General features: G+C 35.6%; 3 protein-coding genes across 3 annotated transcripts; 1 reads left to right on the top strand and 2 right to left on the bottom strand.

Moving 5' to 3' along the window:
• Positions 1-17,467: 17,467 nt before the first annotated feature.
• On the bottom strand, positions 17,468-58,191 carry LOC126366951 (uncharacterized). Its single transcript, XM_050010294.1, has 61 exons — positions 58,080-58,191; positions 57,876-57,980; positions 56,734-56,838; positions 55,655-55,839; positions 54,101-54,421; positions 53,477-53,684; positions 52,995-53,165; positions 52,337-52,459; positions 51,718-52,014; positions 50,976-51,143; positions 49,990-50,112; positions 46,349-46,654; positions 45,773-45,946; positions 45,349-45,483; positions 44,946-45,251; positions 44,692-44,874; positions 44,357-44,488; positions 43,868-44,176; positions 43,627-43,797; positions 43,397-43,531; positions 43,013-43,318; positions 42,755-42,928; positions 42,317-42,442; positions 41,529-41,837; positions 41,170-41,355; positions 40,925-41,050; positions 40,275-40,583; positions 40,017-40,187; positions 39,794-39,931; positions 39,404-39,715; positions 39,155-39,328; positions 38,944-39,078; positions 38,545-38,865; positions 38,284-38,457; positions 38,063-38,197; positions 37,671-37,988; positions 37,399-37,572; positions 37,179-37,313; positions 36,788-37,105; positions 36,514-36,687; positions 36,294-36,428; positions 35,902-36,219; positions 35,627-35,800; positions 35,407-35,541; positions 35,015-35,332; positions 34,053-34,226; positions 33,837-33,971; positions 33,408-33,728; positions 33,163-33,333; positions 32,936-33,073; positions 32,543-32,851; positions 32,291-32,470; positions 31,762-31,899; positions 30,368-30,523; positions 27,909-28,052; positions 24,104-24,234; positions 23,230-23,781; positions 22,671-22,865; positions 18,336-18,604; positions 18,072-18,254; positions 17,468-17,998 (listed from the first exon to the last, which is right to left on the bottom strand). The coding sequence occupies exons 2-61, from the start codon at positions 57,937-57,939 to the stop codon at positions 17,578-17,580; spliced, it is 12,528 nt and encodes a 4,175-aa protein (XP_049866251.1). The 5' UTR covers positions 57,940-57,980; positions 58,080-58,191; the 3' UTR covers positions 17,468-17,577.
• A 1,507-nt stretch (positions 58,192-59,698) lies between these two features.
• On the bottom strand, positions 59,699-76,961 carry LOC126366949 (carboxypeptidase N subunit 2-like). Its single transcript, XM_050010293.1, has 8 exons — positions 76,913-76,961; positions 71,769-71,930; positions 66,549-66,699; positions 65,717-65,860; positions 64,688-65,144; positions 64,269-64,528; positions 63,448-63,573; positions 59,699-59,969 (listed from the first exon to the last, which is right to left on the bottom strand). Exons 1-8 carry the CDS (start codon positions 76,959-76,961, stop codon positions 59,717-59,719), a joined length of 1,602 nt encoding a protein of 533 aa, XP_049866250.1. The 3' UTR covers positions 59,699-59,716.
• A 10,898-nt stretch (positions 76,962-87,859) lies between these two features.
• On the top strand, positions 87,860-135,048 carry LOC126366873 (RYamide receptor-like). The gene is made up of 11 exons (XM_050010206.1): positions 87,860-88,617; positions 104,698-104,792; positions 105,445-105,647; positions 107,944-108,092; positions 119,598-119,719; positions 120,503-120,597; positions 121,668-121,793; positions 124,215-124,315; positions 127,225-127,315; positions 134,439-134,516; positions 134,613-135,048. Exons 1-11 carry the CDS (start codon positions 88,607-88,609, stop codon positions 134,970-134,972), a joined length of 1,431 nt encoding a protein of 476 aa, XP_049866163.1. The 5' UTR covers positions 87,860-88,606; the 3' UTR covers positions 134,973-135,048.
• Positions 135,049-135,385: the final 337 nt, after the last annotated feature.

Genomic DNA, 135,385 nt, shown 5'->3' with positions numbered 1-135,385 from the left:
TATTTTTTGAATAGTGCTTACTTCAATAGGGATTGCAGGCATTAGTTTATTATCATTTAAGAGTACACACAGTATTTGTAGATAGTATAGTAGTGTTTGGAGATACTTTGTGACAATAGGTACCTAGGTATATTGTCGATTACGTAATAAGTAAATATGACATGGATGCTAACATAAGTACCCAATATTGTAATGTGACAATATGAGACCCCTTCTCAGTAATACGTGTGAATTACAGTTCCATACCTAGATTTCCGTGTTATTACTAGTGTTGGTGGAGTAAGCTGAACGTTGAAATTAAATTTTTGGCTTTGTGCTTACATGATGTTATACTCGTACATAACCTACAGGGTGTTAGACACATCGTAACGAAAAGTTCGGGGGACGATTCAGACAATGATTCTGAGTTGATATAAAGTGGAATTTTCCGACGCAAAAGTATGGAACTAAAAATAATAAAAAAAAAACAAAAATTTTCATGAATCCGACAAGAAATTCCACGTGATATCAACTCAGAATCTTGGTCTGAACCATCCCCCTCAGCATTCGTTTGTTATGATGTCACTAACACCCTGTATAGATTGTCAGAAGAAAATCCACTTCATTTCCTTTTTAAAGAGGTCCGTCTGACCAAAAGCGCTTTTATGCGATAGGATCGCTTTTACCGATGCTTTTTATTTCTTTTGTATATAGCCGTATCATGCTATACTGATATTTTACCCTGGCAAAAAAAATGTTATTCAAAAAATAAGCAAAATCTCTTTAATGCGATTTCGAATGAGGCTGACAAAAGATTGGTATTTATCCACAGAGAAAAATAATGTAATTAAAAAAAAACTTTGCTATGCCTTTTCCCCCTTTTTCTTTTTGTCTCTTCTGGTTATTAACAGACGTAGTAGTGATTACATTCTCTTTGGTTATTAGAATTCACTAGACGGGAGTGAGTAGTTAGTGAGACTTATTTTAGATTTGCCCCAAATGGCATTAACTACTTGGCCGGACAAATGGGGAGCGCTGAGGGCTCTAACCCGGTAAAAATTAAGACAACAGGCCTAAGGGTGCCCAGTAACCACTAACCTCAAGCACTAACCTTAAGCACTAACCTCGGCTTAGGGCGTCATCTGAGAGAAAAATATTTAAAAGAATTTATCGACTCTAGCGGGTCGATAGCGATAAGCGCTGAATGAGGGAAATCGTTGACTACATGCTAAAAGGAGTATGAAGTAGTTCCTGAGAGCTACACAAAATTAATATAAAAGTCATCGTCATCTCCCTAGCGTTATCCCGTTTATCATGGGGTCCACTTACTTAACCTGAAGATTTGACAGGTCCAGTTTTTACAGAAGCGTCTGCCTTTATGACCTTCCAACCTGCGAAGGGAAAACAATCCCAATACAGGTTAGATCATAAACCTTCGAAACGCATTTTTCAGGAATATGGGGAACTCACGATGTTTTCCTTCACCGCTGTGCAGTGATTTATAATCCAAACATGACTTCGAAAAGACATTATATAATTATTGGTTTAGGGCTGTGCTGGGTTTCGAACCTGAGACCTCATAATGAGAGTCAAGCGTTCTTCCAACTAGGCTACCACGGCTCTTGAATTTCGTATATAAAAGTAGTTAATTAATTATATTTCAGTGGTTATCCGAGCCATGCGTGTCTTGCCATAACAGGTAATGATTTTGAATCGCACATTAATTGGAATTTACGAAGCTGCAAGACATTGATGAGATGAATAGAAATAGAATAGAATAGAAATCATTTATTTTAGATATAAGTATTAGTATAACAGTAGAAGTGAACATTGTAATTACAAACTTATTTCTAAAAAGGGACGCCAGCTCAGCAATATGTTGTGACACTCCGACATTGAGGGAGTGCCACAACGCTGATTTTCAGCTGTGCCCCATGATGATGAGATGAGATGACAATCCAAACATTCAAATACAGTATTCCAGCCAGCACTGATCGTCTTTAATATTGGCATTTAATAAAAAATACTCATACGTGTTTTAATGACGTAATTCCTAGACAAGACCTGACCACATTTTCTTTGCATTACTGAACCGATGCAAATATAATTAAACATAAATTACATAATATTGATTGACATTATCATGTTGACCTTGAAGTCAGAAGAGACTCAACTGCGAGGGTTGTAGGTTCGAATCCCTGGGGTCGGACCACTGAAAACGAATTTATTATCAAGTTCGTCGACCATAAATCAATACCACGTGCTTAACTAATAATATTTGATAGTTTAATAGTATTATGATTACGTCTAAATGGTAGTAATAACGTATGTACTTTAATTTAAGGCAATATTCGATGAGAAACTTCCAAAATACATAACATGTATTTAAGAGAATCTATATAATCGAGAACTGGACTTAGTAAGTACCTAATTCATTATACTTATACGTTTCTGCGTAAAAAGCTTAATGCGCGAGTAAGTGGCTTCCAAACCCTATGATTAATCCTAGGGCTTGGAGACTACTTACTTTTCTGGATACCGAGATTTGGGCCGCTTTTTTACTTACGCGCAATTTACAACAGCAGCGCCTTCAGTAGAAATGTGTGCCAAACTGATCATCTGTAGGGCGCTATACCTAAGGGTATACGAAGGGATTGGTCTAGAGAAGGAGTTTTAAATGTAGGGATTTGGTCACAATACATCTCGCTAGGTCGCAGTGGCCATAAATTATAACCCATAATAAGGGTTTGTAAGTAGGTATTTCCTTTTTCACTTCAAATAATGTTCTACAATTCTATTTCCAATTTCTGTTTGTCGCAATACATGCTGTTTGATTTTCCCTCTTTTATCCAGTCGTACGGAAATGTCGTCTAGGGCAAGTTTCTAATAGAAAATAAACATTGCTTTTACATCCACTTCAAAGACCAAAATATCTCCATTTAGCGGTGATTCACTTACAGTTTGGCAAGCTTAGTAACAACGTTCAAGGAAGTAAACAAATCTGAAATAGTGTATACCGTGATTAAGCTTTATGTAGCCGTTACATGAGCCATGACAGGGACCTTTGGCGGCAGGGTTAATGAGGTTGGTAATTCACCTCACAACCCACGCGATAGAAAAATCTTTATGAAGAATAACATAACGTTATTAGAGGCGAAGCTGCAGAACTGCTTCATTACATTGAAAATCGAAATAATAACTTTCAATGTAACATTTTCTGTATTAAACCGAAATGTGTCATAGAAAGTCTAATAGTAGTTATCGTACCCATGCAGATACGTTACTTTGCAGATAAATCATGGGCTACAATTAGATCCTATAGCGTTAAGATAAGTTTACCTACACCTTTTAAAAAATCGACTTAAGTGTATGATATCAAGTTACAAATTAATTATTCTGTACAGATAAAAGTCTATGAGTTTTATTTACTGATGGTTTTTGACTCTGTCTTCGCTTTTTTGTAAGTATGAAAAAAAATTGAGTTTGTGTTATAAAGAGCTTTAACGTAAGGACATAAGTATTTTAATAATTTAAAATTAAATTAAGTTTCAACTTAATAGCAATATAATATCTGTGAATAAAGTGATTTATGTGTTGAGTCACATTGTTGAAAAGTAGGTAGGTAATTGCGATCATTAATAGTTTTATACAAATGCTAGGTTTACGCAATATTTATAATTTGATTTTACAGTTTGTTGTTCACAGCAAAAGCTCACGGACGCGAACTATGCTATTTCACTTTTGGTTGAAAATATTTTTTTTTGTAATAAATTTAAAGCATAATTATTACAGAAAAATAAGGAAACAGTGAGTAAAAACCTTTAACCACTTTTAGTCAGGCTACATCACGTAGAATATCAAAGTGTGCCAGTTCTGAAAGGAAATGGATCCATCGTCAAAGTAGCTTACATCAGCGAGCGGATGGAACTGAATAGTTCAAGAGCTTAACCTCGAAGTCACGAATCACAACCACGAATCAGCTATTGAATGATCCAGTCACATAACTATTAGCGAGCGAAATCAAAGATGACCAACTCAATATTAACGTATAATAAAGAGTAAAAGAACACAAAATTATAGTAATGTAAAAAAACCTTATTTCACACCCCCGTTGATAAGCGCCATATCATCGACAATACCTAGGCAACGGGGGTTGCCAGATCTTTTTTTTTAACATTGGGAAATGCGTTACGCATACCACGCCGCCCGGAGGGGCGACATGGTTATGTGTGACTCCCCGGGTGTCGCCACCCGGTATACCCACTAAAACACAACGGTGTTCCTCCTTGCCGCCGTGTGGCGGGGATACGGGAACGCAATTTCACCGCGTCCCCGCCGGGGGGTTGCCAGATCTGACGCCAACAATAACTAAAAAGAAAATCGAATTATACATATATAAAGTATCTGCTCTATACCCTAAAGCACGATACAATTTACCACCTCATTTATTTATTATTATATCATGTTTTTTATCGGCATAACATCGACTGTCTTAATATTGATTTATAATCATAAAAAAAATAACTGTAAGTGGTTGAAAACATCCGTTATAATTTCTACCATGCCACACGCAAATCTTTTTATGGCTCCGATTGGCAAAATGAGCCACCCATATTTTTTTTTATTATTTTATTTCTTTCTTTAAAAAGACACATGGAAACACTGACTTACAATAACCTGAATAAAGTTAACCATGCTCCCACACTAGGCTAAGCTTGTATCGTGATGAGCATAAGATGAGAGTTAGTACCAGATATAGAGGTTACGGCACTATATTAGAGGTAGACCAAATTACATCCAATAAAATAAGAAAGAAATATATTTATATAAAACTATAGAAATAGATCTAATTATATACTTGTCTCTGACTAATAATATTATTTGTTTTTAGAATAGTATTTAGAATAATAAGAATACATACATAAACTGGTAGAGTCACAAATCATCAGAAGACAAGTTGAAGCCACGCAATGAAAATAATATGCATGGAATAATAAAATAATAAATGTGATGAAACTATCTTCTTCTATCGTGTGGGTTGTGAGGTGTATTAACCAACCTCATCAACCCTGGTGTCAGGGTTACTATTGCATATTCAATATTCTTTAAAGCCCCTGACATGACTCATGTAACGACTACGTACTTACATCAGTAAGTAGTAACCGGGACCAACGGCTTAACGTGCCTTCCGAAGCACGGATCGTCTTATTTTCGGACAATCAGCTGATCAGCCTGTAATTTCCTAATCAAACTAGGGTTCACAAAGTGATTTTTGTGATATGTCCCCACCGGGATTCGAACCCGGGACCTCCGGATCGTGAGCCCAACGCTCAACCACTGGACCATAGAGGCCGTTGAATGAAACTATAAAAGTACTTAAACACGATATGTTTTCCAATTATATAAATAATTACTAACTAATTAGTACGTTTGAAGTGCTATAAAGCTATCGTTCACGTTTTCTAAATTATATTAAAATGTGTATGGTTTCAATTGACCCAGTTTCATATATGTGGATTAAAGTGGAACATGGTTATGTGAATCAAAGCGTCGTAAATGGCCGTTCGTCGCGCGAAGCCCCACGGGGTGCGGGACTTCGCCCCGTCGCTCACTGCTTCACAAGGAATTAAAAGGGAAATGCGATAAAATCCATACAACTAAAATCAATAAAAACATTTACCTACACTGTTGACATTTATTTTAATGTACGCCTGCATACAAAATGAACGTGAGTAGGTAAATAAAAACGGATGATCTAACAAGTTGTCTAATAACTCGTTAATCGACATTGTGTAAGTTAGTAAACTGATCTGTTGCCACGATGTGACTTTACAATGAAAATGTGATGTTTATGAATAATTAAGTTTTTAGGTCATTATACACGGGATTTCAACACAATAAACAGTCAATGATAATCGCGGTCAAGATAGTCACCTACATTGTCACCACATGACACTTTTAATTGTGTTATACACTGAAGATTGCATTGACCATGCATAGGTAGGTATATATGTTCCCGAGAATACATAAGTGTCATTATAATTACCCCACGAGTGCTTCGGAATATTTTTGCAAATTCTTGCACGAAAAGAAATGTTTTTAGGTAACTGAACGTCATTGCCCTCGAATAAAAAGACCTTGTATCGAACACAGTTTACCGCTATTTGACGTCACAAGGGGATTCAGGCCAAAATCTGTTTCGACTTTTATCACAAGGATGTTTCCATAAATCGTCGTAATTACCCAAAAATATTTCATTCATTTCAACATAGGGATAAAAATAAAGCGTCCTTTATCAGTTCTATCTTGTGTGTGTGTTCTAGCTTCTATGCTGTTCTGGGAGCAAATAAAAAACATAGAACACGTTCAGCTGCTTGTCTTCCCGGGCATGTCGTAAAAACCGACAGAGGGATTGCGTCCTCTAACATGATGGACTAATGTTATGGGCGATAGGCTGATCCCTTATCACCATAAGGTTCATCATATCCATCTTAGGACTTGGTATCAACAGTGGCTGCAAGTTGTCTTTGATTACTTGTGGCTCTGCCCACCCCATTTGGGATTACGGGCGTGAGTTTATGTATGTATGTATCTTATGTGACGTAATATTTATTTTTGGATCGTGGTGTCGCGAGATCACGATAGCGGTTTTACAAAAAAAAAATGTTTTTTGGCTTCTCCGAAGGCAACGCAATACGCAACGGGCGAGACAGGACTTACGAGATTCGGTTTTCAATAACATTTTTTTTCTTAACAAGTTTCAGGTTCAACAACCGCATGGGCAGCAGTGTGGACTCCTGGTGGATAAAAATTATGCAGGTAGAATCAAGTTCAATTTGTGACTTTAATGTGCAGTGATGATTTGATAAGGCGAACAGATTTACGGTCTTAATTTAAGTACATACATCTTTATTGCTTGTACCAAAGAATTTTTTTGAAAATTTAACGCTCGTATAAGACCTCAATTATTTTCATTCATAAAATAAGCTTTTTCATGTGTTTGAGGAAAAAAGTTGCCACGCATTTTATGTCAAAGTCTTGTTAACCAAATTCTCACGAATGGAAATTCGAATTTTAATAATGGTTTGTTATCGTAAGTATGAAACGATGCTCTGGAATTTTATATTTTTGGGCTCAGCAATCTGGTCGTTGAGTTGAGTTGATAAGAAGGCAGCTTCTTAATTGGCATAAAGTCGGGAGGATTGAAGTATATCCACGGGAAAAAAGTTATGGACCTTAAAATACGACTTGGTCTCAGAGAATTTAGGTGCGTACCCATCTACTTAAATAACGCAGCTATCTTGTAATTTAAGATTGCCCGTGATGTGTGCGGTGCATACCAAAGCGAGTGACACATTTTCCTTAGTGATGATTTTTCACTGCAGTCTTTCCACTTATTTTTCATGGGTAAGTATATTTTCGTTTTTGTCCCTTTCCAAAAGCTGTGGTAGCCCAGTTGGCAGAACGCTTGCCTCTCACTTTGAGGTCGCACGTTCGAATCCAGCATAGGCCCAACCCAATGATTGTCGAATTTCTTTTAGAATTCATGTTTGGATCATAAATGATTATCACGTGCTCAGCGGTGAAGGAAAAAATCGTGAGGATACCCACATTCCCGAGAAATGCATTTTCAGAGGTATGTGACCTAACCTGTATTAGGCTGGTTTACCTTTCGCAGGTTGGAAGGTCAGATGGGCAGTCGCTTTTGTAAAAAACCGGACCTGTCAAATCTTCAGGTTAGGTAAGCGGACCCTGTGAAAAACGGGAGTTATCCCGTTTTTCTTCAAGTACTTACGTGTAATTATTATTAAAGTACAAGACAGTTTTATCACACTTTTGAGGAATCTTGAAGATTGGTGAAAGTTGAAAAGATTTAAATCGTAGATATTTGTGGTACTTTTCCATTTTATCTAGGATTTCCGTTAGGCTTATAGCCACCGGAGTCTGATCTGTATCAGGTCGTCTACGATATGCAAAACATTAAAATATTCGTAGCAGCTTTACTTTTTACTTAAAGCGGCATGAAGAATTGCGCTGTTTTTGTATCATTTGAAAACAAACAACGTTTTAAGGACAACGGTCTGGCACAAAAAAGTAGGCAGAGAGTACAAATCTTGGTGCTTGGCAGCTCCTAATGAAATGGGGGCAGGATCGAGGAATGTGAGAAGCTACCGTTATCAAGCAAAAGTTTGTTTATTCCGGCGTTCGAAAAACAATCACTAAATGTTTTGTATTTTTAAAAAAACCTTACCAACATACTTACGAACCACACATAACATTTCTGCATCACATACTTAGAGTTCATTATAACTTAAAGCTTTTAAATTAATTGTCTGATTTCAACAAGGATAATAATTTACTGCATAAAAAAGTGGCGAAGTCAAAATAATGTTGTTATCATTTCTCAAAGATTTGAGTCACTTTGAAGTCCATTATTACAGATTACGCTGCTCTTTGCAAAATGCAGACCGTAAATAAATTATTACAGACAGCATTATTTTATACGACAACGACCGGCATTTCCTTCCCTTTGAAATAAAATTTGCAATGTAAAATATTAACATAATTTGTTAAAAAGATAAAGTGATCGATTCAATAATGATTGTGAGAGACGCCTGTGTTACTTAGTGCATCAATTTTGATGTCATATTCAGTGAAAAGGGTATCTTATTATCACCATTTGCTTTAGGAATGCACCACAATCACAAAGGGTAAGCAAAACCTTTTTTTTGTATAATCATATTTCTTGTGGATCGAAAAGCAACTTGCAGTTTTGTATCATATTTTATTAGATTAACCATCTGCAAAACCGTTAATCTTTCAGATAAGGCTTGATTCTTTACAGGATACTAAAGGTAGGATTTAAATTATGTAAAAATCTCTGATACCGCCGTAAGCTCCGGAAATGGAGGGTACGAGCAGCTGCAGAATTTAATTTGAAGTCCATGTTACACGAACCGATAACGAGGACAGAATTTAAGAGGAACTCTTTTACATTTAGCTATTATAGAAATATTTGGAGGATGGCCTGTCTACAAATCTGAGTGAGTTGGATTATGCTTTAAGTAGGTATAATGCTTTTTCAGGTTAATGTGGAGTCTGCGCTGTCATAGTACAATATAATAAAAAAAACTTAGGTAATGTCGCGTTCGCAGCTGCTGCCAACCTGCTGCTCACACGTAAGGTCGCTTAATAAACATACTTACTCATATAACATCATCATTGGCCTTATACGTCTGTTTCAATATAACATAACATAAAACACAGCCTATACACGTCCCACTACTGGGCACAGGCCTCCCCTCAATCAACCGGATGGGGTATGGAGCATATTCATACAAACTAAACTTAATATACATGAACGTGGACTAAACGTGGCGTTTAATCTTCCTTTATAGATATTTTCTGAATCCATAATTCCTTTTTTACTGCCTCTTCCGCGATGATATCTGCTGGCTTCTAATCTCGCTTCCAACAGATTTATAGCCGGTTCATGAGGAAATTTTGGTATCTGGTATACGTTCGTCACTATCTAGTCTATAATTTTTCCGTCGAAGTGATGGAGTACATGTAAGGAAGGCTTAGGGGACATCTCGTCCCAGTCTTAAACTGGGCCCAGGGACGAGTTTGCCCTTTTCTAATTTGATAGTGGGTAACTGGGCCCACTATGATTCAGTTGTTGGGACGATTACACCATTGATTATTTTCTAGGGGTTTTTTGGGCCCTACGTGATGCTGCCTCGAACAATGGGAAATAAGACACAAGTGTAGGTACATTTGTTAATATATATTTTTGTGGAAACTAAATAAGATAATTAATAATTCAATAAATTCGAACGTATTTAATCTCTTCATACAGGTATTACAACTAATCTTAATGTGTTAATTTCTCAATGCAATGACCTACACTTATTTTATTATCAATCTTAGTTTCTTAGTTTATCTTAGTTCTTGGAGAATCCTTTTGAGACGTTTTTGTGATCTGACAAGTGTAGGTAGGTACATTTGTTAATTAAATGAATTTATTCATATAAATAACGTAAAATTCATGTAACTAATTATAGACCGCTCTTTAACGCGCTTACATTTATAATACATAACGATTTTGAAAAATTTAGGGCGTTATGGAAAAATGCTCAAAAATCAGTTACAAAAAAAATAAACATTTTAAGGTATCACGTCAAGAGATGCATATATGTCAAAAGTGAAAAGGACGCCGAAACTGATTTCAATAACTATTTTGAAAAAACATGGTTAAGAAAAGACGCTTTTTTCAAAAATAAGTGGCGCTTTTATGATAACGCCATTGAGGCATGGAATGCACGGCTCAATAAAATGGTGAAACCAAAACCAAATTTAGTGGTCCGTCTAAAATCTTTACAGAAAGATTCTAGTTATTACTTCGGCAAATTACAGAATGATGGATATATTACCAAAAAAAAAACTCGGAAACCGTCAGATCACAAAAACGTCTCAAAAGGATTCTCCAAGAACTGATTGATAATAAAATAAGTGTAGGTCATTGCATTGAGAAATTAACACATTAAGATTAGTTGTAATACCTATATGAAGAGATTAAATACGTTCGAATTTATTGAATTAATTATCTTATTTAGTTTCCACAAAAATATATATGTACCTACACTTGTGTCCTCTAACATGATGGACTAATGTTATGGGCGATAGGCTGATCCCTTATCACCATAAGGTTCATCATATCCATCTTTGGACTTCGTATCAACAGTGGCTGCAAGTTGTCTTTGATTACTTGTGGCTCTGCCCACCCCATTAGGGATTACGGGCGTGAGTTTATGTATGTATGTACCTACACTTGTGTCTTATTTCCCATTGTTCGAGGCAGCATCACGTAGGGCCCAAAAAACCCCTAGAAAATAATCAATGGTGTAATCGTCCCAACAACTCAATCATAGTGGGCCCAGTTACCCACTATCAAATTAGAAAAGGGCAAACTCGTCCCTGGGCCCAGTTTAAGACTGGGACGAGATGTCCCCTAAGCCGTATTGTATTCTGGAGTATTGAAATATCTCTAGATAGAAAAAGCCCATTGGTATTTGTATTGCTTAAATTTTACTTATGATTAACTAAATTAAGCGGATGTATAAATAAAACTGGTGAAATGGTAAAAAATATACATAGTTAGGTCGTTAAACTCTTTATCGCGATCCATGATGTTGATAAATGAACAGAGGTGTGATGTAGTAAGTGCTCCAGTCAAATTAATAGTTTTTAATATAAAGCTTTATTTTTTCAACTAGTTAAAGAATCGGAAAGCCAAATCTATAAGGTGAACGACCCAATCATGTGACAACAAACTCTACTACCTACGCTATTAATTTTGCATATGAAACTAGCTTCGAAATTTTGTTACGGTTCCCTTATTTACGACTCTATTTTCTTAAATACACTTTTAAATAATATATTCAAGGCATGACCGCAATCTTTTTACAGACTTCTAGATAAAATCTGGAAATTTTAATACACCTAGTTTAGTCTGGTCTTGGCAGAGGGTATCAAATCACACAATAAATTATGTTATTGTTTTAAGTTTTAAGAAAATTAGTACTTAATAATGTTGACGTTTATCGAATTAATAAATAATCAATGTAATTAATCGTATGTGTACTATGTATTTTGATTTTGCGATTAATAATCTCAAAAAGTATCATTTTCTCAGTGGTATATTATTAATTAAATAAGGAGTAGCATATTAAGTATACGACACAAATTACTTTATATTGTATAAATGTAACAACTTCATTGTTAGTCTCTACGCAACGAAAATGTATAAAAAATGGCAATGTAAGTAATTGCGTATTTACGTAGTTATGTTGGCAACCCGAACATGCATCATTTATCTGATTAGAACCGACCGCCTGTGGCTTTTCCCAATTTCGTCTCTAATTATTTTCATCCCGATTCGTTCCATTCCTTCCATTCTTCATATATATATATATGACTATATAGTTGGCTATTGTATTGTTTTGATTCAAATAAGCAATACTCAACACAGTCTTTGTTTTTGCTGGGAGGTTTTCTGGCCACGTCTTTCCCTCAGCGTTACAGATTCCGATGTGGTAGTAGTTTTACAGCTACTTACATAATATATAATTTAGTTTTTGACGTTCAAAAAGCGCTAACTTTGTAAGGCAATTTTGAAAAATAAATATTTTTGAATTTTTTTTTAATTTTGTAATGTCTGTGTTCGTTCAGCCCACAGGTTCAGCCATTATCAAAGCAAAGTGGCTCGTCCTATATACCGCTTCTGGTACTTACATACTAATTTTTTTATTCCCAAAAAATAATTTTAATTATTTTGTAAATAACTAAAAAAAAATTGAATAATTACAAATGAAAGATACAACACTTATTTACATCTTATAAAAACAAAATAATATGCAATGTGTCAAATAAAAATAAAAAATAATAAAAATAAAACCAGAAAATACCTACTTAACTAAACATTGTAGCTGTAGCAGGGATCCCTGCTTAGTCGAACAGCCTCCCCCCTCCCCGCCACGCTTCACCCGGCGCAAAGGTCCCCATGTCACTCATCGCGTTGCCACGTTGAATGGCCTTTGCATCAGGTAGGAACCGGAGCGAGCATCACATCCCCTCTCTCGTAACCGACGCCCAATCTCCTTGACAAAGTTAATTGCTTCCGATCCCTTCCGAGACATCCTGTGGTCTCGAAGGACAAAGGGACAAAGTGGTACTTGGCCCCCAGAACAGCATACTTGTCCCGCTTTCTGTCTGCTGCAGCTTCACCAGCCGCACCGGTGTAGAATATTCCATTATTTTGAAATAATTTTTATTACGAATGCCTATGTGAGTTCCTTTATACATCCTTTATGAGCTTTCGCAGACATAAAGTGTAAATGGTTGAGATGAAATAACGTAGGCCATGATATTTTATGTAGAAAATTGAGCTAGTATGCGGATATGAGAATTCTAATTGCATTGTTACATAACGTTCCTAAGTGAACAAATTCACAAGAACGTCAATCAGAACATACTTGTGTGCATAGGTTTTACCAACAATGACAAAACGGAATTGTTAAGTAATATTTATTTATAATTCTCCGTGGTCTCAACTACTTGTAATATGCTGTGGCAATTTGATTAACACATTTTCGTCATTTTGGCGATAATAGTTCGTATTTATTTGTTTGTACGATGTTTCACACAGGATCTTCGTAAAATCGAGCCGAAATTTACTGCTTGTGCCATATAAATTTGAGACATGGTTTATGCTGTCATTAAAATTTCCATAAATTAATCATGAAGGGTTGATGTTATTTCAGAAAATTGGTTACATATTATATTTTACGTCATTTGGTTCGGTTATAAAAGCTTTTCGGTAATACGTTACTGCCACAAAATTTATTCCTCATGCCAATTAGGCTTCACATAAAGTTTTTTTATAGATTTTTTAAGTTTAGTTTTTTTTTACGGCTAATAGCACGTACCCCCTCAGGTTGTGCCCAGCAGTGGGGCGTATATAGGCCGTTTAACCATATTTTTTTTGTTTAGTTTCTTTTATTAAAATACTGCAAACAAGAAAGATTTAAATGGTGTGATGCTCTGTCGCGGGGCACCACCTCCAATTCAGTTGAAGACGACATATAGTTTAATGTACGTACCATGTAAATAGTGTACGTGAAAAGATTTTACGTGTACGTGCTACAACAGGTGCAGCGAAGCCACTTTAATTAGTTGTTTCTTTCTTATTATAGCAAGTACACATAAAATCTTTTCACATACGCTATGTGCGTAATACGTGCATTGATCTATACTTCAATTTACAGGAAGAAAATATCTCGAAGTATGCAAACTGAGTGGCTCTGCTGCGGAGTATACTCTGCAGCGAAGCCACTTTAATTTGTTGTTTTCTTTCTTATTATAGCACGTATATAAATAGCCTATATATGTCCCACTGTTAGGCATAGGCCTCCCCTCAATCAACCGGAGGGGGTATGGAGCATACTCCACCACGCTGCTCCACTGCGGGTTGGTGGAGGTATTTTTACGGCTAATAGCCAGGACCAACGGCTTAACGTGCCCTCCGAAGCACCTTATTTATTAAGACAATCAGGTGATTCAAGCCTGCAATATCCTTACCAAACAAAGGACATTTCGACAATGTCCCCATCGGGAATAGAACCCGGACCTCCAGATCGGGAGCCTAACGCTCTTACCACTAGACCACGGAGGCTATAGCACGTAGGTACACATAAAATCTTTTCACGTGCAATAAGACTACATGGTACGTACATTAAACTATATCGTCTTCAACTGAATTGGAGGTGGTGGCCCCACGACAGAGCATCACACTTTAATGTGTAGGTTGTAGCATCAGGTGAATCATGTTGAATACGAAATAAATTCGGAAATGTAGGAATTACGGGGTCAATGATGGTCAGTTTTACATTCGTTATGTTACTTTACCTCTGTCAATAGCTTTATATTAAATAATTGAGTGACAACAAAGACTCTTGTATTCATTTGTATGAAATGTGGGTCGACGAAGAATGTATTTTCCTGTGTTTGTTATTATGCAGTTATTTCTGTGAAAATCAAAAGTTTGCGTTTGGTTTTATGCACCGGCCACCGCCGACTTGCACGTCATCATAAATCGGACAAATAAACACGAATTTTGCATGATCCGGGTCTGCGAACCAGCTGTATTTTGTGTGATAAACGCAGTAAGAGTTTGAAACTACCAAGTAATTTAATGTAAAGGAAGTTGTGACGGATATCTTTTACATCTTCTCTCGTGGGCAATAAAGTTTATGCACTCAATGTAGGTATTTACAACCCGCGTGGGACATTCGATTATAAACAATGTCTACAGTGTTTTATATTGATCCGTATCGGTACTAAAATAGTACTTATCATCTTTAAATACTTATATGGATTTTTTTTTATTTCTAGAAAGAATTTCGTGGGTAGCTTAGAAAGAGAAAATAATAAAGCAGACAATTATAAAAAATAACCAGAGCGAACGACAAGGACTGTACAGACCCATTGTGTCTTATAAAATTTACATATTTGACGGGGAGTCATTTAAATAACTGAACAGAACTACTAAGATAAAGTTTTTTCTTTTCAGTGCTAGTACTACTTATTCTGTAGCCCTACTTTACATAAAAAGCTTTATCTGTGACCGTTGTACCCGGTTTTACGGCTAGCTTTACAGTGCAGTTCCATTTTCATCCGCATCACGTCAGCTGCATCTCATTTCGGTTCTACGCCGCATCCCGGGTGCATTCTCAACGCCACAAGCGTGCCTAGCACGAGCTATTATAGTACCAAAATATTGCTTAATATAATTTATAGCGGAAACTTTTTACACATTCCTTTTCTTACTCTACCTTGCACGTGACGTTTTAACACTCGATTTTTTCAATTTCGCTGTTCTACTGCAGGTTAAAGGAGGTGTATTAGAATCTTAAAAAAAAGAAAAATGGGGCTTAACCGGATGTCGAATATTTCACTCCGATTTGATGCTCGGGAACATTAATAAATGTTGCTGTAGTAACTCGAAACACTTAATTGCTTTACCATAGAAGTATTGGAATGTTGTGGTTGGAATTAATTCTGATGAATAGAACTGGTGCCAGGAAATGAACGATTTTTAATTAATTATGACTCACTCCTTAGGTACCTGTCTATATTATCGTTTGTGCGCAGTTTTTACGTAGGTAATTAATAAACTATTAATAACATCCTACTGTGGTGATAATGTCGCTTGTTTGAGAAATATTTTAAAAGTAAATACGTATACATAAATAATAAAAAATAGCCTGTATAGCCTTGTATACGTGCCACTGCTGGGCCAGGTTTTCTCCTGTTAAGCAAGTGTGTATGGGCAATACATATTTTACAGCGGGCTGATGGCGAAGGTAAATGCGTAATGAGTAAATGCGTAGAACAGTTTCAGAGGTATTAAAAGTAAATATACTTACACTTGAAAAAATAATTTAACCCACTTTTTAACTGGACGCACTCTGTCTTATTTTGTCACTTCTGGACAAGGATCTCAATGTTTTCATATAAAATAAGCTCGCATTTCCAAATACGGTCAAGGATTGATTGGACCATGGGATAGTATAGAATAGTATAGAATTAGATATATTATAATATATATATATCATCAGCCGTACGACGCCCACGATATACATATTTAATCAGGAATTTTGCGACGAAAAATTCCACTTGATGTCAACTGAGAATCATGGTCTGAATAATCCCTCAACGTTTTCGTTACGATGTCACTAACACCCTGTATATTGAAATAGTTTAAATGACAGATAAAATTATCGCCTCAATTACAGGTTGTATCTTCATTGTAGGTAGTAGCAACATTGAATAAGATTTAGATAGTGTATTACAAAGGCAGGTGTGGACTATACCGATCGATCACCACAGTGGACCAACAAAAAGAAGCGGAGGCGTAACAGATGAGACGCGAGACCAAAGAAGTAACCTAATGGTGATTTTGGACATGTCTCCGATGTTATCCACTCTCTGCGCCTTGAATATCAAAATTCTATACCATTAAAAAGCGCTCGACCAAAGGATAACTGTAAATACGAGTTTGACCATAATATTGTTACACGACTTTGGTGTGACAGTTAGCGGAGGTAGGTAGGAGCGCTAAAATGTTACTCGTATTCAAATTGTAAAGATCACTATTAGGTAATATTTAGTATTTTGTTGCACGTCAAAGATTTTGACTGCGTGAAACGGATTCCTTATTTAAATAATTTGAGTTGTGGTTCGAAAAGTTGACGATGTCTTAATTTTTATTTTTAGTTCTTTTTTTGTTATCATCACAAGCCTTCTCTGATGATGTTGGTAAGACCTACAGAAGAAGACCGAGAAGGACGTATATTGACCAAATTGGGGATGTCTTTTAAAACGGTTTAGTACTATCTACTCTACTTGTATGAAACGATTGATGATGTCAGGATCGAAGTAAATGGAATTCCATACTCTCTGCTTACCCCGGTAGGAACAGGCGTGAGATTATGTATGTATGAGTCTTATCACAAGGTTTACCAGATCTATCCTAAGGCTTTATCAATCAGTTAGTCCTTAATCAAATATTACCTACCAGTAAAATATATAACTAGTTTCTTTCCACTCATTGTTTTGCTTGAAATTACATTTAATAATCAGTTAGTGACTAATTCATAATCCATAATGCCATTTAATTATAATTCACTTTAATGAGAAGTTATCAACGGTCCGAGGGAACAAAGACGTTTTAGCACTCCATACCTACTACAGACGCTACTCAGAATATTATGTATAATTTTGCGGATGTGTGATGATATCTTAGGGTCGCACATAAAGAGGGCAATGGCTTGTAAGAATTACCCATGCAAGTTTGGTTTCTGATAAAATAACTAAATTCGCAAAAATATACACACAGTTTGAGGAAAACTTTGATAAAAATAGCGACTTGAGAAAAGTTACAGTAATTTTACTTTTATTTACATCATTTACAATAAAATAATATATATACAAATTGCGTTAAATTGATTGCTTCTATCTTTACATGCCTACTATAAATTACAACCTATAAACTTCAAAGTCTGAGTCATCCGGAGGGTCTTCGACGTGGATGATTTTTTCAACGTTCTCATTGAAAGTTACAACCGATTTTCTTTTGTCTCTTGCTCTTTCTCCGAACACATCTTCTTCTTCAGACTCATCAGCATCTTTCAACTTGTCGATGGACTGAATCACTATTGGCGCTTCCGGAATGTTTACTTTTGATTCAACTGGTTTTGGTACCGCCACTGGTTCTACCGTCACCTCTTCTACGGGTGTTTGAAGCATTTCTTGAAGTCGCCTCTCACTTTTTTTCAAGTCTTCTATATTTATTCTCGGTTTTGGAAAACTCTCTGGCTTTGGTGAAGATACTGGTGAATCAGAACGTGTTCCTAAGCTGGCCTCGTCACTAAATTCTTCATAGTTGCGATTCTTCCGCCTGCAACAAGTGAATAGCGTATACAGTAATTGTAAACGATAAGAAAAAGTAATTTAAGTAACGGCATTCTTACCATCTTAAGAAATACCAGACAGCTGCGACTACGATTAGTATGAACAGCAGGACGCTGAGGACTATTGTAGAGACTAACAAGGCGATATCACGTCCTGGCGACGGGCATATCTGTAAGTTCTCTAGATGATCTTCCAGAGATATAATGTCCGCTATGCTGACCGTCTCTATTACATTAATATCTCTGAAAAGTTGCATATTATTATCATTAGAAGATTTGTTTATTTAAACTGATTGTACGTTTTAATGACAGTAAATTTCTTACTCCGTGAGTCGTTGGACATCAACTGGTTCTTGTTGCAGTAATCCGTATACATATAGTTGAAGAGACGCACCAGTAGACAATATCGCTTGTCGTTTAGATCTAGTTTCATCCGTTTCTGAAGTTATTTCCTCTGAAATGACTGTTGATTTTAGCACTTTGACTTCGTATCCGATAGAGGCGCTGAGGTTACCCACTATGTATTTCTCATCATCCAGGAACGCGTTTTGGACAGTGATGACTGCGATATGACTGGTATCAATTAGTTTTACCTGAAAAAATATTAAAACGTTTTTAGTTGAAATCTTTTTGAGTGTCCCTATAAGGCTGGGTAGAGGCAAAATTTCCTAAATAAAAAAGAAAGAGAGCTCGCTGACACATTTGGTCTGCATATGATGAATATGATCTAAAAATAACGAAAAACCTTTTCTTTTTTCTATGTATTTAACTTATTTATTACTTTTAATCAAGAAAAACGTAATAATGAGTCCGACTTTTTTAACGTTTTTCTATAACGTCACAGATTGCTTTTTCATACAAATTCTAAAGTAATATCGTGTGTTGACGTTTAGTAAAAAGTAACTGATTTGACTAATTGGAAACTAGCCTTATGAGCACAGTGAGCATGCGTCTATTATTTAGTACTTTGTAGAAGTAACAGAAACCATAGGTGAACGCTCCGGATGCTACGTGTTATGTCAACAAGACAATAAACCAACATCACCATACTGTCAGCCCCATTTTGAGCGTTTAGCTCACGATCCGGAGGCCCCGGGTTCGATCCCAGTGGGGACATATCACAAAAATGACTTTGTGATCCCTAGTTTGGTTAGGACATTACAGGCTGATCACCTGATTGTGCGAAAGTAAGATGATCCGTGCTTCGGAAGGCACTTAAGCCGTTGGTCCCGGACACTACTTACTAATGTAAGTATGTAGTCGTTACATGAGTCGTGTCAGGGGCCTTTGGCGGCTCAATAGTAACCTTGACACCAGGGTTGATGAGGTTGGTAATCCATTACACAATCTATACGATAGAAGAAGATCATACTGTCGCAACGGTTAAGGTCACCCTAGCCGACCTCACGGTAACTATAATTTCAATATTCATACGCGATTAAATGTGAAGATCTTATCACACATTCTGGTTTGATCAAGCGAGGTCGTATTGTTCTCCTAACGATTAGAATAGATCCTTCTGTAAATAGCAAAGGTAGTTAAGAACATTTTATTGTCTTGTTAAACATGATAATTATAAGCATTGTTCGGAGATACATAAATAGTATACAGGACGTTTAGTGACACCGTACCGAATACTGAATTTGTTGAGAACTCCTCGCAGAACGTTTTATAGACTTTTTACATGTTTTTATACATATATTTTTTGACTTGACATGGTTTTGTTTTTATATACGTCTTGTGATCCATGTGGTACCTTAGTGAAAGTAAAATAAAATAAAGTAAAACCATTTATCGTAATACAGTTCATATCTCAGCTATTACCGTACCTCACAGGGGTGATTCAGCACATGATTCTGATTTAATAGAATAGAATAAGTATGTTTATTTATTAAAAAACTTAAACATTTATACATTACTGGCGGACCCCGCACTTGGGAAACCCTGTACATTAAGTGGAATTTTCCGTCACAAAATTCATGACTTACTTCATGTTTTTTTAAATGTTGTTTACATTCTTTTGTGATGAAATATTCTACTTGATATTCAGTTAGAATTATGAGCTGAATCATTTCCCTCAACATTCGTTACGATGTCACTTACACTCCGTACGAGTACGTACTGGTAGCCGTACTTACAGATGTTAGTGACATCGTAACGAAAACTTCGGGGATGATTCAGATCATGATTCTGAGTTGATATCAAGTGGAATTTCCTGTTGTTTTTTTTTTTCATTTATTTATTTATTTGTACATAGTAAAACAGACTAAAGAAACATACAAAGAAAACAGACAGTACAGTATTATTTTCAGTTTCATACTTTTGTGACGGAAAATTCCACTTGATATCAACGACCTGAATCAATCATGGCCTGAATCATCCCTGAAATTTTATGTTACGGTGTCACTAACATCCTGTATGTAGTATATAGATATACAAAGCATCGTAAATTTTTGGTAAGGTGTCTTTGAAACTATCAAATTGATTTTATGATTATTTACTATTCGTTTGTACGCACGTTATAAGAGGTAAGTTATTCCTTTGCTAAATAAATTGCACTTGTGTTGAATGTGTACATTGTTTGTTTTTCCGAGTACTTATTTAAATATTATTGTTGTTAAGCGTACGTAAAAACGAATGTTGGATTCTTGCAGGACTTTAATAATCTTTAAAAAATAAAAATATTATGTTCTTTTTATAGATAGATAAATATGTTGTTTTTTCTTCTTCTGGCTTCCGCGTTTAGCGAGATAAATACCTATGTTCCGATATTCAGAAGAATAATATTATTTCTTATTTTTTTTAAATTGGATCAAAGTACGAATAAAAATATACTTTCTTGCACCAAAATAAAAAGAATTTTAAGAATTACAAAAGACTCTTAACTTAGTACATGGAAAATGGCGTCCTTATGGCTTTTAGCGAGGCGAGGAATAATTTAAAAATCGAAATACTTACTGCAAAATACTGCTTTAATAAAAAGTACCTACCTAGGTATTATTTGTATTATTTATAAGTTTTTGATTCTAATAACAGTAAAGACATCAAAATAATATTGAAACGGATATACCTACTTAAAAAGTAAATCATCAACTCCGATGTTGCCTTGTCATTCGTGATTCACTAGTTTCACATGACAACCGCAGACGGTATTATGCGAATAAAGTAAACCGTTTTATGGTCACTAAGTGGCTAAAAGGAATTTACTTAGTCTATATCACTAAATAGATACACATAGATTCGAAATAGTGATTCCCAAGGTCATCTACTTGGGTAATGGGTACTCCCAGTTATGATGGATGCCATGACATCATAGTTTGTTGACAAGAATGTTGACGGATTTCGGGAGTCATTGCTAATTGGTAGTAGCCTTCAAATAGCACGAGCGACGCTTTGTTTTTAAATCTGTTTATGGAATAATTTGAAATACTTACTTCAGTTTATTTATAGTACTTCAAGTTATAGCCAGTAATTATTTATTATTAATAGGAATGAAAGAAAGTATCTGTGCAATTGTCGTGGTTATAATGATGTAAATTTAATTTAGCTTATACTAACACCGGCTACCTACATAAAGCTATGTAGAACCACTATAAGTACATAATAATGTACTAGACTCGACAAGGGAAATTAAACAAGTATGTAGGTACCTACGTAGATGTTCTTCATTTTTGAGGTGCCAATTTCTTTCAGAAACTTACTTTAGAGTGGGAAAACGAAAACCTAGCACAACTACCTATCTATAGTATGGTAGGTAGACAAAATTTCAATTAAAAAAGAAAAAATGACAGTTGTAGGTATCATAAACTGCCTATATACGTCCCACTGCTGGGCACAGGCCTCCCCTCAATCAACCGGAGGGGGTATGGAGCATACTCCACCACGCTGCTCCAGTGCGGGTTGGTGGAGTTGTAGGTATATGTAATTATAATTACTAAGTATCACGGAACAGAGAGAATTCGGATACCATCCAGTGACATTACCGAATTCTTTCGAAGACAAAATTATTCAAATTATAATTAATAATAATTATAATTAATTATTATTTTTCTTTCAGAATTATTCAAATTAACAAAACAAAATTCGACCTTATCTGTTTAGCAATAGCGATTATAATTCCATATTAAAGCAGAAAATTCTGACAGCGCGTACGTTGCTGAAGTATTTTGGTCTGCTTTCAGCGGGATCAAATCTTGTCTGCTACATCCATCGGTACTTACGTAAAACTATTAGGATCTTGCCATTGACCTCGTATTATAGTATATCAGTGGGTCTTGCACTAGTATATTATAAGTACAGTCATGAGCTATATCATGTACCCACTTTAGAACCCTGTCGCACTATCATATTTGACATTTAATGAGACGTACGGATTAATTTGTCAAAAAAGTTAATGTGACATGGTTTCAAAGTGTATACATATTGGTACTCGTGACCGTACCTACCTCGTATTTATTTTGAAATATACTACTTACCAAAAATCTAAGTTACAGCTCAGCTATGATTTTAAGGGCCTAAATAGGTTGGCGTTTGACCTTAATTTCATCTGAAGTTAATTGAACATGTGGTTTAAAGGCGAAACAGGCTTACCTAGTAAATGTATTCTCGCATTATCTAGGGGAAACATAGTCTGGTTGGATTTTGTATGTAAAAACTCACCAAAAGTTGCAAGGAGGCAGTGAGGCCTTGTTCGTGTCCGTTGAGATCTGTAGCAAGAATGGTGAGTCTGGTATTGTTTTCCAGTCTAGCATTGTTCCGAACATGCACAAACCCGCTGTGTGGTGATACTGCTAGTACTTCCTCTCTGCTCCAGTACACTATGGCCGCGTTCTCCCCTACATCCGCGTCTGTTGCCTAGTAAACGTAAGTTTGTATGTAATACTGAACTTCAACAAAAAATGTCAATTACCTATTTAATTTTGAACATAATGGAAATTAAGGAACTATAGTCACATTTAGCGAACTTGGAGAAGTAAAAAAAAAACATTTTGTCTTCTGACAAGTTGTCAAAAAATAATAATTAGAATGGTCTTCATATATAGTTTCCCATGGCTTATTTGTATGATAGTAAGTAATTCCGTAATTTCTGCCTCCTTTTCAAAAGAGTTAGAGGGCACTTTGCCAGTAAGTAGTTGTAGTATGAACAAGTTGGACACATTAACGTCCAAGTTAATAATAACAAATGGCTGTGTTTTGAACCAACATGAGTCATGATTACCTCAACTTCGGCTAGAGCTCTCGGCAATATTCTTTCTTCAAGTTCCGCGATTGGATACGCGACAACTATAGGCTCCTGTTCCTTTCCGACGAATATTGGCGCATTATCATTAATATCGTTTACTATTAGGTTGAAAATGCCGCGTCTAGGGTTGTGCGAGATAGTATTGCCAAGAAGCCAAGTACTGTCACCGTAATCATACGGCCCCAGATGATCGAGTCTTGGCTCCGTGTTCACGGAGCGTTTAGATCGTGTGCTATCTGTATCGCAGTCCATGATAAGCTCGACTTGAACTTGCGATAGAGCCATAAAGGCGATCGATTCGTGTTCCCTGTCGATAGCGTGTGTATGTAAGCCAGTATCGTCGAGGTAAAGCCAGGATTGTTCGCTGGGCCACAGATTTCTGAGGGTGAATGTGCAGCCCTGGTACTCGGGCTCGTTTAAGAGGAACAGGTCTCTGTGAGCACTCTCTTCGTCTCTGTCTAGCACTGTGAGTGGAGGAAGAGCCCGGCTATCGACACATTCGGATATTGCGTCCACCGTTAATTGTACCTGGAGAAAAATAATAACAACTTTTATAAGCAGGTGTTCGTTAAACAAGGATAGACCCATCACTAGCCGTTTATTCATTTTAATCAATTTCTTACTTTCATAAAACTTTACAAAGTGTAACGGAATACTGTAGAAAACTGATGGGTTGTAAACTGTAACGGAATACTGTTGAAAACTCATGGGTTGTACTTATTCCCGGTAAGTACAGTTTTACAAATTATCTAGTACTTACTTATTGATCGAACCCTATTTTGATGTTGTTATAATTATTTGTGACTATGGTTTCTTTGCATTATTATAAATATTTTGTTACAGTTCTTACCGTTGCTGTACCATAAGCCTGTGAGAATGCAGTAGTAGCCATTACTTCAAAACTATATTCTCCAATATTCGCTGGTGCCGACAAATGTAGTTCTCCATCAGAATTGATCGAAATTCGTTGCAGTAGGTGCGCTGAAAAATGATGTTCATATTTTCAAACACTGGTTTCAAACTACTATGTTTGCATCGTAAAAATAGAGGGGTAAAACACCTAACTTGGATATTAAAAATGGCTGATACTTTGTCGAACAGCATTTTCTTCGGTTGTTTCATAGAGAATAGAACGAAACAATATAGACACATTGTTTTATAAAGTTCTGAATAGGAAATATCATTTATTATTGTTTATATTTCAAAATTATCGCTTTTTCTACATCTCCGATGTATATACGTAGAATGTTTGGTTTATACATTATATACATCGGCGATGTAGTTCTTATCCATATACTCCATATACTCCTTCCAGTTGTTTGAGGAAGGCCAGCGCTTGGGCACAGGCTGTGGAGACTGTGGAGGTGACATTACAGGGATAACTCACGCTCTCAGACTCATTGTGTATGATTGTTGTGATTACGGGATTTCTATGTAATCTATTTCATATATAAAAAATAACAACTGATAGGTGTTCATTTCTTGCTATCTCGTAACGCCCGGATTTCCAGACACAATAGTTAAACAATGGGATTTGGATTTTAAAAGGCATTTGGGCCTTACGACCATATACTAGGTAGGTATATATTAGCAGTTTTCTTTTGGATCATCTATTCTCTATCCGCTTGATTTGTTATGTAAAATATATCCGATTAATCGCTGCGATCGAGGCGACGGACAGTATTCTTTGGCTTTTATTGATCGCAACTTACTTGAACAATACAAATCTGCAGAAAAGAAACTTTGCTCTAACAAAACTTCCAGGCGTTGTATTTCCGTGATGGCGAACTAAAGAGCGTGAAAAGGATTTTGTGCTATATGTATGTATGTGTGACAATAATATAGACTCGTACATAATGAATGAGTAAATGGATGGTAGAATCAATTTATTTAGGATCTATTACCCTGTAGAGAGCCTAAGTATTGCTTTTACATTACGACAACGACACAGGCCTCCCTCAAACAACTGGAGGGAGTATTATATCCAATACACTAGATAATAAGTACTATATAATATTTTAAAAAGTGTTAAGAAGTACATCGCCGATGTATAGAATGTATAAACCAAACAGTTACTATGATCAGGATCGTAGTAAATGGAATTCCGTGGGGTCTGCCTACCCCAACAAGAAATAGGCGTGATCGCAGCCTCTAAAAATTATTGTTAAAACTTTTGCTACCAAATGATCTCTAGCTAATTCAATGGAGTTTGTAATAATATCGCTTTGTGAAGCATGATCTTAAATGACAATATAAGTATTCATCTACTAAAATCATTACAAAAACAATGGATATTAACCACATAAATATATTACATAGGTGACTATGTAGCTTTATACGTTTTTTTTGACGTGACTTATTGTAGATTTGCCGCAGATGGCATTAACTACTTGGCCGGACAAATGGGGAGCGCTGAAGGCTCTCACCCAGTACAACGTTTAAGACAACAGGCCTGAGGGTGCCCAGTTGGGCGCGAACATCGGCTCAGGGCGTCGTCTGAGAGGAAAAATATTTGAAAGAATTAATCGACCCTAGTGGGTCGATAGCGATAAGCGCTGAATGAGGGAAATCGTCGACCACGCCGGCGGGGTCGGTATCGGGGACCTGAAGTGTTTGGTGTCGCGAGCTGATTGGCTGCCTGTATGGCTAGAGTAATCGGGTAAAGCTTTATACGGTATACTAATAAATAATAGGTAGTTTGCCCTGCTTCCCAAGATTAGTATAAGTATAGAAACTTATACTTAATTAATTGTTATATTACGGAGTTTGGTTTCTCTCTATTACATAAAAATCCTATTCTACGATATTAGAGTTGTGGACTGAAAATATTAGGTATAATTAACTGAACTTACCTAAGAAATAGGCTAGTTTCCTAAATGTCAAAACACGAAATTACTATGGAAGTTGTATGAAAAGCACACTGTGATGTCATAGAAAAACGTGATAAAATGTCGTACTTATCATTACGTTTTTCTTGATTAAAACATAAATAAGTTACTTAAATAGAAAACAAATTAATTTAACAGTGGAGTGCAGTGTAATGCAATACAAACAGTACAATACAATAATCATATTGTGTGTTTGATTGTATTGTATCAACAATACAATACAACACACAACAAAACAACACACAACACAACACAACACCATCACAATGCAATACAATTTAATGCAATGCAAAACGATACATTACAATACAATTCCATTGCAACATGACACAAATACACAATATAACAATCACTTCATACGACAGCACTACAATATAATATTTGTTACTTTATTATATTATTATTACATTATTCAGTATTATTATTTATTACTATTTATATATTATTATTTTTGTATATGTATATGTATGTATATATGTGTGTGTGTATATGCATATCTTCTTATCGGTGTTTCGTTAATCAAACAATTTGCTTTTGTATTCTTATTTTTTATCAATATCTACATATGTTCGCCTCCATCAAATTGTAAACCGAGGATAGTTATAATTGGCTTATAAATTTCATCTTTGTACTGTAACCTTAAAATGTAAAGCTGTTACTATCCCTACGAATAAATGAATAAATAAATAAATAAATATTTTTCGTTAGTTTTAGATCTGTCTTTATTTATTATTAAACAGAATTTCATCATTTATCTTGAACTTAGTAAGCGACGCAGTGGTATTAAAAATCGACCTCACAGGGTCTCAGTCGGAACAAGTCTGAAGTAGAAAAAAAGCTTTGAGCTGGATAATATAATCGACACCAGCGCCACTATCGGTGGATAATGTTACTAATTTTACGATATGATTGCCAACGTTTGGCCATATCATGAAGTAATCATGCATTTAGTCGCTCATATCGTTAAACGTTTTGTGTTCGTTGATCTGGCCAAACTACATCATGATGTGGCCAACGAATGATATTCTATTTCATGAAATATGACCATTTCATGAAATGATCGAGCACGTCATGAAATGATCAATTCTGTGATCTGGCCACGACAGATATATAACGCAGTATTGCTAACTCAAGATATAGAGAGACGGAAGTGTGAAAATTTCGTGCAGCAAATATGTGTTGGGATGTTTGTGTGTATACAAATAAGAGCATTGTAAAAAAAATCTCATCTTCGGAATATTCGACGCCTCTTTGTGTAAGGATCATAAACGTATGTACATATCGTCATACAAAAAAGATTTATGACAGAGCAAGTGGTAGAGTTGGAAGAAGAAGGCCTAGGCGTGCATACCGCGACCAAATATAGGATATTTTAAAGGTCAAAAGTACTAAAAACCGACAAGCCTGCATGAAGACTTTGCAACAGTGTATCTAGATTAGGTATCGTAGTAAGTGGAAATCCGTGGTCTCAACGGGAAATAGGCGTGCCCTAAAACAGGGTGTTAGTGAAATTCAGACCATGATTCTAAGTTGATATCAAGTGGCTTTCCCTGTCGGAAAATTCATGAAAATTTAAGTTTATTTTTAAATAATTTTCCGTTCCATACTTTTGCGACGGAAAATTCCACTCAGAATCGGCATAAATTATCTCTCAAAATTTTCGTTACGATGTCCTAACACCCTGTTTTTATGCGAATATGATGAATATGATTTAAGTGCAATAAAGAGTTTTTGTATTGTATTGTATTGTATTGAATGTGTACATACCGTTATTTACTATCAAAGAGTAGGTAACCCTTTCATTGTTGTCTGCTGTTGCCTGTACTGTGCCTATTAGACCTGACTGTCTGACATCCACCTTTAAGACGTATGAAGTCGAGCCGAATGATACTGTAGGCAGCCCCGAATTCTCTGAAAAAAGGGAAAAGATAAAAGAAATGAAAAATTAAATGTTTTTATTGTCTAATTAAGTATAAATACTTCATGAGTTAAATATATATAAATATACTTTCTGTGATAAGTATATACGTTACAGTAACAGATGGTAAATGAGTGCCTTAGTAAGTAAAATATTCAGGTAGGTATTTCCTTATATTTATATTATAATAATAACATTGCAATTTGAAAATCATACGACAGACAGATCCAGGGAATGAAGCCCAAAAAAGTTCACTTTGATTCACCTCTAATAAATGTCTATTAAACTTTATATTAGTCAGTTTTAAAGATTTACTTACTTTATACCTATCTAGTAAATTATTTTAAACGGGTAAATACCTACGTGTGGCGGGAAAAACAAATTTGTGAGGTAATTGATTATACTTAATTACATTAGTTTCTAAAATAAGTAATTTCAAAAAGAACTATGTAACCTTGGTACTGTCCTACGATTCGATTTTAAGTTAAAGCCATCCCAAATCAAAATCAGTAGCGTTTATAATTTGTTTCATCGAAGTAGATGATATACGCAGTTTCGCAACATAACCGAAAGGGAAGACAGGGTACAAATGGCTCTATCTTTGTATTTTATTTTTATGCGTACAAGTATTCCCTTGCTGCACTATTCCGCTATATTATATAATATTAAATATCTCCTACGCTTAAAGGTTGCCTGGAAGAGATTGCTACTTAGCAATAAGGCGGTCTATTATGCTCTTTCTATTTCTCTTTTGTTTTGTAATTTCCCGTTTGTGCAATAAAGTTTGTTATGTTATGTTCTTGTTGTATTATTGGATAATGTTATGTAACGACAATGGCACGGATCAATGGTTATAAAACGTTTACAAGGGTCTATGCTTCAAATCCGGGCAGCTATTTCAAATCCTTCGAAATATGACGTAAATCCGTCCGGAATGTCCCAAGCATTTGCATTAATTGCTTTTTTCAGTGTGGGAGGAAATTTTCCATAAAAATACGTAAATTAACGAGGAACCTACCGTATAAGGGATGCCGGAAAGGATTTTTTTTTATAAATATTCATTTTTGTGTTGAGCAGCAACGTTAAACAGAACAATATTGTTTAAATTCAGATTTCATTTTACGTGAAACAAAGATAATTTATTAACTTCAAAAAAGGGAGTTGTTAAATTTTACTTGAATGTATGTAATATATTATATAATTCCTACTTCGATCATAATATACATATATCGCAGGTTTTTTATGTATAATTGTAAACTAAGCGATACTTAGACGTTTCATATGTAACCCGGGGTAATCCATAATTGGCTTTCTTGTTACTTGAAATATTATATCATTACTATGTATATATACTATATAAGCTGTTGATTAACTGCTTTAAAAAAAAATAGAATTGCATAATATTCGTATAATATTGTTTTCTAGTTTAGGTGGGTTTCTAAAAACGTGTAAGTGTGCGAAATTATATTAATGTGAATATTATGTACTTATCTACAAAGAGGAAATTTAAACTGACTTGGACGGGACTTGAAACCGCAGCTCTTGTCAAGCAGTGACGAGCACGCTCAAGTCCCGTCCGAGTCAGATTTTTTTTCGATTTAATTTTTTTCTTTGTGTTTCTCTAAGCACGGGTAAGTGCTATACAAACAAAAAATAATATGTATTATAATTTGAAAGTAATTAAAAAAATATCACGTATTTTCAGAAATTAAATAAAAAAAAAATGTATTTGCAACATATATTTTTTTTAACACTAACAGAAAGTATTTAGAGTTCGGGGTAAGTAATTGAAGTTCACATTCGTAATATTTCATTCGCGCAGATAGGTATGCAAATATTCCGGCAGTTTTATTTGAAAGGAAATTTAATCATGAAGATAGGATCTCCTACACGTTTTTTTTATCGTTTCAGGCACACGGAAATTAAGACCGTACTGATATTTTTCTTGTCCGTGAGCGCTGTTCACAATACCAAAATAATGACAACAGAGAATTTTTGGAAGTTTTGGAAGCCCTTATACAGAATTCAGTGGCGCATTTTTTCGAAGAACATTGGGTTCGATCGACAAAAGGCATTTTGTCCGGCCAAGTGCGGCAAATCTACAATAAGTCACATCAATAAAAAAAAAGGTATCGCAATGTACGACTAGGCGATTACTGTTACTTTATTACTAAATTTCCCGCCACCACCAAAGACGCTTTTCTACAAATAAGTGGTCCTATGTTTAATTTTCAAAAGTATGCAAGTTGCTAGGTTGCCTTTACAAATAGGATAAATATTTTTATAATTGGTTCATAAGTTTACACACCAGTATGAATAATGTCAAGTAGAAGCACGGCGCCTGCGTCGCCCGCTTGAAGTTGCAGAGCTATGTATGTGGTATCCGCTGCTGGAAATAGTGGATTATACGCCTGGACAGTCACCAATTCATCAGCAATCGACACTTCAAACAATTCTGCAAATTCTGAAATAAAACAAAATTAGGGTTAATTTGAGTTGTATTTGTGGTTCTGGCTACCCTTTTAGGAATCAAGCTTGGCTGTATTCGTTGTAGCTTTAATATAGTTAGATCCTAAGGACTCTAGATTATCTAACTAAATTACTGTCGTATATTAAGTTTATACCAATTACGACATAAATTGGAGATGTCCTTAGAAAAGGTTTAGTACGAGCTACTCTGAACTGGCGTGCGTGTATGAAGCGATTGATGAATGTGGAGGAAGCAAGAGAAGTGTGTCAGGATCGAAGCAAATGGAATTCTATAGTCTGTGCTTAGCCCGGTGGGAAATAGGCGTGAGTTTATGTGTGTATGTATGTACGACATAAATCTGTAGTTTACGATTAAAGTAGTCTGTTCGAATAAAATTATTGCACAGAAATACTGTTACACAAAATCGAATAAAGTTTTATAGGTTTGGCCATTCCACTTCATGGCACGAAACAAAATACTATACAAGCAAAAAATTGGATTTCTTTATTGGAATTGGACACGACACCATTTTGGCAAACGATTTGTACTCTTGTGCTACTATTTTTCACTACCAAACAAAGCTTGCCAGATTTTGTTGGGCTTACGTCTGCAACTTGAAAGCTAATAAGACTGGTTGTTATCTTGTTTTGTACAAGTTAATGTATTCTATGAAAGTGTTATTAAAATTGTACAAGTAATATTGTAACATCTGGCACCGAGACAAACTTTAATTTAGGTTTATTATACCAGTCTCAGTTTCTTGCATTAAATTAAATATTTTTTTAGACTAGAACTTTAGCCTACAAATCTGCATCAATTTATGTTTTATTTGCCGTCTTTACAAATGTTAACGATGAAAACTATTCATATTACTTTAACTGAAAATATTGTCTCTTGAAAATATTCTTCTATCGTGTGGTTGTGAGGTGAATTACCAACCTCAGCAACCCTGGTGTCAGGGTTATTATTGAGCCGCCAAAGGCCCCTGAAATGGCTCATGTAACGTAAGTAGTAACCGAGACCAACGGCTTAACGTGTCTTCCGAAGCACGGATCATTTTACTTTTGGACAATCAGCCTGTAATTTCCTAGCCAAACTAGCGACCACCAAATAATTTTTGTGATATGTCCTCACCGGGATTCAAACCCGGGACCTCCAGATCGTGAGCCCAACGCTCACCACTGGACCACAGAGGCTGTTGAAAATGATAAAGTATTTACGAAAATAAATACCTCCCAATAGCTGGATATTGTTTCCTTCATAACCAGAAAGTCTAATAGTGTCATGTCGTACCACGCCTTCTTGTACAATACCCTCAAATAACACTTTTTCGAACGTTGTTCCCGGTTGCGAACCACCATTTTCAGAATCTGGAAGGTATAAACCAATGAAATATAAATACAAGAACCTTATGCACTAAGAGATACGAAAACCACAATCATTGATATCAATCTGAAAAAAAAAAGCACATTATTGAAATATATTGCGTCAATGTTGAATGCGAAACTGGAATAATCTGAGTAGCAGCTTAGAACGTGTATCGTTTAATACCGTAAAGCATTGTTATGTTTTATCAATAATAGTATTATCTTATCAAATTAGATATAAGTAATTCAGGGTATGTAAAATCAACCTAATCGAACATGAAATATGATCATTTTTATCGTTGATTCACTGAAAAGTACGGGAAGTTGATGACGTATACATATAAATATAAGAAATAAACAGTAACATTAAAAAATAACGTATTAAAATGATTACCTATAGGAAGTGATATTATAATGATAGATCTTGCTGATGGACTACCAGATTTTTGAGCGACAACAACTAATATAAGTTTGCGGTTGTTTTCTAAAACTTCCGGTGGAATCTGAGCATTAGGAGCCAACAAGAGAGTTATTTCATTTTCTGAAAATTCAATATAGAACCATTCTATGTGTTCTGAAAAATAAAAAAGTACATTAAATTATATGTAACAAGTGTCATAGTATTCAGTTGCCGAGAAATACGTACCTCCTTCAATATGGTATATTACGTTATCATCATATCCTTCTGACAATAAAATAGTACTTTCCATAATAAGATTTCCCTCTGTTGTGTACTCGCCAACGTAGTAAGGTGCATCAAACGCCATAAATTCTTCATCTCTTTGCACAACTTCGAAGACTATCGTTGCGTAAGCGGACATAGTCTGAGGTGCTGATGCTTGAAGCTCTAACACTATGATACGACTGTCTGGTACAGATTCTTCCGGTATAGCATTTGGCAACACAATAGAAACTATAGGTCCTTGTAATGCTATATTGAAAAAGTTTACTAAATCTGCAAACAGACAAATGGTTAAAAATGCTATAGTAAAGCTACGTAGCGATGTCTAGTATTTTAGCATTAATAAGTATATTTTACCTCCATGTAACGTAAAAGTGATCTCCTCAGAATATCCTTCACTAAGCACTATCTGTTCTAAAGTCACTATGTTATTATCGATTGAACCAACGTAACTTATACGGTTGAATCCAATTATTGTTGTTTCTTCATCGTATTCTGTAATGATATGAACATAAATATTGTTATCGTTTATTTATAGTAAGATGTTTAAAGTTAAGAATTATGAACAATGTAAAACATTTTACCATCTCTAAGAGCAATGATAATGGTTGCTCTAGCAGTTACAGCGTCAGGTTTATCGGCACGAATAACGAAAATGAGTTTCCGGTTACCAGCGACTACAGCTGGTGGTATAGAAGTCACCTTTAGTATCACCGAAAAACCAGATATTTCTAACTGGAAATATTGAGCGCTCTCTGTAAATAAATGAAATGAACATTAGGTTACGTTTTTTAAAAGTGTGATCAATGTAATAGAAATTAAAACAAACCTCCTTCGAGGATAAATTCTACGTTGCTATCATGTCCTTCTGTTAATTTAATTTCCTCTTCAACTGACAATCCATCCATTTCAGTGTAGTATCCAGTATAGTAAGTGTCACTAAAGGCTAATAAATTTGCAACTGGAATATTTTCCTCCGAAACATACGCAAGCACGATGGTAGCATATGCAGATATTGCTTCAGTAGCTGAAGCTTGTAACTCTAATACTATTATCCCGTTAATTGGGATCAATTGTTCTGGAATCTCACGATCAAGAGTTAAGGTGACTATCGGCCCTGAACTCGATAAGATGAAATAGTCAGCTAGATCTGAAAGAAAAAAGATTTACTTAATATTTAAAATATACTATATCCTAAATTAATAGTTAAAAAGCTTCACGATTGGAAAAAATACTGAAATAATGGATCGATGCTTACCACCACTTAAAGTAAAGGACACTGCTTCAGTGTACCCTGAATTGAGATTTATAACGTCCATGTTAACCACATGATTTTCTATTGACCCCTGGTATGAGATTCGATCGAAGCCTAGAATTATACCTCCCGTGTCTTCTACAATAAGAGAAAATGAATGAAAATCAGTTAAGTATATTAAATAAATTAAATGTATTAATAATAATAGTTAAAAATTACCATTTAAAAGTGATATGACGATTACAGCTCTAGCAGTTATTGCACTAGGTTTGTCCGCTCGAATTGTAATTATTAGGTTTCGATTATCCGCTATGACTACGGATGGGATAGGAGTTGGTACTGTAAGCGTTACTGTATCCCCAGATACCGTAATGTCAAAATATTGTGCAGTTTCTGAAAACAAAATATTTTTAAAGTAAAATAATATTGAAAATCTTGCCGTGTTTCGCAATGGCGACTGTTGGTATTTTACGTACTTGAGCATAACATAATTATGTTAGAGTTCCCTTTCAAAGCTCAAGTACGTAAATCAGTCGCTATGGCATTAAAGGTATATTAACTACTTAATATCATCGTCACCACATATTTCAGAGCCATGCTCTTGTCGGTGTATTCTCATTCTCGATGCTACTTTTTAGAGAAAAATAGGGCAGTAGTTTCCCTCTTGCCTTCCGCCTCGCAGTACTCTGTCTGATGCGAGAGGGATGGCGCCCAGAGTTGCTTATTTCGTAAGTCGTACTAGGCTTCTTGTCTTACGGCTCTGAATAGCACTGACAGTTACTGCTGCTCTCTATCTGGTTCCAGGTTATAACCTGGACTATAGTGCCTGTGACTTGCACCTTCCGTCCTGCATTGCCATACCGATGGCTCCCATCTCTAACCTCTGCAAGCGATGAGGTCTTCACCCGTATCCCTGGGCAACGTTATATACCGCAGGTCTGGGTCCCTATCCAAACTCAGCCACCATCTCACTCCAACCTCGAAGCAAGAGACGCCCACCCCCGCGGCAAGGACGCGCCGAACAGGATTTGCCCCAGTGGAGAGCAGAGAAGATGACTCTGTCACCCCTGGGGCATTTAATGGTCTTGTATGAAACCAATACCAAAGGCATTAACTAATATACCTATCCGATTTTAGCAGCAATTGTCCGCGAACAATGCGCACAATAAAGTATAACAAACCTCCTTCAAGGGTAAACTGCACGTTTTCGTCGTAGCCCTCTGTCAACGTTATGTCATTAACTACTAGTCCATCGTCTTCAGTGTAATGACCAGTGTAGAAAGTGTCACTGAATGCAAGTTGTTCAATATCTGGAGTGCTATTTTCTTGTACAATTTCATATACTATAGTTGCATAGGCAGATATAGTTTCTGGTGCTGACGCCCGTAGCTCCAGCACTATTATTCGATTATCCGGAAGTGATTGCTCAGGGATAGGACTCGGCAATGTAACTGAGACAATGGCTCCTTCATTAGATAAACTGAAATAGTTCGCCAGATCTGAAAATAATAGAAAAGTTGAAGAATAACTGTGTGTAATAAAATGCACAAAATGTTTAGAATTTTAGTCTTACCTCCGTGTAATGTAAACGTAACATCGTTTGAGTATCCTTCACTCAGAGTGATTGCTTCTAAACTGCTAGCACCATTTTCAATTGAACCAATGTAAGTCACTCTATCAAACCCAAGAATGCTGTTTTCAGTAAAATCTATAAAAATACAATTAAATGGTTAATATCACAACTACGTGAGTATTGTCGCTGCTGTATTCATATGTTGTAATTTGATTATTACCGTTTAATAGTGATATTACAATGGTAGCCGTTGCAGCTATAGCGTCGGGTTTCTCGGCACGAATAGCGAATACTAACTGGTTATTGCTCGTTACAACTGCTGGTGGTATAAGAGCAATAACTCTTAGTGTTACTGTGTTTTCTGACAATGTCAACCCGAAGTATTGGGAATCATCTGTAACAAAAAAAAAAAAATAGAAGATTAATGCTTACTATGTATTTTTCAAGATTTTCAGTTTACTTAATCTAAGATATTAATATAAAAAGGAAGCAAACCTCCTTCAAGAGTGAACTGCACGTTTTCGTCATAGCCCTCTGTCAATGTTATGTCATTAACTACTAGTCCATCGTCTTCAGTGTAATGACCAGTGTAGAAAGTGTCACTGAATGCAAGTTGTTCAATATCTGGAGTGCTATTTTCTTGTACAATTTCATATACTATAGTTGCATAGGCAGATATAGTTTCTGGTGCTGATGCCCGTAGCTCCAGCACTATTATTCGATTATCCGGAAGTGATTGCTCAGGGATAGGACTCGGCAATGTAACTGAGACAATGGCTCCTTCATTAGATAAACTGAAATAGTTCGCCAGATCTGAAAATAATAGAAAAGTTGAAGAATAACTGTGTGTAATAAAATGCACAAAATGTTTAGAATTTTAGTCTTACCTCCGTGTAATGTAAACGTAACATCGTTTGAGTATCCTTCACTCAGAGTGATTGCTTCTAAACTGCTAGCACCATTTTCAATTGAACCTATGTAAGTCACTCTATCAAACCCAAGAATGCTGTTTTCAGTAAAATCTATAAAAATACAATTAAATGGTTAATATCACAACTACGTGAGTATTGTCGCTGCTGTATTCATATGTTGTAATTTGATTATTACCGTTTAATAGTGATATTACAATGGCAGCCGTGGCAGCTATAGCGTCGGGTTTCTCGGCACGAATAGCGAATACTAACTGGTTATTGCTCGTTACAACTGCTGGTGGTATAAGAGCAATAACTCTTAGTGTTACTGTGTTTTCTGACAATGTCAACCCGAAGTATTGGGAATCATCTGTAACAAAAAAAAAAAATAGAAGATTAATGCTTACTATGTATTTTTCAAGATTTTCAGTTTACTTAATCTAAGATATTAATATAAAAAGGAAGCAAACCTCCTTCAAGAGTGAACTGCACGTTTTCGTCATATCCCTCTGTCAACGTTATGTCATTAACTACTAGTCCATCGTCTTCAGTGTAATGACCAGTGTAGAAAGTGTCACTGAATGCAAGTTGTTCAATATCTGGAGTGCTATTTTCTTGTACAATTTCATATACTATAGTTGCATAGGCAGATATAGTTTCTGGTGCTGACGCCCGTAGCTCCAGCACTATTATTCGATTATCCGGAAGTGATTGCTCAGGGATAGGACTCGGCAATGTAACTGAGACAATGGCTCCTTCATTAGATAAACTGAAATAGTTCGCCAGATCTGAAAATAATAGAAAAGTTAAGAATAACTGTGTGTAATAAAATGCACAAAATGTTTAGAATTTTAGTCTTACCTCCGTGTAATGTAAACGTAACATCACTTGAATATCCTTCACTCAGAGTGATTGCTTCTAAACTACTAGCACCATTTTCAATTGATCCTATGTAAGTCACTCTATTAAACCCAAGAATGCTGTTTTCAGTAAAATCTATAAAAATACAATTAAATGGTTAATATCACAACTACGTGAGTATTGTCGCTGCTGTATTCATATGTTGTAATTTGATTATTACCGTTTAATAGTGATATTACAATGGCAGCCGTGGCAGCTATAGCGTCGGGTTTCTCGGCACGAATAGCGAATACTAACTGGTTATTGCTCGTTACAACTGCTGGTGGTATAAGAGCAATAACTCTTAGTGTTACTGTGTTTTCTGACAATGTCAACCCGAAGTATTGGGAATCATCTGTAACAAAAAAAAAATAGAAGATTAATGCTTACTATGTATTTTTCAAGATTTTCAGTTTACTTAATCTAAGATATTAATATAAAAAGGAAGCAAACCTCCTTCAAGAGTGAACTGCACGTTTTCGTCATAGCCCTCTGTCAACATTATGTCATTGACTACTAGTCCACCGTCTTCAGTGTAATGACCAGTGTAGAAAGTGTCACTGAATGCAAGTTGTTCAATATCTGGAGTGCTATTTTCTTGTACAATTTCATATACTATAGTTGCATAGGCAGATATAGTTTCTGGTGCTGATGCCCGTAGCTCCAGCACTATTATTCGATTATCCGGAAGTGATTGCTCAGGGATAGGACTCGGCAATGTAACTGAGACAATGGCTCCTTCATTAGATAAACTGAAATAGTTCGCCAGATCTGAAAACAATAGAAAAGTTGAAGAACAACTGTGTGAAATAAAATGCACAAAATGTTTAGAGCTTTAATCTTACCTCCGTGTAATGTAAACGTAACATCGTTTGAGTATCCTTCACTCAGAGTGATTGCTTCTAAACTGCTAGCACCATTTTCAATTGAACCTATGTAAGTGACTCTATCAAACCCAAGAATGCTGTTTTCAGTAAATTCTACAAAAAAAACAGTTAAATGGTTAATATCACTACTACGTGAGTATTGTCGCTGCTGTATTCATATGTTGTAATTTGATTATTACCGTTTAATAGTGATATTACAATGGTAGCCGTTGCAGTTATAGCGTCGGGTTTCTCGGCACGAATAGCGAATACTAACTGGTTATTGCTCGTTACAACTGCTGGTGGTATAAGAGCAATAACTCTTAGTGTTACTGTGTTTTCTGACAATGTCAACCCGAAGTATTGGGAATCATCTGTAACAAAAAAAATGAAGATTAATGATTACTGTGAAGTTTTTCAGTTTATTTAATTTAAGATATTAATATAAAAAGGAAGCAAACCTCCTTCAAGCGTGAACTGCACGTTATCGTCGTAGCCCTCTGTCAACGTTATAATGTCATCAACTATTAATCCGCCAATTTCAGAGTAACGCCCAGTATAGAAAGTTTCACTTAACACTAGTTGCTTAATATCTGGAGTATTATCTTCTCGATCGATTTCAAAGACTATAGTTGCATGAGTAGACATCGTTCCAGGTGCTGACGCTTCTAATTCTAATACTATTATTCCATTTTCAGGAATTAATCCGTCTGGAATCGAGTTCGGCATTGAAAGAGTAACAGATGCTTGTGAAGTGGTCAAGATAAAGTAATCACGTAGATCTGAAAATGATCATTTAGTTAAGAAATATTTTTCACTAATCGATTATTACATAATAATTATATGTCGCACAATCTCACCTCCATATAATGTAAACGCCACCTCTTGAGTATATCCTTCACGAAGTGTTATTGGGTCTAAGTTAACTATATTATTTTCTATTGTGCCTTGATATGAGATTCTGTCAAACCCGAGTATTAAGTTGTCGGTCCTCTCTGCAAATAATATTCTTAATCATTTTGCATTTTAAAATGCATACAAGAAACATGATAATGTCAATATTGATACTACCTTCTGAGAGCGATATCACGATAGTCGCTCTGGCAGTTATAGCGTCAGGTTTTTCTGCACGAATGGTAAAAATAAGATGATGGTTGTTGGAAATAATTGCAGGTGGTATCGAAGTAGATACTGTTAAAGTCACGGAATTTCCTAAGATCTCTGGTTCGAAATATTGTGAGTTTTCTGAAAACAAATTTACAGATTTTATTACTGTTCTGAACCATTCCAAAACATTTGCAAATATAATAAGCAACAAACCTCCTTCCAGAGTAAAGACTACGTTGGCATCAAATCCTTCATCAAGTGTTATGGGACGTTCAAGTGTTACTCTTGTAGTCTCGTATTGTCCGGTATAATAAGCTTCACTAAACACTAGTTGTTCTACTGTTTCATCTTCCGTTACAACTTCAAATATAATGGCAGCGAATGTAGATAAACTTCGAGGAGCTGATGCTCGTAGTTCTAGTACGATAATATTATTATCCGGGATTAACAAATCCGGAATTTGATTTGGCAATGTTAATACAACATTTGCTCCTTCATTTGATAAGGTGAAATAATCCGCTAAACCTGTAACAAATTATATGGTAGGAAAACATGTTACGAAATAATGCGTACAATCTTACTAGATTTTATTTATTACCTTACCTCCGTATAGTGCAAACGTCACTTCGGATGTGTAACCTTCAGTAAGTGTGATAAAGTCCATATTGATTGTGCTATGCTCAATTTTACCTGAGTAAGTGATTCTATTAAAACCAAGAAGACTTGTATTTTCAGTGAACTCTGAAACAAGTGCATAATAATAACGTTCGCATATACCAACTGAAAAAAAATTAAATGAAAATTATTTAAATGTATACCATATTACCATCACTCAGGGTAATGACGATTGTTGCTTTAGCTATGACTCCAGATCTGCTAGCGTGGAGAGAGAATACAAATACTTGATTATTTATTGTAACTGCCGGTGGAAGGGGAGTTGATACTCTCAGTGTCACTGTATTATTCGTCGCGACCGCTTCAAAATATAGTGAATCATCTGAAAGTAATCAGTTATTACAGGATACATTTTACAAAATCTGTATTTAAGTTACACAACCGTTAAGAATAAATTAATGAAATCTACCTCCTTCTAATGTGAATTGGACATTTTCATCGTAACCTTCAGCTAATGTAATAGTATCTTCAACAATCAATTCATCTGTTGCAGTATAAGTTCCCGTGTAATAAGTCTGACTAAATGAAAGTCCTTCGATATTTTCCTGAATAATATGTAATACTATAGTAGCGTGTGCATCTCTTGCTTGAGGTGCTGTGGCACGTAGCTCAAGTAGTATTATTCCATTATTTGGTAAAGCTTGTTCAGGAATCTGATTCACTAAGTTTACTGTGACTGTTCCTACTGCAGTCACTAAGTTGAAATAGTTTGCTAATTCTGAAATAAATAATTATCACTTTTAAGATATTTTGTTTTATTTAAGTATAATTTTACATTTATTATAATCATTAAATGAATTGTAAGGGAGCTCCAAAAAACTTTACAGTAACTATTATTTAATATACTTTTTATTTTCTGTATTTCTATTATAATATTGATGTAATTTGTAATAAAACAACAACACACACAAATTACTGTTAAATTAGGCTAGTCAGTTATATCCATCGCAAGTAGAACTGAGTACCCACATACGTTTCACCGAGCTTTCTATTAGACGTGATAGGCCGCCATCGAAATAATATTTTAATGTTATTTTTAATACAAGTTTTTGTTATTACCTCCGTGAAGCGTGAACGATACGTCTTCAGTGTATCCTTCACTGAGAGTTATGAGATCTAAACTGACTTCCTCGTTTTCAATTGACCCAAGATACGATAACTGGTTGAATTGGAGATTTCTGACATCTGAAATGGAATTCAGTCAGTTTAGAAAATAGCTACAAATAAATATTATACTTTTAAAAATATAAATATAAAATTTTGGACAATAAAGTGTATTTGGTTTAATTTGATAACAATCTTACTATGGACTTCTGATAGTGATATAACAATTGTAGCTCTTGCAGTTCTTGCATTAGGTTTATCCGCACGAATAATGAAAATGAGTTGCTGGTTGTCTATCACTGTTTCTGAAGGAATAGAAACGTCCGTTCTGAGGCGCAATTCTACCGAATATCCAGAAACTACAATATCGAAGTATTGAGCACTATCTGAAACAATTGTTGTATTAAATATTAGATAATACCATTTTATTTACAGAAACTATTTTTTTACTACGTTTATTATCATTATATATGTATGTCACGATCGAAGGACATTGAATTCCATAGTCGCTGTTTAAGCCGGTGGGAAAAAGACGTGAGTATCTTTTAGAAACTCTTACCTCCTTCAAGAGCAAATTGTACATTTTCATCATAGCCTTCAATAAGTGTTATAGTGTCCTGGAAGTCGAGCCCATCTTCTTGAGTATACGTGCCGGTGTAGTAAGTACTACTGAAATTCAAAGCTACGATTTCGTCATTCACTACACTAAATATTAACGTGGTGTATGCGGATACCGCCTGAGATGCCGATGCTTGCAATTCTAGTATTATTACTCCGTTGGGTGGTAATAAATCATCTTCAATAGAATTTCGTAAAGAAATTGTAACACTCGCTCCTTCGGATGTAAATGCAAAGTAATCCGCCAGTTCTACAACAAATAAAATATTCCTGATTGAATGAACTATATCAACAGAGCAATTATCATAAGGACATTCCTTAACTATGTAAGGGCTTTAGTCCAAATGATACCCAGAAATGAGAGTACCGCATTGGATTCCTGGCACGAATGTTAGTTACATTACTGCCAGGAACCCAACGCAGATACTTCCATTCCTAGGCAGCGTTTGGACCGAAGTTGAGCAATGTCTTTTATTTATACACATTTTAGCCTACCGTCCGATATAACATGTATTGACTCAGATCGATCGTTTAAGGCCAACCTTTATAATTATGTAAGTAATACAAAATATTTCTGTTTATAGCATCCTATAACTTTGTTTCTGTACAGAATCATAAGCATAATAATTATTAAGTAAGTAAGCATTTTTTTCTCAAGTAAGTGACTGTAAGTTTTTAATAAGAAATAACGATTCTATAAACCTAAACCTATTTGAAGATTACTCTTACCTCCAGAAATTGTAAATGTAACACTTTGTGAATATGTTTCTGTGATACTTATTGTTTCAATATTGGCAGCATTATTCTCAATAGTACCAATATAGTAGTTTCTTTCAAAGCTGAGCATGGGCAAATCTGAAAATTAAACAAATAACTACCATATTATGATGTTTGGGTGTACAAATAAATTGGCCAATTTCAATGGATCAATAAAGATGACTATTTGAGTGACTGGGACATTAACCATTTGTATAGTCAGAAACAAAAGACCGTATGTTTTTTTAATGCTTTAAATAGCAAGAGATTCGCCCTCTATTACATTGGACTGAAATATAGCCAGCGAAAAATGGAAGTATATACTATACATCTCTGCCTACCCCTCCGGGGATAGAGGCATGATGCTATGTTATAGATTTGTTTGTTTACATATTTAGTGTTTATATTTACCATCGGTTATCGTAATAATAATAGTTGAATGTGTTGTTGCTCCATCGGGACTTCTAGCAATGATAGTAAAGATTAATTGTTGTCTACCGGCAATTTCATCATTTGATATTGGGTTCTCGAGTTCCAACGAAATAAAATTTTGGTTTTCAACAATTTTAAACCATTTTGAGTCATCTGTAATAAAGAATATTGTTTAATAGTTTTATAATTTAAGTGATAATCTAAAAGGAACTGATAATAATTATGAATAGTTTTTACCTCCTCCGAGAGAAAACTCTATCGTCTGATCGTGTCCCTCCGTTAAAGTTATTTGAGAATCAAAAGTGAAACCGTTGATTACAGAATATGACCCTACATAATAAGCTTCTTCGAAAGCCAGTGGCTTGACTTCTGCGTTTATTAGTTCAAGAACTATCGTCGCATGTGCTCTGGTATTTTCAATCTCTGCCTCTAATGAAAGTACCATGACATTATGCGCTTCAAACATGTCATCTGGTGTCTCAGGTGCTAATTGCAAAGTAATCAGTCCCTCCTGATTGAATACCTGGAAGTAGTCGGCATAGTCTAAAAAAAACTAGAAAATTCTTTTTTAAAGTGTATAAAGGAAGAAAGTATTATACATGACGCATTGTTCAGCCATACCTCCAATAAGAGTGAAAGTTATATCTGGTGAGTATCCTTCTTCTAAATTGATAGTAGTTAGAGACAAGACACCCTCGCCAATAGTTCCAGTGTAGAAATTTTCTGAGAATCTGAGCGGCACCGTAACCAATAAATCTGTGAAATGTATTGACGATGAACCATAAATCAATAAGTTAATTAGTTAACGGTACTGGATATGCGATTTATAATATCGGCAAGTAATAACTGACCTGAAAGATTAATGATGATGGCGGCACGTGCTGCTGGGCTATCGGGTTTATTGGCAACTACGGAGAAAATTAAGTGACTCCTGTCTCTAATTTGTGTCAATCCATCGCCAGTAATCCTCACAGACAAATTATTCTCGTCAACATCAACTAATTCAAACCACTGAGCATCATCTGGAAGATTTCAGAAAATTATAATCATATTTTAAACACGGTTTCCTCAGATTTCGATTGACCTACTTACCGCCAGCCAGAGTAAATAAAACAGATTCATCGAAGCCCTGTATCAGCCGGATTGACTGATCGAACTGTAATCCTTGCTGTGAATATTCTCCAGTATAATAAGCTTGCTCAAACACAGGCGTTACTATTTGTGGCGGTTTGATTATTTCTAATACTACTGTGGTGTTACCACTAATAGCCTCCGGGTAAGACGCTGTTATGTGTAGTAATATGAATGATAATTCGTCAATATCATCTGCAGGCAACTCATTCACAAGACGAATTAGCACATCATTTGAGTTCTGCGATACTTCAAAGTATGATGCATAATCTAAAACAAAATATACAAAAGTTTACTTATATTAGATTGAGATATAATCAGATATCAAAAGCGCGATTATTCGATCGTTTTTCGTTGGAAATTGGTTTGGGTCTGTTGTATGATCAAGTCACGTAGTCTCTAGAACCAATACGGCAAAGAGTATTGTGTCACAATATTGTTTTTACTGACCTCCCGCAAGGGTAAGCTGGACGGGCTCCCAGCCGTCGGCAAGTGTGATTGTCGGTGCGGATAATTCCCCATTTTCTATGTGACCCACGTAGCTGCTTTGTGTAAAGCGGATGATCACAGATTCCGGTGTTTCTGGAAATTTGAGAATTCCAAAGGGTTGCATGTATAGACAGCAAACAAAACAAGAATATTGTGTTTGTTAATTGGTCTAACCTTTTGTATTTTGACAAAATTATTCCCATGGTGATGGCTACCTCCCATCAAATAGCTCATCAGTTCGTTTGCCATCTTTTTCATATAAATATTAATACACAATATTTCAAGCTACTACATACCTTTAGGTAAATCAATTGATATAGCAGCTCTACCACTCACAGCTCCGAGTTTGTTTGCTACTATTGTAAACAGCAATAGATTATGATTTTCCAGCACTTCTTCTGTTATTGGAGTATTGCTATTGAGGATTAAAGTAATGGCATTGGCACCGATTTGCTGGATTGAAAAATAGGCGGCTAGTTCTAAAATTTAAAGATTCTGTTAGTATTTAGTCCATGAACAAAACTGTTCTTAACGTAACCAAACTACTTACCTCCCTCCAAAGCAAATGTGACAGTGGCATCATAACCTTGTGTTAGTGACATAACTTCATCAAACTGCAGCTCATTTTCATGGTACACTCCTCTATAATAAGCTTCGTTGAATATTGGGTGTATAATTTCTACCTTTACGATATCTATTACAATGGTAGTTGAAACTGGCACGGCTCTTTCTCTTGTGGCCTCAACCTCTAGCAGAATTAAGCTATTTTCCTCGATTACGTCGTCAATAGGTGTGTCTCCAATTTGAATTGTAATTTCGTTATTCGTATTTTGTAACGTAAAATACGATGCATATTCTGAAAATATATTAATATTTAAATAAAGAAGTATAAAATCAGTTATTTATAGAAAATTATAAAAAGCATGGTGACGTAATTATTTTGTAAAACTTACCTCCAGTTATAGTTAGGACGGTGCCACTCTCATATCCAGTTTCAAGAACAATGTTTTCTAAAATTAATTCATTTTCTTCGAAAGATCCAAGGTAAGTATTCTGCGAAAATCTCATTACGGTGGAATCAGTCAGTTCTGAAAAACAATAAATTGTTTTATTTTATAGAATAATTAAAAAAAAAATACAAGATCACACACAGTACAGTAGTACATACAGTTAGCTATATATAAGATAACTTTTGTTACCGTTGAGCCTTTGAGGGGAAAATGTTCGTTTATTACGAACAAGTTGTCTTTTGTTGCCTTGTGGTTTGGCCCTCCGGTCCGTCGAAGGCCCATATTGCTCTATGGGTTCTGCCTTGTTACCTGTCTACTGGCAGACTTTCGATACAAAAATAATCAGAAATAAATGAAATATATTTACCTTCAGGGAAGGTTACAATTATCGCAGCGTGACTTCCTACTGTTAGAGGCTTGTCAGCTATCACGTTAAAGAATAATACTTTTTCCCGGAATATAACTTCCGGTGGAATGTCCGACACAAGCGTTATCTCCACATTGTCCTCAATATTGCTCATTTGGAAATATTGGGCATGTTCTGTAAATAATTCAATTAAAGAGTTAATTTAGGGTTTACCCACAAATCAAAACGCTTGTGAACGCTTGTGAACGCTTGTGCAAAATTAATTAATAGGAATTCTTAATGATATTATTACATTATGAAAATTTCGTCTGATTTAGAATTTTTATCTTCTATTTTGACTTAATTTCTTACAAGCAATCACATCAATGTTTCATTGATAAGACAATCATAATTTTATAATTTTATTAATAGATTGGTTATATATAGTACCTATAATTAGGTTAAAATTTAAGAGTAATCTATACAGGTTTTGATTTCTCACGAATGCTGTCTTTTACAAATACTGTACCATGTTCTGCATGTAGTGTCTATAATATATATAAAAAAAACTGAATAAAGTATACCTAGCAAACTTACCTCCTTCAATTCTAAACGTAACGCTGTTATCATAGCCTTGCAATAAACGGATAGTTTCAATTTCAATATTTCTGGCTTCCAAGTAATTAGCACGGTAAATATTTTCAGTGAACACAGGTGTAGTAATATCTTGTTTTATTATTTCTAAGACTACCGCAGTAGTTGCTGGTAGGGCGTGGACACCGTTCGCACTCAGAGTTAGCGTAAGAAAATTGTTTTCTATAATAACATCATCCGGGAGCGCGTTAGGCAAACTTATAGTCACTTGATTCTGTATTGATGATATATCGAAGTAACTGGCATAGTCTGAAACGTTATAGAAACATTTTGAATTGAATATTGTCTGTATATATTACGAAAAATTTGTATTTAATATAAATCACAAAAAACAATATAGAACAGTAAAGTTTTTAGATAAAATAAGTTTGAATTGTGTGTGCGTAAGTAATAATAGGAAGTTCCTACTTCCCCGATAAAGGGATTATTGAGTGATACAGAAGCATACATTATTCAGGGAGCCGAGTAACCACTTATTAAAATAAAAGGCGTACAAATTTTGCACGCCATGCGCCGCAAGCCTCGTATGTACATTCATATTCTTTTTTTTTCGACATGACTTATTGTAGATTTGCCGCCAATGGCTTTAACTACTTGGCCGGACAAATGGGGAGCGCTGAGGGCTACAACAGGCCTGAGGGTGCTCAGTTGGGCGCGAACCTCGGCTCAGGGCGTCGTCTGATAGGAAGAATATTTGAAAGAATTCAAGGACCCTAGTGGGTCGATACCCTACCTTACCCTACCCCACCTACCCTACCCTACCTTCCTTCCTAGGGTCCTAGGGTAGGTGAGTGATTGGGACAAGAGCGCAGCTCTTAAATAGAGAGAGAGAGGGAGAGTGGGTCGATAGCGATAAGCGCTGAATGAGGGAAATGGTCTACCACGCCGGCGGGGTCGGTATAGGGGTTCTGGAGTGTTTGGTGTCGCGAGCTGATTGGCAGCCTATATGGCTAGAGTAATCGGGTCGTCGGGATCATTCATATTCGTGGCGACGCATGTGGTAAGTAAGAACACATATTTAGTAAGGCGTGCGTCGTGTGGCGTGCGGGGTACATATCTCGCAATCCGCCTCAAGGAACATTAATTTACTACCTAATAATTTTCATCCTCAAGACGTTGATGTAGCAGTTAAAAATATTAACGAAGATTTAGAACGTATATCCGATTGGTCTCAACGTAACTGCCTCGTATTGAACCCTGATAAGTCGAAATTCATGGTATTAGGAACTCGTCAGCAAGTTGATAAAATTATCTCTAGTAAACCTACTATAATGTTGCAGGGTAACCTGATTTGTCGCACAGAGGAAACGCGGAATTTAGGACTAACGTTTGATGCTCTACTTCGATTTGAAACCCATATAAAAGACATTGCACGGAATTGTTTCTATCGCTTAAAAATTTTATACAAAATTCGTGACCTCCTTAATGTACAACTTCGTATACGGCTCGTAGAATCTTTAATACTGTCCAGGTTTAATTATGGCGATACAGTTTATGGTCCACGGCTATTAGAGAAGACTAAAAAAATAATTCAACGTGTCCAAAATGCTTGCATGAGATTCTGTTATAAAATTCCACCACGGAGTCACGTAACCCCGTACTATAATTCCTCAAAGATCCTCAAAATGTCGAGTAGACGCCACATTCATCTCGCTACTCTACTTTTTGGAGTTATTAAAACACATAATCCAAATTATTTATACAAAAAACTTAATTGGTCAAATCGAATGCGACTACACAACCTTCATATTGGTAGACACAAGTCCAATTCCTTCAGAGGTAGTTTCAAATATGCCGCAGCCAAAATTTGGAATAACCTACCTCCACCCTTACGTACCGCTAAATCTATTATCTCGTTTAAAAATAAAATTAAGACATTTGTAATTAATATACAGTTTCAACATTCTGCCAAAAATACCCTTATTTTCTAATTTTAATTTTAATTGTTATTTTACCTCCTACTCTGTATACGCAACGCTTATCTTTATATTTAACTGGTTTCATAATTGTATGACAACCAGCAACAATTTATTTAAGCGACCAAAATTTACCTATAGTTATCCTAACTATCCGGGCCATACGTTTCACATACTGACACACACCCTATTCACACAAACACACACGCACTTTTACACACCCTCTTAACGAACATACGCACACACATCCTAACAAACACACGCAAATATACCCTCTACTTGCACACTTTATTAACACAGTTCATTAATTTTAAATTTGTTCTGATTATTATCTAGATTTAAGCATTTATATTATTTTGTTTTAGTGTTTTTGGGGCACAGCTGAAAATCAGCGTTGTGGCACTCCCTCAATGTCGGAGTGTCACAACATATGGCTGAGCTGACGTCCCTTTTTAGAAATAAGTTTTTAATTACTTTGTCACTCCTACTGTGTACCAATACCTACTTATACCTAAATGATTCTATCTACCTAGATCGAGGCGTGATCATAATTTGTGACAAAGTGTAATGAAAATCCTAGGTAAGTAAGTACAATATATATTTTTTCTACGATTACTAAATAGTACTCTTTATTCTTCTATTTATAAACGACCAAAATGTACAATGTACGTTATAGATTGTTTTAAGTTTACACGGTTATTATCGTAATTAAAACACAAAATAACGGGAGTTATGGAGTGTCAAAATATCGGGAGTCTCATATCCCTGATTAAACGCGGTAAGAACCCGTTATTATGTGTTTTAAATTTCAATGTACATTGTTTGAGATTTCGCGGGTGGTCATCAATGTTATATACGAAACTCTTGACATCGCTTCTTAGATTATAGTAACAAGTTGTTTGTCATAAATAAAATTCCTTAGTTAGAATACTTATAGAGGTACATGCTTTTGTTTACCTATGCAATACACATTTATAGTGTGGTTTGTCATTTTCATCGGTATTATTATGCAGATAAGAGTCACATAAAAATACATTTATTGTGTATCAGTATCAAGAATATTTTGGTATTTTGATAATGAAATACTTACAAAGATAATATTGTAAAACGTATTTAGATAACTGTCATTGGGGTATTAATATTATTATCGCGTTCGCGTTTAAGAGTAAAGTTACAGACTTTCAATCTTAACAACTATGACATGGTTACATCACCAGATGGAAATTGTTCGGGATTCGGTTACAGGTAACATTGGTTGTGCAACCAGCCCCCGCGGCACGAATACGGCGCTAATTATATCGAGGGTTTTGACCAATAGACGCAGCGAATGCTATCTACGTGGATAGACGTCGTACGGCTATTGGTTGCCGGCGATTGCCGTGCATTACGAGGTATTCTGTAGATGGCGCCACCATGGTGTTCTAGTACGATAGGGCTCTTAGTGCTTATTGCACTTTATAAACCCACTTAGGGTAGGGCTCCACATAAGATCCGGTAGAACCCAAAGACAGGTTTATTACTTTTGCAGGGTTTTGAGCCACCCACTTTGTATGCAAATAGGGACTTTGTAATGTTAATCATATGAATGCTTCTAGGTTCCCGGTCTTTTGGAAGTGTAACATGTGTACGACAAAATAAACTATTAAATAAATATTGTTTCCAACAAACCTCCAGTCAACATAAACGTCACATCGTCAGCATAACCGGTACTTAGGACTATGGACTGATGTGTCAATGTAGTCTCTTGAACAGTTCCACTGTATGAAGAAGCTTGAAAAGCCAATTCCCTTGCTGAAAAAAGGAAATATATAAAGGTACTTATAGTTAAAATATCTTGAGAGAACGTACGTAGAGTAAAGGTAATTTTCATAATCCAAATCAATTTGATATAGAAATCTGGCTGCCATAAGTATAAATAATATCTTTGATTTAGGGTTTTTGTTTAAGTATATTAATAATAAGGTGTCGTAAGCTGTTGCATTATATACGAGTATGTATGAGTTTGTAATCTGTATGAAAGATACCTAAATACATAAGAATTACGACCTGACACCATGTTGAAAATGGTCACCTTTGTCGCTTTTTAAATGGTAGAAGGCATTATAAAACGTTTAAGTCTTTTCAAGATAAGGAGCTTATACGTAAGAAGCATTACTCTTCTAGTCTTATCACTGCTATAAATAAAATAAAAAGATGCGTCGTTCTCACTCATGCGTCATTTTTTTTCACCAAGTTGTGGTCGCGTTTGACCATAACCACACTTGATGGTAAATGAAAATGTGGCACATGCTTACTAATAACCTATAAACTTGTAGTCTCTGTCTCGTGGGATCGATTATCGACCTCATTAACCTTGGGTTCAGGGTTGTTATTGAGCTGCCAAAGTTCCTGAAATAACTCACGTAACGACTACAAACTTACATCAGTATGTAGTAACCGGGACCAACGGCTTATTGTGCCTTCTTAAGCACGAATCATCTTACTTTAAGACAATCAGGTGCTCAATCTGCAATGTCCTAATCAAACCAGGGCTCTACGAGTTATTTTTGTGATATATTCTTAAAGGGATTTGAACCCGGGACCTCCGGAGCGTGACCCCAACATTCACCCACTAGACCACAGAGGCCGTTGGTTATAATGAAGGGAAAAAATACCTGCAGGCAGTTGAATGGAAATGGCCGCTGTAGAGGGCACAGATCGCGGTTTCCTCGCTTCAATAGTAAGATACAGTCTTTGTTCCACCCAAATTTGAGATGGTATTCCCGAAGTAGTCAAAGTTACCGTTGCTTCATCATTCGTTATTACGAAGTATTCCTCGTGACCTGAAATCATCGTAATGTTTTATAAAATAACCCAAAGTTCACTACCAAATTAAGAGCTAAGGCAATAACCGCGTTCTGAATTCCTGATGAAGTAATTTCAGTATAAAAATTATATGATTTACTTCGATTCTGCGCGAAAAGGTGGGGAATTGTGTTACAAAATTTGGAAGACTTCTGAAACGAATTTATGGGGTTAATCAACAGCGTGCAGAGAATCGTTAAAAGAAAACCTTTGGGAGTTCTCTTTGTAACTAACAAAGAAAATCTACTACGATTTCAAAATACGAATCGTATTTCATAAGAAATATGTGTGCTGATATGGATACGTTTATAATACCTATACAACATACAACAACATAAACAGCCTATATAGGTCCCACTGCTGGGCACAGGCCTCCCCTCAATCAACCGGAGGGGGTATGGAGCATACTCCACTACGCTCCTCCAATGCGGGTTGGTGGAGATGCCTCCATATAAAAATACGTCAGAGAAGTCAAATGGGATTTTCAAGTAGTTAGCAAAATTGATATATAAAGTGAAGTTCAGATTAATAGAAAAAAATACAGCAACTTACTTCCGGATATCTCGAAAGTTACAGTTTCGTCGAATCCTTGTACCAACGTCATTGTTTCTATAGTCAAGTCTGATCCGTCGTACTCCCCTGTGTAAAGAGCCTTCTCAAACACTGGAGTGACGTTATCATCCTTTATTATTTCTAGATTGACTACAGCCGTGGTAGAGCTATAGTCATTGGAAGCAATCACTTGTATGGTAATGAAATTATTGTCATTTATGATTTGACTGGTAAGTGGTGCCATGGAGAGAGTAATCGCGTTCCCTTGGACGTTGACGGAGAAAAATGAAGCGTGCTCTGTGAAAAAAGACACAAAGATTTATTATGTTAATAATATAAGTCTCTCATTTTATGCTAGGGATTGCTACGTCGATACTTATTCGGAGAGAAGAAGATAAAGCTTATTTTATTATTAGCCCATTTGGTTACGAAGACTTTTGAGAAGCTTTAAAGAGTTATAATTTAAGTTATGTTTTCATAGGATGCAATTTACCGTTTCATTTTGATTTTAACAGTAATATTGAAAGTATAATTATAGCAAATGATGACACGAAATTCCATAGTCTTTGTTACTCCGGTTAGAAATAGGTATGCGTTCATGTATTGAAAGTATACTTGCCATTAGCCAAAGTAACTTGGAAGCCATCTTCGTATCCTTGTACCAAATTCAATTGCAACGGTTGCAATACATTATCGACGATCACACCATCATACTGCGCGTATTCCAATTCCAAACCCAAAACTAGAATAGATAATATTTTACATTATAATAACTGTTTATATATTGCAGCACATTTTAATAGAACACGTAAATATTTTTCGGTACTTACTTGCGTAACGATGTAGTAAAACGTGGTAACGTAAATAAACATTGCAGTACCTCTGCGGCAATGATTGTGGTTTTCGTTTTGACCTATCTTACCTTTGAATGTACTCACTATTACTATGCTAATCTATTATCCATTATACTCCCTCTATTAATTATATTAATTAATATCTATGAACTATTCAAATTCACACCCTCATCGTTTACTACGACACCTTTACACGATTGTGAAATTTGGTGTAACATATGACGCCGACGTCGCAACGCATCGTGTTTTAACGACATGTCACACGATGCGTCGTTTGTATATGTAAAATGTCAAAATTCTGACGTCACGTGACGGATCTGAAACGCTCTGTGTAACACATCTCTTACGCGTTTACAATGACATTAGAACATTATGGAAAAGCCGATTTTGTACTTATCGATAAGAATGAACGATGTATAATACCTTCAGGAAGTTGCACAATAACTGTCGTCGTATCTCCACTAGTATATTCCCTTGTTGCTTTAACCACTAACACGAGTTGCCCAACCCTCAAAATATCTCTAGGTAAAGGTGTTTCGACAGATATTGTTATTGAATCCCCAATGGTCACCAATTGGAAGTACTGTGAGTGTTCTGAAAACGAATTTGAAATAAAATTATTTTTTTATCTGATATTTAATTTTATGGCTTTTTATGGCCGGTAACTTAGAGGCGATTTGTGTTTAATATTGAAATTTTGCCTTCCGAAGATTTCCTACACACAATCTGAATCAAAACAACGTAGGCTTACAGAAGGTATATATATACCTATACATATATAAACAAAAATAGTATAGTCATGATTTGTAATTATCTAATATAAAATTCGGTATCTCAATCTAAGAAGTCTTAGTCGGTTACTACTTAAAAATAAGAGTGAAAATAATAATATGTAGGTAACTTACCTCCTTCCAAAGCGAAGGTGACATCTTCATGAACGCCTTGTCGTAATGAGATTGGTGCTTCCAGAACCACCTGGTTGTCGGCAGTGTAATTGGCCAAGTAGAAAGCTTGCGAGAACGCTGGCTCTTCGGGAAATTCAAAAGCATCGTCGGCTTTTACGCGAATCGTAGCCTCTCTTGTGATTGGCTCGTCACCTGTTCTATCGACGTCCTAAGATCAAACCAATTTGGATAATACTCAAAATGTCATACGTTTTTGAAGAATTATCAATTTATTTTATTAGTAAAATGATAATTAATTCATTACAGACATTCTTTGCAGAATAGTTAAAACAAAAACGTAACTTCATTCACCACTATTCCAAATAAAATAATCTAGAGAAAAAATGCTTACTTCGCATCTTATTATTTGGTTCCATTTTCAAACTATCTATTTAAGTCAAAGAACTAATAAAAATAGAAAAAAATAAATTAAAATGACTGTAATCATCGGAAAATGTTTTACATATAAAAAATAAAGAAAAGAAAATCTTCTTTGGCATACTTTCGATTATTTTTAGAAAAAAATATATACATAGTAGGTATGTTCCTATATCTTACTTAATAATAAAAAATATATATTGTTACCGTAGCATAGATAGTAAGCTCAACAACATCAGACAGCGTCCTGATCAGGTTCTTAGTCCTAAGAAGTCCCAGGAACTCCTTTGGCGTAGATGATGGACCATTGTAAGCTATTTCGAAGTAAGGATTGTCTTGTATTTCGAATATGATCCGTTCAGTGGTAAGATCTACATCTCTTACGACGATGTTGTCATCGTCACAACCTGTGATCTGGACTCCAGGCGGTAGAGGTGGCATTATTGTGAACTCGTATACTGCACTGTCATCGTCTGTCTTAAATATTGGTGCATTGTTGTTCGTATCGATTACTTGTATGTCAAAAACCTGAAATAAGTAAAGTAGATAAGAAATTTACTGATACGTATACTTATTTATCTAGATTATTCCGAGTATGTATGTTATGTTATGTATTCAGAGTAGAGTTAATAAACGGTAAGTAATAAAAAAGTATAAAAAACATGTCATTAAAAGCAATTCCTTGTACTATTAAAAACATTAATATAAGTACGTACATAGCTGGTAAGGAGCAAGTGTTACTATTCACCTCTGCCTACTCTTTAGAGAGTGTAGAATGTTATGTTGTTGTTGTTCGTACAAAGGGTGTGCGGGTTGGGGTTGTTATTTGAAATACGAGATTCCCCTTCGTAAGTCGCTTCGGGATGGTTTATGTTTCTTGATTGTTTTAGTTCGAATGCATTAATGCTATTTATATTTAGTTCACATTGTTTCAGTGTAGTGTGTGTACGATAGCAACCGAATATCAACAATACCAACGCCTGAACGACCCTAATATGGCATTCAATTCAAATTGAAAAATATCTTTATTCATAGTGACACTGAATCGTCAATTTTTACATAACGAACGTCTCATCCGCCTAAAACTACTGCAGCGTCTCACAACCTGTATAGCCGGGGACAAGAAGCTGCAAGAAAAACCTCGGCACAGGGCCCTAGACGTTTTTTAAAAAAATAAATAAGTAAGTAAACATAAAATATTGTTATACAATTGAGTAATTTAGCTGCCTAATATCAGTTCTCAGACAGTTAATCCCATGCATTCATATCTTCTAAATAAACACTAACTTTATAATAACCTTTTTCTGTAAAGTTTATGTTTAACTACTGTCTTAAAACAGTTGAAAGGCAAATTCTGAATGTCAATGGGAATATTATTGTAAAAACGTATACATTGCCCATTCTTCTTCTACCGTATGGTGTCAGGATTATTATTCAGCCACCAAAGGCCCCTGACATGGCTCATGTAACGATTACTCACTTACATCACTAAGTAATAACCGGGACCACCGACTTAACGTGCCTTCCAAAGCACGGATCATCTTAGTTTCAAACAATCCGGTGATCAGCCTGTAATGTCCTAACCAAACTGGAGATCACAAAGATGATTTTTATGATATGTCCTCACCGGGATTCGAACCCGGGACCTCCGGATCGTGAGCCCAACGCTCAACCACTGGACCACAGAAACCGTTAATGTAATATTGAATTTTTACACTTTTTACTTCTGCTTATAAAGTATAAAAGGACTTGGAAACTTACCAAAGTGTTAGTTGAGCCCCCAGTACATTCAAATAGCACTGAGAAACTCATGGACTCCGAGGTTTCATACTCTTCATATAGTCTGTATTGCTCTTTCGTACTTATCACAAAGTTTGAGCCGTCCAATGTAACGTCAAGGTAGAGAGATGCATCCACACCTTCGCTTGAAGACGTCCCAGTTATTGCTAAAGAAAAAAAAAACAATCGGAATAATTACTTAACATTACATCCGAAAACACAACTAAGAAAATAAATCGGTAAAAAAGAAAAACAGAAAAAGCCTTATTAATTATTACGTTCTCAAGTTTTGAATTTAAAATCTCGTAAGCACTAAGGTATGCTTTTAATCTATGTAAACTGGACGAAGAAAATATCTCTTTTCTTCTTTATGATATTTATAAAATCTTCTGCCTAGTGTTAGTCAAGTCTTCGGATGACTTAAAAGTTCTGGCAAATGGGTTGGCCACTAAATGCACTTACGGCCACCAAGATCTACAAAAACACAACGGAGAAGCGTGATAGAGTTTACGATCTAAACATAATGTGCGTGTGCTTCTCTTCTTATCGTATGGGTTGTGAGGTAGAATACCAACCTCATCAACCCTGGTGTCAGGGTTATAATTGAGCCGCCAAAGGCCCCTGACATGGCTCATGTAACGATTACTCACTTACATTAGTAAATAGTAACCGGGACCAACGGCTTAACGTGCCTTCCGAAGCACGGATCATTACTATCGGACAATCAGGTAATCAGCCTGTAATGTCCTAACCAAACTAGGGATCACAAAGTGATTTTTGTGATATGCCCCCACCGGGATTCGAACCCGGGGCCTCCGGATCGTGAGTCCAACGCTCAACCACTGGACCACAGAGGCCGTTAATGTGCGTATAGTATACAAATTTATTGTAATCCGCTGCATGTAGGTAAGTTGAACAATGACCTTGAATGCGTAGTGAGAAATTATTGGGTTTCAATCGAAGGGCGGTGTATGGGCAGCGTGTAATCATGATAACTAAGGACGCTACCGGCACGGATGACTACCATTTTATTCCACTCATAAGCAGCGGATTATACATACCTTGGATGTTCGAAGTCCCTCTGCTGAAGACGGATCCTTCGTGCGTATCGAGCATTTCTGCTGATATAGTGAGGAGCCAGTTTGACACGCCATCCATTTGGCATCCTGTCAAATACATACACATCATGGCATCATTATAATTATAGCAACACCCTTGCAATACCTATTGAATATATTTTATGTGAATTATAGCGAACGTTTCCTAATTTATTTCAAGATTAAACACGGTGTTAGTGACATCGTAACGAATACTGAGGGGGATGATTCAGACCATGATTCTGAGTTAATATTAAATGGAATTTCCTGTCGGAAAAGTCATTAACTTTAGTGTTTTTTTTAATTAATTTCAGTTCCATACTTTTGCGACGGACAATTCCACTTGATATCAACTCAGAATCATGGCCTGAATAATGATTCCTCAAAGTTTTCGTTACGATGTCACTAGCACCTTGTAGTGTAAAAAAAAGACATTAAGTAAATCCAGTTATTTAAATCGATTGTACGATGTCCGAAAGAAACTGGGTTTTGGTCTATAAATAGTTGATAAAGAAACTTTTTGGTCAAAGGATGGCGAGAATAAAGTTTTTTATCCCTTCTATTTTAAGTCTTACGTTAGCATTTCGGGTGTCAGTAGACAACGTACTTGTCTGGTTCTTGTTGTTTGAAATAAATTTGAAACATATTGAAGTCGTTATTGAGAACACAATACGAGTATGTACTCAGCAAATAGCAGAGGTAACGTATCCGATGTAGGTATGGTCCTACTAGGATAAAGATAAAATAGGAAATAGTGTTCTTACTAAACAAAGACCATACTATTATTATCACTGGCAGTCTTTCTGCAGTATTTCACTTATTTGCATTAAGAATGACATATAGTTCGATACTTTATCACCTCGTCATAGTTATGTTGTGTATTATATATATCAACGGTTTTATCGTTTTCATACGAATTCCGTAGGCATTTCTAGTTATGATCTTTTCTAAAAAGCATCTGGCTGGTTTGACTAGTATGAAAAGTAGATAGTTATTAGTTACTTATTTCTAAGATTTTGTCCTAATCGGTACCTAGCCGATTGTTCTTAGTTTAATATGTCTGTAATAAAGGAACTTATGTTAGTATTTAAGTTGAAATAACTTACCATCGCCGCTGTAGAGTAATGCCGTTAAACTGGCAAAAAGTAACAAATGCTTTCCTCGCCACATTTTGTTTTACGTCGTACTATTTCTATGATTCACTGTCATTCCTAAAAAAGAGTTTTTCATTCATTTATATTGGTCTCACTTTGAAAACTAAATAGTTACTCACTTAAATGTCTACAGAACTCAATTTTACAGCTACTTACCGGAAAATTTTAAAAGCGCTGTGGAATAAAAACACTTTTTTGCCGATAATCCACCCGGGCGCAAATATAGTAAACGTCAATATCGCAATAAAAGTACACGCAAATGAGTACATTAAAATATGATTGTTATCAAGAATGTTCAATGAGTTTATGATGATTACTTATCTATCGATTGATATCTCTAAAGGGAACTGGCATGATAACATTATCAATGTGATAAACACAAACGTTGAAAATAATAACCAATTATAGAGTAATTAGGGATTAATACGTTTGAAATCTTTGCGGAATCTATTGATTAAATAGTTGCAAATGACATCACGTTTCATAATTAAAAGAATAATTTAACTATAGGAGAGTATAAATAATAGTTATTTACTAAAAAAAATATCTGGAGGTTTATATAAAAGGCCAGTTCAAAGCAATTCATCTAAAAAGCAATTTGACATTTGCACACATAAAAGTAAGTGCGCAATGTCAACAAATGTTGAATAGCAATATTGCGTTTTAGGTGAATTAAATTAAAATAGCAATATTGCTTTTCATTACAAAAATGTTGTTAAGTACCTAGTATGTAATATAATATAATGTACTTATAAAATACTATATCCTCTTCATTATTTTGTTGAAATCATTAACTTTTTTACGATTGTAGTATTCAAGTATACTGTCACTGGATTGTCATAAATATTTATACTTATAATAACATTATTTATATGCAAGTTACAAACACTTAAGATAATCGTTAGTAACAGTGATAAAAATATATGGGATTGACATGTCACCTTATGTCTGTTTATAATATAAACTTGAGGCAGGATTGCCAGTCGTCTGAAAACTTTTACTAAACGATCAAACGCATTCAGAAACTTAACATTCTTTACATAAAATTCAACAGTTATTCACATTAATTTATCATCCGTGTGCAATGTGATAGGTGAATTATATTTCCTCAAAACTTATTACTATTATACTTTTTCGAAGAGTTATAAAGAGTGTTTATTCAGAAAAGTACCTATAGTGAAATAAGTGATAGCCTTTATATTTTTAAATCAAATGTTGGTTTTTCATTTATTTTATTCGTATTTTAATTGAAGTATAATGTAAATACACCGGAATTCGACTCCACTGATTAATGGGCTTTATCAGGCTATAAAGCTTTCAATTAACTAGCCATTTAATATTTCGACGATATTCGCAATGCATTGTCCTGACATCGTCATTTTGTTAGTTATTTATAGGTTGCTGAGATATACGTAGAGATAATATACATATTATGTAAGTAGAGAGAATACTTTCGTATAAAACGTGTAACGCTTATTACAGCAAATCTATGTACAGATCGTTACATCTTAACTAGGTATTATAATGTCTTCTGATTGGTTTGCTTGCTCACTATAATGACGTTTTTTTTGAACTAATTACATAAGTACATACATAACATCACGCTTATTTTCCGTTGGGGTAAAGACCACGGAATTCCATATACTACAATGGAAATAGTTATTAAAAGGTAATAAAATAAAAGCATCGTTTTTTTTAGGAGAGTCCTAAACATTGTTTGTATAGACGTTTTATTTCCATATGTTTAGAAATAGTTGATGTTTAATTTGGTTTAGTTAAAGTTTGATAGTTCTTCAGTGCCAAGGATCAATAGTTGTGACATCATGGTTCTGCTCCATACTATCCTGTGGCTTCCTGTTCACGGAGACATTCAACGCCAGGAGTTGTTGGATCGGAAGTCGAGGGGACAGATTCACCATGCTAGCCCATTGTCCAGCACACAGCTCTGGGAACTTCAGCTTCTTCAGGAAGTGACCTTCCATGAACCATGGCGACACACAGGTCGGGGAGTAGTCCCATATCTTCATCTCGTTTAGGCGAACCCATCTGGAAATTATGCAATTTATTTAGGGACCTTCTTCATGGCGCGACCGGATATAAGCTCTATCTACCCCGACGGGAAATAGGCGTGATCTAAAGTAAGTGTGAATGTACCCCTCGACATCATCTGCTAGCGTTATCCCGATTTTTCACAGGGTCCGCTTACCTAACCTGAAGATTTGACAGGTCCGGTTTTTTACAGAAGCGACTGCATGTCCGACCTTCCAACCCGCGAAGGGAAATCCAGCTCAATACAGGTTAGGTCACATACCTCCGGAAATGCATTTCTCGGGAATGCGGGTTTCCTCACGATGTTTTCCTTCACCACTGAGCACGTGATAATCACTGAATTGCGAATGTACCCTTATGATCCATAAAGAGGTGGATAGAGTCACAAGATAATTTGCTACATTTGGTATTTTAGTTCTAAGGTAATGGAGTAAAGAAAAATACTGACGGCCTGGCTTGACAAGAACTGTGTCATTCGATTTAATTTGTACGGGAAAGTCCTCTAAAATTAAGCTCTAAGGAGTGAAATAAGAAGATGAAAGAGAAATCATATTTTTAAATGTATATCAGTAAAATAGAAAGAATAATCTTATCTGCATATAAGTATACGTATTTTTAAGATTTTATCAGTGTATTTAATAAAAACGTGATTAACGATACGTTTTAAAGTAACTAATAAGTAATGTGTAACAATTATCTATTTTATACATTGTTTTAAGTTTACGCGGTTATTATCATAATTAAAACATATAATAACGGGTTCTTACCGCGTTTAAAACAACAACAACAGTGCCGAAATATCGGGATTCTCATATCGCCATTTTAAACGCGGTAAGAACCCGTTATTATGTGTTTTAATTAATCATATATTTTGTTCTTTCTTTTGCAATACAATACAAATAATCTTTATTGCACTTAAAATAAATATTAATAAAATAAACAATTATAATCAGTTAGACAATAGGCGGCATTATTGCTAAAGTAGAAATCGCTTCCAGGCAACCTACAAGAACTCGGAAGACCAATTGCAACCAAATTTGGTACGAAGTCCTGTGATGAATATGATGAACGTCGTATCATCACATCACTACTTACCTTTATAATTAATACGGTTTACCCATAATTGGGTAATTTCCTAGGTCAAAGATAAATGATGAAATTCGGATTACTTACTAAATAAAGCAAGATTTAAAACTAACGAAAAATATTTTTTCTTTTCTATTTATCTTATTTATGAATTATAATCAAGAAAAACGTAATAATAAGTCCGAAATTTTGTCACGAATTTCTATGACGGTAGAAGGTTGCTTTTCATACAAATTCCATAGTAATTTCGTGTTTTGACGTTTAGTAAAAAGTAACTGATTTGACTAGTTGGAAACTACCCTATTCCTATAGGCTTGTTTTGAGTGAGTGAGTCGATTGACTCGTCTTTACATAATCAACAAGTCAAAACATCGGATCGGGGTCGATACGATGTGGTCATTTAAAATCAATATCGACATGACAACAAAGCGTAGTATTCATAATGCAACCTTCGTATATTCATTACCTTAATTATATGCAAATATATGAAAAGGTATTTCAGACCTCTGTAAATATTGGCGTCCGTTTATTGGTAGCAATGAAGGGTAGAGATACAAAGCCGAAGATTTTCCGTTATAGCTCCATAATTTTATTTTCAATCTGCACGGACAGATTCAATTTACAGACACCTTTATTGAGGCTCTTATGGAGGCAATTGCGGTAGGTGATTATAGGAAATCGAAGATTGGATCTGGATTCGGTTGAGATGCTCACAGGTGTGTATTGAGTAATTATAATAGGGTAATTTCCAACTAGTCAAATCAGTTACTTTTTACTAAACGTCAAAACACGAAGTTAATAAAAAATACTTTCTTTCTTTTTTTCTTTAAATTACTGTAGAATTTGTATGAAAAATCATGTGATGTCATAGAAAAACGTGACAAAATTATAACTCTGACACCAGGGTTGATGAGGCTGGTAATGCACCACACAACCCACACGATAGAAGAACAAGAACGTGACAAAATGTCGTATACATTTTTCTTTATTAAAATTTACAAATAAGTGAAATAGAAAAAAGAAAACGTGTTTTGTCATTTTAAATTTGTCTTTATTTAGTATTTAACCAGAATTTCATAACTATCATTGACCTAGGAATCTGCCCAATTGCTTGATAAGAATTTGTGTGTAAAATCGTGTTTTGCAAATTGCTGAAAAGCATTTTGTTTCGTAGAAGCTTTGCTTTTAGGCTTATTCTTAGTACTTAAACTTCTTGCTTCAGTGGCTCCAAAACTCCGGCGCGGAGATTTGTCACTTATACATAATACATTTCATGTAGCCATAAGCATGCAAATTGTCTAGATGGGGACTTAGATACTTAAAAAAATAATGAACTATTTATTTATTTGGGCGATTGGGGGATCACCTGTCGCCGTGCGGTTCGTCATATCTGTCTTACAACGAATATGAGCATTGGCTGTGGATTGTATTATTGATAACTAGTGGCATAGAATAAATAATACGTATAGAACAGTAACTTTCCGTCCGCACCAATTGGCTGCTTGATAGTTTTTGGATAAATAAGTATTTAATAAAATACAAATGCTTATTTTATACATCTTCAAATATTTTACTTTCTCGAAAAGCTTTATATGTATATTAGAAAAAAAAAACATATTTTTCTTCATTAATTTCACATTTCGTGCGAAAACGGTTGGTCACATAACATTTTGCCCAGTGACATCACAATTCAATAAACAAAGAAACTGTGTGGAAACAGTATAACTTGATGTTTATTTTGTAATAATATGTGACGTCAGGCGAACCTCAATCATGGCCGCTCTTGTTTCGGGTGTTGTAATACACAGACTAAAAACGAATTCTTATATAATTTGTAAAAATTAAAAATAATCTTAATACAAAAAACTATTGGAAACTACCATATCCGACATATTTTATTTATTATTAATGCAGCGGACCCAACTAGTTGGCGAGCTGGTTCCGCTCACATGCAACAGATGGCGCCGCACATTCAATAATGCAGTCTTGAAGCAGTCGTGAAACGCGATATCGAAGTTTATACAGAGAGACCCAATGTATACAACTTCCTGCATGACACTGCTGGATCGTCGATCCCTAATCACACTATCAACTTGTTGCTAGCGGGGTACTATGCTCAGTTCGGTACCCCGAAAAGCATCTTTTGGCGGCAGCACATCCTCTCCGCCAAATTACAACTGTCAAGTAGCCAATTCGTATCGGGCGCCCTAGATTCACCTCACCCCTCTGCGTCTAACTTCAGTGTAAATGGCCGAAAATCGCTAAAGAGTAAGGAGCGTGTGCTGTTTGTCTCGCTCGCACTTACGCGGTAAGGCGGCACACGGTGATTATGAGATTTTTATATAGCGTCCAAAATATACTAGTTTGTGGGTGGGAGGCAAGTACTTACGCTGAAATGTAAAGAGCGTGGCAGTCACAATGCCAAGGATTCCCCGACAGTTTCACTTTGGCTAGTTTGGGCATATAGTCCAAAGTGCGTGATGGTAGAGAGGGGAACATGTTGTTGTCTAAATATCTGAAAGTAATAATGGTCTTAGTGAAAAATGTTACAGCTCTTTTATGTATTTTAACATCGTCTTAATAAGTAAAACAAAGGTGTATCATACCCACATCATGATAGTAGAAGCTTATGTAAAATGCTTTAAACATGTCTTTTTAACCCTCATTTACTTTCCAGGCTTTGTTCACCAAAAATAATATAGATGGCGCTGTCGAGATTTAACGTGATAATAATCTATTTTTGACTAATCGGGTACATAATTATTCTAAAATACAATGTAATGGCAGAAGCAAATATAAAAAATTTTGTTCACTTCATATTTGGATCACATTATGTATAGCATTATGTTGCTACCTGTATTGCTACTCTTTATTTTGATCAGAATAATAATGGGTGAAAGATGTAATTGTGCCTGGGTGTAATGAAAAGGGGCACCATTTATTCTTAAAAACAAAGATAAAAGATGCATAATACGTCTGTTATCCATGAAATTAGAAGGTCAAACGAAGAAAAATTCCACTGCGCCATCTATATTGTTTTTGAGGCAAGTCCGTCATTAGAATATTTTACCCTCTGTCCATCTGCTGCACAGACAGCTATAGAATACAAACCAATAATTGTAGAGCTGATACATACGGATAGTTTCCGTGTATTCAATAGAACTAAAGTAATGGTAAAACTAAAATTTTAAATTTTATGTAAGTACTCACAACGTCGTTAGGTTCTTCAAAGCTGCAAAGGTCTTAAAATGTACTTCATAAAGTTTGTTATCAGATAGCAAGAGAGTAGTCATAATGTTCAGTCCGTGGAAAGTGGTCACGTTTAGAAAACGTAATTTGTTCTTTGATAAATCCAGTTTTTCCAGAGCCGAGCAGTTTGCAAACGTATAGTCAGGTATTTGTATCAAAGCGTTCTCCTTCAAGTCCAAATGACGAAGAACTTTAAGATTTTCAAATTCCACTCCAGTAAACTGCAATAACAACATAACATAACAAATACTTTATTGCACAAACAGGAAAAAACAAAATACAAAACAAAAGAGAAATAGAATAATCTGCAATATTTAATAATCTATAAAGAACATTGACAGAGTACCTACTGAATACTAAGCTAACAGGTTAGAACTTACACTTATTAGGTTGTTGTTCGACAAATCCAAGAAAACCAAACATTTGAGATTGCGGAACAATTGCATTGGCAAGTTTTCAATTTTATTTCTATCTAGTAGTAACGTTTCGAGAGATATCAGATATTCAAATGCGTTTTCAGTGATATTTGCTATTTTGTTTTCAGTGAGCTTTAGTATTTGAAGATTTCTCAACGCGAAAGTGCCATTTTCGATTTTCTGTATTTTATTTCTGGACAAATCTAATATTAGCAGCGAGTCCAGCCCGACAAAGCTGTCCGAGGGCAAGTAGATCAGTTGGTTGTTTGAGATATCAATAGTTTCAAGGAAGGAATTGTTTGCGAACAATCTCTCTGGGAGCGTGTACAAGAAGTTGTTGGACAGGTCAACGTGAAACAACTTCTTGGTCGCTCGGAAAGCTTCGCTATCGATTTCTTCCAAGTAATTTCTCTGAAGTCGCCTGAAAGTTAAGTATTGTTAGAAACTGCACTTTAGTATTTAAGTTGGATTAATGTTACTCGAAGGCATCGTAAAATTCAAATAGACGCTTCTAATCCGACCATGCAGTTTTAACAGACTTTTATCTATTTCTCATGCAGATGTTGCAATATTTCATGCGAAAATAGGTATTCATTTTCGGGATATTGATAGGTTGTTGTTCTATTGAAATATTATCAGTGACTAAGGGGAACTAGGCCAAGAGATGAGAGGAGCCTACGTGCTCCAGTGGCATGCGGGTATGAATATGATTGATGAGGATGAGCTGAAAGGGGAGCTTTCAAACACTGCTGTTATAATGCCAACGCACTTCTAAAGAATTTTTGAATGTGAAGACGGAAAGTATCATCGACAATCTCTTTCAGATTTATCGCATATAAAAAAAAACACCTCCACCACACGCAGTGGATTACGCACCATATCCTCTCCGGTTGATTGAGGGGAGGCTTGGGCTCAACAGTGGGACGTATATAGCGTGTTAAAGTTTTTTTTTTACAATAAGAGTCTTTTTATTTTCTTTTGTTTCGAACTTACAATATTTTCAGGTTGACTAACGAGTCGAATATTCCGGCGGGCAGGTATTCTACATGATTGTCGAACATATCGAGTTCAGCGAGTGAGCGCATTCCCTTGAAGGCTGTCTTATGCAGCGTCCGCAGTCTGTTCGAGCCGAGGTCTCTGAAAACGTCAATTACGGGGTTAAGGCTGGTGGCTGGTTGGATTCATTTGGACCGCCGCCTGCGAACTTTTAGACATACATATTATGAGAATTTAGAATATCGTTTCGCAGATAAGTGGTGTAGAATGCCTCGTAAGTAACATGCTCTTCATAATCTAATATACCTACTTTATGTATTATATTCCGTTTATATACTGTAGGTATATGATTTAAGAGCTCTGCCGCGGAATAATAGTAATATTATAACACTCTATTACACACATATTTACAAGACATTTACAGGACAACGTATCGATCGATAAAGCTATCTCTTCTAGGCAATCTTCAGGATATATGATTAGACAGCAGACTAGTCCGCAAATATATGCGAATGAATGTTTTAGAGCAATTTAAGTCATTGCTCCAAAACTAATCGAAAAGCTCGTAGAGAAGCATACAGTGACATACCATATAAAATTGATATAAAAACGTATACCAGTGGGTCTAAAAATGCCACATGTAACAATTCATCTAATAAAGCAATATTTATATTTGAAATTTGTTTGCATTGCGTAGTTACTTCCTTTTATATGTGAAAATGACAAATTGCCTTTGTGTCCTTTTTAGACCCTCAGCTACTAGGTATCTGTTTTCTAATGTGCCTTTTGTCTGTTCTATTGTATGCAAACAAATAAAATATCGTCATACATAGTGAGCAGATCCACAGGTGCGACTAGGTCTGTGGTGAGAGTGGAGAGGCCAGCTCGCCAGCAGTTCAGCGCCCGGCGGGCTGGGTCACAGCGACATACACTCTTGGTGCATTGCCGCCATCGAGACTGTCCAAAGCCGATTGTCCACACTGAAATACGTATAATTTTTAATATTATTATTTCATGAAAATGTAACAGTAATACGATAATATAAATAAAATAATATTACAAATAAATATAATTTTTAATGTTATTTCATAGAAAATATTTTAATAAATTTTAGCGTTTTAATTATTTTATTATTTTATTTACGTACAGGAAATTTTGTTTTAGTCAATCATAATGTATTTAAAATATTGTTATAGTACCTAGTTACAAAATGACACTTCAAACATGTAGTTAGAGCAAAGGCGCAGTATTGTTCCCTTTATCCCGACCGAATGTGCCTATGACCCTCGCAGCGTTACCCCTTTGGATATCGAGGGAAATATGCGCTGCGCTAGGCCCTTCCTGGAGTGTGTGCACACATATTTTTTTAAACATAATATACGACGGAAAATTCCACTTGATATTAAGTCAGAATAATGAGCTGAATCATCCCTTTTAGTATTCGTTACGACGTCACTTACACCCCGTACAAGTTCATACATGTAGCCATACAAGTATGTATGGGTGTTCGGGACACCGTAACGAATACTGAGGGGGATGATTCAGACCATGATTCTGAGTCCATACCAAGTGGAATTTTCTGTTAGTCAGTTCAATTTCATACTTTTGCGACGGAAAATTTCAGTTGATATCAACTCAAAATCATGGTCTGAATCATCCCTCAAACTTTTCGTTACGATGTCACTAACACCCTGTATAAAGTAGTTCTAATAGGTATAGGTATAAAATCGATATTGTCCATCTTATGTGTGGTATTGTGGTAGTATCATAATAAACTAAAGTAGTTGCAGAATTTCTTCTAATTACTACGGTGACAGGGGATCACTCCATCAATTATTTCGTTATACAACTAGTCAAATCAGTTACTTTTTACTAAACGTCAAAACACGAAATTACTATGGAGTTTGTATGAAAAGCAACCTGTGACGTCATAGAAAAATGTGATAAAATGTCGCACTTATTATTACATTTTTCTTTATTAAAATTCATAAATAAGTTAAATAAAAAAAGAAAAGCTTTTCGCGACCTACAGATCTGTCTTTATTTAGTAATCAGGATTTCATAATTTATCTTTGACCTAGGAAACTACCCAATAACGTAGATCCCTACTTTTTATTATAGGTGAATATACATACATACCTCTTATTTTTAAATGAAATACGTTGTCATCATAATCTCCTGTTGTTGGTAATGAAGTGTTACAGAGAAGGGTCTGGTTTTAATTGCGCAGTATGTCACCTCTCAGCTGCCTCTCTACTTGTTAATTTTACGATGTTAAAGTGACTTACTTGGGCGTCTAGTAGGTAAATGAGATCGTCACTCACCTACTTATCATCAGGTGAGAGGTGGTCGAACGTATTAACATTATCTAAATTATACGAAATAAGTAAAATAACAACAGGGACATAATAACAACATTAAGAGTAACATTAATAAATACATCGTAGACACAAAGAACAAGAAACATATTTCAAACGAAACGATTAGTTCGAATTTCGAAATTCATTTCGAATAAGGATACACTTTTAGTAAGTATTAGTTTTTTATGAATCTCGACTCAGCCAGATTAATAATTGGTTTTATAGTCAATTGACATTACTTGATAGATATAGGCATATTAGGTTACTGTGAGCCAACGTGAATATTTCGTTAAATCCTTTGAACTATCGGCTTTCGTGTGTTGTAATCGGATTTGGATGTTGGAGATACGCCCGTCCTAGTATAGACCGTATTCCATGATTAAGTTATCATAGGATTCTGCATCTTCATTTATCTGTTAGTTTTAGTTTTTTTTTATACAGAGGATAATAATAAAGGAAAACAAAAAGGAACTATACATTCATCAAGAAAAGAACAAATTAGGTGATAAACAGGAAAAAAATATACTTAAGTAGTTGTAGTATTGTAGATCGAAGGTTGGGTACCATGTTTATTCTGTAAGACCATTTCAAGTACAAGATACCTTCATTTGAAATTGCAATATTTTCTAACTTTTAGAAATCTGTATAACGAAATATATTAATGTTTTTGCCGTTCGAATTCCGCTTTTTATATTCATTTTTAATAATTTGTTCAGTGACATCATCTGTAGCAACCTCCGTGGTCCAGTGGTTGAGCGTTGGGCTCACGATCCGGAGGTCCCGGGTTCGATTCCCGGTGGGGACATATCACAAAAATTACTTTGTAGTCCCTAGTTTGGTTAGGACATTACTGGCTGATCACCAGATTGTCCAAAAGTAAAATGGTCCGTGCTTCGGAAGGCATGTTAAGCCGTTGGTCCCGGTTACTACTTACTGATGTAAGTAAGTAGTCGTTACATGAGACATGTCAGGGGCCTTTGGCGGCTCAATAGTAACCCTGACACGAAGGTTGATGGGGTTGGTATTCCAACCTCACAACCCACACGATAGAAGAAGAATCTGTAGCAAGAAAAAACAGAGAACAAAAATTTATTTTAGTTAACATGGAAAGTAAGTGAGGAAAATAAACATGACTGTTGGCAAATCAAAATGGCTGTTATTCCATTACACAATGTTAGCGGTAATACAATTGATCTTTAATGATATGACACTAATTATAAGCTTGTTGTAATCCGTGCTTTCGGTAATATGAAATGGTTTGTTTAACTAAGCGAGAATATAATTATGTAGGAAAGTGAGTAGAATCCGTGCTACGGAACGGTTACTACTTACTGATGTAGTCGTTACATGAGTCATGTCAAGCAGCTGCAGTAGTTGTAGGCGGATGAAACGTTCGTTATATAAAAATTGACGATTCAAAGTGTAACTATGTTACCTACTGAATAAAGATATTTTTGAATTTGAATTTGAATTTGACGGGCCTTTGGTGGCTCGTAACCCTGACACTAGGGTTGATGAGGTTGGTAATCCACCTCACAACCCACACGATCTCTCGTGTGGTCTTCTTCTAAGAAGAAGAAGTAGAATGGAACGTTAGATTTATAAATTGTGGGATATAGAATTCAAAAGGATATCTTATTTATTTTAATTTCTTTTATTTTCTCTTTTTTACAACAAATGCACCTTACACTCCGATACCCATGGTACAATAGACAATCCTAAATTCATACCATTTACAACGAAATCCCCATTCATTATTCTTTCATAGTATTCTCTCTTACTATCTATCAAATTACGTTCCATTCTAGTCACTTTCCTACAGAATTCGTCATTTTCTATTGTGAACCAAACGACTGGTCAAAGCAAAATAAAATAAGCTTTTGTGATATAAAGTAGTAAAGTAAGAAGAGAGGAGAAGAAAGATAAAACTTCTTACAGATATTGTTTTATGACATAATTGACTTGTTCGAAGTTTAAGTGTTCAATAAGACGCAATCTGCTCCGTTTAACTTCTTTAGTTGTGGTTTGATTCTTATATTGAACTTACTCAAGAAAATGTACTGGTAAGTGGTTTTAGTTATAAGTTCACCCATTGCGGAACCAATTTCATTTCTTATTTATTTATTATTTGTGCCCACTAGAAAACGCAGAGCCTTTTGAACTATCGCAGAGTAAAAGGTCATAAGTGGGTAGTTGTTGTCTTAGGGTTTTTACAGACGAACTGAAAGTTGTGAACCGCAGAGCCTACGGTTACCGTTGACAGGCGATAACTCTTGCGGACGAAACACGCCGCAACTGCAAACGTCGCCACCAGTCGGCGGCAGGTGGCGACGGCTGAAGTAGCCTCTGCCGTTCACAACTTGCAGTTCGTCTTTAAGAACCCTTAGTTGCTGAAGTATAGGTATTTTCACTCGCTCGAAGCGTAACCCAAGAAGCTCACTGAGTCAGTGTTAGTCACAAAGTTCTTTCACTTTGTTGTGGCTACGGCAGAGATCTTATGTTACTACCCAGCACCTAGCCCAAAGATAAAATATTATTTGGGAAATTTATATAACCACGAAGTAGAATGAATGAATGAATGAATGAAATATTTATTTCAGATATTTATCCATATTTTGTTAGTAATAGAAGATTATATCTAAGTAGAGAAGAATTATGTTACAAAACGCTTGAATTTAAATTTTCACAACATCGAATCAAATGTACCAAATTTCTGACAGTTGATGTCAAACAAACTGACAGTTACTTCACTTTGTGCCTTGGGTGGTCTGAAAACGACGTATTCCTCATAATACCACAAAAAATCGCAGAAAATACTGGGTAAGCGTTGGGAACTCACGTAATCTCAACATTTGAGGATCTGTAGAAAGGTTTCAAAGAATCGTTTCTAAGTAAATCTTTGATCGGTTCCATAACTTTATTGTAGTAAGTACCTAGTTATTATAAAATTTGTCGTAGTTGAAGTCGGTTGAAGTAAAAACTTTGAATCAGTCCAGGGAAATATTATGATAACTGACATTAGAGATTAGAGAAACATTCTGGGAAAAAACAAAATAATGTTTTGAAAGCAGCCAATAGCGATTATTTCATTCTCTGGTATGTCGAAACCATTGTTTTGTTTTGGACACCATATTTTAGAGGTAAAGAGTGGCTACGAATCATGCAGCCTCTCTCTTAGACAATAGCAACACAGGGGATGAAAGAGAAGAAAGTAATATAACTAAGTATGTAAGAAAAAGCCCCTAGAGGACGGCCGATAGCGATATTTCCTAGCAAAATTTTGCTTCGTCAGCGTGGTTCGTACTGGAAGTTTAATCATTTTGTGACGTCTAATTACAGGGGCTTATGGGCTGAAGGTAGCAAAGTAGCAATTAATTATCCTACAGGATATAACTAGAATTAGCTTTCAACAGTTTCAATAAAATTACATACATTATTTGATAAGATTGAGCATTAATATATTATGTATATCAAGTCAACCGAATAAAATCGAGAAACAAAGATTGTTTAGTATAAAGAATTAAAAGAACCTACCAAATCAGAAGCTTTTGCGTTATTGAGTTACCTATATGTTGTTTAGGGGTATATAATATATTTTTTTGATGTGACTTATTGTAGATTTGCCGCAGATGGTATTAACTACTTGGCTGGACTAGGGGTATAGATATAAGTATATCTATGTTGTCTACCTGGTTGTTCAATGGCTCGCAGTCGTCTGTCGAGTTGTCTCCAGTGTATGTCAGCAGCACAGGCCCCCGAGCCAGGTGGTGCCGTGTTCTCCGAGCCCCTGGTCATCATCTCGAACACCTCGCATGCGTTCAGGCTGCATTGCGCTCTTACGGGCTTTATTACTGAGGAAATAACGAGAATTATTAATGAGACATTTTTTGTACCGCAAATGGAATTAACTACTTGGCCGGATAAATGGGGAGCGCTGAGGGCTGTCACTCAGTTAATTACTGAGAATAAATGACATTAATTTATAGCGTTACGCCTGTATCCTCGAATGAGTGAGGTGTAAAGTAAATATACACCTATTCGTTGCTAGCTACACAATAGAATACGAAAGAAAAAGAAGACAATGCAACTAGGCCATCACAATAAATATCCTAACGTAAGATACCATGTTTTATTGGATTGCTGGTTTGGATGTAACTAAAAGACTTTGTTCGGCTGCTTATTAATATATATGTATTTTTAAATTTGTAACTATGGCTTTGTGAATTATCCGAAATTATTTAAGTAACTTTTTTTCTATATCGGTCATGATTATTTTTTATAGGCGATAGACTCGCCGAAATACCTCTCACCAATTGGTTTGTTATATCCATACTAAGACTTCGTATCAAAATTGGCTGCAAGTTATGTGTTGTGAGTTGATAAAACAAGTGGAATTTTCTGTCGGAAAATTAATGAACATTTTAGTGTTTTTAAATTATTTTCAGTTCCCTACTTTTGTGACGGAAAATTCCACTTGATATATAATGGGCTGAATCATTCCTCAAGGTTTTCGTTACGGTGTCACTAAAAGCTTGTATAAGTTAACGTGCGCAATCTTTTTCTTCTATGGTGTGGGTTGTGAGGTAGATTGCCAACCCCATCAACCCTGGTGTGAGACTTATTATTGAGCCGCCAAAGGCCCCTGACATGACTCATGTAACGACCATTTACTTACATCAGTAAGTGCCTTCCGAAGCACGGATCATCTTACATTCGGACAATCAGGTGACCAGCTTGTAATATCCTAACCAAACTGGGCATCACAAAGTGATTTTTGTAACATATTGCAGCGGGATTCGTACCCGGGACCTCCGGATCGTGAGCCAAACGCTCAACCACTGGACCACAGAGGCCGTTAACGTGCGCAATAATTAATAAATACTAAGTATGAAAATGTACTATGAAATATACGAGTATAAGTAGGTAAGTTATTAGATTTTTCTACTGCTCCTTTTATTAATATTTGTATATTCGGTTTATGCTGTATTCGTTTATTCCTGTCCTATTTATTGGTGTGCGAGAAAACAACAATCCTTTCAAATAAAAATAAAATATTACGTCAAAATATTATTATATTAAAATCGTGAAAAAAGATTTATGAAGTAATCCTACGGATTGAAATAGGTATTTGTTGAGAAAAAACAAAAAATATTAAATATGTTGTGAGTTTTGTAAAATCACATTTGGAAGTGATAGACAGGAAAGTTTCAATCCAGATAAAAAGTATGTTCTCAATTTTTACCCGGTTTGAAATGAATTGAGAGAAATCGAGTTGTTGAAGAAAATTACATCAGAATGTTATGCCTTGTGGCGATCATAATACTTAGACTGAGAGACCGTAAATCAGACGTACCTTATCTGGATATAAAGAGAAGTTATAAATAACTGTTGGATATAAAATGTTTGAATTTGACTTTATAAGTTTGAATTCATGTTTGGATCGTTTATAATTGATATCACGTGATTTCCAGGATTTATGCCTACTATACTACGGACTTATACATATCTGGCGAGGAGTAGTATTACTGTACACCTCTTTATATCCTTTCGGGTATACAGGCGTGATGCTCTGTAATTCTGTATGTATGTATAAAATGTAGATCACATTTCATATGACCTATATAGTCTGTAGGCCAAGTAGAACAAAGGGGATCTGTTTCAGCACGCCCTGGTGACTGAAATGTATTCTAGTTTGGATACGTAACTATGTACTTGATTGTTTACAAGGAACGTACACCTGGGTGTGGCGGAAGGCTAAATTTTACTCGGAAACGACACACCTTCACATCAATCAAACTGTAATGAAAGGAAATTTTAAGCACTGGACTGCGCTTGTTACTGACTAGGTATTTTACAAAATTTTAACGAAGAGGTCTGACTAAGAAATAAATTCCGCCTAAGGCCAGACATAAGGTAGAAATATATTTAAACTCTTAAACATAGGTATCTAAACATTTCATAGATAGTTATGTAGAAAAAAAATTGTGACGTCTAACTGGTCGCTCGTTTCCATAATTGGATAATGTCGTCGTAATTTGTAAAATTACGTTTTAACATAAAATTTGAATAACGGTTTGGGAGAAATTTTGATAAGTGGATTAAGCACAAAATTCTATATATTTGTTTATAAGACGCAAGAACTTGATAATGTACGGCAATAACTTCGATCTAAATTATATGTATACTTATTGTAAATATGTATAATTACCACACAGAGGAACATTTTAATCTTTTAGTTTGTGCATTGTGAATATTGAAACACCATAATTTAATTATTATAGAAATCAAGTTCTTGAATACTAATGGTATGCAGAGTTCTGTAATTGAAAATCATTAATTAAAGTGGACACAATAACGTAAGTCTACCTACGCTACGAATTGCTACGAGTTTCCGTTCCGTATAATGCATATTTACTTATAATAACGTGAAGCGACGCGCGACGGTTCATAATATATTTTTACTGTAGCTTACTATATTTAGGTTAACGTTTCGTTCGTTACATCATTCTACTGCCACGGATTGTAGAACGACATCGTTCATGCTTTCACTTTAAAAATCTGTGAAGGAACATACCTACAATTGCTGAATTCACGCTTAAATGTAACGTAAACAACACGAAACGCTTTGATTGTGTCAATAATTCTTATCGTGACACGTCATGTTACAAATATTACCCTGCAGGGATTCGAATGGAAACATTCAAATTGTATATTTAAATGTATCCCTTTTCCACGCGCCGCCCTGTACTCATAATATATTTAATCGTCTCCATCATCACCCTTGTATTATTCTGTTTTTCGTTGGACCGTAAAAAAAAAGTTGGACCGCGTACCTACCCTAAAGATTTGACAGGCGCGGTTGTTTGCTTACAAAGTCAAGGGAAAACAGCCCAATTACAAGTTCGGTCACATACATCCGTAAACACGTATTTCGGGTGTGTGTTTAGTATATAATTTAATATAACTGGTTATTAGTGGCGTATTTAATATTAAGACTTCAATGTAAACATTCGCTTAGCAAAATCAATTTTATATTAGTTGAAACTTTCTGTCGCAATTTGAGGACGTCGCTATACGCAAAATAAAGTCATTCCTTCGGAGTGGATGAATTAGCAAAGCGGAGTAAGAAGATAGTCATCGCGTGTCTGATGTGTCTTTGTTTTAAAAAGACGACGCTGTCGCTGGCTGCATGCATTTTCTAGGGTAAGTGAACTGTATGTACAGTACTCGTTTATCCCTCGAGAGATACTCGGTACTTACCGAATAGCAACCTCTAGTTGAGGAGCTTTCTCTTAGTCAGGGACCTTTTAGAGTTAGATACACGACGATTTTTTTAATAAGTAGGTATCTTTTAATTAACAAACCAATTATTCGAGAATTCTGATGTTATATACTGCGACAGATTCCTGTTCTATTGTACATATTGTTACCTCATAGGGAAAACGCTTTTAAGAAAGAAACACATTAGAGGGTGACAAAATTCTCTTTTTTTGACGTGACTTTTTGTAGATTTGCCGCAGATGGCATTAACTACTTGGCCGGACAAATGGGGAGCGCTGAAGGCTCTCACCCGGTAGTGACAAAACTCAGAACTACCGAACGGTATGAGAATTACTGTGTTGCTTCTATTCTGGACTGGAGACGATTAAAAAACAGAACACGTTAAGTTGCACGTTGAATGGACAATAGGATAGGTATTTGACTGGGACATAGTATTTTTTTTTTAGTTAGCCTGGATGAAGCAAAAATATAGATAAATTATAAAAAGAAGCCAGTTTTAAATGATCAAAAATAATTCTTATTTTACTTCGAATTTCGAATTTTATTTATGAATTAAGTAACAATGAGTACGACGTTTGACCGCTACTATTAATGACGTCACAGGACCGTATTTCCATACAAACTTCAAAGAAAACTTTTATTTTGTTGTTATTCATTTGCCGTTAAAGACGATGTTTAATGAAAAGAAGAAAAATAATAACTTGCGAAGCACACCGCTCGTTCCAAGTAAAACTGCGAATAAAATATTAAGAACCATACAAAATACGTAGGGTTGAGTACACATAATGCAAATTTTAGTTAGTTGAGGGACTTTGGGTTGGTTTATTCACTGTCGCTTGTTGTCCGTTTTCGGACGTTTATATTTTAATATCCTTAATTATTAATTCAAACCCGAACGTAAACTCGTGAAGAAGTCAATAATTTAATTATGCTACCAACTCTTGGAGCTTCTCTCAGGATTTATTTATTTATTTAGGTACACATACAGCAATACATATTAAACTTTTACAGACAACCTTAATACAGGATAATTACTTAAATCTAATGCCGTGTATAAAGTGACATGTTGATGATATTAATGAAGTCTTCTTTTTAATGAAGTCTTTATTTAAATAATAGTAGAGAACCAGAACCATGTGAACCAATAAATAAATAAATGTTTATAATAATGTTTATATCATATATTTAAGTATAACATATACGTAATAATGGTTACTTACTATAGTTTTAATGAAAAAACATGATGTTTATAAAAGTAAATCACTGAAAGAGTACTTAAAAGACAATCTGACTGAAAAAAAGATAACGTCCCACGTTAGCTCGGAAATGGTTGTCAGAATTAGGACAGAGACATGTCTTATCTCTTTTAGCGACAAATAAACCTACTAAAGATCTACTCAGCGGTACTCTTGTAGTGAGTCTTTACGAAAGACTTCCGAATATAAAAATAAAAATACAAAACAGAATGGATTTTTTTTTAAATAAATAAAATTTATAACTACATCCACTTCATTCTGCATTCTATTGCTGTTTATCATAATTTGTACGTTACCCTCTGCTTGGAAGACGAGCAATGTGGTGAATACAAGAACTCCGTTCATAGTGAGCGGAGAGGCACGACTATCACAGGAGTAAGCTCGAACTGTCGATGTTGAAGTCAGTCGTTACTCTAGGATGGTTTAATACATACGAATGATCTGAACTAATAATGCAAAAGAGGATATTTTTGTTTTTTTTGGTTTGCCTCAGATAGAGCGCTGAGGGCTCTTACTCGGTTACAAAGATTACTATTTAATTGAAACTAGGTACTTGTTTTACTTTTGAGATTTTATTTTTGATCACTATCTCTGAGGATAATTAAGGTTTTAGAAGAAAAATCACGTGAACACGGACTACGACTCTGGCAAAGCTAAATCGATGAGGCTTTATTATCATTAGATATTCTAATTATGCGACTGTCCTACTTCACACCCGTCGTGAATTAGAGATTTTCTTTAGATAGTATCTATAGGTAAGTAAGTAATAGTTTCCATCCAAATCAGTCAAGCGGTTCAGGCGTGGCTTTATCTAAAGAACTGTGAGACAGAGTTACTTTCGCATTAGTTATATTATATAGGTATATACACAAACATATAAATGGGCGTGAGAATAATCTCACCGGGGTAAGCAGAGACTATGGAATTCCATTTGCTTTGATCCTGACACACTTCTCTTGCTTTCTACACATTCATAAATCGTTTCATACACGCACGCTGGTTCAGAGTAGATCGTACTAAAACTTATAAGTATCTATATACTATACCTAGTGTGGATATATTTTTTTAAGACGTTCACACGTTGGGTTCAGGCAAAAAGGTCAGATTGAACTGCGTCATGATTCGCTCCAGGGAATATCTACGAGCTCCACTCCTGACCCAATATATTTCTCTGGTGTTCTTGTCACTCGCTATATGTTGCCGACTTTATTTACTTTAGTCTTGTTCCTGTCTATCTTTACATCTTCATCTTACCAGTTATATTTTAATATCCTTAATTATTAATTCAAACGCGAACGTAAACTCGTTAAGAAGTCAATAATTTAATTATGCTACCAACTCTTGGAGCTTCTCTCAGGATTTATTTATTTATTTAGGTACACATACAGCAATACATATTAAACTTTTACAGACAACATTAATACAGGATAATTACTTAAATCTAATGCCGTGTATAAAGTGACATGTTGATGATATTAATGAAGTCTTCTTTTTAATGAAGTCTTTATTTAAATAATAGTAGAGAACCAGAACCATGTGAACCAATAAATAAATAAATGTTTATAATAATGTTTATATCATATATTTAAGTATAACATATACGTAATAATGGTTACTTACTATAGTTTTAATGAAAAAACATGATGTTTATAAAAGTAAATCACTGAAAGAGTACTTAAAAGACAATCTGACTGAAAAAAAGATAACGTCCCACGTTAGCTCGGAAATGGTTGTCAGAATTAGGACAGAGACACGTCTTATCTCTTTTAGCGACAAATAAACCTACTAAAGATCTACTCAGCGGAACTCTTGTAGTGAGTCTTTACGAAAGACTTCCGAATATAAAAATAAAAATAAAAATACAAAACAGAATGGATTTTTTTTTAAATAAATAAAATTTATAACTACATCCACTTCATTCTGCATTCTATTGCTGTTTATCATAATTTGTACGTTACCCTCTGCTTGGAAGACGAGCAATGTGGTGAATACAAGAACTCCGTTCATAGTGAGCGGAGAGGCACGACTATCACAGGAGTAAGCTCGAACTGTTGATGTTGCAGTTAGTCGTTACTCTAGGATGGTTTAATACATACGAATGATCTGAACTAATAATACAAAAGAGGATCTTTTTGATTTTTTTTTGGTTTGCCTCAGATAGAGCGCTGAGGGCTCTTACTCGGTTAAAAAGATTACTATTTTATTGGAACTAGGTATTTATTTTACTTTTGAGATTTTATTTTTAATCACTATCTCTGAGGATAATTAAGGTTTTAGAAGAAAAATCACGTGAACACGGACTACGACTCTGGCAAAGCTAAATCGATGAGGCTTTATTATCATTAGATATTCTAATTATGCGACTGTCCTACTTCACACCCGTCGTGAACTTCGGTTTTCGTGGTAAGTCCGTTCTTAGAAAGCATTCAAAGTATTCCAAGATTTTCTTTAGATAGTATCTATAGGTAAGTAAGTAATAGTTTCCATCCAAATCAGTCAAGCGGTTCAGGCGTGGCTTTATCTAAAGAACTGTGAGACAGAGTTACTTTCGCATTAGTTATATTATATAGGTATATACACAAACATATAAATGGGCGTGAGAATAATCTCACCGGGGTAAGCAGAGACTATGGAATTCCATTTGCTTTGATCCTGACACACTTCTCTTGCTTTCTACACATTCATAAATCGTTTCATACACGCACGCTGGTTCAGAGTAGATCGTACTAAAACTTATAAGTATCTATATACTATACCTAGTGTGGATATATTTTTTTAAGACGTTCACACGTTGGGTTCAGGCAAAAAGGTCAGATTGAACTGCGTCATGATTCGCTCCAGGGAATATCTACGAGCTCCACTCCTGACCCAATATATTTCTCTGGTGTTCTTGTCACTCGCTATATGTTGCCGACTTTATTTACTTTAGTCTTGTTCCTGTCTATCTTTACATCTTCATCTTACCGTGTTAGGTGATTTATTCTTCCCATTGAGTTTTGTCCCAAATTAAAAAATCCTAGGTCGTCCCAAACAATATGCTTTCAAAAACAATATGATACTTCTTCTCTGGCCCATACTTTTTATATGTCAAAGCTTAATATTTGCTTTGGCCAAACTTACCAATTTGCACAATAAGAAATAACTAATTACAACAATTAAACAGATTTCAAAATTTGTCTCAAAAATAGTTTAATATTTTAATACTTTTTTACTTTAAACTCGAGTAGTATGTTTTAAATGTTTTTAATTTTGTTGATTGTAAGTTGAAAGTACGTACTTGTGATTTGGGACGAAGCACAACTTCAATAGTTATTTGGGGCAAACTAAGATTTTTTTGGAATGTGGGAAATAACTTTATGAAGAACGAAAAATAAATCTGTTGGATACGTGGGATTTATAAATATGTTTTAGAATTGTGGTTAGTACCTGGTACTGCTATGATTTCGAAAAATAAAATGCTAATTGACAAACTGCCAGTAATGTTTTTATACTATTTTTATTCTTGTTCATCTGTTGGTGACATTTGTCATCGAATTTATAACTGATACACAATTAACGAGTTAGCTAAATTGATTGCGTCCGCCGCGTATAGGTACGCTCTATGTTGACGTTAGATGACTAAACTAAAGACGATTTGATGTATCGTTAATAAACTCAGCATTCCAATTTTAAAACAAGTTTTTCCACATACTTAGTACATACAAACGCGTATCTGCCCTCTTCTAGTTTAAATGTACCTATATCTTATTAGAAGTCAAGATTCTATGTATTTTTTTAGTTCCACCCTAAACCTATCAATTACCACCACTTTCGAACGAGTTGGTTGAGGAGAAGAGGCGCAAAAAAAATCTTAACAAAATCAAAATAATAAAACATAGGTAAGTAAGTACACATTCCCGAGAAATGCGTTTTCGGAGGTACGTGACCTAAACTTAGGATTTGAGTGCAAGAAAAAAGAGTCTTCTGAAAACATAATGAGTGACTGTGGTATACCGCCGATACGTTCTAGTAGGTCTTATTCTTCTGTCGTGTGGGTTGTGAGGTGGAATACCAACCTCATCAACCCTGGTGTCAGGGTTACTATTGAGTCGCTAAAGGCGCCCGACATGGCATATATAACGACTACTTACTTACATCAGTAAGTCGGGACCAACGGCTTAACGTGTCTTCCGAAGCACGGATCATCTTACTTTCAGACAATCAGATGATCAGCCTGTAATGTCTACCCAAATGTAACCAAATTAGGGATTACAAAGTACTCCTCCTGGGACCTCCAGATCGTGAGCCCAACGCTCAAACACTAGACCATGGATCTAGCAGGTATTCAGCTCGTTAATTACTAAAATTTTCAATTGTTTCAGATCGATAAGCACACCTACTTCGGAAAAATAATGAGCCAAGACACTTTACGTAAGGTGACTATTTTTTTATGAACGCAGCCACGACCGGAAAGCAAATTCTCTACCCCATAAACCTTTGAATAAATTTTCCACCCAATGCATGCTGCTTAGTTATTCAATGCACGCGTCGTTCGTATGATTACACATGAATATTTGAGACACTAAGTAAGAAAACACATAATGTGCTGTAGGAGGTATGAAAGGTATGGCTTGGAGCTGTCTTGTTACTGTAAGGGTGCTCTTACACCTGCGAGCATTCGCTTGTTACAAAACGTTACATATGCGAGCACTAAAAAGCACGGAAAAAAACAAAAATAACAAAAGAAAGCGGGCGAATGTGGATGTAATTTTATTATTACATATACATAACATACAAAAACAGCCTATATACGTCCCACTGCTGGGCTCAGGCCTCCCCTCAATCAACCGGAGGGGGTATGGAGCATACTCCACCACGCTGCTCCACTGCAGGTTGGTGGAGGTGTTTTTACGGCTAATAGCCGGGACCAATGGCTTAACGTGCCTTCCGATGCACGGAATCATCTTACTTTTACGGACAATCAGGTGATTCAAGCCTGAAAAGTCCTTACTAAACAAAGGACAGTCTCACAAAGTGATTTCGACAATGTCCCCATTGGGACTCGAACCCGGACCTCCAGACCGTGAGCCTAACGCTCTAACCACTAGACCACGGTGGCTGTCATTATTAAGTATACTTAATTATTAATTTATAACACTAATCGTGATCTTGTGCGCAGCGTTCGCCTGAGTATTGTATGAGCTGAATCATCTCCCTCAGTATTCGGTACGGTGTCTCTAGCAGTCTGTATAATACATGATGATGATGACATCCTCCCAGACGTATCCGTCGACGGCGACACCCTTAGCTAGTGTTAACCTGATATAATACGTATATAGGTTACGTCTAGACTTGAATAAACGTCTGTGTTTAAGAAAATATATTGCAAGCCTGATCCATATGTCGGTCTAGAATTGACCAATAAATAAAAGTAATGTCCGTCTATTGTAACATTTGGTAGACGGGCAGTAACGAACGACCGTAAAGAATGTTAAAAGCCAAATATAAGGTACCTATTTACGTATTTTTTTATAACATACCAGACGATGTTCAGATGACGCCGTGAGCCGAGGTTCGCGCCCAACTGGGCACCCTCAGGCCTGTTGTCTTAAATTTTGTACCGAGTGAAAGCCCTCAGCGCTCCCCATTTGTCCAATCAAGTAGTAAATGCCATCTGCGGAAAATCTACAATAAGTCACGTCAAAAAAAAACCAGACGATGTTTTTTCGTTTAACAGAAAACTTAATACCTTGTGTAAGAAAGCATATTGTAAAATTGTGCAAATGATAAAAATGGCTGGTGTATGTTCCTCGTGTTACAAAATTATTTTTTGTATGTTTGTTTAAAAAGTATTAAGTTTCTTGTCGTTTCTTCTCCTTAGATATAACACCCTGCTCCTAATAATATTTAATTAATTTGAATCACGTACCAAAGATAAAAAAATATTTTAACAAAATTAAACCAGCTTTTTAAATTAAAGCAGCTTAAACATACTTTTGATGACAAACGGAAACAATATTAGGTGAATGATCAGTAAATATAGGATTTCATTAACTGGGCACATCCAAACGTCAAGTCTCAAATGACCGTTTCTAATAGAAACCATCGATTGTAAACGACTTTCTTCGCTCAAGAACTGCTCAAGTCGCAGAAAAAGAATCGTATTCGATTTCAAGAAAATTACTTTTCGGTTAAAACTTTTACATTCGTAACTGTGGTCATATTTAAATATCTGCTTTAAACTAGAACACGACACAGAAGATGATAATGCAACTTAGTATTTGAAAAGGAATAAAATATCATTTTACAAATATTTGCGCTAGAATTTTATTAAAGACTTAAAATATTTATAACCTCTTAAAGTAGGTACTATTCCATTCTCTTTAACGACAAACAATAATCTTTAGTATCTAACCTTACTTAAGTGCATTGTTGAGTTATTAAATCATACTTTATATAACCAGGCGTTGCTTTACTTCGCTGGAAAGTAATTAATTATAACTAATTACCAAGTATACCTTTAAGGTATGAAAGTGGGTGGCGACAGGGTGCGTTACTTAATTCACTCGGCCGGCGGATTATTATTTATATATAGCTTTGAGTCAACCTCATCACCCCCATTCTCTGTGGCCAAGTAGTTGTGCGTCGGGCTTATGATCCAGAGGACCCGGGTTAGATCCCGGTAGGGATATATCACAAAAAACACTTTGTGATACCCGATTTCGTTAGGACATTACAGGCTGACCACCTGATGGTCTGAAAGTAAAATGATGCTTCGGAAGTAATGTTAAGCAGTTGATCCCGGTTACTACTTACTGATGTAAGTAAGTAGTGCGCCATGTCAGGGGCCTTTGGCGGCTCAATAGTGACCCTTGATGAGCTCGGTACTCCACCTCACAACCCACACGATAGAAGAAAAAGACCTACTAGATCGTATCGGCGGTATACCATAGTCTGTCAATAGGTTTTCAAATGATTCGTTTTTCTTGCACTCAAATCCTAAGTTTGATTAACGCATCACCTCGTCGTGATCGTTTAAAAATCTTATTATGTTCCTCAATAATGGAATAAATCGTCCCGGTTAGTACTTACTGATCTAAGTACGTAGCCGTTACATGAGCCGTATCAGGGGTCTTTGGCTGCTCAATAGTAACCCTAACACCAAGACTGATGAGATCGATCCTCCACCTTACAACCCACACAATAAAAGAAGACTTTTGATGCTGGTATTGCTTGTACATTGCCTGTATGTACTCGGAGGCCGGTGCACCAAGTTAAGACAAGACTAACTAATGTTTCGTGGTAAGGTTCATAGTACAATATCACATCTTTAGTTGTTTAATATTGATTACTACCGAATACCCAGATGTGCTGAAGCCTGTGTCTAGCAATGTGCCAATTCAACTCCGAGGTACAGAATACTCAAATAGACCGAGGGCTGAAAGCTTTGCTACCCTGCTCAAGTAAACACTTCCTATGTTAAATTATTTGGTAATATAATCGAGATTAAAGGTACACACTTTCGAATCATACGCGTAGAAAATTCAGTTTTGAATGGAATAAGGTATTTGACTGGAAATAATAAAATGCTATCTAGAAATAGAAGCCAGTCTAACATGATCAAAACTCATTCAGATTTTACTTTTCGACTTATTTTCGATATTTTATTTACGAATTAAGTAGGTAACAAAGAGTACATAGTTTGACGCTTTTATTCACGACGTCTCAAGATAGCTTTTCCATACAAACTCCAAAGAACACTTTCGTTTTGACGTTTCGTAAAAAGTATCTCATTTGACTACGTTGTCAAGTAGCCTATTATAATCTAGACACTTACAGAAAATATGTATAAGGTCGATTTTTGTTTTGTTTACAAAGTAAAAAAGTCAAATTCAGTGGTTTGGAATCCTAGCCGGGATTCGAAACGCGGTATTCATGACTCTACAAAAAGGACATTAAGAAGGTGATCATCATAAGTACGTTATAAGTAATTTTTGATAGTTCAAAACTTCTGACATCTCGTATGAACGCCTACAAAAACGTAATTTGTGACCTAATTTAATTTTACCTACTCATAAATATTATAATGATAACAAATTATGCCAAAGTAAAGAAAACTAGTAACATTTTCATATGAAATATTAGCATAGAGTGGGTGGACCGTGTCGATGACTTTTCAGGTTAGTTTAAACTTTGTCTCCCGGTGGGAACGTCTGGAGTAATGCATAATAAGGCTAGACCAGTGGTGCCCAATCTTTTTTTTAAACAAGATCACACCCCGGACACTTCATACAAACAATCTCGTTTTATATAGATACTACACATTGACATTATCGTACACGCGCATCTAGGTATCTATGTGAGTGACGTCTGACACCATACGATTCAAGTCTAAACTATGTTCGAGTGGGGGGTGAGGAAAACCTAGCTCAAACGCTGGCAGGGAGCGGAGAGTTGCCGTTCAATACGTAGTATTACTCTATGACAGGGACAAGATTATAATGTTCGGTGCAAAGACTTGAATAAATATCCCATTTCTGGGAAAAAGTCTCCAGTCCTAGAAAACGCTCTAGTCTAGTCCTAGGCTGGTCTTTACAACGGTCTTTCTCGACGTTGACGGCCTTAATGGGTCAAAATAACACCCAAATAGACCCCTTGTAAGAGTGTTATAAAATTACTTAGATAAATATACAAACATATGGATACTTTACCTATACTAATATTATTAAAACTATTTTATTATGTTCAAAACGGAATTAGTTAACGTACTTAATGGAATAAGTTAATAATTTGGTAAACTACATTACAATTAATCTATATTATTACATGTTGAATCAAATTACATGTACATAATGCTTCTAATTTAAAGATAATTAATTTTATTATTTAGTGTCTCGCGTAAGTATATATTGTTGCAAAGTTATTGAAGATGTTGGAGCTTCTTTTTAATTCATTTAGGTTTTTTTTTTCAATCGTGTGTAGTTAAAGTGCAAAAGTTGGCATTGAAGGAGACAGCCCAGAAAAACACCGATTCAACGCAATAAAATTATATTTTACCAATTACACGTAAATATATCAAATATCTTCCGTTTAGCGCCAAAGCAAAAGTAGAATCGAAAGTGACGTTTTATGGTAGACTACGTGACTTCCAGTACGTGCCGTTAGTATTGCCAGCGCTCGAAATTCCTTTTCCTTACATATGTTACAAATCTAATCTAAACTAGCCTACAAGATCCCACTGCTGGGCAAAGGCCTCCCCTTCCTCTTTCCATTTCGCGGTCCTGTGCGTACTCCGGCCAGTCCCTCCGGCAAGCGTCTAAGTCGTCACGCCATCTCTTTCGAGGTCTACCACGACGCCTGTACCTGTCATGAGGCACCCAATGCGTGACGATCCGTGCCCACCGCTCAGGGTGCAAGCGACAAACATGTCCGGCCCAATCCCATTTGATGTAACAAATATTATTATAAAAAGCCATTTGTCAAAACTAGGTAATTTTCAGATTCAGGACTCAGTAGGCATCGCTAGAAATAGAATGTTGTCTACAATGGTATAAAAAAAGGAACACGATTGTAAGAAAGGACCCTTATACATGGTGTCCTATCACCATGATGCCGCGACACCATATCCTAGTGAGATGCGGCCTTTAAGTAGTTACTTATGAATCCGGCATGTACACGAGATTTCTCTAAATTATTTGTTCGTGACTGTTGAAATTGAATAAGATTAAAGAGTCAATGTAAAAAGGTTTTACTGTCCAATCAGCCAGGTAAGCAAAACACTTAACCGTTTTTGCATGATAATAGGGGAATTTCCATTTATTTTGCATTAAACTACCCATACAAATTACCATGGAAGATACGAACAACAAATAACAATAAGATAGAACAATATTTAAATTCAAATTCAAAAATATCTTTAGTCAGTAGGTAAAATAGTTACATTTTGAATCGTCAATTTTACATGACGAAAGTCTTATCCGCCTAAAACTACTGTAGCTTCTCACAACCTGTATAGCCGGGGAAAAGAAGCTGCAAGAAAAACCTCGGCATGGAACACCAGATGTTCTTTAAAAAAAATAAACATAAAATATTGTTAAACAATTGAGTAATTTTAGCTGCCTAATGGTGCTAATTCCTGTAAATACCATCTAATTTTGTTTTAAGTTATATCTGTCATTTTCTTATCCGCCGAAAAGGAAAGGGACGGGTAATCGACAAGCATAAAATTTATGGAACACACGTCAATTTTAAGCACAAATCTAAACCAACCGTCTAAAAATTTTACATCCGTCAATAACCCGACACAGTTAAGTAGACAGCACGTCAAACGGAATGCATACCAGCGACGTAGGTACCTTTTGATGCGCCCGGGTTATTCATTCATTTACTCATTCTTCCTAAAATTAAGAGCTGTGAATCATCCGTCCCTTTCCTTTTCGACGGATACGAAAATGACGGATATAACCTAAAATAAAATTAGGCGGTGTCTGCAGGAATCAGGGCCAGTTCTCAGACAGTTAATTCCATGCATTCATATCTTCTAAATAATCACTAACTTTATAATAACCTTTTTTGCAAAGTTTCTGTTTAACTACTGTCCTAAAACAGTTGCAAGGCAAATTCTGAATGTCAATGGGAATCTTATTATATAGAGTTATAACACTAAATAGTAAACTCATGTATTTCTAAATAAACGTATACGTTTAATTTTCATTACACTAATAATATTTTATTAACGCACATCAGTCTGTTTAAGTAGGTGATTATACAACAAACGAGATTACGAGACCTTTCCCAAATTAAAACGATAAGATGAATGTGCCCTTTTCCGGTGTAGAAATTTTACAAACTCTCGAAATGTCCTATACTTACTTACTAAAAAAGTTTATTATTAATACTTTTTGTTTTTGTTATTTATTAGGTATCAAACGTTGTATCATTAATAATACCTTAACCACAAAATTGAAAAATCTCCAACAATTCATGAACCTAAATACATGCCTACAAATTGAAAAAACAAAACTGACACTGAAAAGTGCATACATTATTAACTATTGCAGAAACATTTGTAAAGTCATTATACCTAAAATTGTAAATAAAGCAAACACTCTTCCACGTTTTTAATCTACTGAATACAAAGTATGTCGTACTTATAATTAAAAATAAGCCATTATTTGCTTTACGTGATAAAGGAAATAAAACAAAATATTTACATTTTGATAATGATCTTCAGCGGAGTGGGTGTTTGAGTGCGTTCACGACATTGGCTTAGGAACAGTCGGCGTAGGGGTGGCGCGTCATTCGCTGTCGGTAGAGCGAGGCGGCCGGCTCTCTCACGCGCTGAAACTTTCAGTCGCGCGCTCCGTCCATCGACGCATACACACGTAAACTTCACATAAACTTCTTTTAAAAACTTTCAAAGCAGAATATCTCAATATTTAATCTAAATCTCAACACATGTAATATTAAAATCTTATTCATAAAACCCGTCAAGTGAACGATTACAAACACCGTGCTCACAAACTTTGCAATACTTTTGTAAAGTGACAAAGACGAACAATAGTTTATAAAGTCAAACGGTATAATAAGCGACTACATACCCTCTAAAAAGTGATAAATGGCTGTTTGTAGATCAAATCAGTTTCGTTCATGTGATGTGAATTTGTCCGAGTTGAGACATGCGAAAATAAGGTGTCATTGTTGAAGTGTTTCGTGAGCACAAACATGTCATTCAAGTGAAGTGATATATAAAATAAAAATAACAGAGTTTGTGTTAGTAATTACTTTGTGCGGCAAGGTTAAAAAATCTGTAAGTGCGCAATGTCAACTTTGGGAGCGGGGACAAGCATGCTAATCGTATTGCAAACAAGCTAAGGTAGCTGAAGCGGTGTGCGCTGTATGCCTACCGTGTTAGCACAGTGCGCCGGCGAGGCCCCGAGAACAAAGAATAAAGAACGTTATCATCCAAGCCGCAAGCCGCCAAGCTGCTTCAAGCAGCTACACGCTTCAAAATGGACTCAAGGCAAGTCAATTTTAAACCTAATTGTACACAGATGCGCTGCCTATGAGAATTGCGGGCTGGGAAGTGGAATTTTGTATAAAACAGCGCCGCGCCGCGTCGTATTTCTATTGGAACGCGTGAATTCAAACTCGGAACGTTACTAGAAAATCCAGTCCGGAACGCTCCAGGACCTTCTTCTATGTGCAATATGCTTTAGGCTTCAAGAATCACCTTCATACGTATATTTTTCTAGCTATTTCTAGATAATACGTAAGCGGTTTCGATAAACCCATTAATCTCAGTGTGGTAGTTGAAACAACTATAGATTTTTAACTAAAATACCTTTATCAACACAATATTAGCTTAGCTTTCGAATGATTGCGTGAACTGACCTTTAAAAGTTATAATATATATACTTATAGTTGATTGAGGTACTTTGCTTACCCATACATAGAAAAGCAATTTGAATTGAATACGTATTCATGAATGATAATTACAAAACATTACCCTTTATTGTTCATAATGTCGGTGTGTTATACGTACATAGCACATAATTATGAAGTAATTATTATCTTTCAGGAGAGATTTATCAATAGCAGTAGACGTAATTCAGGCTTACAACAAAATAATCCATTTATTTCAGGCAATTAGGCCTATAGAATAATATTAACTTGAGAATACTTACATGCATTTTAAGAATACATGTTATATGACATTTTCTTGGCACTAATTGTTCCGCTGTGGTGATACTTACATAAGATTATCCGTAATAATAAATTCAAACCCATAATGCAACAGTTGCCGAAAAGTATAGGCCCTCGATACCGCCCCGCGCCAGCGTGGTCGACGATTTCCCTCATTCAGCGCTTATGGCTCGATAGCCAAAGAATTAATCGACCCTAGTGGGTCGATACCCACTAGGGTCGATTAATTCTTTCAAATATTTTTCCTCTCAGACGACGCCCTGAGCCGAGGTTCGCGCCCAACTGGGCACCCTTAGGCCTGTTGTCTTAAACGTTGTACCGGGTGAGAGCCTTCAGCGCTCCCCATTTGTCCGGCCAAGTAGTTAATGCCATCTGCGGCAAATCTACAATAAGTCACGTCAAAAAAAAAAGAAAAGTATAGGCCAGATTTACACAACCAACGATTGGCATAATTTCATTTCACTTACCAATATTATAAATTTGCGTAATTTCGTTTGGTATATTTTCATTACGCAAATCATCTATTTACTTACGGCATTATGTATAATGTTCCACATACGTTGATTCATGCTTATTAGGCACTGACCGTACCGTGTAGAATTAAATTATTTTGTGAAATTGAACTTAAAGTCCTTTTCACTTTAAGTTCAATTTCATATTGACTGATATGTCGCATGTTGCATTAACTAGTTGGCCGGACAAATGGGGAGTGCAGAGGGCTCTAATAAAGTCTCACTAAACTTCATTTTTTTTAATAGGAAGTCGTTGGTACTGGTAACCGTTTGTAAATATATATACTTATTGTATCTATGTTTATTATTCTTACCCGGCCTGTAACGGCTGATGGATCTTGTAATTGTACCTTTATTGAACATATGCAATAAGATGATACCAAATTGTCCTCGAATTTCTTTTCCAGTAAGAAATAATTGTCTGAGCAAAAACGTAGACACAGATAATACGCAATAATATAATACGTATACTTTGTGAGAGTATCTTTGGGTATCTAGGGAATTGTGAAGTTTAGGAACTTCATACGGCTGATTCCTGAGAACACTTTCTAATAGTGGCTGATTCAATAGACTCCTGTTTATATTATAAATAACCCGACGCCTAGTGACGCTCGTTTTTTGATATTTCTCAACAAAGACAAGCAATGACGGGGGTTGATAGTCTTGATGGCAGATCAGGAGCTATAAGATTGGCATAAAGTGACACGCCAATCCCATATATTTTATTTGATTAAGCTATCGTTTGTCGTAATAGTTTAGTTTACACTTGGCTAAGGCGAGATCCGTGTTTAGGGGAAAACGTAAAATATTCGGTACTGGTTATTAACATGCTAGTAGTCGTTAAGCCAAGATAGAAAACTCAAGTAAATTATTTGGCTTCTAGTATAGTTACTGCAAACACGAATTGAAGCAGCTTTGGTGGAGTAGTATTCTTGATACCTCGTTGGATTCGAAAATGGATTTAAATTATAGTTATTTCTCGTTATCCACTCTCATCGTACTTAGTATCTTAGTCGTATCTGCATCAGTATTTGCCAGTAGTTACTCGAATATATTGGACAGTAAGTCGCGAGTCGCACCGCTATTTACACCAGCTAAAAGTTTATTATATCACTGTTGTAGATTTTCATTTTGCACGCGAGAAAACTCTGGTTATCTCCTTTACTATATACCTATATATTTAGTGAAGGGAACAAAATATCTAGTCGACAACATTGATAGAAAATATTATTGACTATTCCTTTTTCATAAGGTTTAGTAATTTAATTACGTTCTATCCGACCAGAACAAACTTTCTCAATTATGTAAGGTGTGAGTTTTCCTCCCCTCATAGATAGTGGGGACGTCGTCGTAATAAGAAAGCTAAAAGTTATAAGATGTTTTTTGTTTGATGAAAGGTCACAGTACCAGTCTTATCAGCTTTTAAGACATCGACCAATCCTGGATTATTGTAAGGATTTATTTTATAACTAGTAATAATAATATTAAGCTAGTAGAATGGTCTCGACTTCCTAGAATATGAGAATATACATACAGTGTGCTAGTGACATCGTAACGAAAACTTAGAGGGATGTTCAGTTATGACTGACTAAATATCAAGTGAAATTACCCATCGCAAAAGTATAGAATTGAAAATAATTAAACAAACATGAAATTTGCAACGAAAAATGCCACTTGAATCACAGAATCATGAGCTGAATCATCCCTCTCGGTATTTGTTAAGATTTTTTTTTGACGTGACTTATTGTAGATTTGCCGCAGAGGGCATTAACTACTTGGCCGGACAAATGGGGAGCGCTAAAGGGTCTCACCTGGTACAACTTTTAAGACAACAGGCCTGAGGGTGCCCAGTTGGTTGCGAACCTTGGCTTAGGGCGTCGTCTGAGAGGAAAAATATTTGAAAGAATTAAGCGACCTTAGTGGGTCGATAGTGATAAGCGCTGATTGAGGGAAATCGTCGACCACGGCGTTGGGGATTCGTTAAGATGTCACTATCACCCTGTATGTATTTCTTTTTGTATTACGAGTAGATAATAGTATAGCTCATTTAACAGTAGCAGGAAACATCCAATGCAAACATCCATTATTGTTACACGGGTTTGGTCAAACAAACAATAAATACATTTAAAGTTCAGAATTTCATCAGGGATTGACTTTGATTTATTACGATCTATTTATTCTCACAATTCAAAAACATTGACACCACCAACGCCCACACGAGTGTATTTTCGATCTTCTTCTATCGTGTGGGTTGTGAGGTGTAAACGAACCTCACCAACCCTGGTGTCAGGGTTACTATTGAGTCGCCAGAGGCCCCTGACATGGCTCATGTAACGACTACTTACTTACTTAATCAGTAAGTAGTAACCGGGACCAACGGCTTTACGTGCCTTCCGAAGAACGGATCATCTTACTTTCGGAGAATCAGGGTGTTCAGCCTGTAATGTTCTAACCAAATTAGGGATCACAAAGTGATTTTTGTGATATGTCCCTACCGGAATTCGAACCCGGGACCTCCGGATCGTGTGCCCAATGCTCAACCACTAGACAACAGAGGCCGTATTTTTCGATCAGTTTCCGATTATGTCTGGGTCTATACTCATGTTATATTCATATATCACCATCATCTCCCTAGCAGCGTTATCGACTGTGAGTGTCTGACCTTCCAACCCGCGAAGAGAAAACCAGCCCAATTCAAGTTTGGTCACATAATTCCAAAACTGCATTTGTCGGTAATATGGGGTTTAACACGATTATTTCATTTACCGTTGAGCATGTGATAACCATATATAAATTAATTTCCAAAAAATATTGGTTTAAATTAGCTCCGATTTGGGTTCGAATGTGCGTCCTCAGAGTGAAAGTCAAGCGACCTACCACGGCTCTATAATTAATTCTTCTTCTATCGTGTGGGTTGTGGAGTAGGTTAACAAGCTCATCAACCCTGGTGTCAGGGTTATTATTAAGCCACTAAGCGCCCCTGACATGGCTCTATATTCATTTATTTTATAATATTTTTGTAGCATTTCATTTTTTTTTTCTGTATGTTTTCCCAAACCAACATTATATATTTCGATCATTTAAGACCAAACTTTCCCATTATGTAATACAAAATATTTCTACTTAGAGTATCCTATAACTTTGTTTCTGTATAGCATCGTAAGCATGATTATTATTAAGTATTTCTCATAAGTAAGTGACTGTAAGTCTTTAATTTGAAATAAAGATTCTATAAACCTATATATTGCCTTAAGCAGATAATATTTTTCTGATTCCTGGTAATAAGTAACATGGTGTAAGTGACATCGTAACGAAAACTTTAAGGGATGATTCAGGCCATGATTCTGAGTTGATATCAAGTGTAATTTCCCGTCGCAAAAGCATGGAACAGAAAGTAATTAAAGAAAAAACACTAATTTTTTTATGAATTTATTGACAGTAAAATCTACTTGATATCAAGTCAAAGTATAGAATTGAAAATAATTAAAAAATTCACGAATTTTGAGGCGGAAAATTCCACACGATATTAACTCAGAAATATGGTCTGAATCATCCCCCTAAGTATTCGTTACGATGTCACTAACACTCTGTATATTACATCCTTAGATATAATATATCCAATAAATATATTACAACTAGTAAGTCCATTCCCCAAGAGCGTAATAAAGAATCAGAGGTTTGCAAGGGGGATATTTTTGCTGTAGGTACCGAACTCCAAATATTGGAATAAAAATGCTATATTCAGTTTGGGTCGAACAGTGAGTATCGGAATGTAGGTTCTGCCCATCGGCTGCAGGTACGAGGTATCTATTGTAAATAACCTTCTTTTTTGAAGTCGGTTAAAAAACCAACGACACTTACATAATATGATGATTATTAGCACGGCGTACATATTTGGCATTAAGCTTTTTGTAACTCTGTTTTCCTTTCCAGTTTTGGTTATACAACTTGGACAAAGTAATAAAACAAATTAGCTTCAATTTACGACTATTAAATATACTTACTTTATTGAAGAAGTAAAAAATATATTTTAGTAATCAAAAAGCTTGGTAATATAGCATGTCAAAGAAATATACAATACATACATACACTAGAATAAACGTTACCCACAAAGAAATAAGTACTTTATTATTAATTAGACTACACAATAAACAGTAATAATGAAAGTTTTAATAAAGTTTCTATATTATAGTCATTCACAAAATATCTTTAAGACGAAAATCAAAGACAACGACACTCGAGTAACAGGAATTAATTTCACTCTCGTCAATACGAATTGAAATGCCGGAATATTTGTGTACCTACAGATTTACTTTATTTATTCAAAGTATTTGTGACGTATCTTCCGATCCTTGATAATTAATTTTTGGGTTAAATTTTGTAAAATCCGGGGATATAAATTGTATTAACTGTAGGGAAATTTGTTGCTTATTCTAAAATGTTTGAAGCTACAAGGACTAAACTTATGAAAAGGATAAAAGTTCCCATTTCACATCGCTTATTCTCAGATAAATTTTTGGATACCTACCCATTGGCTTGCCTCTAAACGCGCATTGAGCTATGAGCTCTAGCTATTAACACGCTTCAGTTATTGTTAACCCATATCAGAGACTTCAGACTACTGGAAAATCGAAATGATTGGATTATCTACTAGATCGAAAATGTCCATTAATGCCCAGTAAACCAACATGCTGTATTGAAGCATGCTAATGATGTCATCCGTCGTTGACAAAATTCTCTCTACTCAATTTCAGTGTCTGTTATGGATTGCTTAAGTCCTTATAACTTATACACTGCCCCATCAGTAAAAACTAAATAAGCGGTAAAAGTTGTGTTTAGTAATCTGACAATCTAACTGTACCATGATTGAACCTTATCTTGGTTTCCACTTATAATATAGGCTATGTGTTATTATAGCAGATCTACCAACAAATAATCTTCTTCTATCTTCTTCTTTTTCTATCGTGTGGGTTGTGAGGTGAATTACCAATCTCATCAACCTTGGTGTTAGGGTTATTATTAAGCCGCCAAAGGCCCCTGACATGTCTCATGTAACGACTACTTTCTGACATCAGTAAATAGTAACCGGGACCAACGGCTTAACGTGCTTTCCGAAGCACGGACCATCTTACTTTTTGGACAATCAGTTGATATAATGTCCTTACCAAACTAGGGATCACAAAGTGATTTTTGTGATTATGTCCCCACCGGCATTCGAACCCGAGACGTCCGGATCGTGAGCCCAATAACGCTCAACCACTGGCCCACACAGGCCGCTGGACAAATAATAAAAATAACGAGTAAAAAAATCTTCGAATTTAGTGACTAAACTTTCACCAATCCTCTGTAAAGCAATATGGTGCCATAAAGCAGGTAAGATACATACTAAGTTAGCTAAAGCGAGGAAAGCACGCTGAACCGAAGTGTATATATATTATTATTATTATATTATTTGACTGAGCTTAAGTCAGTAGTAGTATTACGTGACGTATAAGTAAGACTCATAACAGTTTATAATACTATAGGGACAAAAGCCACTCTGTTACACTTTTCTTGCAACCTCAAGAGATAATAAAATAAACGACGCCATAAACACACGGGTGGATTCTGAGCGTAGTTTATTTCACGCACGCTTCCGGTCAAGTGAGAAAATTCTGCTTCACTACTCATGGTTATAGCCACCCAATCACATTGAAGAGATTTCTTTCTACGGCACCCATCAAACAGTGTCCGACCCATTGGTCTGTATTGTACCTACTTACATATAGTCGGGATAGGGGAAACCGTGAAGTGTCTAAATTACTTAAGTATATTAAAATTCAGACGACACAAGTATTCAGATGAAAAATAAAAAGGCATTTTTTAATAAGAGTTTATTGATATCTAACACTAATTAAATACGTATTCTGAGATGTTAACTCGACTCTTCCTCCACTCGACTCGGAGTAAGCTGATCATTTTGGTATTTTAAGTTGACATTTAAGTACCTCCTCGACTTGAGGACTTTACTAACTGGAGCATATCATGCTGCAACAAAATAATACGAAATTAATGACGTCATGGATTAAACTCAAAGTAAGGTTGAGGCGCTGTCTAAGAATACGGGTTTTGAGCGGCGTTCGAGGAAGATTTTTAGGTTGCCTCAACTGAGGACGGAGAAGGAGGGTTCGAGGAGGTAGGTTAGTAAGTCTGGGTGCCAGGAGGAATAAACCAAAACATATAAATAATGTAAAAATACGTGCCCGGGAAGATAAGCAGCTGAACGTGTTGCATGTTTCCCAATCTAGCGTCTTGTTCTAGCATGCAGATTATTCGTCGATTTATCTTCGAGCTTGCATGTCAATCTTTTGTCTACCTATAGCCAACATTACCAGTTTCTGTATACATATATCATATCTGTTGATACAAAGTGTCGATACATTGATCGCACAAAATGTTGATGGCGTAGGTGTGGTTTCACGGGCTTTTGTGACCACGTTCAAGGGTATGTTAGCTGAAATGTACTTATGAAGTATCGATCCCGAAGCATTTTACGATCCCCTTTGTTTTTTACATTCGACTTAGACCTTATTCTTTATGGGACAGACAGAAAGGATGAAAAAAGCCAATAAAACATAAAAGGATTGTGTGGTTTCCTTATCAGTTTTTGACAGTTTTTACAGAATTACCAAACCGTATATCAAAAGATATGGTTTAAAACGTATTTACCTGCAGATGACTAGCTTGGCGGAAGGTGCTCCATAATGTCTTCCATTAACTGAGAGGCTGTCTGTGATAATATATTCTGTTTGTACCTAATCAACATCACGTAATTGAAACGTTTTGATCAAGATAAACAACGAAGGAAAGGAAAACGGAAAAAAAACGAAAAACATTTCCTGTTCAAAATACATTGATATAATGTATTTCTTGGAAAAACTGTGTAGAAATAATGTTTATTTTGGGCAAATTATACATAAAGTTTGTTCGTTCGTGTGGAATATCTTAGTTTCCAGAAGCAGTAGGACGAAAAACAAACAAACAGAAAGTTTGGCTGCCGGTAGCCCGGCCATGCATGATTTAATGGGGCAAAAACGCAAGAACCACAGCTGCTAGTAACGAGACCATTTTACGACCATCTTTCCAAACAAATCAACTAAGGAATTCTAATGTTTTATTATTAGTTTGTTCGGACAAGTCTACGTCAATTAGAACTATCTGTAGGATACAGCGACTTGCAGCTTCTTTTCCCCGGTTATACAGGCTGTGAGAAGCTTCAGTAGTTTTAGGTAGATGAGACGTTCGTTATGTAAAAATTGACAATTCAAAGTGTAACTGTGTTACCTGCCTACCTGTTTTGAATTTGAATTTAGATGGTGTGACTGTCATAAACTTTGCTACGCTGAATCGAACTCAGTACGATTTGCGTGTGTTATCATGACAAACTCGATAATTAACCTGTAATGTCCTGACCAAATCATATGGACCTTCACGAAGTGTTTTTTATTATACGTGTTTCATTTACATCTTCACATGTACACCGTAAAAATAAATAATACATCAAAATAAATTGAATGTTAAAAGGTGCTTGATTACATACTAGTATAATCTCTGAGACTCACAGTGGCGCGACTGGGGAGAAATACTCCCAGGCTGGACCTCTTTTAATATTCAGTTCCTTTTAATGCTTCGATGTACTTACTATTTATTTCTTAGTATACACGTAAGGTAGAGATTAGGTAGACTTTATTGATATCTTTAGAAATTGTGTACTGAATAGTGGTCCGGCCAGGGAGCATCACACAGACAAACTGTTTAAACAGTTTTTCAGGGCAGTGTTAAGTTGTATAATATGTAGTATTAAGATTTAATACACTTATAAATAATTATAAAAAAATCAAGTGGGAATTTCCGGCGCAAAATTCATCATCTTTTTTTAATCATTTTCAATTCATACTTATGCGATGAAAAATCCATTTGAGTTTAGTAACTGGAATTTAGTACCTTCATTAATTCTTCATCGAAGAGTTTTATTCCTTTTTCGACAGACAGAGAGACGAAGTTTCATATTTGTATTTTGACCTTGTAACCTTTGGATTGCAACTAGATAACTCATGACTATATTCCCATGTTGAGGTCGGTCATTGACCTCAAACGAGAGAAGAAGACTAAGTGATTGGTGTAGTCATACGATACGAGGTGATTTATGTATGTAGGTATAATGTTACTGTAAAGCGCGCGTACTACGATATACCAAGGCATGAAGGCAGCCTGAATCGTTCTTTAATAGACGTTAATTTCGGACTTTTTTCGTAAATCTTAAAACTCACCTTAATACTTTTACAGTAACATATAGATATAACAATCATTTCTACGCTTGGTTGGGCATAAATGTAGATTTAAAGTGCAAATTGGATTTGGAATTTCCAGAATATTTGTTTGTGTAGTGTAGGATTTCTCATTAGCATTGCGGTGGATACTGTATACCTGTTCAATGGAATGTAGGTTTAAACCAGATTAGTCTCAACATATTATGTACCAATACGCGTTTTGGTGGATTATACATATTGTTGATAAAGATAACTTTAGTTGTAGCCGTTAACGAGATATAGAAATACACCTGCGGTACTGACGATGACCGGTGTCAAAGCTTTCAGGAACTGTCTTATAGCGTTTAAATACTGTATTTATTAGTTTTAGTACATTTAAGTACTAAATCCGTACTTGTTTTCTGCGTATTTCATTAAGATATGGAATATTGCGTAGGAGATTCCAACGTTCGCCATTTCTAAAGCACATAATAACGGGTTCTTACCGCGTTTAAATGGGGATATGAGACTCCCGATATTTCGACACTGTTGCAAGTGCCATGATCACGGGATGACTGATGAGATTGGAGTGGAGTAGGTAGATCCATAATTTTCTACGGGCAGACATATCTGTCTACCCTCTTTCTTTGCCGCTTGTTCATGTCTCATATCCCCATTCAAACGCGGTAAGAATCCGTTATTGTGTGCTTTAATTATGATTACAACCGCGTAAACTTAAAACAATGTTCACCATTTCTTTTGCATGCATCGGGTATTCCACTCAGATGAGTCAAAAACGGGTATTTTGAAGTATAAGGGGATCCCAGGATAAGTGGTTCTCATTTTTCACGTTCTATCAAGATTAAATAGTGTTAGAATAGCATCGATCAGCCTGACCTCGACTTCTTCTTCTATCGTGTGGGTTGTGAGGTGAATTACCAACCCCATCAACCTTGGTGTCAGGGTTACTATTGAGCCGCCAAAGGCCCCTGACATGGCTCATGTAACGACTACTAACTTATATCAATAAGTAGTAACCGGGACCAACGGCTAAACGTGCCTTCCGAAGCACGAATCATCGTACTTTTTAGACATTCAGTTGATCAGCCTGTAATGTCCTAACCAAACTAGGGACCACAAAGTGATTTTTGTGTTATGTCCCCACCGGGACTTGATCCCGGGACCATCGGATCGTGAGCCCAACGCTCAAACCACTGGACCATGGAGGCCGCTATTCATCCATCTATATTGAAATATAAACACAAATTGTACTGAACTAGACGTTCTGTTTTACATTGGGTAGTAAATATAGACTCAGACCAAAATAGATAATAATATATGGCTCTACAACTTTCCTACCGACTTAATCCACGTTCAGTTACTAAATAGACGGAAATGGGATTATTAAAAAAAATTTGGGACATCGTGTAGTATTTTGACCCATGGACACGATTTAAATATACTTACCTACAAACTGACAAAAATAAAACGTTATCATCATCATCATCAGCCGTACGTCGCCCACTGCTGGGCATAGGCCTCCCCCAAGGAAAATACGTATTTATACAAGTTTTCAAGCTATTATTATTTCATTCCGAGGTTTATGTCCGTATCTAACTGGACTGAATGATAAAGATCATTAATAAAAACCAGTATTGTCTTCTCCGCGGTGAACAAGAGAATCATACTATTTTTCCAAGTGGTTTGGAAGATATTTCTGTAATCATTTTTCTCTTGCCTGTTAAGTGTGCGGTTATATGTATTCGTATCTTTCTGTTTTTTTTTGTTTAGGTATAATAATTTAAACACACACAAACACCCTCATAACAAAATATACATACTCCTCACGCACATTACACTGTTGACACATTTATTTTATTAATCATCATCACCAGCCCATTAACGTCCCCACTGCAAGGGCACGGGCCTTCCCTATGGATGGATAGGGAGATCGGGCCTTAACCTCTCATCTGCCGAGATACCAGACACAATAGATTTTACATTGTGTCTGGTCGAGATCCGCGTTCCGGCAGATGAGAGGTTAAACCATCACGCGGGCCCAGTGCGGATTGGTGGTTATTAACGACTGCTAATGCAGCCGGGACCAACGGCTTAACGTGCCTTCCGAAGCACGGAGGAGCTCGAGGTGAAAACTTTTTTTTTGTGGTCACCCATCCTATGACCGGCCTTTGCGAAAGTTGCTTAACTTCAACAATCGCAGACCGAACGCGTTTACCGCTGCGCCACCGAGCTCCTCATTATTAATAATATTGTCCTTTTGTCCTTCTTCTTGCTTTACATTTTCTTCTAGAAGTTGGATATTTAAATAAGTAATTACTATTTATGAACGTCGTAGCTGCTCGATTTTGATGTTGTGACTGTTGTTATGTAAAGGTTAGGTAAGGTTAGTATCATAAAGTTTATATTGTGGCTTTCAGCCTGCTAAACTGTGTAACAATACTATCCTGCGTACGGTAATGGTACGGGCCGAAGATATTTCTGAAATAACTTTCCATTATCCCGTCAAGTTTCGACCACAAGTAACAATCAGAGAATAACGTGAAGCCACTTATGAGGCGAAGTCCTAAAACATGCGGTAACAGCCTGATAATAATGTTCAACAATGTTAAAATGATGTCCAGTGGTCGGATGACATTGTGAGGTATGCCGGAAAGCAATGGATAGGACTTGCTCAGGACCGAAAAGGATGGCGTGAAAGCTATACCCAGCAGTGGGTGGATACAGGCTGAGTAGATAGATAGAATGTTAAAATGACATTAATCCATTCGCTGGTTTTTACGACGCCCGCACATTCATGTGCACATAATATTTTGTATAAACTGAACAATAGCCCAAATACTGATCAATACTGTCTTCAGAAGTCGTTTCTGAAAATATAGTTTATTTAATAAAATCCCCTTCAAACCACACGAGATGATTGTCAGCGGTTCCCTAAGGCCTATTTCAGATATTGCTTTGTTCGATTGATGAAATAAAGTTTTGTGGATCTAATATGTATTTTAAAATTCACCGGCGTGCTTCTCAAATGGAAAACGCCGGTTCGAATCGCTGCACCGGACTTGCACCAATGATTTATTAATTTATCTCGTAACACCAGTCAGTACCCACCTTAAAGTTTCAGATAAAAATCGACGAAGGAGAGAATAAGAATTTGATGGTGAACATTCAAGCCTGAAAAGTCCTTACCAAACAAAGGACAGTCTCACAAAGTGATTTCGACAATGTCCCCATCGGGATATCAGGCTAACACTAGCTAAGGGTGTCGCCGTCGACGGATACGTCTGGGAGGATGTCATCATCATCATGTATTATACAGACTGCTAGAGACACCGTACCGAATACTGAGGGAGATGATTCAGCTCATACAATACTCAGGCGAACGCTGCGCACAAGATCACGATTAGTGTTATAAATTAATAATTAAGTATACTTAATAATGACAGCCACCGTGGTCTAGTGGTTAGAGCGTTAGGCTCACGGTCTGGAGGTCCGGGTTCGAGTCCCAATGGTGACATTGTCGAAATCTCTTTGTGAGACTGTCCTTTGTTTAGTAAGGACTTTTCAGGCTTGAATCACCTGATTGTCCGTAAAAGTAAGATGATTCCGTGCTTCGGAGGGCACGTTAAGCCGTTGGTCCCGGCTATTAGCCGTAAAAACACCTCCACCAACCCGCATTGGAGCAGCGTGGTGGAGTATGCTCCATACCCCCTCCGGTTGATTGAGGGGAGGCCTGTGCCCAGCAGTGGGACGTATATAGGCAGTTTATGTTTATGTTATGTTATGTGAACATTCTCGCCCCGGTTTGACAAGACCTGCGGTTCAAATCTCGAGTCAAACTTTTTCCATTTATTTTCCCTTACTCAGTCTAACACAATTTAAGTTCCATCAGGGATGACATATCGTCAAAATATTTTTTTAGAGCTTACCTCAGAAACAACGTAAAATTTAGTCGACTTGTATTATCAGCAGTCTGGTACATTCGCTGTTTATAATAAAACTATTAAAATTTATCCGTAATGTGAAATGCATAAAGTGCATGTTACTTTACGTGCTATGTTATTAATAAAAATATGTAAAATGGTCTACATTGTGTATGTATTGGCAGTTACTATGACTGCAACTGCGTTTTCTTGCAATTGCGTGATATAATACAATTTGTAAAAGAAATCACAGGAAAAAATATTTATCACGAATATGCTATTTTCCGCCACTGCATGTAGGTTAGGTAATAGAAGTAACGTTGATGGTGGTTGCTTAATTGTGCGATAATACATTATATCATCAATTCTCTTAAATTTATTTTAAGTAAGTAATTATATTGCCTTCACAATACTTAAAATAAATTTAATAAAAATAATAATTCGTTTTATCCAGGATGATTGAAGATTCTAAAATTTTAATCCCTTGTTACATCAAAACTCTCAAAATTAGAATGCGGTGTAAAATACATTTTGAGAATTTTAGTGATTAATGTGATAACTCTGATCTAATTAGACCGTTTATCATGCTGTAATTTCGAGAACGTAATAATGGAAAACTCTGGTTTAGCTCTAATTAAATTTATAATTACAACAATTATAAAAGTTAGTATAAGAACCATAAATACACATCATAAAAGAGGAGTAGAAAGTTTTAATTACATTAGTAATAATTTGATTGATTATTTAAAAACATAATTATCTTTGTTTTCCATTCTAGTATAAATCTTATCGTACGTGCTTAGTTATATACAAAATATAAACCTACGACATTTAGACACGATATGCTAATATGATATCACTAAGCTATTTATTATACTTAAATATTTCACATTATACTTAAATAAAATATCACATATTTCAGTATACCAGGTATTAAACGTTAAATGCACTCGAATAGTAGATACTTGACTAGTAAGACAATATTTTGATTCTTTTTGCGTGTCACATTTTCAGGATTTTCGGGAATAAAATGGACGATAAGTCATTATTTACAATTTTGATGAAATACATGATAAAGTTTTTTTTTATTTACTCGTTTACCGTAAAAACTATAATAAAAGAAAGCTAAAAAGCTGTCCAAAATTAACGAACCTATTCCAATTAATTATCGACGTAAAACAGTTTTTATGGATCAAAGTTAAATTATATTAGTATAGTCTGTTGAAAAATGACTCTTGATTAATATGAGAAATAGGAGAGAGATAATTTATTTCAATACAAAAGTCACAATATATATATATAAAAAAAATACTAAGTAGTTTGTGACGCGTAAACTAGGTAAATGAATGTAAGTAAGATATTTTACTAAATAGGTACTGGTACAGGTGACAGAATAAGACCTCGTTAAGTATATGTGTTTTAATTATAGTTGACAGATATTATTTAATCTGTTTGAACTTCAGTATTGCTAAAGCGGTGGTGTAGCGGCGGAAAAAAATAAATAACAAAGGTTAGAACAAGCTTTTACTCAGCAACAAAATCATAAAAAAAGAATTTGCAAGGCGTTTAGAAAGTTTATTTTTTATAAAGAATTATAAAATGCTTTCTTCTCGACTAAGGTTAAGTTTTGTGAGCTCATTCTGAATAAATGCTTCTATGCCGCATAAGCAGCGACTCAGAATCATAAAACACGTTTAGCTACTTAATTTTCTCCTGGACGTGTCGTAAAAAACGACTGAGGGATTGTATTATGGACCATTAAAATATGTTCGATAACACACTGATCGCCTCTTACCGTAAGGTTTACCATATCCATCCTTGGGACTTAGTATTAAAAGCAGCAAGTGGGCTAGTGCCCATGAAATAGTATTCATGCATTTTCATGATTTGTGATAGGGTTTCAGACACAAGTTAAACAGTGGAATTTAGATTTTAAAAGATCATTCGGTCTTACATCTATAAAAGGTTCATATTTTATAAGGCTTTATTGGCTGTCCCCGCAGTACTCTGTCTGACGCTAGTGGGACGTCCAGAGTAGTCTATTTCAAAGCCGTAGTAGGATTTCTGTCCTCCGCTTCTGAATAGTACTGACAGTTACTGCTGTCCTCTATCAGGTTCCAGATTACAGTCCTTTCCGTCCGGCATTGCCGTGTCGATGGCTCCCTTCTCCGCCTCTGCGATCGTTGAGGTCTTCAACCGTATCCCTTGGCAAAAGTTCTACGATATACCCCGTAGGTCAAACCACTGCCCTTTTTTCTGTTCTATTTATGAATTAAGTAACAATGAGTACGGCGTTTACCGCTTTTATTAGTCCCAGGACAGCATTTTCATACAAACTCCAAAGAAAACTCATTTTGGTTCGTTAAAAGTATCTCATTTGATTAGATAGTCAAGTAGGCAATTGCGTAGTTTATCCTTTCTTAAATTATGAAATTCTGATTACTAAATAAAGACAGAAAAATATTTAAACTGAAGAGAAACATCTTCTTTTTCTATTTTACTTCTATTTTACGTCCGACATTTTATTACGTTTTCTATGACGTCGCAGTGTGTTTTTTTATATAAATTAAGTAAAAAGTAATTGTTTTGACTAGTTGGAAACTAACCTATTGCAAACAAATTATCACGCCCGTAATCTTATAAAATTTTGTTACAGTACATCAAGTTCTGCACAAGACGAAGAAGCAGATTGGTCAGTGAATGCGACCATTGAAGAATATTTAGGAAATAATGGAACTAATGATACAATTGGTAAGTAATTTACCCACATTGGAGTAGTCCAAAATCTAATGTCGAAAAGGTAGCAAAAGTTACACAATTGAAGTATTTTTGAAATTAATTTGAGAATGGAAGAAGCAAAAGTGGTGTGTCAAGATCGTAGAAAGTAGAACTCCGTGGTCTCAGCGTACCCCAATGGGAAATAGGCGTGATCTTATGAATGTAGTTTAAAAATATCACATTTTGCATTACTACCCATAAATACATTGGTTTATACATCAAGGACCCAACACAGTCGAGATTATATTTTAATATTAGTAAGCATTAATCTATAAAACTTTTCTCGCTGAAAAAAAACGCGGAGTGAAAAGTTTTATGTTCACATAAGAGGAAATTATTTTTATGTCTCGTGCCTTTAAATCTCTCAATGTGCTCAGCTGAGCACTAGCTAGTCCATATTAAAATCACTCACTACGATCGTGGTTCTGCGCTAGTTCGTGATTTAAACTAGGTACTTCATCATCATCATCAATTTAAGAGCCACGATCTTGTCGATGCAGCATTTTCCATGCTACTTTTTTAGGAAAAAATAGGGCAGTGGTTTCCCAAGAGGGAAATTAGGTACTTACTCGACGAAAAATATATCTTTGCCTTCTTGTTAAACAAATAACAATTTTTGTTTCAGATACGTTATACGACGTTCCAACTAGCATGATAGTTCTGCTATCGTTCCTCTACGGGTCGATATCAGTTTTGGCAGTTGTGGGTAATTTTCTGGTCATGTGGGTAGTGGCTACCTCTCGTCGAATGCAAAGTGTTACCAACTGCTACATAGCCAATTTAGCACTAGCAGACATAGTTATAGGTCTGTTCGCTGTTCCATTCCAAGTAAGTATCTTTCATCTTTTTGTGTTTGCGCAACTTATCGCAGATTGCATTGCATTGTATTCGCTACTCCAGAGTTTTGTAATACGAGAATACCTTCCAATGTTTATGTACTTTATTATTTTACCTATCACAAAGCTATACTCAGATTTATTATTTTGTTTGCACCGTACGTATGGCTATACTTTCGTTAAGTACAATTATATCCTATACTTAAAGGTTGCGTGGATGACTTTGCAATAAAATTGCCATTTTCCATTTATGTTCTTGTTTGTTGTTTGTATCGTATTTTATGTTCCTATTGTACGATAAAGTGTTATATCATTATTATTAAAGGTAATTTAAACTATAAATGCTTTAATGGAGCTAATTAGTAAAGTGAGATAAATTATATATGCACAAACCTCTGCGTTTGTCACAAATTCTATGTTTCGGTATGTTTGAGTTTGCCGCTTTGGATTTCCTACGGCATTTCAAAACTCTTAATAGAAATACATTTCCCGGATAGTAGATTAAATCAGTGAAAACTTACTTGTTTCCCTGATAGCTTAATTTACCGAGAGCCAATCAATGGTTTCTTTAGCCGAAATCATAATTTACGTTTCAAAATAACGACCTTTCATGGCATTGTTCTATTGAGGTTATGTTCTTTCGAGATTTTGATGTCTCATCCTATCGAGTTCATGATTTGTCGATCTCATGGGCATTCGACTTATCGTTTTCGAGCAATTCGTATGTCAAACGGTATTCGGTTTCAAAAAGGAAATCCAGCCGACGTTTGTGCAGCCGTAAACCAATTTGTTGTTGTTGAAGTTGTTGTGATATTTTTATAAAAATATAAATAGATATACCACATTTGTTTGTTAAATATATCGCTTTATTATAAATACCGGGTACTTAATCAAAAAAAATTGTTAGGCACTTGAGTTTGTAACAATTACTACTGACCTTCCAACCTTAAAGGAAAACAGGCCAAGTAAAGGTTACGTTGAGTTGCCTCCGAATTATTGTTGTTTCCTAAGTAATATTAATGGTGAAACCGCTTCCAATTCGCCCGGCCAATAAGTAGACAGAAAAAAAGTGAAAAAATAATAATAAATAGGACAGTTTTTAGTAAAGAGTTTTTGTATTAATTCTACGTAGGTAATAAATGTAGGCCGAGGCATTTTGCAATAAAATATAAATTTGAATTTGATATTGAAACTGTGCGATATTATGAAACATTATCACAATAGATATACCATTATAGTTTGATTTATGTACATTTCACGGTAGTTTGTGTCAGTCGATGACATGTTTGTGGCCGGCAAAGTTTTCATATTGTGCACTTAGCAAGTTGTGGCAACAAAAAAATAAACATAAAATTTAGCAATACTAGCTATACAGGGTTTTAGTGAATACTGAGAGGATGATTCAGCTCATGATTCTGACTTAATATCAAGTGGAATTTTCCATCTTAGTTTCACTTTTGCGGCGGAAAATTCCAGCTATCGACAATAGTTAAAACATATTACTTTGTAATAACTGATGTAACTCAATTAGGTACACAGAAAGAGCCACGAAATGAGAAAATTTAAAGTTTGATTGCTTTTTGTTTCTTTGCACCTTTCGCACATCATTAGGTATTCCTAGTTAAAAGTTTTCCTAACTCGAAACATTGGCCGTAGTACATAATACATATTATAACAATATAATAATTAGGCATCTACAAAATAATAATAATAAAAAAGTGCTAAGTGCTTATCCAGCACATACCGAAAAAGTCTACTAAGATATTGTGTCCACTCTGACATTCTGCAATGGGCTGATCACCTAACATCACAAGGATTCATGAGTTTATGTGTTTATGTTTGGTGTGTGAGCTAAACCTCTTTATACATTTGCGACTTTTTGCACCGATACTGCCGCGATTCAGTTGAGATGCTGCGTCAAAGCGCAAAATATTAACTTTAACACACACACGCGCTTCTAAAAGCGGCTATACTGTCTCGATACAGCATCAATGCTATATCGCTACTGCATTGATACAAATTTCTGTTAATAGCTGGTGTAGCGATGGTATCGTTTGCATCGCTGTAAAAAGTTGCAGTGTATAAAAGATCTAAAGCTGCACACAGACCGGATAAACGCGAGATATGTGGGCGGAGCGCTAAATTTTTTTGGTGTCAAATACAAAGTCGTGCCCGCCGGCCCATTTGTTCTGCTATTGCAATTCAACTCTATATGCTGCAACTGCTGCAAGCTATTAAGTGTTACAACTATGTAACATACGGTATTATATTCCTTTTATTTGTTGCAGTTTCAAGCGGCGTTGCTGCAGCGATGGCTCCTACCGCACTTCATGTGTCCTTTCTGTCCGTTCGTCCAAGCTCTCAGCGTCAACGTGAGTGTGTTCACGCTTACTGCTATCGCGGTAGACAGACATCGAGCTATCATCACGCCGTTGAGGTAAATTGAGCTTTATTTATTTATTTAATTGGTTCTGCCACATGGTTTACATTTATACATTAATACTAATTAACTCTTATTATATATGTCGTGGCCAGATCATAGAATTGACCATTTCATGAAATGATCGACCATTTCATGAAATGGTCGTATTTCATGAAATGGCCAACTTCAACTGACCATATCGTTGAAACGTCAGCGTTTAATGATATTTCCATCCACGTTTGGCCATATCATTAATGTAGGGTGTCCATGATAAGTGGTGTAATAAAAACGCGAAATAAGATAGGAAATAATGTATTACTCTAGTACAAAGTACAAAAATGTTTAAAAGTCAATTAAAAATTAAAAAGTCGTTTTCGATTAACGGAGTGTTGATGTAGTTGACATATACGCCGTAACTGCATCTCGCTTTGAAGTCGTCGTCATATTTTTTGACACTATTTCATGCCATTGGTCATCATTCAGTATACTTTTCGTGTGTAAGATAAACATACTGGCGGCGTAGGGGTGGCCCAAGGGCCACCCCCGCCGCACCCTAACCTACTGTTATGCCTTGTAAAAATTATAAAAAAAAGGATTATGATAATTTAAATTATGACAAAAACATTTATGCGTTTTAATAGAATCCTGTTTCAAGTAGTTAATGCCATCTGCGGCATATCTACAATAAGTCACGTCAAAAAAAGAAACTTTACGGACAGTAGGATCGTCTATATTTTTCTTTTTCAAAATTAATATCTCTTCATTCGCAGTTTTAATTATATCATATTTTGAAATCCAATAATAGTCCATTGATTTACGTAGCGTGGTCACTCGACCTTCATTATTTGCCATATAACCTAAAAATAAAAATAAAGTTGCTGTCTACTGTTAATACGAGTTTTTCTTTTCACTTTAGTGTCAAAACATTGCTTCAATGAACTTTTATCTTGTATTTGCTCATTATTATTCGTATTATTCGCGTTCACACAAGAATAATTATTGTCCGCCGCCTTTATGCAAAACATAAACAAAGCGACACCAGCGCCACTACCGGTGGATAATGTTACTATTTTACGATATGATCGCTAACGTTTGGCCATATCATGAAGTAATCATGCATTTAGTTGGTCATATCGTTAAACGTTTTGTGTTCATTGATCTGGCCAAACCACATCATGATGTGGCCAACGAATGTTGTTCTATTTCATGAAATACGACCATTTCATGAAATGGACGATCATTTCATGAAATGATCAATTCTATGATATGGCCACGATATATATATAAATCTGTTGTAAATCACAGTTACGGCGTACATAACTTACCTACACAATATAATTGTCTTAATTTCTAACAAAAGAAAAACAAAAAAGAAAACATTTAGCAAGTAATCATTGACGAATGGTCCCGTCATTTATAAAATGCTTTTGAAGCTTATTTTTAAAATTGTAAAAATTACCATGAAATAAGTCCAAATCAGTGATATATTCGAAAATGAATTATATTCAGAACAAATCCGGACCAAAGGAGACTGAAGCCCTAAATTGCTTTATGAACTTTTAAACATCTTTTCTAGAATAATTATGGAACGTTATGGACCAGGCCATATTTATGGAGTGGTAAGCTACACATCTCGTTCGACTCAGTTTTGCAGACACAATTGTTAAAAAGGGACATTGAGCTTAACGACGATTAACTAGCGTCACTTGGAAGCAAATAACAAGTTGTCATCTAACGATTTGTTATTTATAGGGATTGCGGATGCCATACAGAAATCATACAGAACGTATTTTCGTAATAAAAGAATTCGAGAGACGTCCTACCAAATAAATGTACCGCAAAAGTGATTGAATCCGAATTGTATTCGAATATCTATCGTACTGTTAGTTACCTACTCGTCCGTTTGAATAGATTTAGATGGCAACAATCTATAGACAGCAATACATTACATTCAAGATTTTATGCTTTATTTTATATTGGTGGAGGTGTTTTTACGGCTATTAGCTGGGACCAACGGCTTAACGTGCCCTCCGAAGCACGGAATCATATTACTTTTTCGGACAATCAGGTGATATGGTGAGGTGGTGGTGGTGTATTTATGTTATGTATTTTATGTATTTTATATATTTTATGTTATGTATTTTATATTGATACTACAATTTATGGTCCTATCGAAAAATAACATGATAATGGACTTCTTTCTTATTTCGAAGATCCATAGAATGTAAATACTGTGCGTGAGAAGTTTATGGCTGTCAAAACCTATCGCATCGAATGATATTATATTCTTTAGGGAACGTGAATTCTCAAACCGAATTCATTTCCCTGGCTGAAAAGTATCCATGAGTGGTTTAGCTGTGTACATCGTAGTATTTATAAGCTTACTGTTACTTTTATTTATTTCTATACAGTTACTTAATACAGATTAAGGGAAATCTACATTAAATCGCTTTAAAAAACTCATTTTACATTGTCACCTTTATCTTTTATCTGACATTTGTTGCACATAACAAACTGCATTTTCACTACCTACGCATAAAATTTGTATCCCTAATTTGTGAAAGTTATCTCTTATCCCCATATCATTTACCATTCAGGAGATAGTTACGGATAAATAGAATAAAATAAGGTATATATTAAAAAAAAGCAATAAATTTATATGGATATGTAAAGTGCGCGGCGCTCATGCGAAATGCCGGTGTTGTAAAAATTACATCAAATGCTAGTTACGATGCTTAGGAATAAACCAAATAAACCCTCTTTACACAAGGTTAAGGCACGATGACATAAATGGTCTCTTTCCATTTGTCTCTTGTTTTTTTATTCTATATTTCCTATGTGTGCAATAGAGTATTTGTTTTGTTAGAGTCAGTAACGTTCACTTAATATACGTAATACGTCGACGAGATCCCTTGTATCGAGTGAGAGCCCTCAGCGCTCTCCATTTGTTTGGCTGAGTATTTAATGCCGTCAAAAATAAACGAAAAATTAAAATTTACGACGTTAGGAGAGTAACAACAACACCGTTACCCATAAATGCGCACGCTCCCTACTCCAACAACTTTCCAAGCATTTCCATGCCCATTTGATGAAGCCATTACCGAAATGAACTTCCAAAAGCCATTATTTTATTGCCATGACGTTATTATAAATGTTATCAAACTGAAGCCGCAAAGTGGTGAAATTACAACCATTACTGATAGTGCTAAGCTTGCCGTTGATACCACCAACCCAAGCTGTTACTTCAGAAACTTCAGTAATAATTCGTTTGAGATAGTGACCTAAGTTCAACACAGAGGTCAATGTGAGTAGTATGAAGGATTAATTAAAAGAAAACACGTGAGATCCTCGATAACTAGGACTGATAAGAATTGAATTTAACGAGGATATAAAAAGTATCAAGTAGGGAAATACAGTTTACGCTACACGTAAGTATAGTGTGTGTTTAAGTACGTATATATACATACGTACAAAAAAAAAAACGTACGTAAAATGAACAATTTTATATTGATGTATTCTAAAGTTAAACATATGACAAGAATAGTAATCATGATTTATAATTATCACAGAATAAAAGAAAGAGGTTAAAAAGACCCTAACGCCGATTTTCTATGATAACCGATGTCGCCGGTTCAACCCTACTCTTTTACTACAACTCCTGCAAACAGATAGCTACAATAGCTCTACTGCTTCTCAAATTACATAGCCACTTTACCATATATTTTATGATAGGCTGTAATATTCGTAAGATATTGCATACAAAAGTATTATTTTGATAAATGGCAGCATTTTGATGGAATATTTCCTTTGAATTTACTAATAATTTCATCTTCTCTCCTTTTGAATATTAGGTTCTTCAATATCCAGTCAAATGCCACGCGTATTGCGGGAATAAATTAACTTTATAACGCCTTTGATTCCGCGAATGGTTCAGATGAAACAATACTTTCCCCACTAAAAGGACAGTCTTTATTGATTTTCCAATAGAAATTCCCCAAGCGAAGAGTCGATGCTGCATAAAAGCTGATTTGAAAAGAAGTATCGGTTAAAGAATTGCGCATTTAATAATTTACTTTTACAATAAAAAGGCAGGTTTTATTGAATATAAAGCTCGATAATATCGGATGTACATCTAACTACCACAATTGGGATGTTATGCTTTTATTCAAATGCAGGCTACATTATAGCCAACCTCGCTCTTTAAAATGTACTGAACGTAAGCATGAGTTGACTGAACATTTAAAAGATAGACAAAACTAAAACAATATTTTGTAAAGTATCGTTCTTGCCTTCTTCTCATTAGCTGTGGCTCAATTGTTCACTTTCCGTAACTTGTGTAAGATATAGGAGTGGCCCATAAGCTTGTTATACCAATAGTAAGCAAATGGAGTGACCTCTATTTGCGAAATTACTGATAGCAACTGAGGACTCCTTTCTCTGTACATTTGAGACTAATATATGCGGAAAATATCGCACCTACATCATTTATCACACGACGAGCTATTGTGGTCCTTGTTAGTTCACTCATTAGAGCTGTGTACTTAACTAGGTATCCATTAATCTTGCAGATGCAAGAAGCAATTTGTATCGCTTTTGTTTGTTGTTGAATAGTTTTTTTTTCACGTTTCCTTTTTGTTATAGAAATGACTTGAAAGCTGCCACTAATAATACTAAAACAATGTATTATAACTATATTTATATCTATATAAGTAATTGGAATGGCACATTTGAATAAAACAAAAACTAAAAACCAGACCTGACAAAAACTCTAGATTAGGCGAGGATCAGTTGAAAACGGGATAATGCGGAGATGGCGAAGTGTTTACTTTGTGAAAGTTGGTCATGTTCAAATTAGAAGGAACTTAAGCATTGCACCTTCAATGTATTGATAGAAACCTAAGGTATAATTATGTACGTACTAAATAGGATGAAAAGTTGAATTATCTGCGCGTTGAAGTTGTTGTAAGTACTTACTCATTTTTTCACTGATTCCTGATACACATTAAGTATACTTTTGTGATTGAGCATCATAGCTTTTCTTTGTAATCGCCCCCTTGGGGCTCATGACTCAACGGAAAATAACAATGTAACCAGAGAAACAAACTCATAAACGTTACGTGATTTTTTTACAAATCTGTTTCGTTTTAAGTATTTTTAGACAAGGGTAAATGTTGTAAAATCTGTAATCCATTAAATTGAAAGCTTCTATGTTGCTAACGAACAACTTAATTTTTACACAGATTTATTTTCTCTTCTCCCTAGCATTATCATGTTTTTGTAATTGAAAAATTGAGAACCCTCCCCCCCAAACTAACCTAACCCCCCTGATCCGCCACCTGACCTGATCTGCCTAACGTTTAAACATATTCCGATGTCAACAGCAGCGTGACCGCAAGCAATTCACAAATGGGAAAAGTTTTATATCTGTAAAAAAGTTGACAAAGTGTTGTCACAGCGAATTATGTTCACATTGATGACGATTCCATGTCTTCATTATTATGCATGGGAGTATTAGTCGAGCGAGTCATTAAGTGGAAAGTTGGAAAGAAAGAATTAAGGTATCTATAGAAAGTTAGAGATACCAAAACTCTTGTTTTCTAAACCACATTGGCTGAGAAGGAAAAAACCTGTGGAAACTAACTATTGAATATATTTGAATAATTTCAATTTGTCGAGAGTATACTCGCAACTAGGTATAAATCAAGTATCGAAATGTCATATCAATCACGTCTGTCTATACCTACATTATTATTACAAGCTTTTTTGCTATTGCACATTATCCTATATGTCTATTCATGACCCAAAAGCAGAAAATTTAAAAGTAGAATGAGCAACTATTTACTACTATTTTTGGTTCCCCTGCTGAAACCATTTTCTCTATCTCCCAGTTATATTTCTTCCTAATTTATGAAATTTCGGAAGTATAATATCTCTCTAATAACGTATACCACAAAAAAAAAACAATCTAATAGCTTTTAAAGACTTTATCAAAATTTCCCTTTGTTCAGACGTGTTCATAAAAAAATGAATGAATTTCTTAGAAAAGGACGCGTTGAAAATAATATCCTTTATTCACGAAAAGGATTCTACCAGAATTCAGGTATTCGATTTACCTACGAAAGAAAAGCGTGAAAAGCTTTCCTTTTAAAAAGTTTGTGTTGATTCCATTAAGTCGTAGCGATAAAGTTTTATTTTTTACCGACTTCAGCGAAGTAAAACGGAGGGTTATATGTTTGACCGCTATGTATTCATGAATTCATATACTGTATATATGAATAATAGTGTGTGTGTAGGCACGTCTGTTCCAACCTACCTTCTAAACCACCTGTCAGAATTTAACAAATAAGGTGTCACTAGAAGCGTCTTGATTGTCCGGTGGTTATAGGCTATGTGACGTCACGCTAAATTCAATGTAGTAACCTCTAGAGGACATAAACTGAGGACGAAAAAATTTTCTTTCGAATGGTAGTGTCCCAACCCGCAGTGGAGCAGCGTGGTGGAGTATGCTCCATACCCCCTCCGGTTGACTGAAGGGAGGCCTGTGCTCAGCAGTGGGACGTATTAGGTTGTTTATGTTTATGTTATGTATGAATGGTAGTGTGTCGAGTTTGCATATTTCAAATATGTACATATCACTGGCTTTTATTTGAAGGTTTCTTTGTATTTGCTCGATAATTGTTTACTTACATGACTGCTCAGACTTGTTCGGGATGGATTTTATCTCCAAAATAATAGAAATAAAAGTTTCAAAACTAAAACCCGATTATTACGGTAAACTCATGTTCTAATAAGTATGAAACAACAAAATAGGTAAGTAAGTATATTTCTCTGAAATTTTTCCTTAATCCTTAGGCGTGTTTGGTATAATTGTATTTATTAAGTAACAATAGATTTAAATACACTCTTGAATTCTAAGAACTCTGTAATGATCCGATTATAAAATAAAATATTTTTGATATCATGTTTTACTGTGCTTGTGTTGTAAATAAAGTAAACAGAAATAGAATTCACATGAAGAATTATCATTTGTATAATAAAAATAAAAACATAGCGAGAAAGAGATCAGGAAAATGTTATTGTACTGTGAGCCACAGAAGCCGTATCAAATATTAGCACAAGCACTTACGAAACAAATATTGACTTGAGGATTATTTTCAAAGACTAACGCATTGTGAGGAACTTCTTGAATGATAAAACTTTTCTACGGGTTGCTCACGGAACTAACTGTATATTCCTTTAACAACAGAGTTTTGTTTGGTTTTAAAATAATTTAAACACATAATAACAGGTTCTTACCGCGTTTAAATCAAGGATATGAGACTCCCAAAAAAAAAACATATGTATGTATAACATATATGATTTTTTTATGATTTGTATGGATGTATGTGTCTGTGTGTATGTATGTGTGTATCTGTGTGTGTGCGTGTGCGTGTGTGTGTTTGTGTATATGTATATGTTTGGTTTTAAAATAGGCTATGGAATGATGTAGTAAAAAAATAAATCGGGGTAAGTTTATAAATAGGGTAATAGTCTCAAAAAACAAAATAAAAACAAGAATATTCCTTTCCCAACAATTAGTAAGTAACTGACAACTCCAGTTGAAATTCTCCATTGTTATTTTGTTGCTGGATAATAGTTCTCAAAGATTAATTTTACACAATGGTTTTTTTTTTTGCTTTTATAGCACATACACGTACTTAGGGAAACTCACAAAGAGAAAAATACATCGATAAAATCTGAGTCGGATTTCTTCTTTTCTGTTTCTTCAGTTCTGTCCGAATTAGATATTTTTTTTTACAAAAAAAATAATGATAACTCAGAACCAATCAAGTCAGAAAGCAAGAGATCTAAAAAAATAAAACAACCTCGCTCTACTTTAGCCATCACAATTCTTCCACCTGTGTCGTCTTTGCTTTTTAAAAAAGATATGATTTTGTTGATTTGGTTTTTAATTTACTCGTAATCACCTCACGTAAGTATCTGCAGTTTCATTTAATCGCGACTCAAGCATTTTACGGGAGCTCGGTGGCGCAGCGGTAAACGCGCTCGGTCTGCGATTATTGAAGTTAAGCAACTTTCGCAAAGGCCGGTCATAGGATGGGTGAACACAAAAAAAAAAGTTTTCATCTCGAGCTCCTCCGTGCTTCGGAAGGCACGTTAAGCCGTTGGTTCCGGCTGCATTAGCAGTCGTTAATAACCATCAATCCGCACTAGGACCGCGTGATGGTTTAAGGCCCGATCTCCCTATCCATCCATAGGGAAGGCCCGTGCCCCTGCAGTGGGGACGTTAATGGGCAGGTGATGATGAAGCAATTACACTAAGATAGATATTAGCGAGCTTATACGCTGCATGAGGGTGTCCGCAGATACGATAGAAGAATACAACCAGTCCAAAGTATAGCCAGGTCCTCTATAACGATATTAGCAGTCCTTAGTCAAACAAGTACATTTGGTCTACGTACTACAGTTCTCGAATAGTTTAGGGTTTGCGTCGCACCATACAGCGTTGCTTTACCTTTAAAAATAGGATTTAAATAGTTGTTTACAGACAACAAAGCTAACACCGCGAACCTACGTAGTCGTGTTTCGTCGTGACGCATAATTGAATCGGAAGTTTGGAGGATGGTTTCTTGACTTGAGTAATAGAAGATTTGAATGTTATTTTTTTTAGAAAAAATGCTTCAATGTGGCCTTTTTACGATCCCTTATCGAAGCTTTACATCTTGGAGTCAATTCAATTCATTTTCATAAACTCAAAATGCCTCTGCCTCTTTTAAAGAATAAATCATTGTCGCTTCTACAATCAGTTAAGATTTCCCTACCAAAAAACCTTTCAAAATTATTTCTAAGGGTACGGGGAGATTAGGATTCCATGCCATATTGTTTAGGTGAGCTCGGAGCTTGAGAAAATGTATTACGTTTTACACAGTCCTTACACAACACTCTGTGCACATCACCGCAAGTTACAACCCTAGATGTTAACATAACAGGAAAGGGGAAATTTGGAAAATCTAAAAGTGTGTTGCACTTAACCGAATTGAATCCTATTTTCCTTATTTTTTTTTTGAAGTATGTTAGATAAATGAGACTCTATTTCGTGCTCGATTGATTCGACGGCCCCTACGCGCGAATGCCGTGCCCATTTGTCCGACATGTAATAAAATAAAATAAATAAATAACATAAAATTGTAGCAAATACAAACGATAATATTTTAATTTATAATTTAAGGTAATTTTTAGGGTACTGTGCTTTGTGTACAAACAGATTTAGTCTAGGTAAGCCTGCGCTGCCATCTGTCCAGTGACCCTATAAGGACCCTATTACTTTGAAACTTAAATTGTTACACATATATTTTTTGCATACCCTAACAATTATGTTGCACATTATTACTGTCCGTTATTTTTTTTTTCTGTAGCCTAATCATTGTCCCACTGCTGGGCAAATTTATTATAATAAAAAAAAAACAAAATAAATAGTGTAAAAAATTGTGTTATAAATGCCGACTATTGCACTCATTCTATTTCTCTTTTGTTTTGTATTTTGTTTTTTCCTGTTTGTGCAATAAAGTATTTGTCAGAAATTAGATATCATTATCATTTATTCAACGTCATCATGGATAAACTTGTTGAAGGTCAATAAGTAAAATTAAATATTAATAAAAGCCAATGCTATGCTATGCTATGCTATGTTATGTTATGTTATGATATGTTACGTTATGTTATGTTTGCTGCATCGATAAGCAAATATTATGTTTATAGAGAAAGGTAAAATGGATAGCTAAATTGAATTTTTGAAATTTTAAAATGTTTGCATTCTTGTTTTCCATTGTACCTTTCTTGTAAACAGATTATTTACAACCGGATACTTCCTGGCCGGTCCCCTTTGATTTGTATATATTTAAATAAACATTTCGGTTTACTTGAAGAAAAACACGAAAATAGAAAGTACTGAAATAATAAATTGATTTTAATACCTACACAAACAATACTAGATTTGTTGTTTGAAATTAAGAGGTATAAGTAAAAAAAAATAACTTCTTATTAAAGCTTAGATACATAAGATATACTTCGCATAGGAGATACTTTGTAAAATGGTAGAGATTCCGCACTTTTTTTATATGTCCCTATTGCTTGATTACACACTATAATTTTTGAAACTCACGGTGGCACGGCTGGGGATAAATACTCCCTGGCCAGACCTCTTCTAACATTCATTTTATTTTAATGCTTTGATGTATTATTTACCCCCCTCCGGTAGATTGAGGGGAGACCTGTGCCCAGCAGTGGGATGTATATAGGCTGTTTATATATGATGTATTATTTATTTCTTTCTCCGGCCAGGGAGCATCACACAAAACAATTGCATTTCCTGTAATTTAAAACCACCTAACGTTAGTATTTCTATATTTTGTATACCTATGATTTACTTAAGTAAGTACGTAAATACGTAGTCGTTACAAGAACCATGCCAGGGTCTTATGGCGGTTCAATAGTAACCCTGCCACCAGGGTTGATGATGTCGGTTATTGATCTCACGTCTCACACAAGACAAGAACCATGATAGCCTTTGGTAAGCCGATAGAAAGATTTTAGTATTATTGAGCGTAATCAAGCCTATGCGACGACCATACCATACTGTGCAATCAGTTTTTAATCGAATTACGACCACTGGTGATCAGATCGAACAATTTTGCGGTAACCACTGCTGAATGTGCTGAACCCACAGGCTGAACCGCTCGTAACTTGTTACTGACTGACCTAAATATGTGGGCGATAAATTGGGACCCGTCCATACGGTCACATCTCAAAACTTCGTATCAAAAGTTGGTGCAAATCTTCTCTGTTTATTTATGGCGTAAGTTTATGTTTCTGTAGGTGGTATTCCTGCGTCTCATATGATATATACCGGTATATACAGGTAATGTGTAAACATAAACTGCCTATATACGTCCCACTGCTGGGCACAGGCCTCCCCTCAATTAACCAGAGAGGGTTGGGGGGCAACAGCCTCCGTGGTCTAGTAACAGCCTCCGTGGTCTAGTAACAGCCTCCGTGGTCTAGTGGTTAGACCGTTAGGCTCACGATCTGGAAATCACTTTGTGAGACTTTCCTTTGTTTGGTAAGGACTTTTCAGGCTTGAATCGCCTAATTGTCCGAAAAAGTAAGACGATTCCGTGCTTCGGAGGGCACGTTAAGCCGTTGGTCCCGGCTATTAGCCGTAAAACACCTCCACCAACCCGCAGTGGAGCAGCGTGGTGGAGTATGCTCCATACCCCCTCCGGTTGAATGTGTATAGTTAGTTGGATATTTATAGGCGTACAAAATTTCGCAGACCGAAACTTAATTTTAATTTACTTTGACAGTTCATAAAAATGCCCTATCCTCTTCTTACGACAAGTGCAAAGAGAGAGAGCTAGTCTCATAACTGTCAAACTAAATTGAAATTAAGCTTGTTTCTGTCGGAATCGGCACCTTTGTATATGTTTCAGCATTAATAAAACATTTCCGTCTTTGTTTCAGCGCCCACACATCTAAGCGGGTAGCAAAAGTGATAATAGTCTTTATATGGGTTCTGGCATTATCGTTAGCGGCTCCAATGGCCATGTTTTGGGTCGTCATCATGGAGGATGAAGTGGATCCAGGTATAATCATTTCATTTTATGTCCTTTAGTTAAGTTTATTACCTGCAAGAAGGGCGCAATAAGTCTTTTACTTCTCCTTTCCGCGCTATAAAATCTCCTATGAAATCCTTTTAGAAATGAAGCATTTTGTCTTCTGTCTCTTTTAGTAGACAGTAATAATTTTGCTTTTCATTCTCCTAAGACATTTGCTTAATGCCATAATTAGACACAGTACCAAAGTTAGGTTAAGTCATTATTAGAAGCTCGTGGTTATACTAGTCATTAGGTACACCAGTGTGACTGTATAGAACACGCTATATGTACCAAAGATAACATTACAAAGTAGTAATAGATATTCGCCTCAATTTCTATAATAAATTATATATTCCTCTCCCTGTAGAAAGCAGTAAATTATTTTTTATGACTGATGGATATTTAATACTTATTTATTTTATGAAATAACGGATATTAGTGTAGTAAATATTTTCTTAATTTCTACAAATACTGGCTACAAGAATTTTTTTACAACACAGGAAGTCCGCTATTCAAAAGAATTTTCTGTTTGTTATAAATATCTAATAATATTTTAGAATACATACATACATACATAGCGATCAAACATATAACCCTCCTTGTTGCTTCGTTGGAAAAGTGCGATACAATTTCGCCCTTGCCCGTAGGAATAAAATAATTTTAAGTTGTGATTAGTCTGAGCGGTTTGACATTTCTGAAATAACTTTGGTAAATTAAACAGGAAACAAGTATCAGTTATTTCTTACATTTAATATAAACTTTTGATTTCAGTGACGAAAATAACTTATAAGAAGCCGTTCTGTGCTCCCAGTGAATTCGGTTCCAATTCGCTATCTATATACAGACTACTGTTGTATATATTCCAGGTAAATTATATTATTTAATTTCATCCTAACTTAAGCGAATACTCGCGAATACTCTGCCTCTGCCTGTACTCTGCCTCTCTCTTTCTGTGCCTGTGTCTTTTAGTATTATTTTTATGATTTTGGTTTGTTTTTCTTTTTTTTTTGTTAATGATTTTTGATCTCGATTTTGTTTTCTTTTTTCCTTTTTTTTGTGTATTGATTTCCGTATGGTTTCTGTCCTGTGTTGAATGTAATGTACCTGTCTGTCTGTGTCTGTGGTGTCCAGAAGTCATAAATGTTTCTTTCTTACTCTTAGAGTTTATATTAGTGCACTGTATTTGTTTCTTTTAGGTAAGCATTTGACAATCTCACCTGATGGTAAGTGATAATGTGGCCGAGGATGGAACATGCTTACCTAAAACATGCCTATTCACTCTTGCCTTGAAAATAAAGATTCGCGTGTATTTTTTGAGGAAAAATTTACGGGCAGAGAATGCCAAACGTTGCTCGTTCGTATTCGGAAGGAGGAAACAAAGCGCTTTTAGATTGTGATTATCATAATAATTATTAAAAGAAGGCAGCTTTTGACTTACAAAAAATCTATTTATATTTCTGATGTTTACTGGTAATGAATGTACCTACTTACTTACTTTAAAAACAACAACGCTCCGACTCTGCTGAACAACTGATAAGTGATTAAATATAATTTATTTTTCAATATTATTTGTCGTTGAAGTCGTGTAGGTTTAAAAGTTCAGCAAAGTTAGCTCGGGAACTAACACTTTCCTGGACTAACGTAATTACTTTTTAGTCAGTGTTTCTCGAGGTTCGCTTAGTCATCCTGATAAAAGCAGGAAACCTAGCACAGGTTTATTTACTTTACGTTAGTCTGAGTTATTTATCGGTGACTTTGCACAATACTTTTTCATTCCGGCCTTGTAGTAAGTAGTTGCATAATATAATTGTGGCCTGGAAGTAAATCTGCTCACCGCAAATCTAGGTAAGAGTCGTCATATATAATTATACATTATTGTTAGAAAACCACTAAGTAGGTATTAGTGTTATTACTAATTTATTTTTTCTTGACGCAGTACGTAATCCCGTTGTTCGTGATAACTTTCGCCTATGCGCATATGGCGATGAAATTGTGGGGTGCGCGGGCACCAGGCAATGCGCAGGAGTTGCGAGATGCAAACCATATGAAAAACAAGAAAAAGGTACGTAAAAAGTAGTTCGAATTGGGTCGTAAGTATAAGTGTGTTAAGATAAATAGCTGGCGATAAAATATGTCATTCTGTCACTAACATTCGGAAAATATTCGTTGAAGATAATTATTAACGTAGGTACCTACTCACGCACAGTATTTTCTTTTAAAATTCTCTGTTGTTTTGCTAAAATAAACCTCAGATAAAAGACTCATGAAAACAGAAAATCATTTTAATATTCTGGTTAAAATTCATCTCTTAAGGAAGCGTTGTGCCGTAAATCCGGTCTTGGATCTCTAAGGAAATCATTATAGGAGATAATAAAATATTATTCTGTCTGAGAAACACTAAATTTTGGGGAGAGTCAGTGACTGTCATAATAGTGCTAGACTTAATAGCAATACACAATAATACATGACCTCACGGCAAACACTAATGTTAGAATGACGTCACTTAATTCCATTCCAATTCAGTCGGCAAATAGTGTTTATTTATTTAAGTGATCACTCTTTATCGAAACGTGCGTATTGCTATTGGTTTAAGAAAATTGAATTAGGGATATGATAACGATCGTAATTTTGCACGCGTATTATTTGTATCGAGCATCATGGTCGGAAATTTGCCACAAAACTCAAATTTTATACCTAATTTATTTATAATTATAATGGCATCGCAGACACTTCTTAATTATTATTTTTTTACCTGGTGGCCGCATTGTTGCAATTCGTCTAAGAAAGCAATATTGTTATTTGACATTTGTTTGCATTGCGCACTTACTTTTATATGCGCAAATATCAAATTGCAATATTGCTTTTTTAGATGAATTGCTTCGATGTGTCTTTTTAACCCCGCTGTAATTTAAATTTATAGCTTTCTTATACGCCGAAACGGAAAGGGACGAGTGATTGACAGGTGTTAATGTTGAAATGAATCACGGTATGAATGAATAACCCGGGCGAATCAAATAGGCACCTCGCTCGTATGCAACCCGTTTGACGGTTAATGACCAATGTAGCATTTTCAGACGGACGTTTGTTTTTTCTGTCTAAAATTCACGCGTGTTCCATAAATTTTACGCGTATCATATTTATCTTTTCATTACGGCGGATAATAAAATGATAACTTAAAATAAAATTAGGTGGTGTATACTGGAATCAGCACAATATCAAATTGAACGTCACTTAGCGTCAGTGACAATTAAAGATTGGATTTAAGTACCTACCTATTTCAAATAATACATTAAACTCTGTGTACAAATTAAAATCCTCAAAATTCCGGAAAATGATTTGGCGTTACTTCCTGAAAATGTAAAACAAAAGCGTGTAACCCAAAAACACTCAAATTGTTGTGATTTTTTCGGAGTGTCCGGGTCAGCGGGTGGGTGGTGTGGGCAGTAACATCGAGTCTTTTAATTTCAAGCCTCATATAAGGGGTTCATTTAAATTTTCACTTTGTTCTTTGTGAATGTGGGTAATATAAAAAATAAAAGGATTCCAATTATGTTGTACTTATTAACAGTTCAGAGGTATGTTGCAATTCACGAATTAATTAATAAAACATTTTATCTGTTTTTATCTTTATCTGCATTAGGGAAATACTTTAGATACTATTCCTTTACACCAAAAAAAAAACCTTACATTAAATTTACAATTCGCAACACAAAACAATGACAATAATAAAATAAATAAAAAACGATCAAACAAATTAATGTAAATTATTCCAAGAGCCCGCGAGAAAGCCCTTCAAATGTGCCCATTTGTACCCGCATTGTCCTTTAAGAATATTTTAAGGGTACGTTTGAGTCTTTCATCGTAACATGTGTAACTTTCATTCAACACTATTGACATAATTAGGGAAATAAGCATGTTCTTGTGTATATATGTATAATAGGATCGTAGTTAGATATATTCGAGAACGCATACGTTACTGAACGTATGAAAAAAATCTATAATAACAGTCCTACCACTATTAAGCTTTTGCAGTCTTCAAGAAATAGTTTTTTTTAACGTTCCGTGGCCATACCAAATGGCTAATATAATATAGGCTTTTTGGGATATAACAACCCTCCCCAGGTTCCATACGATATGAGATTGGGTAGGTACCGGTAAAGCAGCACTCCCTAAATTTTGACACTTCCCCATACTGTCCACTAAAATTCGTGATAAATTGCTATAAAATGAGCAGCAACGTGGAGTGTATCCGGTCTGAAGGACGAGTTACGAAACAGAAAAGCAGCTAGTCGGGAAAAGCAGTTTTGATTGAAAATAAGTTTTTCTACGTTTTCTTCTTTCCGATCTTTAGGAAATAAATATATAAGTAAGACTATGATTTTGCAGTTAAACGCTGCGCAAAGGGTCATAAGGTAAAAATATAACTAAAAAATAGGCAATTATTATCCACATTCTGTGCGTTAAACTTTCTTTTTTGTTTCAGGTTATAAAAATGTTGGTATTAGTCGTGGCGCTTTTCGCATTATGCTGGCTGCCTCTACAGAGCTATTTACTTCTGCAATCTTTTTTCCCTTCTATTAATGAGTAAGTACGGCTCGTTTAATTGACTAGTTACCCTTCTCAAGGAACTTTTAGTTTTAATGCCAAATCATCTATGTATTGTTTGACTTTAACTCTACGCGACTCACCTTTCAGCTTACGAAGTATAACAACACACTGCGTACGCCACACACTCTGTGTGTGTGTGTGTGTGTGTGTATTTTGATATCATATGCGTATACAGTGTGTTGTTATATATATATGAATATTATGATAGTAACTATAAACATGCTATGTTAATCGATAAATCTGTTTGACGCTATCGTATGATGTTTGGTATAGTTTCTCATCCCACTGAAGAACTTTTTCTGTGAAGGAAGCGAAGGACAGGATTCAAGAGGTACTGCATTTTTGGCAACTTTTGGCAACCTACAAATTATAGGTTTACTAAAAACTATTTCTTCCCAATAACGAGACAATCATACCTATGTTCGTTAGCCTTCTATAATGAATAATTGAATGTTTCCATAGTAACTAATCTCTCAGCCATCAATGACGTCAATTGTCTTTAGCCAAGGATTAGTTTTAATCTTGGGTTTTAAACTTTTAATAGTATTTGCTTAAGATTACAAAAATACTCACACTTTGCGAATAAAGAAAATCTAATAATTTTATTAGGTTGCTTCAAATAATTCCACCGAAAAGACACTTTAAAAATTCCATTACCTTATATAATGTGGTAACAAACATCGATCGATACACTCTTCTGAATTTGAAATTGTTTAAGAAATAATGGGGTTACGGGATGACCTTTTTAGTTGATTTTTTTTGTTTGAGTTACCTAGAAAATTGGTGCACGCAATCGTACTAAATTGAGATTTTAGCATCTAAAGGACCCGCACGAAGTACTTAGACCTTTAAGCTGATTGTCGCAAGACGGTAAACACGACGCTTAACTTCTCCATCCGTTTGATCTCGAGAGAAACGCGTCTTTAGAAGGGTTACACAAATATTTACTTTTTTATACACCTACAACTCTCATGGCACAAGAATTTGTGAACTTTGGGTAGTAGGATTTCTTTTGTAATAATAAACAAATTTTTACTACGCAAGAGTAGAATTTTTCGTACCAACAATTTTGAACGTGAAAATGACTCAGAATCAGAATCAGAATCAGAATCATTTATTCAACGTAATTATCATGGATAAACTTGTTGAAGGTCAATGTAACATTTTGAATTTACGTCATTTCGCAAGGTGTTATGGCTGAGGAGAAGAAATGACAAGAAACTGCAACAGCAACACATCTTTTAAATCAATGAGGGTACATTACAAGTTATTTAATAACTAGAGGAACACATTTAATACCAGACATGTTTATCATTTAGGTAATCATTAATCTTATAATAAGCTTTTTTACATAAAGTAAGCTTCACGTGAGCTTTAAATTTATTCTCTGACAAATTTAAAATATTATCTGGTATTTTATTGTAAAAACGTATACATAACCCCAAAAAAGATGAATTTAATTTACTTAATCTAGAATTTTGAACAACAATTTTATCTTTATTCCTTGTATTGTAAGTATGCCTTTCACAGTTTCTCGGAAGGAGAGATACATTCTTACGCACATACATAATGTTTTCATAAATATATTGACTTGCGACCGTCAGTATATTTATTTCTTTAAACAGCTCCCTTAAAGAGTCCCGACAACGCAGATTATAAATAGCGCGAACTGCCCTTTTTTGAATGATGAAAATAGTTTCTACATCAGCGGCTCGACCCCACAATAAAATACCGTAAGACATTACGCTGTGGAAGTAGCTGAAGTAGACAAGTCTAGCAGTGGGTACATCTGTGAGTTGTCGGATTCTTCTGACGGCATATGCTGCTGAACTTAGCTTGCCCGCTAGTGATACAATATGTGGGCCCCATTGAAGTTTTAAATCTACAGTAATTCCTAAGAAAACGGTGTGTTCAACAAAATCTAAATTCTCGTCGTTAATTTTAATGTTATTTTTTACTTTCTTTACGTTTGGTAGAGCAAATTTAATACACTTCGTTTTCTTAGCATTTAGAACTAGGTTATTTACTGTAAACCAGCTCAGAACCTGCGACACAGCGCTGTTTGCTTCGTCAAGTTCCTCTAACTTTCTATCGATTTTAAATATAAGACTTCCCTGAGTTTTAATTTCTATAACAACACTATCCATATCATTCGCTACTGCGGTGTTTCTCGAGTCGTGTTTGTAGACGCCACTACGTCAGGGAAATTTAGCGCAAAATGTTGTGACTTTAGACTACAGCACATAGTGTAGCTTGCAGTGTACTTGAACACAAAGACTCACACCGTACCCACGACAGGCAGTGGGCGTATTATGCGCTCTGTGTTTTCGAAGCTGAGCACCTGTTACTGTGTCATTCCTTCACATATAAACAGCGACCTTTGTTACAACTTGTTACTACCATCACCCGACCCTAATATTCCGTGTGATGTCATTGTCAATCACGCACAAGAAAATTAATAATGGTCCTTTCTGCATACATCATACAAGCAGATACGGCAAGCATAATATAATTAATATGTCCAACAAACATTTCCCTTTCAGACTTTGGACCAATCATTATAATACATAGTAGTGGAAACAAATAAAGTCATCAGTCAGGTATACTTACACATACACAAACTCGCGCCCGTTATTCCTAATGGGGTTGGCAGAGCCACAAGTACCTTGATGAGACATAATATGATGAATCTTATGGTCACAAGGGATCAGCCAAGGCATCATGTTAGAAAGACCACAATCTCTCTGTCGGATTTTACAACATGCCTAAGGAGACAAGCAAATGAACATGATTGTTCTTTGTTTTTTATTCCCTCCCAAAACAGCATAGAAGTATTCTTACATACTGGTCTACTTACGTATTTTAAATTAATATTTTGTTTTCAGGTACAGATACATAAATATACTATTCTTCTGCTTCGACTGGCTCGCGATGAGTAACTCCTGCTACAACCCTTTCATCTACGCTATTTACAACGTAAGTATGAATTTCATTAAATTAATTCAAAACACTACATTTCAATTCGACAATTATTGCTGTGAAGAGTTGTTTAATTTATATCTCAAAATCTCTAGATCGCGTTGAATCGAGAGAATATACCTATATAATATATAATTATATAATATATATAGGTACCTATATAGTACCTATTAATAATTTCACATTTTGTATTAAATTTTGTGACGTCTTTTGAATTTCCCTTTCCTTTATTAGATTTGTTCATGAGCTAGTAACAAATGATGATTATATATCATAAAATTAATGAACGACACGTAATACGGAACGCTGAATAAAGTCGTAACAATCTATTGTGCTCGTTAAGCTTCGTAAATTGAACGTTAACAGTATTTGGCGTCAAAGGTTAAGCTTATTTAGTACACGTAATTAAATCATTTTACTGACAGACTCACACGTTTCGTAGACTGTCTACATACTCTTATTAGCTAAATTTACCGGTATTTCCTTCCCACAAAGTAGCTAAATAAAAATATGCAAAACAGTTAAATGAATCTGAACAACGGGAACAAAACTTCCCGTTGGGCAAATTAATCTTGACCATCAATCTGACTAGTGGGAAATACTGATTTTACTTTGATCGGTGGCCTGGTGGCAATCCATACGGTGGCGACTGGGAATAACGGCCAACTACTTAGTTTAGAACTACTTAGTCGGTTGAAATTTCAACTGTTCTTATCAACATAACATAAGCTCACTATAAGCTCACGCTATATCGCAATGGGTAGTCAGAGGTACCCACACCTCGCCGAGCTTTCTGTTAGATCAACGTGATAGGTGGCCGTTCTTGAGGATATTCTATAAATCCAAACAAATCGTTTCCTATCCTCAATTGTCACACGATCAGCAAAACAATTGAATAACGTTCCTCGATGTGTTTCCCCTTCATTACAATCTTGGAATTTTCAGAACTAAAGTGAATAGTTAAGAGGAGGGTAAGACATTAACCGGGTAAGAGGAGTCCTACATCTTCACTTTGTAGTTAAACGTCAACCAACCTATTTACCGTAAAAGGTTTCCATGTGAACTTCAGTTTTCTCAGAAATTGGATATCGAGATTCCCCGTTCTCGAAACTCGCGTGTATTTGGAACACAAATTTCATACCCACTATCACATTTCCAGAAAATTTCTGAATAGCTATAGCTTATAGTGCAAGAAAATATTCACAGAAAACAGCCGTGGAAGCCCAGTTGGTAAAACGCTTGCCTCTCACTTTGAGGTCGCAGGTTCGAATCCGGCACAGGCCGAAACCAATGATTGTCGAATTTGTTTTCGATTTCATGTTTGGATCATAAATGATTATCACGTGCTCAACGGTGAAGGAAAACGTCGTGAGGAAACCCGCTTTCCCGAGAAATGCATTTTCGGATATATGTGACCTAACCTGTATTGGGCTGGTTTCCCCTTCGCGGGTTGGAAGGTCAGACAGGCAGTCTCTTTTGGACCTTTCAAACCTTCAGGTTAGGTAAGCGGACCCTGTGAAAAACGAGATAATGCTAGGGAGATGATGAGTGCAAGAAAACATTCGCATTACTTAAAATCAGTACATACATATATGTGAAACTTTTATTAACATTTATTTGAAATCTTATATATTTCATGATCACTTTTCCTTTCATTCTTTTTTAGCGTGGCTCCCTCTCACATTACCGCTACGATCCTTTGTGATCTTTACTAACACGCGATAAGGTATAAGTGTACCTACACGTTTCTCATATTTTTATATCTCAAGGAGTAACACCCTCTTTATAAAAGCTTGCAAAATTGATAACACCTGGTTCTAACATGTTTGGCTTCATGCTACCAACATTGCAAAGTCATAAAGTTCAGTCATGTTGGATATAAAGTTCCTATCTAGACACAGATAGCACGAACTGCGGTTCATTCACAACTTCAAAGCCGAACGTAACTGTAAATTACAGTAACAGCTATGAATGTATATCTTCACAATCTAATGTTTAGCTGGGGTTAAATATAGATCCTGTTTCTTCGAGATTTTACTCGTTATCAGGGATACGATTTATACTGATTACAGTGACAACTATTAAGTTGTCACATGGTGTAATAAAACAGGGTATATGCTCGAAAGTGACAGCTAATATTTCAAGGGTTGCCGCGCTGACGTCATATCATTTAGTAAAAAATAAATTACCCACGGCTAATGTTTTTTAATTTACTTTGCAAGGGAATTTTGAACTTTTAATGTGTCAAGCGATAGTTATTAAGTACGTTAGTTATTAATTCGATTATATTTCAATAATAAGATTAAAGTCCTTGGAATGTTGGAGATACCAATTTAATGGTATGACTCATGTAACATTTACGTCATTAAACGGCTAGCAGCGGCGGCTTTTCATAGGATTGAGCCTACGAATAAATATTAATTAAGCATACCACATTCTTCATTGTTAGGTTGGCAGAACTGATAGCTAAATTCAAAACAAACTGCCCACAATAACATCTACAATATTCTTTATTAATACAGTTAATTGCTTTCTTTCTTCATCATTTTACTCGCAAAATTACTATACATGTAAGTAAATACTGACAGTTTGGTAAAACAACAGAACTATGACAAGGTACAAAATTTGTTTGTGAAAGTAAATAAGTAGTCTGATGTTTGTTTATGATACCTATCGTTCACCCAGTCCATAAGTATATACCTGCGCTTTGATTCTACTCTGTTTGTTTACGCATTACGTTGTACACAAGGAAGAGACTAGTATCTAAGATACAGGCTCGCCCTAGTTCAGATACTAAGGAACAATTCATAGTACGTTACTTGTAATTAAGACATTATGTATAAACTCATGTAAAGTTAATAAATTATGATAAATAAATATTATTATAAAGTAATATTGGTGCAAATTCCTGCAGACGCCATCTAATTTTATTTTAAGTTATACCTGTCTGCCTGTTATCTTATCCGCTGAAAAAGAAAGGGACGCGTAATCGACAGGCATAAAATTTATGGATCACACGTCAGTTTTAAGCAGAAATCTGAAATCAGAAATATTTACATTGGCCGATAACCCGACAGAATTAAGTTGACAGCACACATCAACCGGTTTGCATACCAGCGAGATACCTTTTGATTCGCCCGGGTTATATTACATTAATTAACTCATTCTTCCTAAAATTAAGATCTGTCTAACATCCATCCCTTTCCTTTTCAGTGGATAAGGAAATGACGGGTATAACTTAAAATAAAATTAGGTGTCTGCAGAAATCGGGGCCATTATTGGCTCTATGAAATGAATTTATGTGTAGGTATGTTGATAGTTTCAACTTAATGTAAGTCATAGCCATGACGTGAACGAGATTTACAAAGCAATTAGTGTAGTGAAGCCGACTCGTTATTATCATTATAATCTCATAAGCTGACAACTAAAGTTTACCACTCCATAATGAAAACTTTTGGGCGAGTGTTGCTAATAACTTTGATGACTTCAGTCGAATGTAAAGAACCCCAATACCGACCCCACCGCCGGTGTTATTGTCGTTAATTCTTTCAACTATTTTCTCTTAGCCGACGCCCTGAGCCGAGGTTGGCGCCCAACTGTCTGTTGTTTTAAATTTTATACCGGTTGAGAATCCTCAGCGCTCCTCATTTGTCCGGCTTAGTAGTTAATGCCATTTGCGGCAAATCTACAATAAGTCACATCAAAAGAAACATGTATTAGTCGAATTTTAAGTAGGAACAAGGCCTGGAGACGAAAGTAAAACATTTATTTGTGTAAGACATTTAATACACATGTTCGCTTATTCTTTGAATTAGTAGAAAATATACTATGATAAATGTCCATGAAACAAAACCACATAGTCTGAAAAACTATACAATATTATGTTCGAAGACGAATTAATGATACGTGAAACTTTTGTGCAAACAATCTGTAGTACTTACTCACAAGAAAGTAAGATTTACTGTCATAACTTTATGTAATAGCTCACCGATTTGTAACATTTCCAATGTGTTGGAAACTTTTTCTATTAGTTGCTACCGAAATCCATTGTCTTGTTATAGCATTCCAAAAAAAAAACAGATCTAAAAGAGTAATATTTTCCCACAATTAAAAAATTTGAGCATTATATTTTTATTCTTTGAAATACTTTATTAATCTAGGAATCGGGTAAAACAGAACTCAAAGTCGACTTTTCTTTTATGAGTAAAGAATATAAGGAAACTTAATTCTTTTGTTTGAATTTTACATGAAAACAAATAAAAATAGTAAAAGTAAATGCGGGTTTGTTTATCTTTATAGAGGTATAATGTTGAATTACTTAAGTAATTAACAAGGTCAACATCGACTGGTTTTCATATTTTTTAAATAAGGTTATGTTAAACATTTTCTTCCTAATGTGCACTGCATTTACGTATGTTATGTATTTAAAATACATCACGTAGGAATACAATATATTTTCAGGTATTTGCCTTGATTATTCCTGTAGACACTATCTAATTTTATTTTTTTAAGTTATAATCACTTGTAATTTTCTTATCTGCCGAAAAGGAAAGGGACGGATGAGTGGATGAATGAATAACCCAGGCGAATCAAATAGATAATCTTGCTAGCATGCAACCCATTTGACGTGTGCTCTCAACTTACTAGATTAGTTTCCAGTTGGAAACCGGAAATCCGGAATTTCTGTAAAAAAGCAACCTGTGACGTCATAGAAAAACGTCACAAAATGTCGCTTTTATTACATTTCTTTGTATTAAAGTTCATAAATAAGTTAAATAGAAAAAAGAGAGACTATTTTTTCACCTTTCAATCTGTCTTTATTTAGTTATCAGAATTTCATAGTTTATCTTTGACCTAGGAAACTACCCAATTATAAAATTGATTATATTTGTGGCTGTTTGTGGTCTATTACAAAAGCGACACGTAATCAGAAGGTCTTACGTGCAAACAGTCTGTCTTGTGAATCTATTACTTTGCAATAAACTGATTCGACTTTTGCACCTGATAGTACCTTTGACATTTCCGGCATTTGATATAGCTTCATAATTGAGTCAACAAGCTTGTTTACCTTAGGGGAGGGTTAAATATTGAGTCGGTTTTGGCGACACGACTGAGTAGACGTTCTCAAGCTTATAATATATTTTCATAAAACAAAACGGTACGCGTAGATTAAATACACTTCTCATCAAAAAAATCGAAACACTTCCGTTTTCATTGTTTCTGTCCGAATTTAACACAAAAAAGAATTCATACGATGAAAAAAAATACATAAATGTATAGCTGGCAGTTTGGCCATTACAGTAATAAGCGAAAATTCTAAATTCAAAATTAGAATTTCATTTGTTTATCTTATAAACGAAATGAATCACTGTTTTGAGACAAATGTGTGTTTAGGGTTGGAGTACATTTAGCGTTTAAAAACTAAAAATTGGCGCCTATCCTTAAACTTTTTGTTTTTTATTTCAATACTGTGACTTTGGGACGTCTGAAAAAAGGTTTTTTTCTAAAACGTATGGATACTTCGCCCACAGGAGCCGCCCAAGTTGTGGCATTGCTGGATTCTGGCCTTAGTCAGCGTGTTGTGGCTGCAAGACTGCATCTAAGCCTGTCATCTGTTCATAGAGTCTATAAACGTTATCGGGAGACTGGTTTGTTCACGCGCCGTTCAGGATCTGGCAGGAATCGGGTCACTTCTGAGCGAGATGATCGATTTATTGTAACAACTTCTTTAAGAAATCGACGCCTTAACGCTTTTCAACTGCAGCAGCGGCTTCGTGTTGTACGAAGGGTGGCTGTAAGTGACTCTACAATTAGAAGAAGGTTGAAGGATCGTGGACTGGTACCGCATAAGCCAGCAAATAGGCCGAAATTAACTGCAGACCATCGAAGAGCGCGCCTTAACTTTGCACGTGAGCACCTAAATTGGTCATACCTACAGAACCGCCACCATAGCTGACCTTTTCTTCAATGCAGCATTGTGCATAGCGTTCTCCGTCTCTTCTGTAGACCTTGTTCCTTCCGTCGTTACCATACAGCATAATTTTACACTCATCAGAAAAGAGAACTTTGCTCCACTGTAGGTATGACCAATTTAGGTGCTCACGTGCAAAGTTAAGGCGCGCTCTTCGATGGTCTGCAGTTAATTTCGGCCCATTTGCTGGCTTATGCGGTACCAGTCCACGATCCTTCAACCTTCTTCTAATTGTAGAGTCACTTACAGCCACCCTTCGTACAACACGAAGCCGCTGCTGCAGTTGAAAAGCGTTAAGGCGTCGATTTCTTAAAGAAGTTGTTACAATAAATCGATCATCTCGCTCAGAAGTGACCCGATTCCTGCCAGATCCTGAACGGCGCGTGAACAAACTAGTCTCCCGATAACGTTTATAGACTCTATGAACAGATGACAGGCTTAGATGCAGTCTTGCAGCCACAACACGCTGACTAAGGCCAGAATCCAGCAATGCCACAACTTGGGCGGCTTCTGTGGGCGAAGTATCCATACGTTTTAGAAAAAAAACCTTTTTTCAGACGTCCCAAAGTTACAGTATTGAAATAAAAAACAAAAAGTTTAAGGATAGGCGCCAATTTTTAGTTTTTAAACGCTAAATGTACTCCAACTCTAAACACACATTTGTCTCAAAACAGTGATTCATTTCGTTTATAAGATAAACAAATGAAATTCTAATTTTGAATTTAGAATTTTCGCTTATTACTGTAATGGCCAAACTGCCAGCTATACATTTATGTATTTTTTTTCATCGTATGAATTCTTTTTTGTGTTAAATTCAGACAGAAACAATGAAAACGGAAGTGTTTCGATTTTTTTGATGAGAAGTGTATATCAATCTATAACTCCAAAGAAAACTTGCGTTTTGACGTTTCGTAGAAAGTATCTCATTAAAATTTGACTAGGTTGTCAAAAAGCCTATTTTACGGCAGAGATGCTAAAGGTCAACGTTACCGTCATTTCTCTAACTTAATAAACGCATAAATCAGTTAGTTACCCAAAGTACATCTTACGCACCCACAGCAATTTTGTAATTAATTTTTCTTACCGTGCGTCCGAAGTTTGGGTCTTGACCTACATTACAAGTTCTAATTACGTATTTTTAATTTACAGGAAAAGTTCAAGAAAGAATTTAAGCAGCGGTTTACCTTCGGACAGAAGCCGAATAGATATGCCAATGACAGTTACGATGTAAGTATCGAATTATTTAACAGGCGTTTAGGTATTAAAAAGGCAATGTTACACTTACACAATTTATGATAAAAAGGTCATATGACTTTGTTTCAGGATGGCCATTCGTACCGTACTCGTGTATTGTCTTTCCGCTCGACCAATGAGCGAATGTATTCGACAAGAAAGTCAATCAACATGCCGGTAGATTCGCTAAAGCCTCCGTTGAGGAACGCCTGCCAATGTTTGAGGACACAGAATAGCATCAGAACGGAGAACGGATTCCACGGCAATGGAAACAGACTGGGTTGTAATTTAAACAATAAGAGGGACATAAATAAGCTTAGAGCATCAGGGAAACGCCCACTTAGTGAAAATGATGTCCCAATAGGCGACGAAAGAGTAAGCGAACTGTATATATTTCCAAACAGCAATATCGTCGAATTCACAGACATATCTTACGACGATAAAGTGTAGAAACAAAATTTCCATTAGATTATATTTAAATAAGAGTTTTATTTATTGAATTAAGGAAACATTGTGATGTGATAGAACTATGCATAGAATTCTTAATAAAGACTAAGAGAATGGTTTTCTTTTGTTGACCCGTCATCCTATTCTAACAAATAATACCAAACGGCATATATCTGTTTGTGTATGGGAAATTCATGTTCTGTTTATTTTGTTTAGTTATTCAACATCATTTACTTGTATAGATATTTGCCTTGTTGGAAAAAAATATTTTGCGATATGGTATCGCAAAGAATATTAAATTGAACCGTCATAACTAAATCTTTTGGGATTTACCTCGAATACGGTTCGTTGTGAAGTGACGCTTTGGACTGACTCTGGTAACTCACGTATAGGCTATGTGCCATTGCTAAATTCAA

Source organism: Pectinophora gossypiella, chromosome 5, assembly GCF_024362695.1.
Source record: "Pectinophora gossypiella chromosome 5, ilPecGoss1.1, whole genome shotgun sequence".
NCBI classification, from domain to species: domain Eukaryota; kingdom Metazoa; phylum Arthropoda; class Insecta; order Lepidoptera; family Gelechiidae; genus Pectinophora; species Pectinophora gossypiella.
Note: the sequence above shows the minus strand (reverse complement) of the source record. Positions and strands in the feature narration are given on the sequence as shown.

What these genes read in the sequence shown, in the direction of transcription:
- LOC126366951 (XM_050010294.1), bottom strand. Translation starts at nt 57,939, where the DNA reads ATGTGGCGAGGAAAGCATTTGTTACTTTTTGCCAGTTTAACGGCATTA. An exon ending in TACGTTTACATTACACGGAG is followed by an intron (nt 35,333 to 35,406) that starts GTAAGACTAAAA and finishes TATTATTTTCAG; the next exon opens with ATCTGGCGAACTATTTCAGT. An exon ending in GCAGTTTACCCTTGAAGGAG is followed by an intron (nt 34,227 to 35,014) that starts GTTTGTTATACT and finishes TTTTGTTTTCAG; the next exon opens with AAACTGCACAATATTTTGAC.
- LOC126366949 (XM_050010293.1), bottom strand. Translation starts at nt 76,961, where the DNA reads ATGAACGGAGTTCTTGTATTCACCACATTGCTCGTCTTCCAAGCAGAG. An exon ending in GCTCGTCTTCCAAGCAGAGG is followed by an intron (nt 71,931 to 76,912) that starts GTAACGTACAAA and finishes TTATTTCCTCAG; the next exon opens with TAATAAAGCCCGTAAGAGCG. An exon ending in TTAGTCAACCTGAAAATATT is followed by an intron (nt 65,145 to 65,716) that starts GTAAGTTCGAAA and finishes CTTAACTTTCAG; the next exon opens with GCGACTTCAGAGAAATTACT.
- LOC126366873 (XM_050010206.1), top strand. An exon ending in TGGAACTAATGATACAATTG is followed by an intron (nt 104,793 to 105,444) that starts GTAAGTAATTTA and finishes TTTTTGTTTCAG; the next exon opens with ATACGTTATACGACGTTCCA. An exon ending in TCATCTACGCTATTTACAAC is followed by an intron (nt 127,316 to 134,438) that starts GTAAGTATGAAT and finishes TTTAATTTACAG; the next exon opens with GAAAAGTTCAAGAAAGAATT.